The sequence below is a fragment of the Enhydra lutris genome, unplaced genomic scaffold (assembly GCF_002288905.1).
Source record: "Enhydra lutris kenyoni isolate GAN:26980312 unplaced genomic scaffold, ASM228890v2 scaffoldscaffold22, whole genome shotgun sequence".
NCBI classification, from domain to species: Eukaryota; Metazoa; Chordata; class Mammalia; order Carnivora; family Mustelidae; genus Enhydra; species Enhydra lutris.
The window spans coordinates 1683061-1819856 of record NW_019154106.1 but is presented as its reverse complement, the minus strand read 5'-3'; the positions used below and the strand labels follow the sequence as shown (position 1 = coordinate 1819856).

Below are 136796 nucleotides of genomic sequence, written 5' to 3'. Positions count from 1 at the left end.
AAAGGGGGAGCCGGCCCCGGCGCTGGCCGACGGAGGAGCTTAATTAAACAACACGCCGGCGGGCCTCACGGCGGGGAGACGCGCGGCTGGAGACCAGGGACACGTTACAACCGCCGCACCACAGACAGAGCCCGTCCCCGAGGACACGCCCTGTGTGGACCCTCTCCCACCCGACGCCCAGACCACGCCGGTCCCCAGGGACGGACCCGGGATCTGGGGCTGCTGGGCTGCGGGGAGGGTGCTGGGGTCGCTCCCTGCTAACGGGCATAGGGTCACCCACGCGGTCGATGTGCACACGAGCACACACATATGCAGAGGTCACCCCCAAGGTCAAACGCCACGCTCCTGTCGGGCTCTGCCCCTCACCAGCGGGGTGCCCTGGGCCCAGCTTCCCACTCCCCCAGAACGACGCTGACGTGGGGCTTGGGGGGCTCCGAGAAGTGAGCCCCCATAATGCCCACACGTGTTTGGGGCCCACAGGCCATCAGGCTGACCACACCGTGGTGATGGAGAGTGACCCCCCCATGGCCACAGAGGCATGGTCCCCCATCAGCGCCCCTGTCCTCACACCTGACCCGGACCCCAGGCTGCACAAAGCCGCTCCGTGTCCCTCCGTGTTCCTCCACCCTGGGGCTTGCCTCCCCGGCCGCCGTGCATGGCTCTGCCCAAAGGCAGAGCATCCTGCTACAGGGGCCTTTCGTGGGGGCGCGTGCAGGAGCTCAGGCGGGCGCCCCGCCCCGCAGACGAGTCAGTGCCTCGGGCACACGGGGGGCTCCGCCAGCCCCGACGTCCGGCAGGTGCTCGTGGCAACCAGCCACTCTGGGACTGTCATCTGGTCGCTACAGCCCAGCCCACTCCAGTGCAGGGGGGCGCGGCCCACAGACGGGGTGATGGCGAGGGGGCTCCCGGTCAGCGGGTCGGGGGCTCAGATGTCCACCACGCCTGAGCAGAGAGCACGAGGTCCAGCCGCGGCCCTGCTCCCGGCGGGCTCTCGCGGGATCCCCGGGCCACCTGCCCCACCCGTCACGGCTCCTGCCCCGGGCGTCACCGGCAGGTTTGGAAAGGAGGAAGTCCAGTCCGGGCGCCAAGATGGTGAGGCTTTCCCCAGGCTTCCCGTGGGGCAAGGCCAAGCCCCTCCCCGTCATCCTGCCCTGGCCAGAGGGGCTCTCCGGGGGCACCTGCTGGGGGACGGTCACCTTGGAAAACTGGTCCCTTGGCCCTCCTGGCTCGGAGAGGAGGCACCCACGGGCCCCAGACAGGCCAAGAGCGACTCCAGGCCACACATGCTGGCCGGTTCCAGCCACGCAGGATGACTGACCATCTGTCCCGCACCGGGCACTGTGCCACCACTAGGGGTGCAATTCCAGACCCCATGGGAGATGGCCCTGCCCTCCCGGGGCCCCAGCACAGACCCCTCCCCAGCCCGGGCCCCTGGAAAGGGCTGTGAGCTCAGCCGGCCACTTGCCATGGCATCTCCAGGGCCTCACAGCACGACACCTGCATTCCTGCTCAGGGTTCATTCCTGCTCAGGGTTCGTCCCTGCTACGGCCCCCAGGGCAGGAACTCCGGCAGCCCCCTGCCTTCTGAGCCCTTGGTACCCACCCCCAGCCCCAATTCTCTTCCCAGTTTGGTGGTTTGTTCCTGCCCGAGTTCTGGAAAACAATGACAGGACTGCCCTGGCCTGGCCCCAACATGGGGCTCTCCTTGTCCTGGGCCAGTGGCTCCTCAGCACCATGTGGAACACCTGGAGGTGGCGCGGGGGGTCAGCGTATACGTGGGAGACTCCTGAGGCAAACCGAGGGGTGGACCCTGCTCTGCCTGGAAGGTGCTCTCCACCGGGGACCAAGACTGGGCACAGGGACAGGAGGGTCTTCCTGCAAGGGACACAGATGCCTTTCGGGTCACCCCCCCCCCATCCACCCGCCCCCCCCCGAGAACCCTCTCTCCATGGCCATGGGCACCCTGGGCTGTCAGGGGAGCACAGGGTCAAGTCTTGGCCCAGAGCTATGAGTCCGGCCGCCTCATGGCGGCCCTGGGAAGGTCAGGGCGTCCTCCCAATGCCCTTGAGGACAGCATGGAATGGTTCTGCCGAAAGTGATCACACGGGCTCCGCTAACTAGCCGGGGATGTGGCCGGATGGGCTCGGTCTCCTGCGTTCGCCCAGAAATGAAGCGGCCTGGGAAAGGGCGTGGCCCAGTGCTCCTGGCAGGAGGGAGCCCGAGCTGGGTCCCCACACCCGCTCCGCTGCCCCCCGCCATGCTCACATCACAGGGGACGCAAAACCCCCGGCAGGACACCCTCCCCTCCCAGCCCCACCGCCTGCCCCTTAAACGCACCTGAGGGCAGGGGAGCGGAGGAAGCCCTCCTGGCAAACCGTGCTCGGACGTTCGGGAACCCCCATAAACGAGGCTCGAGCCACATCACACCTGGCCGGAAAGGGTCCGTCCCAGGCCTAACGCTGATCCCGAAACCACACAAGCTCTAGAAAAAGCACGAAGGGCTGCAGGCCTCGGGCTCGTCAGGGACGGCCCAGGCGCCCCCGGAAGCCACCTTGCCTCCTCCGCCAGGCGGGGAAGGAATGAGAGGCCGCAGCCTGCCAGGCCTCTACGGGGCGTGCAGGCGGCAGACGACTCGTGCGCAGGACGGAACGGGCTCCTGGAGCCGCCAGCAAGAAAGCAGACCGGCTGTGTGGCCAGCGAGGACAGGCCACAACAGCCCCGCAGACCCAGACCCGGGACGGCGCGCCACATGGTCACCAGGGAGCGCGAACCCAGCCGCGAGGCAGCACCCCTGCACCCCCGCCGGGTCGGCCGGACGCGAGAGCCACGAGCCGGGCGTGGCCGAGGACACGCTGGGAGCCGAAGCTGACGTGCAGCGGTGGACGGTGTGGGGGGACAGCGGGCAGCCCCGAACCCCACCCCCATCCCGACCGCACCTGCCACAAGGCCAGCCCTGCCACGTGCCCGTGCCACGACATGGCCCCGTGTGTCCAGCCCCTGACCTGGGCCCCACACGGATGTCCTTCAGCGGGTGAACAGGTCCCCTGAGCGGGGTGCAGAGGCCCACACGGGCGTGCACGCACCGTGGCCTGTAGGAAGCCCAGGACGTGGTGCAGGGACGTGGTGCGGGGCCGTGGTGCGGGGCCGGAGAGCACCCCCCGTGTGCTTCCACAGACAGAAAGTTCTCCCACAGCAAACTGGCCCCCAGAGCCAGGAGCCGGTGGTGGCCTCCCGGGGGCGGGGGCTGCGGGCAGGGCGGAGGGTGTGTTTGGGGGGTGGAGGGGCTCGCCTCGCTGATGGTGGTCTCTCAGGGTCCGCACCTGCCCGCACGGACCCCCGCGACCCCTGAGAGCGTGGCGAGGAGCCGAGGCAGGCGGAGCCGTCACCAGATCAAGCTGCCCGGAAGAAAGGGCACGCGGAGAAGGGTCCACGCTCGAGGAAAGTGGCAGAGCAGAGGGGAAGTGGCCGTTCCTGTCCCCGCAGGGTCCTGAGCCTGGCCTCCCCTCCCCCCACACCCTGACAGCCTCGCAAGGGCTCTGGGAGCCGTGTCCAAGGGCCATTTCCTGAGGTGGTATCTGCCTTCCCATGGTTCCTCAGCTGACTCTCCCCGCCACACCACATCCTCCGTGAGAGCCCGGTCGGGCCACGGCACCAGATCCCCCACCCTGTCCGCGCCAATGCAGGCGGAGGGTGGGAGGGGGCAGAGCAGACCCACAGCCAGCCCTGAACTCTTCGGGGGACCCACCCTCCGCTGGACGCTGTGATGCCACGAGGGGCGCCCACAGCTCACCCACCCCCAGGAGCTACTCCCCTCCCACTCCCCCGAGGAGACACATTCCCCAGGCCCGCTGACCGTCCCACCCTGGCTGTCAGCCACCACGTGGTCCCTCAGCTCAGGTCGCCTCCTGCCCACATCTCAAGCCCTGCCTCCCCGAGGAGCCCTGCACAAGCACCCCCACAGCCTGGGGAGGCCCCGGCCACGACTAGGCCTTGCTCAGTACAGTGAGCAGGGCCCGGTCCTGGCAGAGGAGGCACAGGCCGGTGCCCGGGCGGGCCAGCAGTGAGCAGTGCGGGACCCAAGTGACCCTACCACCTGTGGCCTGCCCAGTGCAGGTGGCGAGGGACCCATGGACCTTCGGGCCTTGCAGGCCATAGAGCCTGAGCTCAGCAGGCCCCCTGGGACGTGGCCTCAGCCTGGCAGACTGGTGGCAGAAGGCATGGGCAAGCTGTGGCGTCTGCGTTGGCACGAGGGCAAAGGGCCAGGACAGGACGCACAGGGTGTTGGGATGAGTCCACGAGGGTCCCCGCCTGCTGAGTGCTCCTGGACCCGGCCCAGTCGCTCGGTGTGAACAGCAGGCTGGCCCCGTATCACACCGAGCTGCGGGCACCGAGCATCGATGGTGATGGGGGCTGAGGCCCAGTGGGCAGGGCCGGCTGCACGCGCCTGTCCTCGGCTGAGTTAGGCCCCGTATCACACCGAGCTGCGGGCACCGAGCAGCGATGGTGATGGGGGCTGAGGCCCAGTGGGCAGGGCCGGCTGCACGCGCCTGTCCTCGGCTGAGTTAGGCCCCGTATCACACCGAGCTGCGGGCACCGAGCAGCGATGGTGATGGGGGCTGAGGCCCAGTGGGCAGGGCCGGCTGCACGCAACCTATCTGGGAAGCCAGCGGGGGGCAGGAGCTGGAGCCCCAGTCCCACCGCAGGGCTGGGGTCACCTGCGGCTTCACCGTGGGTCCGCAGACCGGGCCCATGGCCATGGGCATCATCTCTGTATGCCCCAGGGGTGTGCAGGAACCACACAGCCTGCAGTCAGCGGGCCCCCACAGGCCCGAGCACCTGAGCGGCCGCGTCTCCGCCCAGCAGCACCAAGGGCCCCTCCTGGGTTTGCTGTACCCCCAGAAGTCACTAACCCCGCAGGACCTCGGGGAAGCCAGGGGAACAGGCCACCGGCTCAGCTGGCTGTAGATGGGCCCATCCTCCCCGTGGAGCACAGCCTTCCTCCCAGCGGGGCCTGCCGCGCCCAGCAGGGCCAGCCCGGGGCTTCCCCAGCCAGCTGCTCTCGGGGCCCACGTGTGCTCACCTTCCAACTACCCCCCAACACCAACTCCAGGAGCCGGCCTCTGAGCCCCACACTCTGTCCCCCAGGGGACAGTGGGCAAAGTCCGGAAATGGTTTTGCTGCCATGACTTGGAGACAGATGCGAGTGGCATGTGACGGGCACCGAGGCCAGGGGCGCCACTGATACCTGCAGTGCCCAGCACCACCCACCCCCCACCCACAGCCCAGTCCAGACCAACAGCAGAGCGCGGAGCTGGAGGAGCCCTGCCCGTTCACAAAACCAGGAGAGGAGGAAGCCCTTTCCCCATACCCAGCTAGCAGGAGCCCCGGGCAACACTGACCCGCATTCCCACAGCCCAGCTTGGGGGACACCTGACATGAGCACGGTCCCCAGAGGGCATTCTGGCTCCCAGGGGCCCCCACTGTCCCAGGCAAGGCTGACGCCACAGGCCAGCCCCCGCCCCCGCAAGGCCATGTAGAAATCCGTGATGCCGTCCTGACTCGCACTGTGGGACCAGCTGAGCAGGGAGATGCAGCTGCCGCCCCGGGAACACCGGCCAGCCCCGGCACCCTCTGCGGACCGTGGCTCCCGGACCGGCGGGGAAGACCGCCAGTGCTGTTTCCTCCACGCCTCTCAGCCTGTGACCCCTCCACCTGCAAGTGGGAACCCCACTGGGGACTTTCCTGTGGGGAGGGGCCAGGCCTGGGGGCACTGGGGGCCTCCCCACCGACCAGCACCCGATCCAGGCAGCGGGAGTCCCCCTCTCAGGCTATAGGCTGAGTCTCCTTAACAAGCACGGTCACTCTCCTGCCTTGCAGACCACACAACCTGCACAGGAGCCTCAGGAAAGTCTATCACCCGATCCCGGGGGCAGGGAGATGGCCGGTCTCAGCCCGCTATAGAAGGGAGCAGTCCCTCCTCTCCCTACACCTGCCCCCACCCCTTGCGGCCGCCACCCCAGGGAGGGCAGCTGAGATAGTCACCAGCTCCCCCAAGGACGGCTCGGGTTACCAGCCGGGCAGGTGCCACCAGGAACCATCCCAATCCAGAACTGCCTAGTAGGGCTTGGCCCCTGCCACAGCGTGCCAGGCTGCCGATGACCTTCCCAGCTCCCAGGAGGCACAGCTGGTGAGCAGCTGGGCTGGGCTGTCCTTCCCATGGACAGCCCCGGCTCCGGGCCTGACGGCATGCTGGCCTAAGCCATGGAGTTAGCATCGGGGGACATGCTGCTGTCTGTCCCCGCAGTGACCCCCTTCAAAAGCCTCTCTCCAGTCCAGAAGCCACTGGCCAGGAAGGTCCCTGCAGGACCACAGCAGTGAGACAGCTCATGGAGCCCACCGGAACCCTACGACCCTGATTCCATGGCCCTGCCCTGCCCCCCGGGCAGCCTGGGCCAGTATCCCCAGTAGCCGGCCAAGGACTTGCCCAGAGTGTCCCTGGGGACATCCAGGTTTGGGGAGAGAGGCTCTCCCTGGGCCTGGGGAGGGAGTCTAGTCCAGCCACCAGCAGGCCCATAGCCTACTACCCTGGGACTGTTCATCTAGCACCCATGGGGGAGCAGGACCAGAGTGAGGGGGGCACAGGCTGAGGTGCTGCCCCCAGAGGTTAGGAAGCACCGGACAGAGGCTTGTGATGGGTCCAACGCCAGCCTGGCCCACCAGCTGTGACACTGAGCAAGTGTCTGTGTCCCCACAGGGCCCTGACCCCACTTCAGTGACCTGCCAACCCAGCCTGTGTTGGGATGCCTCGGCCCTGGTGGGCACAATGCCCCCCAACTCCGACTCCCCAACTGGCCTGACCATGGACAAGTCAGCAGTCTCCAGCCACGTGGCTGGACACGGGGCAGCCTCCCGCCATCACGGTGTCCTGCCCTGGGCCTCCCTCCTGGACAGGTGACCAGGCTCCCAGGCCTGTCCCAGAGGGGAGGGCCGTAGCACCAGCTGTGAGCCTGCCATCTGCCCTCCTTCCCTCCCCCCATGGAGCTGGCTCGCTTCACCTCTGGACAAACCCCCCCCAGGCAGGCGTCTACCTCCCATAATGAGCGCACTCGTCGGCGGTCAGCCAGACAGTCCTTCCACCCAGCAGGAAGCCCTGCAGGTCACTGTAGACCTGGGCCACCCCCTCCATGGAAGCCCCGCAGGTCACTGTAGACCTGGGCCACCCCCTCCATGGGCCACGTGCTCATGGCCCCATGAGAGAGGTGGGGGTCCCCTACACAGCAGCCCAGCCCGCCCCACGCTGTTCCCCCCCCCAGCCTCCCCCAGGACCCAGGGCGCCTGGGGCCTGACCTGCAGGCCATGCTCCATGCCCACTGGGTGCGCGGCCCCATGTCCCCCCGGCTCTGCGGCTTTTGAGCCCCCCCCAGGAAAGGCAGGAAGCAGGGGGCCCAGGAAACTCTCGGGGGTCTTCCAGCTCCCTACTTATTCTGCCTCCTGGTTTTTACAAACGACCAATATTTTCAAAGTGGAAAATTCATTTAAGCCAAAGTTTAAAAAATTTCAACCCAGAACCCACCGTGGGGGTGGCGACGAGGAAACCGTCTTGATCTACTTCAGGCCCCTCCCCCACTCGCACAGCCACGCGTCGTGGTGGGCCCTGCGGCCGGAAGGCTCCCCTCTCCCACGGGGGTCAAGCCCAGTCCGTGCTCTACTTGTCCCAAGGTGTCCGGACCCTGTGCTGCCCAGACCCGGGCTGCCAGGGGCCACCGCCTGCCGCAGAGACGGGGCCCCTGGTCCTGGCCCACGTTTAGTGAACCGAACCCAGTGCCCAACACAGAGCCCCGGGACAAGGAGCGCTTTGGGGGCTGGTTCCCATGCTCCCCGGGATAGGTTTGCAAGCGTTCCCTGGGGAGGTGGCCTCCCGGGGGGATAGGGGCCTTGCAGTCCCTGGGTGGAAGCTGGGGATCCACTGACCCCCTCCCAGGCAGCGCTCTGGGGTCTCGGGATGCAGGGAGGCCTCTGCGCAGGCATCTGAGTCTTGGAAATCTGGGTTCAGAGCTCCCCAAGTGTCAGAGCTGCCCAGCATGGGGGGGGGGGGGCGGGAGCAGGCGGGGACAGAGACTGCCACCCCACACCCCGCCCCGGCCCAGAGGAGGCTGTAAAGGCCTGTGGAAGCTCTGGGTGACTGGCAGAGGCTTGATAAGAGCAGGGAGGCGGGGCTCCTACCCCTGGGACCAGGCCAACTGGCCCAGGAGCCCCCAGCCTGCCCATCCCCCTTCATGCCAAGGGCAGACAGAACATTCCAGGGCTGCCCGGGAGGAGCTGTGTCTCTGCAGAGCTGCGCACCAGGACCTCGAACAGGCCCTGACCCAGGGGAAACAGGCACAGAGAGCAGCCTCACCCCCGGGGGCCTGAGGGGTCCTGAAAGGCCTCCCATCTCACCCCCTGCCCAGTGAGCTCAGGATGGGCCTCTAGGGACACAGGGAAGCCACCTGGCCACCCAAGGGCACAGGGCAGGGAGGAGCCGGGAGCCAAGCGGTAGGTCAGGACTCCCCACTCAGATCACGTGCCAACCGGGGCCTCCCACGCTATTCCCCACAGCTCCCAAGGACCCCCTGCCCTCTGTTCTCCCATGCACAACCCCCTCCCCACTCAGCAGCTGGAGAGAGGCTCAGACCAGGTCAGGACCCTCACTCTTAGGACCCTGTGTGGCCCCTGGCCATACTGGGCAGAAACCTGACCCCTGGCCGGGCCTTGGTATCCCCCCACCGTGGGGCACATGGCAGGAGAGCAGAGAGCCCTCAGGATGGTCCTGGGCTGGCTCACCGCTGGAAACGGGGGACCCTCGGGGTGTCTGCTGGGGCTGTGACAGTGGCCGCCCCGATCAGAGCTGAAAGTGCCCATGGTGTTGAAAGGCAGTATGTTCTAGAAACTGAGGCCTTTGCCAGGAGCCCCAGGGCAGATGCAAGGTTCAGGATGAGGCCCATCACGAGGCGGCAAGTCCAGAGCCAGCACCAGAGACCACAGCCCAGCTCTGGCCCCAGAGGCCACGCACACTCATGCCCCAGGCCACGAGCTGGCTTCCTACGGCTCCCACAGCAACGTCCACTGAGACGGCCACTGGCCCCAGAGTCACGGAGGGGCTGTACGGAGCTGGTCTCCCAAAACAGAGGACAGCCTGTCACCTTCCGAGTCCCAGGCTTTGGCTGAGTTGGCCCAGCACGGCCAACAGAGCATCAGTCCAGCACAACCACAGCGCCCGCCGGATGCCGGCACACCTGTCTGCCTGTTTGTACGTCTGTCTGTCCACACATCCATGCGTCCGCCTGTCTGTCCATCTCTCCACTTACCCACCAGTCTACTAGCTCGAATCTGGCCGCCTCTCCATCCGCCGTTCATCAATCCACCACTTGCTCCCCTCCCGTCGGCCAGGGCCCCAGCTCCTCGCGGCTGCACAGGCACAGGAGCGCGCCCCTCCCCTGCTCGCCCCGCAGCAGCCCTGGCCTCACAGGCCTGGGAGAGCCACGGGCAGTGGTGCTGGAGCACTGGAAGGTCAGGTAGGAGCCCGGCGGGTCAGAAACCCCAAGGGGGGCCGGTCCCAGGCACCACCACGGAGAGGGACACCGCAGGGGTGTGAAAAGCAGTTGGACGGACCCACGCACCCACGCTTGCCACGTGCTGGTCTCGTGCCCCCGCCGTTCCAGGTACAGGGGACGTTGGGGACAAAAGGACAGCGGCTCAGCCTCTTGAGCTGCCGTCGGAGCATTTCGGCTGCTGGTCTGTGCCTGGCGTCGAACCGCGCCAGCGCACCACAGTCTGACAGCACCCACGTTCCGACGGTGCTGTGACACAAGCCCATTTAGGCACTGCCCCTCCCCCCAAGCCCACATGCAGAGTCACACGAGCAGGTGCCCTGCCCACCGGGGACGGTGGCGAGGCGCACGGGGAGCTCACATGGTGACCCGCGCCCCACGCCCAGGGCATGAGTGCCAAACACGTGCCCCCAGACTAACCCCGTCTGGAAAACTCTACAACCTGTTGAGAAGGAAAGTCGTAAGCGCTGCTGAAATGCGTTGTGGCCTGCGCGGAGAGAAGGCACGCGTGTGCACCCACACTCCTGGCGCCGGGAGTGGCCAGGGGTCCCAGGGACCCGGGGAAGGAGGGAGGGCACTGCGTGTCATCCGGGACCCCTCAATGCCTCGAGACATGTTCCCAGCAGGACATAGGTCAGGCATTGAGGGCGAGGTCCAAGCTGGACAGCTCAAAAGCCAGGAGTCAGGACAGGAAGTCAGGATAGGTAGCCTTTTAGAGACACACATGGCCATGGCCTCCCGTGGCCCTCCGATGAGCCCAGCCAGCTCAGTCTGTGTTCACAACCCTCCAAGCCCCCCACCCCCAGCTCACCCGCCCAGACCCCAAACGCCACCCCGGCACCCCAGCACCTCCCCGCCGGGTCTGCCTCCACCCTCTCCCCAGCCCCCATCTCCAGGAGGCCTGCTCTGACTCCGTGCTGCCCCGTGCCTCCTGCGTCCCCAGGCCTGGGCGACCCCTAGGCACCGCACGTGAGCCCCTGACCTCACATCAGCAGGCACCGCGCTGCCACTAAGGAAGGCCACGGAGTCCCCACCATGGCCCCCGAGGAAGCCTGTCTCCCCCGCTTACAGCTGAGGGGCCGCGGGTGAACCCAGACCTCCTGCTGTGGGGCCCCCATCCCAGGGAAGGGAGGGAGCCTCTCACGAAAGGGTCCCCCACGGGGCTGGCACACCAGGAAGAGGCGGGGACAGGACAGGAGGAGGCCGGCAACGCTCAGCTGGAAAAGGAGGCCAGGCTGACTCGGGCCCGGCTGGGGTCCCGCGTCACAGGTGGTCCCTGCAAGGTCCTCACAGACCCTCAGTCTGAATTCCCGTTCCCCTTGCTCTTCCTCCTGCCCTTCTGTTGTTGGTGGACATCGATCGGGCCTTTTTCCTCCAGAGGGTCCCCCGGCTGGGACCAGGGGCGCCCTGCAGCGTCCTCCTGCGTGCTCCTCGGCCCCGGTGACCAGGCCCCCGCTTCCACCCTGGCAAGCAGGCACGCTGGGTGGCTGGAGAGGTCGCCGGCCACCACGATGCTTAGCGCTGGACCCAGGACCTCACCAGGCCCCTGGTCGCCTGCCCAGGCAGCAGGTGGAGTCCGGAAGAAGAGGCGCAACCTCACCTGCTATTCGGTTTCCCTGAGTCACACGGGGAAAGCCGGGGTTGACCCTTTCCTCGCCGGGGCCCAAAATAAAGCGTCTCCAAAGGGGATTGCCGGTGGTGCCCCTGACGTCAGGACGGGCTCCGGGATTCACAGTGCCTTTCAGTCCACCGCAGTCGTCGCTCCCGAGCTGTCTGGTCCTCGTGGCAGGGGACACGCACCTTCAAGCTGTCACCAAAGCCTGGGGACGTGGCCCCAGCGGGCATTGGTAACCGTCCTACTTTCTAGGGCGACGGGACCCGCCCACGCCTCTCGGGCCCCAGGCCAGGATGCAGCCACATTGCTAGAGTGGATGGGAGCTCAGGGAAAACGGCCCAGAGAGGCCATGTCTGCCAGCTGGGGGCTCGTGCTCTGGCTGGTCCCCACTCTCTGGCCCTTTCCAGCCCGCAGGAAAACAATTTTCAAATAAAGTCACAAGAAGCACCTCCTGATGACTTCTCTTTCTACCACAGCCGAGAGGGCACGAGCGTGACCTCCTCTGACTCACGTTGGCTTTTTCTTCCCAGGCCAAAAATCTAGGCCATCAAGGACACGGCCACTGTCGCTCACAGGCCTGCACCCCGAGATCCGGCACAAAGGCCTCGAACAATGAGACAAGGGCCACCACGGCCGTGCTGGGACCGCTGACCATCACGTGGTTTCAAAGTCAGCCCTGAGTGACGAGGGACGCCCCGAGCCACCTGGGTTCCGTCATGCCCCCCCACCCCAGAGGTCACCTTTGCTGACGTTGTGGGCTGCCCCTCCCCCCGCCCGCCTCTACTGTCCCAGCAAAGAGCGAGCAGGTGCGGGTCCCTGCCTCTTCCTGTCCTAGACGAGTAGTGGCTGGTCAGATCCCACCCGCCGGGGTTTTTCACTTAAAACAGCATTCCGGTGACCACGCTGTAAAAGCACGCGGGGTCCCATGCGCCTCCGTCACGTCCACACACGGCTCCGCACGCAGCGGCCCCCGCACAGGGACCTGACTCGTCCCCGTCTCTCCTGCCGGCAGAAGGACCGCTCTAACCCGCAGCCTGGGACACGCGTGGTGCCGTCTGCTCTCTTTTGTGTGATGTTTCGGTTTTTGTTTTTGGGGGATTTTTTGGCCAATATTTTCGAGATAAGCTGCAGGATGTGGGGCTGCTGGGGGGTGGTCTGGGCACGCAATGCCCCTTCCGCTCAGATGCTAGCATCCCGCAGACCGTCCCGCCAGAGGAGCACGGGCTCCTCGGCCTTGCCAGCCGCCCGCGCCGGGGTCTGTGCTCGGCTGGGGGGGCCCTGCCGGTCCCTGTGCCGGCGTCTTCCCGCTCCAGGACCACGGGGAGCTGTGCTCGCGCCCCGTGCTCACCTGCTGGGGCTCCGTGGGCTTCTGCGCCCTCAGAAGCCCAGCCCCGTCACGCAGATGACCCTCCGCGAGAACACGCCATCTCCGTCCTGGCTTTTTTCTCTTGCTCTTTGCTCTCTCCGCGGGGGCCTGGGGCACGCCGGCGTTGTTTCTCGCACAAACGTCTGTACCCATGTATTCACGCGCCTGGCTTTGGGGTCCCGGAGGAGCCCCCAGAGTCCACCTGCTGAGCAGTGGGAGGGTCCAGCGGGCTCCTCCTCCGGCCTGTGCTCACCCGGCACTGCGGACTGGAGCTCCCGCTCGGCGCTCCCGGCCAGGACGTCGGGAAGCTGAGTCTGTACGTGGGGGTTTATCCTGTCCCATCGCTTCCCTGCCTGTGACCGGCCAGCCCCACACGGTTTTAACTAGCCGGGTTTAGATTTCACAACATTCTGGGCTGCCCTAGCCAAAAACGCAGATGTGGCTTTTATAAGAGACCCAACGGACGCGTCACTGGACAGGAGGCCAAACCACAGGGCCCATCAAGGTCAAATGTTCACGGCACATGGCTCCCTGGGCACCACCTGAAACTCTCCTGGGCTCCCCCGGCAACCCCTTCTGCCATGTGGGGGGCACTTCTGGGAAGCAGTGGCCTGTCCCCTGGTTTGGGGCTCCCCCTGCTCCCCTGCCCAGCCGGGTAGGTGAGAAGTAGCCAGCAGGTAAAGGAAGCAGACCCCGCGGGACCGGGTGGGCCGGGTGGTCTCTGTTCAAAAAAGCAACCCAGGGCTGAAGGGAGCTGGGGGTGTGGGGAGGGGGTCTCTGTCCAGCTGGCCCGGCCTTAGTTCCTGTCTTCTCACTCCGGGTAGGCCTTCTCTGCATGGCACGTGGCCACCAAGTCAGCAGGAAGGTGCAGAGGAGCCCCCGTCCTGAGAACGTTGTGGAAAGGAGCCGGGAGGGGGCCCAGCCCTGGGGCACCGGAGGGTGGGGGAGCCCACAGCCCCAGCCTCCCAGGGGCCCGGCCCCCGATGGCAGAGCGTGGCCGTCAGTGCTCTGCAGAGGGGCAGAGGGAGCTCTGTGGACTGGAGGTGAGGGCCGGCGGAGCGGGGTGCCTGTGGGCACGATGCCAGGAGCGGGACCGCCGCCTCACTTGACATCAGCGTCACACCCTCCAGGCAGAAGAGGGGCTGCTGGAGCCAAGTGGCCAGACCTCAGTTTCCCCAGCAGCAAGTGGCTGAAGAAAGGGGAACAGGGACCGGGTCCAGAGTCCTAGGTCGGGGGGGGGCGGGGGGGGCTCTCCCACCTGGGCCTGGTTCAGAGAGTTCCACTCACCCCCTCTCTGGCTGCCCAGAGCCCTCCATGGACAGCAGCATCGCCGTCCCTGGGGCCACACGGTGGTCCTTCCATAGGGACCCAGCCTGTGGAAAGGCACAGGCTCCTGCTCGGGACGCACTGCCCTGTGCTCACACCTGCACAGGTGGGCAGCGGTGGGAGGGTTTCCACCGCCCTCGCCCCCGGCCCCTCTCACCCCCGGCCTCAGGCACTGCGCCCACCACCAGACAGCACGCTGCTGTGGACATGGAGACGTCCCCAAGGAACGTGCTCTGCAGAGCACCCCCACACCCTCTCCAACCCCCCGGAGCCGGCAGGACTCTCCTCCTTCCCGAGCACACCCTTCTCCCAAGCTCAGGAATGCGCTGGATAAAAATACCCACTGACAGAGATCGCCAGGCCTGGCCAGTGTCTGGGCTTGGAGCTGCCAGGCAGCAGGCTAACCGCCACAGCCCAGGCTGGAGGGGGCCTGGGCTTCCGAGGCTGGGTGCCAGAGGGGACCCTGCCTTGAGTGCCTGTCCTGCCGGCTGCCAGGCGGGGAAGACCGAGACAGCCCCCGGGGGCCCTGCCCATCCGCCCGGCCCTTCTGCCGTCCAAGAGCAGCTGAGCCATCGGGGGTCTCAGCTCTGGGGCGGGGCACCGGGGAAACTAGGCAAGGCTCCACCTGGGGCAGTTCAGGAAGGTTTCCTGGAGGAGAAGCCTGTGGTTCTGGACAGCGCGGCTTTAAGGCAGAGGCCGGAGCAGCCAGACGGAAGGCCTGTGAAGGCCGGACTCCCCCCACGAGGGAGTGGTCCTGCGACCCGGAGGGCCCATTCACCGGCCACAGCAGTGCCTCCAGGCTGGGCCTTGCCCGGGTGCTTGCTCCCTCCTGCCCAGCGGCTCCTCCCATCTCCTTCCAAGATAAACGGGTCAGCACAACCTCCGGCCACTAAAGGGGGCCTCAGCAGGCCTACCTGGATTCCAGCCCGGCTGGAGGAGGGAAGCTCAGGCTTCTGAGTCAGACGGCCTTGAGCACACACAGCTGTGTGGCCTTGGGCCCGTCACCTCCCCTCTCGGAGCCCCCAAGGTTTGCACATGGCACCACTCATCCCCCTCCCCTTGCATGGGGTAGGGGGTAAAGGGAGCCCGACCCCTGTGCCCCAGCACCTTCACCCCAGCCACTGCCCATGAGAGCCCTGAGAAGGGGCCCCGTGTCACCCAGGCTGGGCACCAAAAGACAGACCGTCCCAGAGCCCAGGTCCCATCACAGGCGCACGTGAGGATGGGCTCGGGTCCCCCAGCCCCCACACCTGAGGCCAATCCAGACCACCCTGCCCTCCGGGACATTTGGGGCTGCTCACAGCACCTGGGAGGCCTCAGGAGAGAAACTAGTGGCCCTCGCTGCCCCCCAGGAGGGATGGACGGTCGCCCCATGCTCTCGGGACCAGAGCCTCCTCCACGCTCTGCCCCTCGCCACCAGACCCTTCCGTGCAGAGAACGGAGCCACCCACACCTGGCCCACCGCGCCACAACCAGATCCACGGGGTCACAGTTCAGAGGGTGTGGACAGTACAGTCCTCTGCGTCCCCGCCTCCAGCCACGGGGGCCGGGAGCACAGGGACTTCCAGAAACTTCTGTGTGGCCCAGGGCCCACACAATGTGCACCCCCCACCGGCTTTTCCTGGACCTGCCACACTCCCAGGGCAGACTGCTGTGCTTGGACGCCTGCTCCCACTTCACAGGAGCCAGACCTGTGCTGGCTCCATCCCTCCAGAGAACAGGGGCCACACCAGCCGAAAGCTGGTTTCAAACTCAAGCCTGAGAAGGGCCACAGGGCTCACCACATTCCCAGCCAGGGACCCCGGCAGGAGTGGCCACTCAAGCACGGGACACGTGCATCCCCACCTCTCTGAAGGGAGCTGGTGGACGGGGACCCTCAGGCTGGGGACTCGCCCACACCGGCCTGCAAGGAGCACCCCCAGGCACAAGGGCTGGGAACCCCCACTCACGCCGGCAAAGACATCCAGCCCCGGGGGAGCGCCCTTGGAGTTGGCTCCCGCAGGGGGGTTCTGGGCGCCCGACTCCCTGGGAGGCAGGGACACCAGGCGTGCTAGACGGGAGGGAGACCCTGGGGGATGCGGCGCTCCAGGCCCCTCGCTGCTTTGCTAGACGTGGCCTGTTTCCAGCCCGGAGCTGCTCACCGTTCCCAAGACCGGACATGGCAGGATCCGCTGCTCCTGTGTCCGTGACAAGCAGGCTCCTGGGCCCTGGGGCAGCCCTGCCAGGTAGAGAGGTGCAGGGGCTTCCTGAGGTGGCCATAACAAAGCCCCACAGACGCTCACTGTCCCCCTGTCCCGGAGGCTGAAGCCCGGGATGCAGGCGCGGGGGCCGGCGGGTCCCCCCAACCCCTCTCTCCTCCTGTGTGGACGGCCATGCTCTCCCTGGGTCCTCATGGGGTCGTCCCTCTGTGGGTCTCTATCCCCTCTTCTCATAAGGACCCCGGTCCCACGGCGTTGGGCCACCCCGGTGACTCCATTTTGATCCCGGCTTCCGAGGCCATCCTCTAAAGGCAGCCCCGTTGTAGGTCCCATGGCTCGGGGCTTTGCCATAACAGTTTCAACACGAACACAGCCCCTATGATCGCGAGAGCACACCCCACCACCTGCAGCACACACGACAACCCCCGGTGGCCAGGCCCTGAGACCTCCGTGTCCCCGTCCCCCCTAGTCACCAGCAGGTCACCCCGTGGGCACAGAGCAGCAACTGGGACACCTCCCATCTCAGTTCCCTAGGACGGCCCCCAAGGCTTGGCCCCAGCCCCCACGACAGCCCGCTGCAGGGTACGGCCCCACTGAGGTGGGACTGTGAGTGCCGAGGAGTCCCTCTGTCCCTGAGGCACCCCCACCATGGCAGGCAAAGCCCAGCAGGAGCCACTGACTTGGGGCCAGGCACAGGGAAATGTCCTTTCCCACCTGAGCAAGCCTGCCGGAAGGGGCTACCTGCCCGTCCAGCCTGCCACGGAGGAGGGGGGTGCACACCCAGAGAGCTGGGGAACATGGCAGGGCTGCCCAGCCACGGGCTGTGCTCAGACACGAAGCCCCATCCCCCGTCCACACTCTCTGCACCGCCTGGTCAGCCCACAGCCCGCACCAGGTGGCCTCCTGGCCCAGACCCTGGCTTGTGCTCAGGGCTCCTGCTGATCCAGACTCTAAACTCTCCCACCCCGAGACCATCCCTCTCCTCCCGCCACCTTCCTCGTGGCCTCGAGGTCTCCCCCTTCCCGGGCTGGTGACATACGGGAGGCCTGTGATCCCCCAAGTAAGCCAGGCCGTGACCAGAGGACCAGGCCCCAGAGAAGGTGACACAGGAAGAGGCACCAAAAGGAACTCCAAGCTTCACCAGGAACCGGGGCAGAGGGACAGGGCAGAGGAGGCTCGAAGGGGACGGTGGGAAGAGACCGGATGGCCGTCCTCCTCTGCACTGCGCTTGCCACGCAGCCCACCAAACCACGGGCGGACCTCCGGCACGTCAGCGACTAATGCTCACTCGCTGTGAGGTGCGGCCAAAGCCACCCGGGGGCCTCAGAACAGCCGGGCCGGGTGACAGGAGGCCGCGGCCAGGAGCGCCCAGTGGAGCTCGAGGGCTGGGGCGCTCTCCTCTCCCCCCAGGTCCTCCCTCAAGCCTCTCAGTGGCACTTGATCTCCAAGCCCCAGGACGGCCAGAGCGGGTGCTGCCCGTGGAGGCCGTGCTGCACCTGCCGGGGTGGGAGCACCGGAGACGCAGGAGAGCCGAGTGTCTGAGCAGCCACCGAGGCAGGAGGCCGGGTCCAGTCTGCGTGGGTGGGAGGATGAGGTTCTGCATGGGCCACCAGGCCGCTGCGGAGAGCTGGGGGGAGGGGAGCAGGCGGAGGCAGGAGAGAAGGTGGGGCTTCCAGCAGCTCCTGGAACTGGAAGCCTCTCCCCAGTCAGGGGAAGGACAGGGAGCCCTGAGGGTCTGCAGAGGAAGGGGGTGCCCAGACCAGGGTCAGGGTGTGGAGGTTGCTACGGGAATCCGGCTTCCTCCTTGGTCTGGGCCTCTCCCTGACAGCCGGCTCCACCGAGACCCATTACGGGGAGACCAGACCCCACACCCCCAGCTACATACACTGGGAGTCGCCTCACGGTGGGGACACAAAGGGTCCTGGGAGGTTGGGGGCCGGAGGGCAGGAAACCCGAGCGGACCGGGGCGTAGAGTCGTGCCCCCTGACCCCAGCAGCCGGGCAGGCCAGGCGCACACAGGAAAGGCTGCTCTCCTGGCGGCTGGTGGGGGCAGGGGTTCCCCGAAGAGGAGGGGGACAGGATATCCTGGCTCGCTTCCCCAGCAGGGAGAGCGTGCCCAGGCTTGCAGGGCCCAGTGGGACAATGGCTCCCACATCCACCCACCTGCCCAGCCCTTCAAGGCCAAGGGCACGACGCTGGCCAGCCACAGAAACAATCCTGTCCCTTTCATGGAGTGACTCCGCAAGGACGTGGCCTTCTCTCACACCATCTCAGACACTTAGAGCCACAGGAGGGCCAGAGTGGCTGCCGGCCACCCTGGGCCCTGGCCACTCAGCCACAGGCCACCGCTTTGACCCCAGCTCCAAGGTGGGGTCCCCTCCAAAGACTGGTCAATCCAGGGCCTGCTGACCTCCTAGACACATGGGGGGGGCAGTCACCTTCCCAGGCCCCAGCTAAGCCACATGCCCTGCCTGGCCAGGATCCCCTCCAGCCCCCAGCCCACGTCAGGGGAGCTGCAGCGGCTGTCCACTCCCCAGGGCCGCAGCATACCTCCCACGGGGCAGGGCCCAGAGCAGGAAATGACTGACCCAAGGTCACACGGCCACTCCAGGAGCATTCCTTCCTGGCTCGCCCCCGCGGGGAAGATGCTCGGCCACTATCTCCAGGAGCCACCCCTGCCGGCCATCTCCTAGAGAGGCCGGGCAAAGGCAACTCTGCTGAGCAAACTTCCGAGAGCTGAACAATCGGAATCAGGAAGAAAACACGAGTGTAAGCAGAGACTTCCTCTGGGGTGCGGCGAGCCCTCTTCCTCCACACGGCACCACCGCGGCCAGGGAGCCCAGGCGGCGGGCACCCGCAGACCTGCACCCCTGGGACGCAAACCAGTGGGGCTTCAGGCTGCCCCTCGCCCTGGCAGCTGGGGAGGCACCGCGACACCTCCTGGCGGCCCTCCAGGCATGCCCCCTGCCTGCGCCCGGCGCTGGCCCCTCAGCAGGGTCTTCTCCGGGACCCAGCTGTGGAGCCCATCCCACCCCTGGGCTTCTCAGGAGAGGGCCGGGAGGGAAGCAGCCCGTGTGAGCAGCGGCACCCACAAGGCTGACATCGGCTGGACTTTGACACAGCTGGTGTCTGACTCGTGGGATGCCTTGGGGTCCGTGCATGCAGACCCTGCCCCACGCCCTGAGACAAGCCACTGCTGCAGCCATGGGCAGGGCCGTGCCCTCCCCCAGATCAGCCGCAGTCATGGGGCACGCACGCTCTGACACTGTGGCAGGTGGGGGCTGGGGTGGGGAGGAGGCTTCAAGACTTGGGCCCATCCATGACTCCAGGGACACAGTCCCCGAGACCTGCCTTCCTGCTGCGAAAGCCTTCTCCTTTGCACAGAGGGAGCACCCCTGATCCTACCTACGCTTACAGAGAAGCCAAAGCGTGAGGCTGAGGCTGCCCCCTCCCCGCCCTGCCTCACCTGCCCAAGACCATGCTCCAGGCCAGCCGGAGCCTGTCCCCCACCACACCCCTGGGGCCCCAGTAGCGGCCGCCGGCAAGAGGTAAAAGGGTCCTGAACCCCTGCCCTCCGCCTTCCCAGCTATCTCCCAGCCACTGGCTGGCCAAGGCAGCAGGAACGAGCACCTGTTACCACCAACAGGAAACCAGAGGGAGCCCCCCAGTCCTCATGATGCGTGGGGGGATGGCCAAGTGCGGGCTCCCAGGCCAGAGGCTGGCGCTGTACCAAGAGGCTGAGGGCTGGGCAGCCAGGAAGTGGAACCACAGAAAGGCAGGGGAGGGCTCCAGGCAGGCAGCAAAGAGGGTGGCCCCAAGGAGGTGACTTCCTTGTACCCCCCGCCCGAGGAATGGAGTGGCCTGCCCTGCCCCACGCAGGCATGCGCGGCAGGCATCAGAGCCACCTGGGTGACAGAGCCCAGGTGCACCCTCTGGGACACAGCTGCCGCCCATTGAGGGCTGGAAACGTGGGCCCAATCCCGCCCCCTCCAGCCTCCTCTGCTTCAGGATCCTCGTCCAGGCCGTGGGGGGGGGGGTGGGGAGAGGCCTTCCCCGCAGCCACAGGGACCCCTCAGGGGACAGGGCTCAGCCTGCCACCCTGTGGGGCAGCCCTGCACCCGCTGGCCCGGGAGACGCCCCACACGTGGCCTCCCTTGAGCGGGGACAAGTTGCTGCCACAAACAGGAGCCTCGGACCCTCCCCTCCTGGAGGTTCCTGAGTCCTGGGCACCCGCCGACCCTGAGAAGTTCTCTCCTTTGCACCCAAGGGCAAGCTCCCAGGCACGCGTCCTTTCCCAGGAGGATTAACACCTGGACCGTCCTTCCTGGGAGGAGTGCGGCCAACTTCTGGGCTGGGCAGCCTCCCCCCACATGCCCGGGCAGAGCCAGCGGGAAGCCCCCCTGCCCCGGAGTCGGACCCACACCGCCCTGGACTTCACAGGACGGGCTCCTCAGAGTCGCTGTTTCTCCCATTAAACTCTTCCTCCCCCCGGCAGCTCCCAGTCGCAGCGGGCGCGGTCCCCGCAGCAGCAGGTGGCACGAGACAGGCCCGCCCCCCGCGCCCCTTGCGGCCCGCGGAGGCCCCCGGGCGCGGGCGGCGGCGGTACTCACACAGCGAAGTGGTAGACGAAGCACTTCCAGCCGGTGGGGCGCTCGAGGAAGTTGTAGACGCGGCCCTGGATGTGGGTGCGCGCGAGCAGCGGGCGGCGCGCGCTGTAGATGGAGACGCGCGGGTCGAGGCTCACCGGCGGGCGCGCCGCAAGGTCGGCGGGCGGGGACGCGGCGAGGGGCGCGGGCCCGGGGGCGCCGGGGGGCGCGATGGGTGCGTAGAGCGCGCCGCCCGCCGGGCCGCCCTCCGCCAGCTCCAGCGAGAAGGGACACTTCTTAGCCAGGCCCGAGCTGCCCCGCCGGGAGCCGGGCAGGCGGCCGCAGCCCCAGCGCTCCTTGTCGGGCCTGGGCGGGGAGGAGGCGGCGGCCATGGCCAGGCAGGGCGCGCGGGGGGCCGGCGGGCGGCGGCGCGGGGAGCTGCGGCGAGGGGCGGGCGCCGGGGGCCCAGTGCGGGAGGCCGCTTCTGCCGGCCGGGCCGCGGGGGGCCGCTGCCCGCCCTGCCCGGGCGTGGGGGCGGGGCCGGAGGGGGCGGAGGCCACGGGCGGGTCCCCGGGGATGGCGGCCCCGCCCCTGGCCAGACGCCCCGCCCGGACCAACCGGCGCTCCCGGGCGCCCCAGCCCGCGCCCCGGGCCGTTCTCCCGCTTGGCCGCCGGGTCCCGCCCGGTCTGCGCCCACCTGCTCCTCCCGCCTTTCCGCACTCACTTGCTCCTCCCGCTCGGTCCCGCGCTCCTCTGCTCCGCCCCACTTGCGCCCACGTGCGCGCCCCGCCCCCACGCCCACCTGCTAGCCCGGTGCGGAGCGCCCCGCTGAGCTGGGGAGGAAGGCCGGGGCGCAGGTGCAGCGACTGCTAAGCGCCGGGTCAGGGCAAAGAGCTGGAGAGGGCACCGGCACCACTTCACCGGAGGGAGGCTGGGGTTAATGAGAGAAAGGGGGGGCACCCTAGGGCACGCGCGGACTCACCGTCTTGACACTCGCAGTGCGGCGGGTGAGCTCCTCCAACACCCTGAGCAACCCCCTTCCCTGTGCCCGCCCATTCACCCTGTGGGTGGAGAAAAATGCAGTCGGGTCGGTGCCCACTGGGGGCCATCAGACAGGAGGCAAGCCTGGGTCACTGTCGGTCAGGGACAGCCATTGGGAGCCCTGCCCATGGGGGATGTGGGGCCCACTGGAGACAGCCCGTCAGCGGTGTGGGCAGGGCCTGACCGCGGGGCAGGTCACGGCAAGGCATTTTCAAGGACCTAGGGATGGGCAGAATGGGTGTTTTGTCCTCCTGATGCTCCGCCCTGGCTTTGCCATGGCACCCCATGGATTTCCCTGGAAGCCAGGGGTGAGGGGTTTAGAGGCAGGATGGGGTCCGGTGTGTGAGGTCCTCCACCCTGCCTTGGGCCATCGCTGGGCAGGCAATTGGTTCCCTGCATTTTGGAGTGTGGGAGTGAAGGATGGGGGAGGGGGACGGGGGAAAAAGGCCTCTCTGGGGACGTTGCCCAGGGAAGAGGGGTCACCGCAGGACTTTCATGTAAGGGACCGGAACGTACCAGACACTTCCCCGGCCTTCTTGAGCACCCAGGCTGATTGATTTCACGTACCCGCGCCCCCCACCAGCAGAAAACCAGGTCTTGCTGGTGGCTAGGGTCTGACGACCCCCCACGACCAGCCGTTTGTGTTCTCAGACAAATGAGTGACTCGGGTCCCAGCCTGTGCCCGGCACTCCCGAGACTGCAGGGCCACGGAGGCTAGGGAAGCTCCCTGAGGAGTACAAACCCGGTCAGGCAGCCAGGGGAGGTGGAGAGTCTGCCTCCGCAGAGCCCCAGGGGACAGGCTGGGGCATACAGCGGGCATTCAGTCGGCGCTTTCTGAATGCATGCACGTGGGAGCGAGTGCTGTCCACACGGCCACTTTGCCCTCCAAAGGAGGACGACGATCTTCTACTGGGTGGTGTTGGAACAAGTGCAGAGCCATGGAGGAAGGAGAGAAAAAAAGTATGCTCGGACCCACCTCACCCGGGCCACGAAGAGCAGGTTTCAGAAGGATCAGAGGCTTAGATATAAAAGTCGAGCTGGGGTCACGTGGGCTCTGTAAGCAGGTCCGGGGAATTCCGCAACCACCTGTAGGCAGGGAAAACGCGTCCAACGGCGCTTGAAGCCCAGACAATAGCTGGAATTAGCAAAGTCGGAAAGACCAATGAGCAGCGGGCAAGAGTGTTTACGACCTCGATGGCAGGTCAAGGATTAACCACGCTGGCTGGTGCGGGACATCCGACATGGGAGAGACCGCAGACAGCCCAAGGAGAGGTGGGCCGAAGACGCCAAGAATTCCCAGGGCAAGGGGGGCGTCTGTGATCTTTGCACTTAAGAAAAAACAAGCAACGTCAGTGGCAACAAGTAAAATGCAAATTAAAAGTGCTTGCCGGCCGACGGCATTGCTCCCCTATGGGATTGGCGGTGGTCCAGACGTTTGGACGTCCACACGCTCCGAGGGCGAGGCCCCCAGGGTCCGCGCACGCACATCGCCAGTGGGCGTTACTGGCCACGCGCTCAGGGAAGCTTCACTTTCAGGAACGGACCCAAAACCTGGAGAACGCAGAACGCGAGGCGCGAGGCGCTGGTCACGACAGGAAACCTCGCAGACGACGGGAACGTCCCTCCAGGAGCTGAACGGAGCGCCGCACAGCCCCCCGGAGACCCCGTTGTCAGTATTTTCACCAGCGTTTGAGGTCAGAGGAACTCAAAGAGCCCCCGTCACAGCAGCGCTAGTACTCTTAGTACTCTTACTTTGGGATTATGCATGGGACGTTAGGCTCCTTGAGAGCCAAGACTTTCGGTGTCAGGGAGGGAGGAGGAGGAAACCCGGGAGGTACAACCCATCCTTGAGTTCGAATCGGGAACATTGGCATTAACCGCTGTGCCCTTTGTCTGCAAACAAAGTTAGTCTCTTGCCCGTGCACCGAAAAGTTTCAGGAGGGGCCCGTCCACAGCAGGACGATCCGAGTGTGAAACAGAATCACGGAGCAGAAGACACCCAACATCTTAAAAGAACCTCCGTTCACAACGATGCAACGAGAGAGCCTCCTTGACCCTCTGCCGGTAGCTCCGGCTCCTTGTTCCGCAGCCGAGTACAGAAGGGACGGTCGTGCGGGTCCTGCCCGCCCCGTTGGTACTGACCTTCAGGAGGAAGAAGCCACAGGTGTGCACAGGGCGCTACTTCCTCCTGCCCCCGTGGGTCCTGTGATGTCAGGGACGGCTTTGAAGCCGTCGGCAGGCAGGGTGGGGTGCGAGTCGGGGCAGAGATTAGACCCAATGACCGCTGAATTGGCCTTTGTTGGGCGGCCGCTGAATAAGGCTGTGACAGGAACAACCGGACTTTTGTGTCTGTTTCTGTATTTTTTTAAAATTATGACAGGTCGCCCCCGACGCACCTGGGGAGGCTTGGAGGGCCATGTGCCGGGCTGGGGCCGTGGCGGGGAGAGAGCAAGGGGCTCTCCGGGTGCCCTGAGCCATGTGGGAAGCTGCTCCGGGGACCCTGGGCCGTGGCAGGGGGACTCTGGGAAGCATGGGAAGCCAGCCGGGGACTGCCGAGAGCTCCCTGAGGGCTCCCAGGAGCCAGGGGTGGCCTGGGAGAGGGACTGAGGCCCTGGTCTGACCCGTGGGAGCGGGCAGGGGGTGAGGCCAGGTGTGCAGACATGGGGAGCCACGTTGGGACTCACTGGGCTCAGGGAGGGAAGGGCCCAGGCCCCCAGGAGCAGGAAGTACAAGCCTGACCCAGGCCCCGGCTGACCAGCTGCTTTTCAGATTGGCCCTCCTGCCCACAGCCCCCACCCCAGACTGAACACGGCCCTCAGCTCCCCTCGTGGCCCCCTGCATCCCGCACCCACCCACATTCCTTCTGTGGGGCCAGAGGGTGGTCAAAGACTCTTGGGTAAAATGAGGCTGGGGACGGTGGGCATGTGTGGCTCCTGCAAGGTCTGTGGGCTGGGGGGCACCACCAGAGGCTTCCCAGCTGGCGACCTCCGACTCGGCCTCCAGTCCTCACTGAGCACCCATCGTTCCAGCAGCAGCCCTGCCCTCCTGGGAGTTAGGGTGCACGGGGAGAGTGGCGAGAGGGGGAGGGCAGGCTGCTGGGGGCAACCCTCTGGCTGGTGAGGGTCCCTCGGAAGCATGACAGCACACTGGGGAAGGCTTTTCCCCTGCCGCCGGCCCCACGCTTGCCTTTTCTCCAGCCTGGCCTGTGGGCGGCTGTGCACATGGGCCCTAGACACTTGCCCTCTGTGGAGACCCCTGCTGCCCCAGTCGGCGGGGACAGCAGCCCGAGGCAGGGTCTCCAGCTGCTGGACTGGGAACGACCTGGGCTCTGGGAGGGCACGAGCTCCCTGTGCAGACAGACGTGGGCCAGCCAGGGAGGCCCAGGAATCGGCATGTCAGGGAGCTCCTCTTCCTCCCACGCAGGGGACACTGAGCATCCCCAAGTCTGGGCACCACACTAGTGCAGAGGCCACACGGGAGTCCTTGGGTGCCGAGCTGACCTCGTCTCTCCCCCTGGTGGGCTGGGTCAATGTTACGCCACAGAGCCGGCCAGCTCCGACCGTGTGCCCGGCCCCACCAGCAAGAGGCCTCGCCTCGGTGGGTCTCACGGCCAAGCAGGACGGACCGCGCTGGACAGGCCGTCACTGCACAGGTACCAGGGAGGCGGGAGGCCCCTGCCCTGTCCCCTCCACTTGCCGCCTGAGCTCACTGCCCCACCTCCTTCCAGGGCACTAGGCTAGGGGCTGTGTGTGGGCCCGTGTGTGTGCACACATTACAGTGCATGTGGGCACGCACGGGTCATGCCTGTGTACAGGTACGGCACATACGTATGCATGTGCGCCCACACAAGCCCTTTTGTGACCACAATGGGACGGAGGTGCCCTGTCCACACCCCTAAGGACAGCCCTGGGGCAGTAGGGTCTGGTGGGGCAGGAAGGAAGAGGCTGTGGGAAGAGAGGCCAGGGCGGTCCGAGTTGACGGCCACGCCCACGGACTCACACCCCCACGCTCCGCCCTCCCAGCCCAGGACCCCAAGTCCCGCCCGGCGTCCCATGGGAGAGTGGTGAGCTTCCCCGTGTTTTCTCTGGTCTGAGGGTAGCTCATGCGGCATCATGGCTCCCCCGGCTCCTCTACTGCTCCCTGTTCGGGGGAGTCCCCGAGACGGCTCTCGAGGCACAGCCCAGCCCCTCCGCAGCCCTTCTGCATGCGCGTGGGGCCCCTGGCACTTGCTTTGTGGGGGGCTCGGCTTCGGAAGGGCGTCGTAGCTGGTCCCCTCCCGTCCCCCCATCAGCCTTGGAGGCCCCTCCCCTTCAGAGCTCGAGCCCTGGGGACCAGCCCCGAGAATCCCAGCAACGAGGGTCAAGGCAGCGGCTACCATGGGGCAGGTCCCGCTCGCAGCCGTCCTGGCTACGGTCCCTGGGGACGGAGAAGTCAGCTTGGGGACTTGGGCTCAGCCCCGGCTGGTGGCCCGCCTGCTAATACCTCTGCTGGGAGTGCGCCAACTGCTCACGAAATTGAGACTCGACCTTTGTGGGCCGTCCAGCTGTCATGAGCATGTGCGGCCTCGTGCCCTTTGGTGAAATCACCCCAAAAACGTGCCGCTTCAGACACTCACCCTAATCCTTGGTTTCCTGGTCGCCTGCAAGGGTGGGGTCTGCGGTCCTCCAAGCCAGGCGGGGTCCCGGGGGGGGCACACCCCTGCCCAGCCCAGCCCGGAGAGTGTGGGCCACTTCTGGTAACCAAGAGCTGCCTTCACAGGGCACGCCCCCCCCACCCCGCCGAGAGAGCAGCCCTCACCCCTGCACCCGGCCTCCACTGCCCCTGCTCTAGGAGCTTCCGACACCCGAGCAGGCCGTTCCTTGCTGGACAGGCAGGTGGGTGTCCCCGGCCACCTGGAGAATGGAGGGCAGGGGGACCTGGACTAGGTGGTCTGTCCCCCACCCCCCAAGGCCAGCGGGGCCCTTTCCTGGCCAGGGTCCTTGTCCGCTTGGCTGGTGTGGTTGACTCGGCACTTCAGCCAATGGGTGGCTCCTCTGAAGGGGCTCCTGGGGCCTGCCTCGGAGCCAGAGCCAGCCTGGGCCTCCGCCAAGAGTGGACTTGGACGGGACAGGTGAGCAGGTCAGGCCAAAGGCTGGCAGGGAGGCTGGGGGGAGCGGGTGGAGCCAAGAGCGAGACGGGATGAATGGAGGAGAAGAGGCAGGGATGAGTCGGGCGGCGTGCCAGGACTCCCTGGGCGCCTACTGAGTTCCCAGCCTCGCTTGGCTCCGGTGCAGGGGAAGCCCGGTGAGCGGAAGGCCAGGCCCGGCCGTGGGGGGTAGAGGTCTCATCTGGGAGATCCACGAGCCAAGGGAGAAGCCACAGGGAGCCTCGGAGACCGCGCACAGCACCTTGCCTAGCCCCTCCGCTGCTCCCCTCAGCTCCCCGAAGCCTATGAAAGAGCCGTCCCTGCCGGCCGGTGGGCCCTGGAGGCTGAGACGGACTCACTCATGGCTGTGCGTCCAGGTGCACACGAGGGGTGGCAAATGGGGGTGACCGGGTGGCTGGAGAGGGGAACGGAGGCGTGGGTGGGGGGTGGGGGGTGGCAGGACGGATGGATGGACGGGGGCGGGTAGGTGAATGGATGACGGACAGAAGGACCACCCTTCTCTCAGTTACTTGCACAAACATCACCGTTGTGATGAGGTAGTCCCTGACACGCCCATTTAAAAATAAAACCCCCAACCATGTGTCCTTCCCTTCTTTTTCCACAGCCGTTTTGATCATTTCTTTCTTTTATCTAGTTCTGGTATGTTTCATTGTTCATTGTGTCTCGTCTGCCCCCAGCACAGTGTTGGCACAGGGGAGTTGCTCCATAACCGGTGACAGAAGGAGCGGAAGGTGACGCATGGCGGGGACAGTGGGGGGTGCCCGGGGACCAGGAGGTGGGGGCCCCCATGGAACCCTGCCTGTAATAAGCCTTGCCGGCCCCGGAGAAGGGGAAGTGGGTTTCTTCACACACACAGACACACAGACGCAGACACACAGACACACAGACACACAGACACACAGACGCAGACACACAGAAACACGTACACAGACACAGACAGACACAAACACAGGTCCCCGCGCCGCACGCTCACTTCCCCAGGGCCCTGGGGCCTGGAGGGCTGCAGTGACTACAAGGTCGCAGGGCTCGGTTGGGACCGCTGTCCCGGCCCAACAGCCCTGCCGGCGGCGTTGTCGCGTGCTCGCCTCGCCAGGGGACCAGGCGTCTCTGCCATCACGGGAGGGTTAGCTGCCAGCCCCACGGCCCCTCCCGCAGGTGCGCACGCAGCAGGAGGGACAGACTCCGAGGGCCCCAGGGGACGTGGGAGCCCCCTCCCTGGGGATCCCCCTCCCTGGGCCCAGCCTCCCGCAGCCACATCTGCTCTGGCTGGCCTGAGTGGGGGCCGCCCCCCATGCTGGAGGAGACGCTCCTTTACTTGTCATTCTGCCTTGGACCCGCAGCACCCTCCAAGGGCCGGGGTGGGTGTGTGCCTGCCGGCAGGCAGCGCCACAGGCTCCGCTCCAGGAGGAGAGGACTGGAAGGAGAGGGCGTGAGCCTAGGCCTGGGGGAGGGGTGGGCCAGGTCGACGGCCCCTTCCAGGGTTGATGGAAACGCGGGCTCCTGGCAGAGAGGTGGCCAACGCAGGTGCTGCCCAGGAGGCTGGACGCCAGAGGCCTCACCGCCACCCTCTGCCCCTTCCTTTTCTGGTCCCTCCTCCTGGGGACGGAGGACAAGGGCCCAGCATCCAGACCCAGGATCCTGGGCTAGGATCCCGAAGGACCCTCAGGACCTGGCTGGGGCCGTGGGGCACGAGGGCCCTCTAGGGACGGCTTCGCAACCACGGGTTCTGGGGCGCACAGGCGGGGGGCGGGGGCTGGGTCTGCCGAGCCGTGTAGATGGGGCGGCAGACCCGGGACAGCAGGGAGGGTGGCGGTCTGTGTTGTTCTGCATGGGCGACCTTGAAAGCCACGGAGCTCTTGGCCTCTGCTGGGGGCATTCGGGTGGGCGCTTGGTGGCCCTGTCCTGCAGAACCTGACCTATCCTCTCTACCCGGGAGGGGCCAGAGTGGCATGCCCTCCTGAGGACCAGGGCAGGACCCTCCCTGTCCCAGGGTCCCCAAGTCTGGCCTCATGCGGACCTGGGGAAGCTTAGGGTTGGAGGAGACCCAGGGCCAGGGGCCCACTGTGGCCCATGGCTTTTGTGGATGAGACAAAGGAGCGACGGTGGCCAGAGGGGCGCCGACCTTCCTGCAGGTGACACCCTGTGTGGCCAGCGGCAGGCACGGGGCAGGTCTGCCCGTCCAGGGCCACACAGGTGCTGGCGTCCTCCTTCCCAGGACTCGGCTGCGTCTCTGTGGGTCTCTGTGGTCAGCCTGCCCCCCTCCCCCCCACCATAGAGGGACAGTGACCTGGGGATGCTGGTCCCACTCTCTGCCCATGTGGCCACAAAAGGTCACGTGAGAGCAGTCCCGTGCATCGCGTGCGGTGCCGGCCCCCTGGCCAGCTGCACAAAGTGAGGGAGGCTGGTCCGGATGCACCCCCGGCCCAGCTGAGTTTGTCCCGTCTGCCCCCAGTGGCTCACACACAGACACACACCCCTGCACACTTGCTCGGTCCCCCAGCAGCTGTGGTCTGAGCCTAGGAGGCACCAGCGGCCTCAAGGGCCCACAGGTTCGAGCACGAAGCAGACGGGCAGCAAACAAGTACATGGAAAGTCACTCCAGAGGGCCAGGTTCCCAGAGAATACCACCAGGAATCGAGGGAGAGAGACCCGGTAGACCCCTGTGCTGGGGTGGGGGGGGCATGTGGAGGAGCAGGGGGACAGCAGAAGGGAGGTGGGGACAAGGGAGCAAAGGGGAGTCCAGACGCCTGGAGAGAGGGAGGTAGGCGATGGCCAGGGGAGGACAAGGGCCATGGGCTGGTTTGTGTTCTGTGCGACAATAGGGAGCCATGGAGGGTTGTAGGCAGGAGAGAAGCATGGGCTGGTACTGGGCTGGGGGTGGCTGGGGAGGCGTGTCCAGGAGGCAGAGACAGAGGGGCAGGACAGGAACGGAGGAAGGGAGGGGCCCAAGACTGCCCTGCCCCACAGGCTGGAGAGTCTGGGGAGACCCCCTCACTCTGCACCCTCCCCGACACCTGCAGGGTTCCCAGCAGGGTTCTCCAGGCTGCAGGGGTGGGGGGGTGTGAGCCCAGGCTGGTCCTTCAGAGGTGGGGCCTGGCCCTGCAGAGCCCCCAGCTGCCCGCCTTACCAGGGCTGCAATCTGGCCCTTTGCACATGGCCTGTTCAGAGTCTGGTCCATGGGCCCTGAGGCCCCGAGGGCTTGTGGGTTCCACGTGCTCGGGTCCCCTTATTTCCTAAGTGGTCTCAGAAAACCCCTCTACCCGCTGGGTGGGCTCCCGGCAAAGCTATGGGCTGCACCACAGGCGCTGGTCTGAGCCCTCCCGTCCAAGGGCAAAGCTGGCTTCTGCCGCCCAGACCGCCTCCGCGGTCCTGGGGCGATCGCGGTCCTGGGGCGCCCTCTGGTGGCCGTAGGGGTCCCAGAGGGCAGGGCCTGAGGCCGTCCCCCAGTCCTCCCTGAGCTCCAGATGGATCCCGGGGGAGACTGTCTGGGGAGGGGCCTACAGAAGGGTCATCGGGGCTCTGTGGCCAGGTGTGACCCAGCGGTTCCGGAAGATGGACTATTTGGGGACCCGCTTTTCAGAGAAACTGAGGCCCAGAGTGGTTCAAGAGCCTGAAGGATGCTCGGGGCGTGAGCCCTGGGTTCTGGGGTTCCCAACGGCACCCCACACACCCCGCCTGGCCTGCATGAGAATGCTCAACGGGGGTCGCCTCTAGGACCCTGCGCCCCAGGGTCAGCCGTTCCTGCTGGCTAGAGAGAGAAACTGAGGGACAGCGTGGCTTGGCTGGACCCAGCCCTGGGCCACACATGGAGCGGGTGACAGCCAGAGGCCCCTACGGGAAGCCCCTGTGGGAACCCAGAGGCCGGAGAGGCCGGCCCTCTGAGCCAGCGGCTTTGGGCACAGCAGGCCTGTGGGTCTACCGTGCCCTGATCAGGTGGCGCCCTTGCTGGTCATGGCGTTGGCCGCCCAGGTGCCAGGGCTGCAGGGCAGGGAGGGGAGGAGCAGGGAGCTGGCGGGCAGGTGTCCCGTGTGCTGGGCTACCCTCACTCTGCTCGCTGGCAGCAGCCGCATGTCAGGGCGCCGGGAACAGGGACGGCAGGTAGGTGCCCCGGGCTGCCAGCCTCCAGGTGGGACCCGGAGGAGGGGGTCCCCTGCTCCCAGGTGGGGCAGTGGGTGCTGTCGGAGGGGACGGGCTCTGGCCACCTCCTTGACTCCTGTTTTAGTCACTGGGTCTGGAGGGAACCCTGCCTTCCCGGGGTGGTGGCGGGACAGCCTCTCTGTGGGTGAGGCAGGGCCTTTGGGAAGGGGAGGTCCCTCTGCCCCCGGCCCACAGCCAGCGCTCGGGGCGAGTCTGGGGAGGAGGGATGGCTCCAAGGCCCGGGGTCCTGGTCTGCCCAAACCACCAGGAGAGTAGGGGGGGGGCTCCAAGGCAGCCCCTGTCCGGGTGGGGAGACCCACCTGCGCTGCCCTCTCCCAGCTCCGTGCCCTCCACGCCTGCCCCAGCGAGACCCGCATCCTCACGAGGGGACAGGGGGGCCACGGTGCTGCCCTCTGGCCTGCAGAGCCTGGTGTGGGACTGGTTGGGGCCTTCTCCCTGCTGCTCTCCCCCTGCATCTCGCGGAGGAAGAGAAGGGCCCAGAGAGGCTGAGGGGCCTGCCCGAGGTCACACAGCGTGGGGAGGAGCTGGAGCAAGACTCCTGGGGCCCAGCTGCCTGGCCGCGTCCACGCTGGGGCCATTTCCCTGACGGCCTCTGGAAAGCGGTGGCTGTTCGCGCCCCTGGCGATAGCCCCCACTACTTTTGCGGACAGGACTGGAGATTTTGCCTCCATTTCCCGGATCAGGATGTGTGGGAGAGGATTCCAACCAGGGGTTAGACAGGATCCCACCCACGGCTTCCTTGACCCCCCCACCCCAGAACAAGGGTGCATTGAAGCCCCAGAAACCTGCTCATGCAAATCCTATTTGCGCGCCCTGCCCACCAGGCACATTTGCCTGGCCTCGGGCAACGTGCTGCCACCAGCACCCCCAACGCCTGGCACCACGCCCAAATGCTCCCCCACCCTGTCCCCAGGCTGGATGGGGGGGTGAGGGGTGGCCGTTGGATGATGAGGTTGGCGCTCCCCACTTCTGCTCGGAACCCCATGTCCCATCAGTGAGGCCAGAGGCCCAGAGTCAGATGAGGAAGGCCAGCGGCCACACCCTGCCGTCCCTGCCAGGCCCCCTGCCCCGCCCAGCCAGCCTGAGGACTGGGCCCCAGGCCCCAAACCCCCAGCCCCCCCCACATCCCACTGTATGCCTCCTGCTTGTGGCACGCATGTCCAGATGTGGCCAGAAGTGACCAGACTAGGCAGCTGGCCTGACAGGTCCTGGGCAGGCAGGAGGGAGGGAGGGCTGGTCCCAGACAGCAGCCCTGCAGTCCCTGTCCTGGCCCCCCGCCCCCCAGCGAGCCACACACTCTCCCCACCTCGCCACCTGTACCGTGGGTAGAGGAATGTCCCCCAGAACCTCAGAATGGGACCGATCAGGGGGATGCGGTCTTCACAGGCATCACTGCTTAAGATGAGGTCAGAGTGGGGACAGTAGGCCCCTATCCATCGACCAGTGTCCCCATGAGATGAGGAACGTTTGGACAGAGAGACACGGGAAAGGCCACGGAAGGATGGAAACAGACACTGGGGCCCGGGGACCACTGCCCAGGGACACCTGGAGCCCCCAGGAGCCAGAGGGGGCAGGGAGGGGCCCGTGACACCTTGATGTGGGACTTCTGGAGCCAGGAGCCAAGGGCTCTGAGCCACCCTATTTGCAGGACTTTGTTGGAAATGCCCTGTACCCCCTCCCATGGGCCCCGGCCCGGGCCTTGTCGCTTCCCAGACACACCAGGCCTTGTCCAGGTCCCCAACTCCTGTTAAACAGTCACCAGCTTGGAAAAGCCACATTCAAATCCCGCCCAGTTTCCTGCTCAGGGAGGGGGAAGCCAGGAGGATTTGCATCCCACCCGGGAGCCAGGTCTGGATACAGGAGAGCTTGGGGGGAGCTCACCCTGGCCTGGGGTCTGCGGGGGGTCCGGGGGGGCACCAGCAAGCCTGTCCATCTCAGTTCCTCGGCCCTCTGGGCTGGTGACTGCAGGAGTGTCCCGGATGGCTTCACACAAGACCCAGCACTGTGCGTGACCTCCCAGGGCCGCAAGCTCTCCAAGGAGTGGCTGGGGGTCCTGCCTCTCCTCTCCCAGCTTCCGGAGCTCCAAGCGGTCCTGGGCTTGGGGGCACATTGCCCCGGCCTCTGCCTGTGAGGTCACGTGGGCTTCTATCCCTTCCTTGTGAGGACACCGGTGCCTGGGTTAGGAGCCGCCCCAACGACCTCGACTCATTCCACGGGACGCCCCATCCACAGGTGCTGGGAGCTGGGACTTGGGTGCGTCCGTCTGGGGGCCCAGCGGGGTTGGCCGTGGGGGTGCAGGTCCCTGTCGTGCAGGCAAGGTTGCGCCCCCGCCCGTGAACACAGGTGGCCCCTCTCTAGCAAACACAGGGTGGGCCGATGGGGAAGTTGCCATGGGAAGGGGTTTCACCGAAGGACGTGTCCGGGGCGGGGGGCAGTGGGCACCCCGGAGAAGCTGGGAAACGCTCAGAGGGAGGGCTCTGGACCCGTGGCTGGGCAGCCAAGATGGTGGGGAGACCGGGCTTCACAGGGCGTGGGGGGGAGGGGGCAAGGCTGCTTGGCTGTCCCCGAACGTGGGGCCCCAGGCTTTGGGGAGACCCCTGTCCTGCAGGCTCACTCCCCAACCCAAATCGGCCGAGAAAACCGGCTGGGGCCAGGCGGCTGGGAGGTGGGGGCTGGTGGGTCGGGGAGACCTGGGGGTGCCCCAGCCAGGCAGGCCCTTGGGAGCCAGTTCCTTGCCACCTGGGCTGGTTGTGGGGCCCCAGCCCTGTGCGCCCGGTGAGCTGCTGGAGAGCGTCCGAGGAGCAGCGCTGGGCACGGAGCCTGGCTGCGGGCCAGGGGCAGGGCAGGAACGGGGTGGGAAGAGTCCGGGGCAGGGTGCCTTCCCCTCCAGACCTCCAGGCAAGGACGGTGGTCTGTCCCTCCCCCACATCCACACAGTCTTCCCCAGGTCCCCCTCAGGCCTCTGCTCCCGAGCTGTGGGCACCAGCCGACCTTACCAGCCAGCCCCCCACCCTGCCCAGGCACAGCCAAGATGTCCATCCCCATCCTGGGGCCGGTGCGGGTGTGGGGTGGGTGGGCCGCGTGTCCAGAAGCCCATACGACGTTCTGGGTTTCTAGGACGCCCCCCACCGAAGCCTCTGCAAGAGTGGTGACTGGAGTGGCCAGCCTGAGGCGCCCCAGGGTGGGGTGAGTAGCAGGCTGGGGAGCCAGGCAGAGGGGGGCACGGTTTGCCTCTCCTGCCTTCATGGTCTGGCTCTGTCCCTGCAGAGCGGTCCTCATGCCGGAGGCCGGGGGCAGCTGTCCCTGGGGCCCCAGGATGGTTGCGTCAGGCTCGGGGCCTGGCCTGTGCCGGGGCGAGATCGAATTTGGAGGGTCTGGGAAGAAGCGAGGCAAGGTAAGGGGCTGCCGTCCTGCACACACCGACGCTGTGCCCTCAAGCCTTGGGGGCCCGACCAGACCACCGAGTGCTTGTTGCCACCCCTGAGCTCCCAGCGCCTCCCCTGAACGCAGAGCGCCCCGGGCCGCTCAGGGCCCGCTAGCTCTCAGGGCTGGGTTCAGAGCCCCCAGGGGAGGCAGAGCGCAGAGCTGTCCGTGACCTCTGGCCCCCGTCTCCCACACCCACACGCACAGCACATCCAGGACCCCTCCTCTCTCCACACTTCCACCCCCCACGGAGAAGGAAGCAAGGCCCGGATGGTCAGTGCTGCCTGGGGCGTGGGCTGGTCAAGGCAGGACCCAGCTGAGCCCTGGCTTCCTACAGTCCCCCTGCCCTAAAGGGTGTCAGCCTCTCTCCTCAGGGCCAGCACCCACATGTCCCCTGTGCCTGTGCCCCCCAGTGCCCGAGTGCCCAGCACCCCAAAGCCAGTGCCCCAGTGCCCAGTGCCCCCATGCACAGCACCCCAGTGCCCAGTGCCCCTTGCCCAGCACCCCCATGCCCAGTACCATAGTGCCCTCCAGTGTCTCATGCCCGCATACCCAGTGCGCAGCACTCCGTGCCGTGTCCCTGTGCCCAGTGCCCCCAGGTCCCGCATCCCCACCCAGCACCCTGAGGCTGTGGTCATCCCGCCCCACAGTTCGTGAAGGTACCCAGCGACGTGGCCCCCTCCGAGCTCTTCAACCTCCTGCTGGCCGAGTGGCACCTGCCTGCCCCCAACCTCGTGGTGTCCCTGGTGGGTGAGGAGCGTCCGTTCGCCATGAAGCCCTGGCTGCGGGATGTCCTGCGCAAGGGGCTGGTGAAGGCGGCCCAGAGCACAGGTGAGGCTCCCCCAGAGGTCCTGAGCGGGGAGCGCCACAGCCCACGGCCCGTGTGGCTTCCTCTGTGCTGCCGGAGGTGAGAGCAGCTCCTCAGGAGGAGGGCAGCGGCTGAGGTCCCCCCAGGGCCGGGCCTCCCCCAGGAGCTGCAGGGGCACCCTGTGGGCCTCGGCGAGACACCCTCAGGGATGGCAGTGGGACCCCGTGCCTGCGGGTGGGCCCCCACCACCCTCTCCCCCTCCCTCGGGGGGCAGTCTGGCTGCACTGGGTCAGAACCAGCTTATCGGGCTTCCTGCTCAGGCCGCCTGAGCCTGCGGAGACCCCGTGCAAGGTCTGGGGGGTTTCCGAGCTCCCTTGCCGCAGAGGCTGACAGACCCCACCGGGCCGAGCGCTTCCTAATTTGGAGAAACCCTCCAGGCTCTGATTCCCCGCACAGGCCACAGGGCAGAGCCGTGGCCCCCGCACAGGCCACAGAGCTGTGGCCTGCTGTTCAGGGAGCCTCCAGGGGCCCAGTCCCACACGGCTCCCACGGGTCTGGGGACGTGGGCCTGCCTGCTGGCGGGGGACGACCTGGGGGCCATGGGCACACTGAGCCACATGCCGCAGGGGCCTGGATCCTGACCAGCGCGCTTCGCGTGGGCCTTGCCCGGTACGTCGGACAGGCCGTGCGTGACCACTCATTGGCCAGCACGTCCACGCGGGCCCGCGTGGTAGCCATTGGCTTTGCCTCCCTGGGCCGTGTCCTGCATCGTCAGCTTCTGGACAATGCCCAGGTGAGCGTCTGTCTTGGAACATTGGGACGGCTGGGCAAGGTGGACCTGGGAGGCAGGGAGGAGCCCATGCCCCCGAGTATCCCCTGCCCCAGTGGGAGGGATGTCTGCCTAGGAAGCCACCTGTGCAGTCTCAAAGGCTGACCACATCCCCCCATCCGCTGCCCATTGGTTATTTGGAAAACATCTCCTGAGGCCCTCCGTGTACCAGGCCTGCCGTGGACAGAGTAGCCTCTGCCCTCAGGGTCTCTGGGGGTGGGGCAGGCACCCTGAAGGCTTGGGACACTGAGGGAAAGCTGTTGGAGGGGAGCAGGGAGAGGGAAGAGGGAAGGGAGGGAGAAGGAGGGGAGAAGGAGAGGGGGAGGAAGAGGGAAAGGAAAGGGAAGGAGGGGGGAGGTGGGGAGGAGATGGGGATGGGAGGGAGAGGAAGCAGAGGAGGGGATGGGAGGAAGAGGAAGGGGAGGAGGGAAGAGAAGGGAGGATGTAAAGGGGAGGAAAGAAGACGAGGGCAGAGAGGGAAGAGGGAGGGAGGAGGGGAGGGGAAGGGGGTGCCTTGCACACGGCCAGCAGGTGGCAGCATCGGATAGGGAATATCGTGGGGAGGGGTCTACCAGGCCCCCAGCCGGCGCAGACCTACCCTCTGCCCAGGACCAGGACCGAGGCCCAGACGGCCACCAGCAAGTCTGGGCAACCCTGGGGCGAGCAGCCTTGGCTCCCAGCCCAGGGTCTGTCTAAGGCAGGGCCGGGCTGTGAGGGGAGCTTTGTCCCGCCCTGGTTCCATCTGGAGGACCCATTCCCAGCCCGCACCCCCCCCCGCCCCGCCCGGCCCCGGCACCAGCCGCGCGCCCCGCCCCCTGGCTGGGGTGGGAGCGGGTCCCGGCAGAGCAGACCCGGCCCGGGCCTCATGCTGTGTGCGGGGCTGCGGGTCCAGGAGCACAGCCCTGTGCACTACCCCGCGGACGAGGGCAGCGGCGGGGGCCCCCTCTGCTCCCTGGACAACAACCAGGCGCACTTCATCCTGGTGGAGCCCGGGCCGTGCGGGACGGGGGACGAGCTGGCGGAGCTGAGGCTCAAGCTGGAGAAACACATTTCGGAGCAGAGGACCGGCTACGGGGGTGAGGCCCGGCGAGGGGGCCCAGCGCGTGGGCGGGGCCGGAGGGACGACCAGGTGGGCAGGCGGGGCTTCCAGGCCGAAGGCGGGGCGCGGCCCGGAGCGGAGACCGGCCCGGAGCGGAGACCGGCTGTGGCCGTCTGGGAGGGACGCCGCGGCGGGCATGGAGCTGGCGGGCAGCGACTCCCCCCACGTGGCGGCGCAGCGCTTGCGGGGTGTGCGCGGGCGCCCCGGCCGAGGCTCTGTCTGTGGGCTCCGCGCTTTGGGAGGAAAGCGGGTCTGTGGGTTTGAGGGCCCGTTTCCCTCCGCCGGCCGCGACGGACGCTGCCACCAGAGGGCGGTGTTTCCTGCGCGCCGGCGCCGCTCGTCGGGTGTGAGAGGGATTTACGGTCCTCGCAGCGCCCGCGTTTGCTGGCGCTGCTCCATGCTCGGAAGCAACGCGGGGTGCGCGCTGGCGGGGTGCGCGCTGGCGGGGTGCGCGCTGGCGGGGTGCTCGTCGCAGCCCCGGCCCTGCCGAAAGCCGGAGGTGGCGCGGCGCTCGGTGCGCTGAAGTCTGCGGGGCCCACACCCCCGACCCGGCCTCCGGCTTCCATCCCGAGGCAGCTCAGGGCGCCTGGTGGCTGCCGCCGGCCCAGCACCCGCTGGCCCCACACGCCAAAACCTCACTTCTGGTTTATGTCTGGGGACGAACCTGGCTGAGGCCCCTCCTTTACCTCTTTGGTTTGCTTCTGGGCCTCCAAGGGTGTGCGGAGCGGCGGGAGAGCCGGCTACCGCAACGGGGGTAGATGCCGGGCACATAACCGTGGCCCGTGCAGCCAGGGACCGCTCTTCTGACTTCACAGACGTTCCTTTTTGCGGAAATGGCCACGAGGGGCCATAGTGGGCCCCAGGCGGAGGGACTGGTGTGTACGGTATGCATCCCGGAACCCACACTTCGCTAGAAACAGCCTCTGGGCCGGCGTTTGCTCAGAAGATGTAGGGGGTTGGTGGTCTGAGCACGTGGCTGCCCCGCAGGGAGGGTGCAAGCCCCCCCACCACTTGTCCGGGCACCAGGGCGGACCTCACGGGTGCTCTGTCCGCAGGCACTGGCAGCATCGAGATCCCTGTTCTCTGTCTCCTGGTCAATGGTGACCCCAGCACCCTGGAGGTAGGGCCAGGGAAGGAGGCGGGGGCCCAGCGAGGGCCCAGCGGGAGCCCCCCTGACTGGCCGTGGCTGCCGGCAGGACCCCGTCCGGCCTGGGACAGGGCATGTCTGGCACACGGGCCAAGGGGGGCGCCCAGGCTGACGTGGGGTCTGCTCTCCCCACCTTGCTGCCCCAGAGGATCTCCAGGGCCGTGGAGCACGCTGCCCCGTGGCTGGTCCTGGCAGGCTCAGGAGGCATCGCGGACGTGCTGGCTGCCTTGATGAACCAGCCCCACCTCCTGGTGCCCCAGGTGGCCGAGAAACAATTTAAAGAGAAGTTTCCGGGCGAACATTTCTGCTGGGAGGACATCGTACACTGGACCGAGCTGGTAGGAGCCTCCCAGGGACGGTGGGATCCGAAGGCTGAGGCCCCCCTCCCTGTCCCATCCCCTTCTCCTGGGCACGGCAGAGCTGGGACGAACTCCTCCTGGTGCCTCTGTGCCCCCGCCCCATGCGCAAGGCCCCGGCGTCCTCCCTCTCCCCACAAGGCCTCCCGGCCGGCTCGGCCTCGGGTCCTGGAGCAAGGGAGCTCGGAGCGGGCCCCGCGGGCTGCGGTGAGGCCGCCCCCGTGCCCGGGCAGCCGCTGGCTTGCTCACGAGACCCGCCTCACATGCCGAGTGCCCAGTCCGTGCCTGTCCACCGGCGTGTCCCCGCCCCCAGGGCCACCTCAGGGCCCTTGTCCTGCTGTCCCAGCTGCAGAACATCACCTCCCACCCACATCTGCTCACCGTGCACGACTTCGAGCAGGAGGGCACCGAGGAGCTGGACACTGTCATCCTTAAAGCGCTGGTGAAAGGTGAGAGCCCTGGGCGGGTGTGGGGTGACCGCCGCTGTGTCCCACGGCCCCGGGCTCTGCGCCTGGCGCGGAGCTGCTTCCCACACCCCGTCCCATCGTGGCTCTCCCCTGCGGGGCCACCGCCCAGCTGGGATGTCAGCGGCCGGGACGCCTGCGACGGCGTCGCTCTGCCGTGTGTGCGTGTGTGTGGCCCGGTGCTCACGTCTCCAGCAGGACGTGTAACAAAACTGGAATGACGCAGAGATGACACACAGATCCGTAAACGGGCCTGCGTTCGGCGGGTTTTACGTCTGCCGTGTTCTACTGTCGTTTAAGAAACTATTTAAAACGTCAGTCCAGGGGCTTCTGGTCCATTTGTGAATTAGCTGTCCCCATGGTCTAATTCCGGGACATCCCTGTCCCCAGAGCAAGCCAGCAACCGTGGGCGCGCCCTGCCTCCCTGGGCCCTGGCGAGCGCCGGCTTTGTTCCGCCCGTGAGGGTGTGCCCGGCTGGTGCCCTTCCCCTCAGCGGGCTGCGGTGCGCCGTGGGCTCCTGTCTCCCAGCCCCGTGTTTGAGGCTCGCCCATGCCGCGGCACGTGGGACGCCTCACTGCTTCTTAAGGCTGAGGGATCTCCCGCTGCGCACAGGGACCGCGTGTGGTTTTCTGTTCCTCAGTCGACGGCGCTGGGCTGCCACCGGCTGCTGTCACTTGATACGCTTCTCGTATTAGAGACCAGCCACGCCAAGGGATGGACCTTGAGGAAACCAGACAGAGAACCGGGCCCCGAGGGGCAGTTTGGGGCCGGGATGCGCTGGAGGGACAGAGGGGGAGAGGGGAGCTCCTCTGGTCGGGCCGTCCGCTCCCTCCTGCTCCGCTCACCCGTCCCTTTGGGGTCCCGGGGGCCAGCGTTTCTGCCAGGGCTCCTGGGGGTCTGGCGACACTGGGGGCCTCTCAGCACTAATCAGAGGGTGTGGAGCAGGCCGTGGTGCCTGGACTCTGTGTCCAGAAGACTGCTGCGGGGGGCCCTGTCTGCACAAGCTCTGGGGACCCCTAGGTTCGCCCCTCATCCCCTGCCCACTCTGTCCAAGCCTGCAAGAGCCACAGCCAGGAGGCGCAAGACTACCTGGACGAGCTCAAGCTGGCCGTGGCCTGGGACCGCGTGGACATCGCCAGGAGCGAGATCTTCAATGGGGACGTGGAGTGGAAGGTGCCCGCCCGCCGGCCAGCCGATGCCTCCTGAGCCTCGTTTCTGGCCGACCCAGGGCGGGGACCGTGTGGAGGGCCTGGGGGCAGACAGTGTTCCCTAGGGCTCCTGGCAGGTTCCTTCCTGCCCGCTGGGGCCCCGGGGGTGGGGCGGGGAGGCCAGGGCACCTGCTGGGGCTCCCCGTGCATGGCCCCAGGGAGGACGGGCCTGCTGGGTGCCCCGCAACTCGTGGCCCCTGGTGGCCTGGAGCTGGCTCAGAGGGACAGGCTGGGGTGCTGGAGCTGGGGGGCTCCCTGCACACTGGCTCCCACTCACTCTGCCCGTCTCTGCCCCACCCCCCCGGGCATGTCCCGTGGCGGCCCCAGTCCTGTGACCTGGAGGAGGTGATGATGGACGCGCTGGTGAGTGACAAGCCCGAGTTCGTGCGTCTCTTCGTGGACAACGGCGCCGACGTGGGGGACTTCCTGACGTACGGGCGGCTGCAGCAGCTGTACCGCTCCACGCCCCCCAAGAGCCTGCTGTTCGACCTGCTGCAGCGCAAGCACGAGGAGGGCCGGCTGACCCTGGCCGGCCTGGGCGCCCAGCAGGCCCGCGAGCCGCCCACGGGCCTGCCCGCCTTCTCCCTGCACGAGGTCTCCCGCCTGCTCAAGGACTTCCTGCACGACGCCTGTCGCGGGCTCTACCAGGAGGTGAGCGGGCCGGTGGCCGGGAGGGCCGGGAGGGGTCCCCAGGAGGCTGACCGGCCTGTCCTCCAGGAGCGGGGACCGGCCAGGCGGCCTGAGGGCCGGAAGTGGCTGCTGGATCTGAACCGGAAGAGCGAGAACCCCTGGCGGGACCTGTTCCTCTGGGCCGTGCTGCAGAACCGCCACGAGATGGCCACCTACTTCTGGGCCATGGTGGGTTGGCCCCGGGCTCCTGGGGGGTCGGGGAGGGGTGGGGATACCGGCCTCCTCACACGCTGTCTCCTAGGGCCAGGAGGGGGTGGCCGCTGCTCTGGCCGCCTGCAAGATCCTCAGAGAGATGTCGCACCTGGAGACCGGGGCGGGGGTGCGCCGCCCGGTGAGGGAGGCCAAGTACGAGCAGCTAGCCCTGGGTGAGCACCAGCCCGGCGGTCAGCGACGCACACGGGGCGGGGGGCGCACGAAGTGGGGGCCCAGGGCCACCTCAGAGCCTCCTCTTAGTGGGGAGGTGGACCCTAACATTCATTCTCACAGAGGGACAGGTGGGTCCTCAGTGGTGGCCTTGGGCACACCCTAGGTCCTGCGGCCACTTGGTCAGGGCACGTGGGGTGACGACGGGGGAGGGAAGGGCAGGGCAGGCGGGCACAGTCAGAGTCCCTGTGGGGAGGTGGACGCAGCTAGGGGCCCAGGAGGAGGAGCGCGGCGGCCAGTGACCGGTGTCCCTGCGCAGGCCTCTTCTCCGAGTGCTACGGCAATAGCGAGGACCGCGCATTTGCCCTGCTGGTGCGCAGAAACCGCGGCTGGAGCAGGGCCACCTGTCTGCACCTGGCCACCGAGGCTGACACCAAGGCCTTCTTCGCCCATGACGGGGTGCAGGTGAGCGCCTGGCTTTGGGGGAATGGCTTCGCCCACCTCCGCTCCCCAAGTCCTGGTCACGGGCCAGGGGCGCAGGACGGGCGGCCCTGTTCCTAGAAGGCACCTGCCTGGCTTCCTTCTCGCTGCCCCGGGCTGGCCCTTTGTCCGCTGTGGTCTCAGCAGAGGGGCCGCCTCCTCCATGTGACTCTCCCGCACCCCTAAACCTGGTCTCCCCTCACCCCATGAAGGGTCTGACCCCCAGGGTGCAGGGCAAGGCTTTGGCGGAGCCTGGGAGGGCGCATCTGGTGCTGGGCACAGCATGGGCCAAGGTGTGGGGTGGGAGGCCAGTGGTGGTGCCTTCGTTTCAGGCTTTCCTGACCAAGATCTGGTGGGGGGACATGGCGTCGGGCACGCCCATCCTGCGGCTGCTGTGTGCCTTCCTCTGCCCAGCCCTCATCTACACCAACTTCATCACCTTCAGGTGTGTTGGGGGCAGGCGCCGCCACCTTGCCAGCCACTGGTGGTGGGGGGTGGGCTTTGAGGGTACCGCATCTCCACAGCTCCCCGCGTCCAGCATCTCTGTGGGTCCTGCTGTGTGCAGACCTTCTCAGTGCATTCAGCACTGCCTTTGCTGGCTGGTGCCCTTGCCGCAGGCCCTGAGGGTTCCCTGTGCTTGCAGTGAGGAGGCCCCGCTGAGGTCGGGCCCCGAGGGCCTGCAGGAGCTGGACAGCCTGGACACAGAGAAGAGCCTGCTCTGCAGCCCGGGCAGCAGGTAAGGGCTGCGGGGCGGGCTGGCCGGGGGCGGCACTCACTCCGGGGGGCACCTGGCCGCCTGCCTCACTGCCGGCTGTGGTCTTCCTGTGCTGCAGGCCAGAGGAGCTGGCCGAGACACCAAGGGCTCAGGGAGGCCCAGGACCCCGTGCTGCCTTCCTGCTCACGCGCTGGCGCATGTTTTGGGGCGCGCCTGTGACCGTGTTCCTGGGGAACGTGGTCATGTACTTTGCATTCCTCTTCCTGTTCGCCTACGTCCTGCTGGTCGACTTCAGGCCACCTCCTCAGGGGCCGTCTGGGCCTGAGGTCACCCTGTACTTCTGGGTCTTTACTCTGGTGCTGGAAGAGATCCGGCAGGTTAGTGGTGGTCCCAGCTCCAGGCTGAGCCCTGGTCCCCAGCAACCCCAGCCTGGGCTGGGCAGGGCGGTCTCCAGTGGGCCGTCAGTGGACGGTCTGCCTCTCTGCCAGGGATTTTTCTCGGACGAGGACACACATCTGGTGAAAAAGTTCACGCTCTACGTGGAAGATAACTGGAACAAGTGTGACATGGTGGCCATCTTTCTGTTCATTGCTGGTGTTACCTGCAGGTCTGTGGGGCTCAGAGCCTAACGGGCCACCTCGGTTGGGCCGGTGGGCAAGGTCACCTGCAGGATGAAACCAGGAAAGGGCTCAGAAGTTCCGGCTTGTCCCTGGTACCCGTGCTGTGTGTCCTGGAGGAAGCTCCGTCCTCTCTCTGGGCACTAACAGCCCCCCCACCCCCCCCCCCCCCCCCAGGATGGTGCCCTCGATGTTCGAGGCGGGCCGCACGGTCCTGGCCGTCGACTTCATGGTGTTCACGCTCCGACTCATCCACATCTTTGCCGTCCACAAGCAGCTGGGCCCCAAGATCATCATCGTGGAGCGCATGGTGAGCCCCTGGCTGTACCTGGGCCTGCCCTGGTTCCCGGGGCGGCTGAGATTGAAGCCCCAGTGGGTGACCACTAACCCTCTCCGCTCTTCCCCCCCGGAGATGAAGGACGTCTTTTTCTTCCTCTTCTTCCTGAGCGTGTGGCTTGTGGCCTACGGCGTGACCACGCAGGCGCTGCTGCACCCTCACGACGGACGCCTGGAGTGGGTCTTCCGCCGCGTGTTCTACCGGCCCTACCTGCAGATCTTCGGGCAAATCCCGCTGGACGAGATCGATGGTTAGCACACAGCCTGGGGGAGGGGGCAGCGCCTCTGAGCCAGCTGCAAGGACACCCCCCTCTTTGGGGTGCAGCCAGATGGGGTCTGGTTTACCAAGTCTCCTTTTATAACACCCTGGACGTGGGGCCCTTGAGAGGGGCCTTTCAGGGTCACGTGAGGCCCTAGCTAGGAATTAGCTGAGATGGGGGAAGTCCCTGAGGCTGGCCCCCAGGCCCCACAGCCCCCACAGCCCCCACAGCCCAGGGGCAGCTCCAGGCAGATTTCTGTTGGTCACAGGGACGCGAGACTTGGGGCATCAGGCTAGGAACTGAGGTGCGAGGAGGCTGCAAAGTGGGCAGGCCCATCCCAGTCCATTCCTGACCATGACGGGCTGGTCCATGCACTGGAGCCTCTACCCGCCCTGGGCGGCCCTGCTGGATAGCGGGCCTCTCTGTCCCCCACCCATCCTCCAGAGGCCCCATGCTGGGTCCTGGGCCCGCCTGCTGGCAAGGCCCCTCTGCCATGAGGCCGTTCCTGACAGCATCCTTGCCGCTCCTGGGGACACGGCCCAGTGCGCCTCACCTACTGTCAGGTGTGTGCGGCCCATCAGAGGGTGCAGGTGTCCCCAGCTGGCCCTTGTTGGAGGTTCCAAGAACTTCCCAGGACAGTGGGTACAGTGTGGGAGAGGGAGCTGCTCCTCCATGGGGTGCTGGGTGGGGACAGGTTCAGGGAAGCCCTGGCGTGGGGGACAGGGACACCTGTGCAGGCCCCAGAGGTGGCTGGAATTTGGTGAGGAGAGGGAACCGGCCCCTCAAGGAAGGTGAGCCAGCGCCAGGGGCCCGTGTGAGGGCCTGCGGAGGGCCCGTTCACTCAGCCTGGTGCGGGACCAGGGCGACCCAGGCCCCAGAGCAGTCACGAGCACACCAGGTCTGAGGCCTGACCCCGACCCCTGAAGCTACTGAGGCGCGGTCACCGATTTGTCAATGGGGTGAGAGCATGAGTGACGCGAACACGGGCCGCCAGGATGGGGAGGAGCGCTGCAGCCATGGAAATGGGCTAAGTGGGGTAGGCCGGAGGCCCATGTCCCGGGTCTGTGTGGCCTGCCCCCGTGACCCCTCGGTGTTTGCTCAGCCACAGTGTTCCAGTCCCTTAGTTTCAGCAGACCCTGCCTCCCTCCCCGTATGGTCCCTGGCCACCCTGTCTCGTGGGGCCCTTGGGAGGCAGGGGGCACCGGGTCTCTCGGAGGGCCCCATCTTCACGCTGGTGTTAGGGATCAGTGGTGTAAGGTGGGGTCATGACCCCAGTTCCCCGGGAGCCCAGGGCTACCCGGGGAGGGCAGATGGAGCGCAGGCCTTCCTGAGGAGGTCCCAGCCCCCAGGCTGCCTTGGGGGCAGAGTGCTGTAGCAACAAGCCTGTCAGCAGGGCCAGGCCTGAGCCGGCTCCCTCAGGGTCCCGGGCAGGACCCTTCCCCTCCTGGGGCTGGGCTTCCTGTCTGCTCAGGTCTCTGGGTAACCCCACCACGGGGAGGGAGGTGGTGGTGGGAAAACTGAGTCTCTAACATGTAGCCTATGGGCCTGGGGCCCAGAGTGCCCCCTGCCCTGCCACACCCCATCCCAGCCCCCGCACCAGGAGGAAGCCCCAGGGCTGACTTCAGTCTAGCTTCAGCCCAGGGACAATTTAAGATTATTTATTTGTTTGACAGAGATCACAAGTAGGCAGAAAGGCAGGAGGGAGAGAGGAGGAAGCAGGCTCCCCGCTGAGCAGAGAGCCTGATGCGGGGCTCGATCCCAGGACCCTGAGATCACGACCTGAGCCGAAGGCAGAGGCTTTAACCCTCTGAGCCACCCAGGCGTGCCCCCAGGGACAATCTAATTTCCGGCCTGGCCTGGTGGCACCTTTGGGAGACATGGGAGTCTCACTGCTTCGGAGCCTGGGTGCCGGGGGGAGAGACAAGGGGTGTGACTCAGCCCCCAGCAGGCCTGTGGGCCAGGGCTGGCAGGAGGCTGCTTGGCTACGCCCTTCTGCACACTCAGCAGCTCACTGGCGTGGCCTGGCACAAAAACTCACTCGGGAAATTGGGAGACAGCCCCCCCAGAGAGGGAGCCACAGACACGTGAAGACAGGCCCACCAGCCCGACACGTGCGTACAGCGTGGGGACACAGGGACACACACGTAGACAGAGACCGGGGACACACAGCACGGAGCCAGAGGCGCAGCTGTGTAAACAGTCCAGCGTGCAGGCGTGGGCAGCACCCACACGGCCACGGGGCACGTGCACATACAAGGCCACAAGCCGCCTCCCAAGAAGATGTGGCAAGCACCCTGGGCAGCCATGGCCTGTGCACTCACACTTTGCTCCTTCCTCCCGTGCCTCCTGTCCCATGAGTGCGGGGTGCTGGCTGGTGAGGGGCTGGCGCTGTGACCCTCGGGCCCCCCGGGGCGTGCTTGCCTGCTCCCAGATCGCGCACTCACTCCCACTGCCCCGAGAACGTTCTGTGAGCTGGCATGGCCCAGAGGTGCTGTGTCCACACTGCCTGGGGCAATCAGGATCAAGGAAGGTGTAGCCAAATGAGGTATGGAGATGGTACAGACTTGCCTCCCCAGCTGGGGGCCATGGGACAGGCCTCAGTGTTACGAAGGCCCTGACAAGTCCTGCAGGGAAGACCAGTCACCCTCACCTTGGCTAGCTCTCTCCACACCAGCTCTGAGCCCCTGGTGGTGGTGGTGGTGGGGAACACACACATCTACCAGCACAAACTTGGGTCTGCTGTGCCCCATCCCCCAGATGGCCTTGGCTCTGCCCCCAGAGCCCGGGCCCTGGCTGCGATCAGTCAGGAGGAGGTGGGGGAGTGGGACCAGTGTCCTATGCAGGAACTCTCAGTGCTCAGCCAGCTAACCCCGGGCCAGCCAGGCTAGCTGGCCCCCCGCCAGCACCCTCCACCCAGGCGGGCTCCACCGAGGACAAAGCTCTCAAGGCCGGAGGCTGTGGGTCCAGGCGGCCCCCGCTGTGCCGCTTGTGTTTCAGAAGCCCGCGTGAACTGCTCCCTGCACCCCCTGCTGGAGGAGGGCTCCCCCTCCTGCCCCAACCTCTACGCCAACTGGCTGGTCATCCTCCTGCTGGTCACCTTTCTGCTCGTCACCAACGTGCTGCTCATGAACCTGCTGATCGCCATGTTCAGGTGGCCTGATCCCTGTGCCCCCTGCACGCAGGGCTGGGGGGCGCCCAGGGCCCAGCGCCGCAGACCTGGGGCTGCAGTGAAGGACAGGCGCGGGGGAAGGAGGCTCCGGGGGCAAGTCTGCACCGTCCAGGAGAGCAGACAGGGCGGCAAAGACCCCACGTGTGCGCACAGAGAAACGCGGGAGCGGGCGCGATCGCGGGAGACGAGGGCAGGGGCCCCTGGGAGTGGCGCGGGGCTGGGCAGGGGCCCGAGCAGAGGACCCAGGGCCACACGCGCTCCACGCCCACACGCTGGCCCCACAGCTACACGTTCCAGGTGGTGCAGGGCAACGCGGACACGTTCTGGAAGTTCCAGCGCTACCACCTCATCGTGGAGTACCACCAGCGCCCCGCCCTGGCGCCGCCCTTCATCGTCCTCAGCCACCTGAGCCTGCTGCTCAAGAGGCTGCTCCGGAAGGGGGCCGCGCAGAAGCGGGCGCACCTGGGTGAGGCCGCGCGCCACGTGCAGGGGGGCGGGCAGGCGCGCAGAGCCCCCGTCTGGGCCCGGGGCAGCCAGCACAGGCTGAGCCCATCACCTTCCTCCCCTCACACCCTGGGCCCGTGGGCAGGGATGGGGGGGGGGGGCGGGGGCGGGCCCCGCGGGTGCCAGGGCTCCTGTGGCTGGGCTCCCCGGGCCCCGCGGCCCCCCAGCTGCAGCCGAGCCTGTGGCCATCCGGCCTTCCCAGGGAGAGACCTGCCGGAGCCCCTGGACCAGAAGATGGTCACGTGGGAGGCGGTGCAGAAGGAGAACTACCTGGGCAAGCTGGAGAAGCAGAGGAAGGGCAGCAAGGAGGAGGTGCTGCGAAAAACCGCCCACAGGTGCGCGGGCGCCCCGAGCCCCCCACCCCCGCCTGGAGACCCAAGGCCCTGTCCCCCTCAGGTGGCCAGAGGTCTAAGAGACCCTCCGGGACCTCTGCCACCAAGAGCCGGAGTGGCCCACACCTGCCAGTCACAGTTCTGAGCTGGGGAGGCTGAAGCTGAGAGGGGCAGAGGGGCGGATAAAGGTGGGGTCCTCCTTGCTCTGGGCCCCCCAAAATGCTCCATCCCAACAGTCCCTTCAGGCCCACAGCTCCCGCCTGCCCGCGACCCCTGCTCTCGCTGGCAGCCGCTCAGCCCCCTCGAGAGCCCAGGGAGGGCAGGAGGGCCCCACACCCAGATGTGGGGATGCTGGCAAAGGGCAGACCATCCTACCCAGCGAGGCCTCCGTGACCCCAAACCTCCTCAAAAGGCCTGGGTGGTTGGGGACGGGAGGACGGGGAGATCGCCCCGCTGTGGGGCGCCCCGTGCACACCGGCTTCTGTCGCAGGGTGGACTCTGTGGCCCAGCACCTCGGGGGGCTGAGGGAGCAAGAAAGGCGCATCAAGCGCTTGGAATCCCAGGTAAGCAGCTGGGCCTCACGCTCTTCTGATGGGGACCCCCACCCTCATCCCTACACCCCAGCACCCAGGCAGGGCAGGGCACGGCCCGGGGGGGGGCACAGTCCCTGTACCTGCCTCCATAGGGGACTTTGGGGACAATGTGCCCTCCCTGGAGGGTATCCTGTCCTTCAGACCCCCTCACTGTCCACTCTGCACACCTGGAACCCTGCCCTCACGCCTGTTCCCACAGCTACGGGAGGGGAGGCCCATGGGGTGGCAGGGCCCACGGGCTGCCCCAGACGCCTCTCTCTCCCCCAGGTCGACTACTGCACGGTGCTCCTGTCCTCCATAGCCCAGCGCAGCGCCAACTGGAGTAAGTGTGTGTCCGGGGAAGACGGGCGCGGGCCGCCGGGGCCACAGGTGGAGGACTGTCACACGGTGCCCCGTTATCTGCCTTCCTGTCCTGGGAGGGGACTGGCCCAGGCCGCTGATGGCCCTTGGCTGGCAACGGTCTTCAGGGCAGGGCAGGAGCCCTCTGCCGAAGCCGCCAGCTCAGCCAGGCATGAGAGTGTGGCCACATGGACTCTGGAGGCTCCACCCGGCGGCTGCCCTCCACAACACCCCCAGCCCCCTCCGGGCCAGGCTCGCCGGCTCCTGTGCTCCTGTGGTGTGCATGAGCCCCTTTCCCTTCCCTGGGCCGGCCCCACCGGACACCCAGCAGCTGAGGGGTCTTCCTTTCTCAGCAGACTCCCAGACCTCTAAAGGTGGACGCCAGCAAGCCGGTGCTGACCACTGAGGGGCTGCGGACAGCAGCGAGCGCCCAGAGGCCGGCCAGCGGCTCTCAGACACCTGAGCCACTCGGAGCAGCTGCACACGGGGCCCACCTCCCAGCGCCCCGATCACGATGGGCAGGCAGACCACCCCAGGCCCCAGAGACACACCGAACTTCCCCCGCCTCCGCTAGAGCCCTCAGTGGGCTCTGGCTCTCGTGGCCTTGTCAGAAGCAGCCACTCCTCGCCCCTGCCTGGCTCCTTGCCCGGGACCGCTCTCCCTTTGCCAGGAAGCACGGGGCTGGACGGCGGGCCCTCTCCCAGACTGGGGGAGCCCCGGGGGCCCCCATCCACAACCATCCGGTCTGGTCTGGTGGGTCACAACACGGGGTCCGCACCTATCTCATACCCAACTTGTATCACCTGTTAAAACTCATTTCTTGGAAACACTAGCGGCTGGAAGCTCTTGCCCTTTTGGACCTGGAGGGAGTCTTGACTCTGTGTGTTGGCCCCGAATCCCACACCCTCACATGCTCACACAGCAAGCCCTGGACTATGTCCAGCCTGGGCCACGGCCCCAGGGGGACCCACCCCTGCCCCACGGCTGCTTCCTCCTAAGAGAACACACCCACCCGAGTCAGCAAAGGCTACGGGGTGGGGAGAGGGTTTACCTGCCCGTGGGATAGGGGTCCTGGCTCCCGGTCTGGCCGTAGCTAGGGTGAGTGGCTAGCCGCGTTGGTCCCCTCCTTTCCTCCAAGGCCTGGGGCTGGGACAGCAGACCAGCCAGTCTCTGCTATGTCCTGCCACCAGGCACAGAGGGGACACACTTGTCCCAGTCTGCCACCCCTGACGCCCTCAGGGGTCTGTGCTCCTTCCCCCGCCGCTGGGCCCAGCCAAACCAGCAGCGCCCCTGCCCACAGCTCAGTGGCTCTGGTGATGTGGTCCCAGGACACTGGCCATCGTCACACTCGCCCTGGGCGGGCCAGAGCCAAGGGGCAAGAGTGGCCAAGGCCAGGGAGGGGCCCTGCCCCCACTCACATGCTGGCCTCCTAGGGACTCATTTCCTCAAGATTCCTTGCCCTAGCCCGGCTGGGGGTAGAGGCTGGCCAGCTGAGATCGAGCTCACCCCTGGAAGTGCCCAGGGCCTTCTTCACCTCCTACTCTGGACCCGGGTGTTGATTTAGAAAGCCTCCATGTCCCCTGGACGCTAGGTAAGGGAGGATTGAACGAGAGAACAGGCCATGTGAGGGCGGCGGGGGGCAAACAAGGCCCAGCCATGCTGGTCCTGACCCGAGAACCTACACAAGGCCGGAAGCGGAAGGAATGTCCGAAGCCTTTACTCGTGCCCCAGGGGGACTCAGCGGGCCAGGGTTTCTGCCGTCCACCGGCAAGCACCGCTTCAGACACCACTACCCAGAGCTCCAGCCCAGGATGCCGGCGCCTCCTCCTGGCAGCCCGCTGGCTCCCTTCCCAAGGGGCAGGAGCCCCAGGCCCCACTCCACCCGAGGCGGCCAGTGGCCCTAGCTGCCTCCCTCCGCCAGCCTGTCCGGTTTCTTCTCTCAGATCTCGGTGCCTGCGGCCTCGGGGCTGCTGTGCTTGTTCCGAAAGTGGTCTCTGTTCCGCTTCCTGCTGCCATGGAAGCCAACGGTCTCCGCCACGGGGGACCGGGCCGCTGAGCTGGGGTGGGCGGCCCCCTGTGGCACGCCGACTTCCTGAAGGCCCCCCTGGGGGCTGCTCCAGTCCTCAGCCTCCGGGCTCCCAGGCCCGGCCAGGTGGGCCAGCTCCACGGGGCCCTCGCCCCCCGGGGCGCCCGGGTTCCCAGGCCCTCCTGCCTTCTTCAGGGCCCTCTTCCTCTCAGGCCTGGCCTCGCCAGCTCGGGCAGGTTTGGTGAAGACGACTCTTCCCTCCCCGCAGCTAGAGGCATCCTGGTTGAAAGAGGACACACGGTCGCTGGGGGCAGCCAGGCTCGGGGAGCCCAGGAAGGCCAGAGCAGCAGCCTGGTTGCTCTGCTCGCTGACCTCGGCCACGTTTTCCAGGCTGTACTTGGTCCAGCGCTCAGGGTGGGCCACATAGTCAGGGACTGGGGGCAACCTCGGAGGGGCAGGGCTCTGACTGGCCCTGCCCGGGTCCTCTCCTGGAGGCCGGCTTGCGGGTGCCGGTGGCTGTGGGAAGCCCCCCTCGTCACCCGGGCCAGTCTGCGCCACAGAGGGCAGCACCCGCCCGCCTGTGCCCTCCAGGCAGTCGAAGATGTTGCGGCTGCGCCAGGAGAAGGTAGAGCTCGTGCCCCTCAGCTGGAACGGCTGCACCGCGGCCGCGCGGAGGCCCCTCGCAGACAAAGAGGACTCATCGGGGTCTGAGTCCCCCTGGGCCTCGCCAGGTAGCACCCCCGGACACAGAGCTTCCATCTCAGCACCGCCAGGCAGGCTGACATCAGAGTCTGAGTCGCTGAGAGACGCGGTGTCCGCAGGCAGAGCGTCGACCTCTGTCCCTTGCTGGGCTTCCAGGGGCTCTCCTGCCCCTGCCTCAGACATGTGTCCCAGGGCACACCACACCCAGACCAGACCGCCCAAGAAGTCCGTGTCTGAGGCTCGTGGGCACTCACGACAGGTCCCTCCTGTAGACCCACTGTCCTTGAGCCGGCGGTGGGATCCACAGAAAGAACTACGTCCTGCAGAGCAAGGGATGGAGATGCCCGTCCCCTGAAAACCCTCTCACCTCCCTTGTCTGACGCGGTCCGTGCGGACACTGGAGTGCGGGTGGGAAGTGCTGCAGAGTGGTGGTGGCCTCGGTCCTGGGGGGCGCGTCCAGCGGCTCAGCTGTAGCGGGCTGGGGTGGGAAAAGCCAACCATCACATCAGGCTGCAAAGGTGCAGAAATGGTGCCACAACCCCAACGGGTGCTCCTGGGTTTATGAAGCCCAGACAGAGGCCAGGCCCAGAGCAGATCCTTTGTAACGACGGCTTCGTTCCAGGCTCGGAGCCCCGTCTGGGGACCTGCTGGGGGGGTGGGGCTGTGGCAAGAGAAGGCCACCAGGGCTCGCCCACGGACAGCAGCAGCCTGTGCTCTGCGCCACCAGCCCCCTCAAGCAGGTAGGCTCCTTACTAACTGCTCAGCGTGGCGCGTGGCCCGCCGCAAGGACCGCACAAAGACTGGGCCACGGGCCTGGTCCAAGGCAAGGAGGGCGGCTCCTGATGGCTGGGAGAGGCCCCGGGAGTTCCATGGGCGTCCGCAGCCACCCGGGGCACCCTTGGTGGGCAGAGGCAGGACCTCCAGCAACCTCTGGTGGCACTTTCCCTCTCCCAGCAGAGCACAGAAGTGGGACCAACGCTCGCTTAGTGGCCCAAGTGTGACCAAGCGGGCACCTTGCACCTTGTATTTCCGGGCTCAGGGGACAGCCAGGCCTCACCCATCCATCCACCAGGCCGCCCTGGCCCAGGGTGACCCGCTGCGGAGCGCCCACGAAGGACCCGGCAGGTGGGCCAGGCGCGGCCGCGGGTGCCCCGCAGCTGATCAAACACAGACGAGACCGCCAGTGCTCTGGGTCGTGAGTCCCCCAGTGAGGGAGCACCTCCAGAGGGAACGGGAGCACCTCCAGAGGGAACGGGAGCACCGCCACGTGTTCTAGGGAGGGAGAGACAATGGGCCGGCCGCACCGCACGCCGCGAGCAAAGCCGGAGCTGCAGCCAGCCTCCTGCTCGCCGAAGTCGCGCCCCTGCGGTCCGCACCGCCGGGAACGCCACCGCGACTAGGAGCAGCAGCCGGAGCGGGAGCGCGCCGGGGGGACAAGGGGGCAGCGCGCCAGGAAGAGCCATCGGGAGCGTTTCCGGGGGCTCTCCGCGAACTTCGGGAGCTCGGCGGCCGGAGCCCCGTCCCCGCAGGCGGAACCACTGGCTTCCCCGCGGGAGCGCTCGGACGCGCACCCCCGGCTTCCTCCGCTCAGTCGGGGGCCTGGGCCGGACAGGGTCCGGGCTTCACAAGCCTCGGGGTCCCAGAGCCCAGCCCGCGAGGGGCCGGAGACGCGAAGCACTACGGGGGCGGCTCCGGGCTGGGCAAGGCTGCGGACAGCGACCTCCCAGAGGCGCGGCCGCTAGTCAGCGCCGGACTCCCTCACCGCAAACCTACCGGACCCGCGCGGCCTGGCCGGCTCCATCTTGAGCTGCGCTCCGCCTTCTGGGAAACCGAGTCCTCCGCCGGCCCAGGCCCGAGGCGTCAGCACCTGGAGAACTACATCTCCCACAAGGCACTGGGGCGCCACTCCCAAGGCCTGTTGCGTAGCGTGGCCCCTGCGCATGCGTCCTCGCTTTTCTTCGGAGCCCTTCCTCCCCGGAAACGACGGCTCTCCTTCCCGCTAAGAGCCGGAATTGAGTAGAGAAAAGAGGGAGGAGGAAGAGGCAGCACGGCGACTCCCAGAATGCTCGAGGGCTAACGGCCAGCGCCGCGTTCCCGGGCCCCCAGCGCCACCTGCTGGAAATCGCGAGCACAGCGGCCTCCTCAGGCCGGAAGTGCACCATCGCGCTCGGCGCCGTTGCCGAGTGCTTCCGGTGCGGGCGGGAGCGCGCGGCCGCGCCCCTAGTGGGTCGGGGGCGGCGGGCGGGACGTGTTTTCGGCTGCTGCGCTCAGCCTCGGGGCGGCCTCGCCTCGCCTGCCCGCCGCGTCCACCCTGCCGGCCCCAGGCGTGGTCGGGACCCACAGGGACCCCCAGGCCAGCAGCACCCCCCCGTCCCCCCCGCCAGCACGGACTGCGGCTGCGCTCTGCTGCGTGGCGGATACGCTCCAGGGTCCACCGGGGAAGCACTTGGGAGGGGGCCCCGGGGTCGCCGTGTTCTCCCAGCGACCCATGCGGCACACACGCGGAGAGGTGTGGCGGGAGGATAGACCCCGCAGAGACCCGATGACCCCAAATGCGGGGCGGGGGCTCGTTTCCAACACGAGCCCCAGAGGAGGCCGCTGGGAACCCCGAGCCCGACCCCAGCCAGGCGCTTGCGGCCTCACGGGGTCGGTTCGGCACAGACCAGGTCCGTGCCCGCGCCCAGGGCACCCCCCAGCGTTGGCGGGGCGGCCGGGCCGCGGTCCACCCCGGGGTCCGGCTGGCAGGGGCTCAGACCCGCCTCTCCGGCCCTCACAAGTTGTGGCTCGGGCCGGGAGCTACCCAGCTGTCCGGGAAAGCTGACCAGCACCGCGACCGGCCGGGAGAGTCCGGGGCGCCGGAGGGGCCGGTGTCCGCCCTCCGCAGAGCCGGCCCCAGGAGGAAGGGGAGTCTTGCAGGCCCCCACCTCAAGCACCCCCTACCCCGGCTCCGCCCCTCGGCGGTGGTGCCCAAGGACTCGGCGGGGCAGTGAGGCTGGGTGGAGGTTGCCAAAGGGGGCACGGGGGCACCTGCCATGTGGAGTGCTCTTGGGGGCCCAGCACGCCCGGCAAGGTCCACAGAGCCAGCCTCAGCCCTGCAGGCCCCTCTGCGCCTGCAGCCGCCCCAGGTTCCGACGCCGCAGGCACAGGGACTGTTGTTAGCATGCCCGGATTCTCCTTCTTTATTGAGTGACTTGGAGGTGTAATTACAGTGGCAGGTGACGCGTTAGAAAGGACAGGTGCGCTGAAGGCGTAAGGCTGCTGCGGACCCGGCTCTAGACAGGCGGCGGGGGAGGAGCGGGGGTTAAAAAAGGCATGAGCCGTGCAGCCCGGGAGGCAGGTGGGTGGGCCGCAGGGCCCCCAGGAGAGGCCTGGCTGAGCAGGCAGAGCCCCTCAGCCGCAGAAGCAGGGGGGGCCCCGCCTCGCAGTCCCCAAGGCCCGCTCACATGCCATCTATAGGTGACTTCAGCCCGGAAGGGAAATGGGGAACTTCAGGACAAAAACGAAACCTCAGAAGTAAAAAGGCTAATAAGTGTAGCAGAGTGATGCCGGAGAAGTTATATACACGGGCGGTGACGGCCCTCCTCAGAAACGTCCGGTCACTCCGGGGGCGCTGCAGGGTCCCCAGTGGCCTGCCCCACAGCGCGAGCAGCTGCGTCCGCTCAGTACACGGAGCTGTTCCGGATGCCGCAGCACAGCACCATGCTCAGGATCATCTCGAAGATCTGCGGGGCGGGTGGGGGGAACTGTCAGCATCCACAGCCCTGTGGGGGTGCCCTGGGCAGATGCCCGGCCCGCACACTCACCATGATCACAGCAACCACGATGGCCGCAATGCCAATGAGGTACAGCTTCCCCGAGAAGAGGTCATCGATCTTCTGGTGGCAGTCCTCCTGGAGGGCGGGGGGAGGGGGGCAGCCAGCGGACAGTCAGGGGCGCAGGCCCTCGGGCCCCCACAGTCCCGCAGCACGGGCTCGTTGAGGAAAGAGCATGGGGAGGCTCAGCCCCTCAGAAGAGGTGTGACCAGCGCCTGGTCTCTGCCCAGTTATCTCACACCCCTTTTAAAACAGACGCGGGGTGGGACGTGGCGGGTGCGTGGTCTTCCGCTCAGGTCGCTGAGCCGCACGCGGACGGTGCTGGCCCGGGAGCCGGGCAGAGACCCGCCACTCCCAGGGGCCCAGCCTGCCAGCGCCCACCGGAGCCCCCAGGCAGCCTGGCGCACCCCGGGACCCGGCCGGCCCCGTGTACCTTGAAGAAGTTGCTGATGACGGAGCTGCCCGAGGGACATAGGTTGTTCTTCAGCATGGACGTGGTCAGCGCGGACAGCGTGCTGGAGCCACAGCAGTTGAGCTGCGGGCACCAAGACGCTCGGGTGAGCCCCACGCCCTTGTGCGCAGGCGACCCGTGGGTAGATGGCCAGGGACACACAGCCTGGGGAAGCTGAGGCCTGGGGAGACGCCCTGGCCTGGCCCAGGATCGGGAGCTGGGAGGTTCCAGGGGGAGAACGGAGCCGGGGGCCCCTCTCTTCCCCTTCCTCCCACCACGCCCTGGCCTAATGGGCTCACCTGGCTCACGGTGGGTCCCTGAGAACCCCTCCCCCGGGGCACCCCAGAGAGTGCTCTGCAGCCTGCGAGGTTGCAGCACCCTCCTGCTCCTGAGGTCTGCGCTGGGGCCAGGCTCCACCCCAGCCAGGCCTTACCCAAGAGGACCGCGCCCCGCCCCCCAGCAGCTCCTCCCGCACCGTCTCATGGAAGGTCTTGACCACGGCCTTGGCGTTGTTGGCGTCATCGTCCACCACGGCCTGCTGCAAAGCCTGGTCATAGAACTGCTTCACGTCCTTGGCGATCTGGGGGTGGGGTATGTGGAAGGGGTGAGGTCACAGCCACCGCAGGGACCATCCCGGGGGAGGGGGCACATGTTCCCCTGGCTCTCCTGAGAAGGTGATGTTCCCAGGGTAGACCTGGTTGCCCCCACCCCCACCCCAGCCTGGTGCTGGGAGATAGGTGGCCCCGCCTTCTACTCGGCCGCCGTGCCACCTCCTCCAGAGAGCCCTCCACGGCCTTTCTATGAGGCAGGGCCCACGGGCAGCTCCAAACAGCACCTGCAATCCAAGGGTAGGCCCAACCCCTTCCCCACAACCTGAGCAGCAGGCCCTCCCCAACCCCAGCCCGGCAGGGACGGGCCCACTGCTGTGGCCCCAGGCTCACCTGGTCTTTGTTGACAAAGCCCCAGATGCCCGCAGCTACTTCACAGGCAAAGAGGATGACGAGGCAGGTAAAGAACTGGGAAGGCCGTGCAGGACCCAGAAGGGAGAGCAGAGACACAGGGATGAGGGCAGGCTTGGGGCAGCTTAGGGCTGGCCACGTGCAGGTGACAGACGCCCCAAGTGACCGGCAGCCCACCCCCACCCCGCCCCAGCTGGGGACGAGCCGCATCAGGGGAAGACTCGGTCCCAGCAGTGGCCTGCCGAGGTTCTCAGCATCCCCGGGGCGTTTGGGCCTCAGGTGACCCCTGTCCGCACCCCACTCCTCCCTCTCCCTGTGGGAAGGGGGTCATCATGACACGAACGCCCACTGCCCATGCCTCCTGGGCTAGCCGGGCCCCAGCTTCTGCGTTAATGTTGCCGAGGAGCTGGGACGCGCCCCTCATTGCTTCTGGGCCTTTGTATTAAAAACAAAGAAAAACCACTGTAAAACCACGAGCTAGGAACCAGACGTCACAGTAATAGGACAGGGTGGGGTTTCCGAGCCACACAGGGACTCCGGAGGGCTGTCATTCCAGGAAAGGTCCCTAGGCCACCCGGCGAGTCCCCGCTCCAGGGCCACACTGCCAAGCAGGGGGGCCCATCTGAGCAGAACACAGGGAGCCTCCAGAACTTGGGGTTCTGCCTCTGCACCGCCTTCCTGCCCCCGCCTGGCCCCAGGCCTTACCGTCCCCAGCAGGCACTGGGACTCCTGGATGGCCCCGTAGCAGCCCAGAAACCCGACGAACATCATCACGGCACCCACGGCAATGAGGATGTAGATGCCTTTGTGGGGGGAGCAACGAACACTCTCAGAGCGCGACGTCCCCCCGAGGGCCGCCCGTCCCAGTCCCCCTCCCTGGCCATGGGCACACCTTCCACCCAGGGCTCGGGCCACCCTGCCCTAGAGGAGTGGCAAGGGCACCTCGGCCTGGCCGCGGGGCGAGTGCCCCTCCCATGTCTCCCTGCCCCGCGGCCCCACCCCCGCTGCGGCTCTGCACCCCGGGAGCTGGGCCGCCAGGGACCGGGCCAGGACTGACTGGCACAGCAGCATGCTCAGAGAGCCCTGCCTGCTGATCTGTGCGCTGCCTCGCTCCCCACTGAGGTCGCACACGGCCTGCACCCACTCTGGTCCCTGAAGTCTCTGGGACTCAGTGGGGGCCACAGAGGACCGTGCGCTCCTGGTGCACAGGGCCATGCCCACTGTGCCCGGGCAGGGGGTCAGATCCAGCGGCTCCATGTGGCTCCCTGGGCTGGAGGAGTGGGCCCGAGCTGGCTTTGCGGGGACAGGAGCCTGCCGGCGGAGGTGGCCTGGCAGCTGGGGCGACCCGGTCTGCAGAGGATGGCGTGTGGCATGGGAGGGAGATTTCTAGGTCAGCATGTGCTGGGCACGGGCTCCTGGGGATGCAGGAAGGGCCAGGACAGGGTAGGGGGTGCCTCTGGCCTGGCCGCACTGCCCTTCTCAGGGCCCATGGCACATGGCCCACGCAGACAGGTCTGGTTCCAACAGGCGCAGTTGAGGACCCACTGGGCCCTGCAGTGTTGTCCTGGATGCTGAGGAAGCCCCCTAACCTGCCCCCCTGCCCCTACCAGCCTTGGACAAAGAGCCCTTGTCAGGGCCCACATCTGCTCCCCCGCCCCCTGGAAGGCCCAGCCTGCCTCAGGCGGATCCAGAAGGCCCGTCTTTGATGGGCGGGGACCCGGCAGCCCACGGGGGTCGCTGCCGAAGCCCAGGTCCCCAGGCAGGCCTGCCAGGCAGTCCAGTGGCTGAAGCTGCTCCCCAAGGGCAGCCCCCACCAAGCGCCAGAAGAGGCATGTGGGGGCCCCTGCAAACCAGGGTTAGGCCCCACAGTGACAGCCCAATGTGGTACCTGTGAGGGACAGGCGGGTGGGACAGTGCCTGCGTTGCCCCCGACAAGCCTCTCGTATGGAACCACATCCCTCCTGGAGTCCGGGCACAGCCCTGCAGCCTCACTCCTCCTGGGAAAGCCCAGAGCAGAAGCAGTGGACCTCTGTGTGCCCGGCCCATTCCCAAGCCTGCGACCAGGGTTCCTGAGCCCTCTCAGCCCAGTCCTGAGCTGGACCAAGGGGGCCTTTAGCTCCTCTACCATACTGGACCAGACAGAGGACTGTGAGAGCAGGAGCTGCTCCGGCCATGAGGTGGGAGGGGACCTGTTCCCAATCACCTGCCTACACCCACGGCACCCCAGATCCTGGAGAACCACCCCAGACAGGATGTTGCAGGCTTGAACCCCTGGGGAAGGAGAGGGGGGCCCTGGGAGGAGGTCTGCAGGAGACAAACAGCTCTGATGGGTCTGGAAGGCCCTTCCTTGCCCTCGGACACGTGAGCAAAGCTGACCACCCTGCTCCCGAGGGTGTCCCTGGTGGACCCTGGGTGACGGTTCTCAGGGGTGCCTTTGTAATGGGCAGGCGGCGGGGGGGGGGGGCCCTCTCCTCAAGAGACTCAAACCTTCAAGGAGGCTCACAGCCCGGGGGAGCCTGTGGATCTGGAAAGGGGAGGCTCGGGACCCCCTCCAGGGGCAGCCAGCCCTGGGAGTCCACGGCCAGAGCTGCAGGCTTCCGTCTCCAGGGAGGAAAGGGGTCACCTGTCAGTGCTCCCGGGTCAGACCTCTTCTCCCTGCAGCTCCGAGAGGAGCACAGGCTGGGAAGGACACACATCCCCTTTGTGGCCCCAGGGGACCCTGGGCCATCCCTGCTTCAGCAACCAAGCGTCCCCGCCAGCGCCTGCCCCCTCCCCCAAACAGCAGCTGGGAAGGACCCAGCCCCTGCTGGGCCGCACACAGTAGGGCGGCCGCTGGCCCTAACATGGAACCCCGAACCCGAAAGGCCCACACACACTTCCCGCCCCACTGCCGGGCCTGTGGGGACCTGAGAGGCCAGACCAGGCCGTTCCTTTAAAGGACAGAAACAAGGCCTCCAGAGCCCCAGGAGGGCCAGGCCCTGCCTCCTGCTGGCTGGGGACCAACCTGAGGAGGAGGGAGGCTCTGCAGGACAGGGTGGGGCAAGGGTGGGGGCGTGATCCCCTGAGGGGGCCCCAGCTGGTGCCTGGGAGGCAGGCAGCCTAATAAGGCAGCAAGGTGTGGCTGGGGGGCGGCCTGAGTCACACTGGCCCCTGCCTCACCCTGGGGCCCTGAGTCTCCCTCCCCCTTGCTCCAGCTGCCTGGGCCGCCAGTCCCGCTGCCCAGGCAGGCATCCAGCCCCGCCCCTTCCCTGCAAGCCTCCCCGAAATACCCACCGCGAGCCAAGGCTCCCCTGCCCCCACCCAGTGGCCTCCAGCCCCCAGTTGGCTCCCAGGAGCCATCTGGTAGGGTCTCAACCGCCCACACACCCCGTGCTGTCCCAGTGCTGCCTGGGAGGCTGGCTGCCACACCCCCGACCCCCGCCAGCCAGGCAGTGGACCCCCATGGAACCACGGACCGCAAGGCCCCAGGCGGGCCCGACTCTGCCCACACTCTCTCACCCTCTCGCCCAGAGAGCCCTTCCTGGCAGGCCTCGGCCGCCCGGCCGCCCAGCGAGCTTTGCTGGCCTGGCCCATGCCCTGCCGCCTCCTGGAAGTCCTTCCTGACCGCCCGTGTGCAGCAGCGATGTTCAGACATCTTGACAGGTCGCTCCCGCTGGCCCCCAAGCGCAGAGCCAGCCAGGTGCACTCACCTACGTAGAAGGTGTTGGGTGCAGGCCTGTCTCCGAGCTCCAGGTAGAGGAGGTTGGTGGTCTGCGGGTCGTGGCGTAGCCACAGAGCCACACCCAGGATCACGCCTCCGGCCAGCTGGGGAAAGAGCAGGGACATGGTTACTTGCCCAGAGCACCACAGGGGTGAGTGTGGGCCGAGCCACACCGGACACCCAAGGAGGCAGGGGCTGGACCCTCGCCTCCACCTGCCCGCGGGCTCAGGGCGTCCCTCTCCAGGTGGCGCTCCCAGGCACCGCTGGGGTCCAGGCTGCTTGCCGGCTCCACACGCCCGCTGCTGGGACCCGGCACTTGGGATGGGTATTGGAGCGACATCCCCAGTCCGGGATGGGCACGCTCATGTCAAAACAGCGCTCATTTTTCCAGCCAAAGCTCTAATTTAGTCGGAGGCCCTGTATTTTCATTTGCTAAATCTGGCCGCAGGCCACACCAGACCCAAGTACCCTAGGGACCGCTGGGCCTTCCTCTAAGCAGGTGCTCCCCACTGTCCCCAGCTCATCTGGGAACCCCATGGAGGGGACTCCAGTCTTTGCTGCCAAGAGGAGAGGGGTGGGGTCTGATGCCCCCAGGGCCCTGGTGGGGCCTGTGGAGGGAACGACAGACAAGGGGAGGCAGCCGAGGCCGGTGGCCTCCAGGAAGCCACGGGGCGAGGGCCTGGGCCGTTTGTGGGAGAAATCTTGCCGCTGCTGGGCCTGGGAAGGGAAGTCGCCGTGGGAGGAAGGAAGCTGGGCTCCCAGAGAGACCAGGGAGGGGCTGCCTGGGCAGCAGGGGCAGGAAAGGGGGCTCTGCTTGGAGCCTAGCGGGAGGACAGAGACTTCCGGCTTGGGGAGGCTTCCACAGACTCAGGGTCCTGCCAGCACAGGGCCTGGGGCGGGCGGGGGGCGCTCCTGAAGGGGAGCCCAGACCACGCTGGGCCCGGACTACACAGAAGCATCCCACCAGCACAGGCCGTGGTGTGCCACTCTCGGGCCCCAGCCTCTGTCTGCAGGCCGGCCCAGCCCCAGCTGCCCCACAGACCAGAATGTGCTCCCAGAGCCCGCCGCGGTGCGGGTCCGAGGGCCTCGCTGCGCAGCCACAGCCCCTCGCTTCCTCCTCCCACCATCCGTGTGCCGGCAATGGAGCCTTCCCCAGACGGCAGCAGACACTGACCCCCCAAACACAGGCCTGGAGCTCCACATCCTACAGGGAGGAGAAACCCCCAGTCCAGAAAACCACCTGGCCAGACCAGCACCTGCCTGAGGCCCCTGCTGGGGAGCAGACCCCCGACACGGCGGCTGGTGGCGCGCGTGTGACTCTAGGCCCCGGCCCCGCGGCATGTCCCAAGGAAACGCCCGCTGCTTCCCAGGCCCTTCCACCTGGCCTCCGCTCACAGTCAGGCTGGCGGGGCCCACGCCCCCAAGGCAAGGCTGCCCCCCAACTAGTCCGGGGTTTCCTCTTCTCAGCCCTGTTCTCCCAGGGTTCCAGGTCTGGTGGGGGAGGGCAGGCTAGGCTCAGAGGCTCTGCCCTTCCTCAAGGGTGGGTGGGGAGGACCACCAAGGTCCCCTCCCATGACCCTCTGGCCGCCACGCAGACCTCCAAGGGCAGGGGCCCAGACTCCCAGCATCCTGCGCCTCTCAGCGGCACCTGCCAGCCACGGGAGATGGCCAGGGGTCGCATGGGACGGCGGGGGCAGGGCAGGCACCCCAGAGTCCCCGGCTCCTCCTGAGGTGGCTGCCATCTGGGGCTCCCAGGGAGGCGGTGTCTAGGCTGAGGGTTGCTGTGGTAACTCTGGCTTGAAACCGTCACTTGTTCTCTTTTGAAACTGTGGTCCAGAGCAGCCTTTGTGAGATGTCCCAGGGCGGAGGGGGAGGGGCGGGGAAGCCCCTGTCCCAGGCCTCCCGCTGTGGTCCTCTGCAGTCCTGGCGCCCTGGCCACAAGCCCGGTGAGCCTCCCCACGGTGGAGGGGGCGGAGTGTGGAGGGGCGCGTGGGCCCTGGCCAGCTGGGACCTCTCCCGTGTTCCCCATGTAGCCCCTTCACCCCAGCAGCCGGGGAGACAAGTGTCTTGGGGTGCATGTTCCTAACAGAAGTGCAGGGGGAACAGTGCTGACCCCCTCCCTGGTCGCCACCTCGGCTGCTTTGGCAGGGGCAGGCGGGGCGGCCTCTGACTCCCCCGCGGCCCCCAGGCCCGCAGCCCTGAGGGGTAAAGGGAAGTTGCTCCTGCGTTCAGGGCTGGGGAGGGCTCAGTGTGGATGTGCCCCTGTATGCCGGGGCCCCAGTCACTCCAGGCCCCGCACAGACCCCCGGAGTGGGGCCAGGTGAACGCAGCAATGGCGAGGACCATCCCGTTCCCTGATGAGGAAACCCACGTGGCAGGGGGCAGACTGCCAGGGAGGGAGGGACAAAGACAGCACCCCGACCCAGAGCGGGGGGGAGGGGGAAGCCCTCCGCAGGGAAGGCAAGGCTCCTGGCCCCCCACTCGCGCCCCGGCGGGAACGTGGGAGGAGCTGGGGTCAGTGAGCTTCCCAGCTCGGCCTGCACCTGCCGCCCCGCAGGTCCCCCCAGGGACGCAAACGTGCGTGTCCACACCACGACGTGGGCCCTGGCGGTCTCTGGCATCCCCAGCCCTGACCTGGGACCGACCCACGTGTCCTGCAAGCGGCTCACAGGCGGGGGAGCAAGAACATGGCGGGTCCCAGCAGCAACACGAGATGTTCTCCGCGGACAACCACGCTGGGTGACAGCCACCAGACCGGAAAGAAGTTCCCTTTCTACACAAGTGTCAGAAGTGCAAATTACGTGCAGTAACAGAACACAGGCCACCGGCCGCCTGGGGATGGGGGACAAACACGAGCCCCTGGGCGCTTCTGGGGCTGCTGGACGTGTCCACGGTCATGATGCCGCGACTGTTTCACAGGGTTCTACCGACACCGAAGTCACACCCCAACTCCCGACTTGGGCCCCAACGTCTAAACTTTTTTTTTTTTTTTTAAAGATTTATCTATTTATTTGACAGGCAGAGACCACCAGCAGAGAGGCAGGCAGAGAGAGAGGGGAAGCAGGCTCCCCGCGGAGCAGAGAGCCCGATGCGGGGCTCGATCCCAGGACCCTGGGATCATGACCCGAGCCAAAGGCAGAGGCTTTAACCCACTGAGCCACCCAGGCGCCCCTCAACATCTGAACTTCTAAGCAACTTCGTCTGGGCCCCCAAAGATCCTGGCTGCCGTCTTGGGGCCAGCCGGGTCCCTGGAGAGGTGGGCTTCCCAGGGCCCGCAGAAGCATCTGGAAACATCGTGCTGACATTTTGCCCACGGAACCGAGGTTTTAGGGTCAGAGAAGGGAGTGGAGAACTGTGGAGCCGGGACGTGTGCTCCCCAGCAGAGATCAGTGTGCAGGGAGAGCAGGAGTCCCGGCGCAGGGTGGGGCCCAGGGCGTGGTGGCCAAGGGTGCCCCTGGCGTCTCGGGGTCACAAGGCCATCTCAGCTAAGGTCCCAGCCGCCGCGCCACGTGGCTGCAAGCACCAGTGCTGGGAGCAGCAGGTGTCCCCGCCCTGCAGAGCCCCCCCCCCCCCCCCGACCCCGCACAGGGCCGCCTCTGCAGGGCTGCCCCATGCTCCTGCCCCGGGGGCCCTGCCCCACAAGGGGCCCCGCTGGGAAGGGCGCTGGCTGGCTGGGCCGCAGGGAAAGGTGCCACAGCGGGCACGGTGTGGCGGGTTCAGGACACTGTGAAAGATTCCGTTTCTGTTTCTTTCTTCGTTTCTGAGAATTAGTAACTAAAGGCGTCAGCTGGAACAGGAGGGGCTGCCAAGCACGCTGGGTTCCTGCCCGCCCGCCTGGCGTTTCCAAGAAGTGGCTGAAAGGGAGCAAGAGGCAGTGGGTGCCGCTGGGGCAGGCCTGCTATGCCCCCCCCACCCCGGCCGGAGGCCCCCAGCCCCACCCACACAGGCCCCGGGGCTTTGTGTCACTCACGCCCTCCCAGCGGCTGGCCGCCCAGGGGCAGGAGTGTGGGGGGGCGGGGGGGGGGTTCCACCCGAAGCGTGGCAGGATAGGGCACCTGGCTCCACCCCAGCTCTGCTCCCCAACCCCCCACCTCCAAGGGTGCACACACTTGAGGGAGAAGGCGCCAGGAAGCGTTCCTGGCTGGGCGGCTGGGGGGTCCTGGAGGCCTGGAGATTTACACCGCCCCCACTCCCCCCACCCCACCCCGCCCCCTCCGCCCAAGCAGGGCAGTGAAGGCCAGGAGGCAGGAAGTGAGGCCGGAAATGCCCTGAGGGGCAGGGGTCTAAGTCAGAGGGAAGAGGTACAGCACAGATGCTCTGAGGACCAGTTGTGGGAGGTCAGAGGGGGAAGGAGGAGGTCCTGAAACCACCCCTGGAGCTGGGTGGGGGTCCTGGTTTCCCGCAGACTGACCCTTGCTCTCCACCCACCATCAGGGGACAGGGCCAGACGCTTCCCTGGGTGATGCAGGCCTGACTCGGGCCTTCCAGGTGGGTGGCCTCCAGGAGCAGCCCAGGGCGGGAAGTGTGGAGGGAAGAGTAGGGACCCCCACCTCGGCCAGGGAGCGGAGCCTGGCCTGAGGCCCCTGGCCCTCAGGAAGCCCCCTGGCCCAGCACCTAGGAGAAGGGAGCAAGGGGTTCGTGACCCAGGCCCTCCTGAGTCCCACCAGCTGGGGGCTGCGGGAGCCACTTCCCCCCAAGAGGTGAGTGCAGGACCCCGCTACACCCCATCTCCTCTAGGGGCACATCACAGACCCAACCCCACCACCCAATACCTGGGTAGTGAAGCCAGGAAGTGCCCTGCTCCCTGGCCCCAAACCGACCCCATGGTTGGGAGTCCTTCTGCCCCCTCCGACCCTGCAGGGAGGGGCCTGCGGACACAGGGGCCTGCCAGAGAAGGGCCCAGGACAGGCTGCGGCAGGACCAGGCCCTGTGCCTCTGACCAGGAGGAGCTAGGCGGGCCAGGCACCAACTGCAGAGGGAGACGGGAGGTGGGTAGGCTCAGGAAGGGGACCGGAGAGCAGGGGGAGGACTCCCAAGGCAGGTCAGGGTAGCCTGATCCCTGTCCCTGGAGAGCCCCAGCCCTGCAACCCCTCCAGGCCATGAAGAAAGACCTCCTCATGTGGTCACTTGGGGACCTCAGCCTCCTACTGCTCCAGCTGAAGGCTGAAGGGACAGCTCCAGCCCAGGGCCTCACTGGCCCGGGGGGGACCTGAAGGTCTTATCACCTTGAGACAAAGCGAAAGGATGGTGGCCAAGCCCCTGGGCTAGGGAGCCGCATGGGCCCTTCAACCAAGCAGAGCCACAGCTGTGTGAGAAGGTGACCCCCTGTGAGCTCAAGGTGGGACAAACCCCCTGCCTCTCGGAAGCCCCCGCCCCCTCCTCCCCAAGACCAAGGGCACTGAGCTCCTGGCTCAGGCCTCCCAGCCCAGGACTGGACACCCAGGAAGGTGTGCAGTCCTCACGGCGGCGCGGAACTGAGCTCAGCATCATCCAGAGATGACGGCACGGGTAAGACAGGTGACAGGGAGCTGCTCGACATTCCCCCAGGGGAACTGGGGCCAACCCAATTATGAACTGGGCCAACCCGGGCGTGGGTCACCCAGCCCGAGAGTCTGCAGGGAGGGTGGCCCTGGCTTCCTGTCTTCCACCTTCTTGCCAATGACCATGGTACCCAGTCCCCATAGGCAGGTGGGGCAGCACTAACTTCCGAAGTTAGAAACAGGGACAAGGGGCATGAACTCCCAGGCCCTGGTGGAGCTGCCGGGCCCCAGTTCCCCCCTCCTCTGCGGCTCCCAGCCCCCCCTGCCCAGAGCACCCTCACCACTGACAAGAAGAACTTACGGGCCCAACCCCATCTCCTAAGCCCCTCGCTCTGGCCAGCTCCCATCTCATGCCTGGACAGGGTGGCCGCGCCGCCCCTGGCAGCCGGCTTAGCAAGGGAAATCCTCGGCTAGTACGGGGCATGGCCCCTGCCTGCCCACGGGCACTCCCTTAGCATCCGGGAATCCACCTGGAAGCCCCCACGTGGTCTTGTGAGTCAACACTTGCTCGGCCATCAGGAGGGGCTTAGGCCAGGCCCCAGAGTAGAAACTCTGTGTACTTTGGGGCCGGGGACGGGGCAGGCACTGAGAAATCTAGAGGTTTCTGGAAGCATGCTGGGTCAAACCACACTCTGCAGGACAGATGGAAAACAACTCGGGAGAAGGGTCCTGAGGGCCAAATCCAGACGAGCCTGGTTCTCGGTCAAGGACAAGGCACACCAGCCCTGGGGCACCTCCAGGGCTGAAAACCACGCAGCCCTCACGGCATGCCCTGAGCTGGGCTCTCGGGTGCCAAGGCCAGAGGCAGAACCCCTGTGCCTCTACCCCATCCCCACCCTGAAACGCTGGGCCAGTGCAGAGGTGATCGTCAGCTCCTCCCATGGGTGCCTGGACTTTGCCATATTGATCTGATGACCCGGCTATCGCCCTCTCCGGCTTTCAGGCGCTGAAGTGAAGCCACAGGGCCCGTGATTTGGAAGGATGGGTTTTTGGGTCCCTTTCCCTGACTGGACTCCCAGAATGAGCTAGGGATTGGGAATAAACTCAACTTCTGGAGGCAGACCTGAGCTGGTGGGGGGGTGGGCACCTTGTGGTGGTGGGGAGGCAGCCTTGGAGCAGCACCCACCAGGGTCCCAGGCCTCTTGGTACCTGGACATCCTTACGGGGGTGGGGTGGGAGACAAAGTCTGTTCCAGGCACAGACCACACACTTCCTCATCTCGTCCCAGCCCAACGGCCATTTCCCCCAAAGCGCTGCCACTCAGCCCGTCCACTCGCCCACCCCCTAAAACCGGCACAGGAAATCCCCACCCCCACCCTGAGCCTGCCAGGGTCACACATCCCCTCTCCGGGAAGGAAGGCGACAGAACCGCTAAGTGACAGACCGTCATGTGCTGTCTGGAAGCGAGAATTAAATGCCAGTCAGCGAGGCTTCTAATCAGCCCTGTTCCCGGCCTCGTCTGCCTGCCCCACCTCTGGACAGCAGCCACTGAAGGCATTAGGCTGGAGAAGGGGCCAGCCCAGGACGCTGTGCTCTCTCTGGCCGGCCTCCAAGGACAGGCCTGGGATCGTACCCACTTCACAGATGAGGAAAGCGCGCGGCTCACGAGTGCCAGCTTCCTGCCCCAGGTCACGGGGCGGGGAGCCTCTGCTCTTCCTGAAATGCCCGGCCACAAGCAGGAGCCTGGAGTAGCAGCGGCCTCTGCCAGGAAGCTCCGGGTCCCACCAGCACCGGGAGGATTTCCACTCCCTGCAGGGCAGGGCATCTGCACCGTCCCCCAGGCTCGGCCGGGGCTGCTGCTGGTGCCCCCGCTCCCGTCCCTGCCTCACGGCTGGATGCCTGCAGGGCCAGGGAACCCCGAAGGCATACTGGGGGCACACCGCCTGGGGCCCCGAAGTCCTGGCTCGTGGAGGAGAGAGACAGGCCTGTGAGCATGTGGGGTGAGCGGGCCCCTTCCTGGAGAAGCCGGCTGGACCGCCCCCGAGGCCGCTCCCAGGTGGGAGCCTTTCCACTCCTACCACGGAACTGTGAAAAGGGCCCCGATGTAGTCAGACACCCACTGTCAAAGTCTCCCAGCTCCCCCTCAGCACCCATACCTGCACGGCAGAACGACAGTCACCCAGCGCCCACGGAGCCCCTTCCCCAGGGCGCTGCCCATGCCAGCCAAGGCGGGCAGTCTTCCTGCTGGCCATCCGGGCCCTACAGCCGTTTCCTGAGTTCGACCCTCAGGGTGTGAGCTAGTCGCAGGCCCTGGGGATGGGATGGCCAGCCGCCGGGGCAGGGGGCAGAGAGGGGCCCTGCCAGACTGGTGGCCCCAGGCCCCACCCTGCTCAGCCCCACGGCAGGGGTGCGTGGGGCCACAGTTCTCAATGCCCAGCTGGGTGGCCTGGTGGGGGAGAGGCCTGGAAACATTGCCTTAAGCTTCAAAAAAGAGCAGCCCCTGGGGATGGGTCAGGCCTCCACCCCAGCTGCCTGAGGAACCACCAGGCTCGCCCAGGCGGAGCTGGGGGGTGAGCGGGGTCTGCCCTGGAGACCTCCCAGGCTGGGCAGCGGGGAGGGACCTACCCAGCACCGACACTCAGCCTGAGGACAAGAATCCGCTCTGAGAGACATCCTCTACCTCCGTCCGCCCTCCACCTCCTGGTCAGGGCCCTCACCCCACATTCAGGCTCTGCTCAGAGGCCAGCAGAGGGGCCTCTGGGTGTCCCCCCGACCCCCTACGGGCCCAGACCACAGCAGGCAAACACTAAACAAACACTGAACACCACCGCTCCGGCAAAGGGGGTGGTTTCGGGGTGGTTCAGGCCAGTCCTGGCCCTTCCTGACAGCCCCACTGCTCCCCACTTCCCAGGCAGAGGCCAGTGGCCACAGCGGGCCCCCAATCTGTCCTCCCCACCCAGGTGGGGTATGACCCCTCCACTCCACCCCCAGCTAGAGCTCAGTCCGGTCTCTGTCCTCCCCACCCCAAACACCTCACCGCCCCGACACCCGCACTGGGGTCCTCCCGGCTGGGACCCTCAGCTGTCCAGATGGGAAACAGATGCTCCCAGTCCCATGCACTTGCTCAGGGGACTGTTCAAAAGTTTACCCTCCCGAGTCTACTGGAGAACTACGCTGTTGGCCAGATGTGGTCATGGTCCTTCCTGAGAAGGGGTGAGCAGCCTGGGGTGCCAGAGGGGTCCAGGAGGGCTCCCAGGCACTGCCCAGGGGACTGGCCAAGCGTTAGCAGGGCCGGGCCAGGAGAAGGGTTCCTGCACCCACTCCGGGCCCCTCCCCAACTCCAGCACAGGCAGGAAACAGAAACAAAGCCAAAGCACCAGTGGTCACTGGCCAGCAGTTACCACCCAGGCCAGGAAAACGCAACCTGCTGGTCTGCAGCCTGGAGCCGGAGACTCTCGTGCACCCCTAGACGACCATCCTGCTGGCACCTCTCTCCAAGGCGAATGGCCAAGCCCACACCTATGCCCAGACCTGGGCATCCACTGGGACCCAGGCCCCAGAGGAGCTCAGAGACGCTCGGGTCCTCAGGGTCCCCTGCCCTGGGCCGGCCCGGAACCGCCGCCCCCAGCCCCACTCCCCTCAAAGCCTCCGCAGCCTCCTGAGCCGGCGGGGACCGCAAGCTCCGACTGGCTGAGAGCGGAGGGGGCCAGCCCCACAGAGCGCGGCCCAGCGCCCCGCACGCAGGCCACGAGGGGCTGAGGCGCTTCTTGTGCAGGTGCCGACCCGGCCGGGACCCTCACCGCCACCCCCGGGGGCGGCGGCGGCACCCAGGGCTGGGCGGGGCCGGGCCAAGCCCGGAGCAGACGGTTCCCGAGACTCGGACCAAGCGCGCGCCCCCCGGCCCCCGCCCGGCGGCCCATCCAGGGGCGGCGGCCCCGATGAGCTCATGGGGGCGGGGCGCTGGGAGCCCCGCCCCCGAGCCCCCTCGGGGGCCGCGAAGCTGGGTGGTCCCGGACACCGCGGCCCGCGGGTCGGGAGCCCGCACCCGCCGCGCCGACCGCCATCCCCCGGCGGGCACAGACCCGAGGCCCCCAGACGCCCCGGCCCGGCCGCGCAGAGGCCCCGAGGGCCCCGTCTCGCAGCCCCCACCCCCGCCCCGGACGACCCCACCTCCCCCCGGCTGCCGGCCCAGGACCCCCGTCCGCGCCCGGCGCCCACAGGTGGCCCCGCAACTTGGCGGCCTGGCTGCGCCCCCTGCGCGGGGCCTAGCGGGACGCGCGGCCTGCGGGCTCGGGGCGCCCCCGCCCGACCCCGCCCGCCCCCGTCCAGCGGGGCTCACCCAGAAGACGAAATTGAAGACGAAGAGCAGGTACTTGATGCACTTGGTGCAGCCCTCCACCCCCATGGCGGCGCGGCGGCGAGCGGCCTGCGGGCTGAGCGGGGCGGGCCGGTCCTGGGCGCGGGGCGCGGGGCCTGGCGGGCGGCGAGGCCGGGGCTCGGGCCCGGGGCGCGGGGCGCGGGACGCGGGACGCGGGACGCGGGGACTCGGGGGCGCGGGGCGCGGGAGGCCGGGCCGGGACGCGCTGGGTGGACCGCCGCCGCTGCGCGCTCGCTCTCTGGCCGCGCGCGCGCCCCCCGCCCCCGCCGCCTGTTATAGGGCGCCGAAGCCCCGCCCACCGGCCCCGCCTCGTCCCCGCCCCTGCCGCCACCGCCCGCGCGTGCAGCTCCTCCCCCCCGCGAGCACGCGCTCGGTCGGGGGTCAGACGCGCGCGCCCCAACCCCCGGGTCGGAGCGAGGGAGGGGGCGGCGCGGAGGCGGTGGGGGGGGCGGGCCTGCGTCCAGGGGCGCCCTGGGAAGACCCTCCCCTGCTGTCGTCCTCCCTCAGGCGCTTTGGGTTGGTTATCCGAGTAGGCTCCCTGGAGGAGGTGATACACCAGTGATGGCGCTGCCCAAAGTGCTCCGGGGTGGGGACCCTGGGTGAGTGAAGAGGCCCACAGTCAGCCGGCCTGGCCTGAAGACCCTGGAACGCGATTCCAGGCCGCCAAGCTCTTGTCCCGGGGTAAGGGGACGTTGTTGAGCACTGTTAGAGGAGTCTGTGTTTGGAAAGGTCACTGAAAGGGTGACTCTGGACCAGTGTTAAATGTCTAGGAGCCCCAAACCACCCATAGGACAAGCTCCAAATACAGTGTACTTTGTGCTCAAGCCGGTGGTGCTAGTCCCCCCAGGAGGCCAGCCCCACAGTGAGACCAGCTTCCTGAGGGAGTGGGGGCCAGGCCCTGCTGCCCTCCCTGCTGGCTGCTGAGGACGGGGAGGGGACCCGTCCCGCAGGGGTCCGCCACCCCCCAGGACCTGGATTTGTCGTGGTACCTCACTGCAGTGTGGGTGGCCATGGGCAGCCAGCCGCTTCAGGGTTAATAGGGGAAAAAATCAAAATGCCATTTACTCAAAGGTGACACAGAAGAACGCCCAGATCTTTCAAAATGAACATCTCGGAAGAATACAGACATTTATCGCTGATTACCTGAGTGGATCTGCCAAAGCTGAGGGCTAAGTCCTCAGAGAAAAGCCTTCCCTGGCCCTCTGGAAGGGGGGCAGAGGGGGCCCACGAGCATGGGATGGGGCAGAACCTTGTATGCTGTGCCCCTGGTGCACTGGCCCTCAAGACAGGTCGGGTCCGGCTGGCGTGTCCTAAGACTAGGCATACATCAGTGGTTAGTGGGTCCCACCTGTGTGCCAGGGTGCTGGCCAGGGCGCTGGCTGTGGGAGCTGGACAGCCAGGACCCCTTCCCTCAAGGACCCCACAACCATCAAGCCAATGCTGGGAAGGATAATTTAAGGGTAGTAGCAGCTGGAGTGCTCCAACGGCACAGGGTACTTGGGGGGTATACAGGGGACCCAGGCCCTGAAGACTGAGAAAGTGCCAGCCAGCCCTGCTGGGTGCTGGGAAGGAGCCTTTGGAGGAAGCGGGACACGTTTGGAGGAAGAGGAAGGGAGCCAGGAAATGGGGGCAGATGGGAGAAGAGAGCTAGATGCTGATGTTGGGGCAGGCGGTGGGGTCGGGGGCCAGCACTCGGGTCTGAAGCCCAGCACGGGGCTGCGTGAGATCTGAGTGTGTGGGGGCGATCGGAGGGTCTCTGCACGGGCCTGGCTTCTGCACTGAATGGGGACACAGGTGAGAGCAAGCTGCCTCCGCCCATAGTGGGGCCACTTCGCAGGCACCGGGGTCTCCCTGGAGAGTGGGCCATGACGTTGTGCGAGGCCACCTGTGGCTGCCTGGCACAGGTGGGCTCCAACTCCGGGTCCGCTTCTGAAGTGCCCTGCCCAGTGGCCCACCAACTTGACCTTGTGAGGACAGCAGGGGACCCACCAGCCCTGTTTCAGGTCCTCCAGAGACGCCACAGGAGGAGATAGAAGGAGGTTCAGGTTACAGACAGGCTCCGGGGCTCAGGAAGCCCAGAATACCCCAGCATCTGCCGCCTGCAAGCCGGGGACCCTGGAGTGCTGGTGGGGTGATTCAGCCCAAGCCTGAAAGTCTGGGAACCAGGGAGCCGGCGGTGTACGTCCCAGTCGGAGGGCTGGAGAAGATGAGGTGGGACACCCCAGGCAGGAACAGGGGGAGAGTCCCCACTTCCTCCACCTTCTGGTCTAACCAGGCTTTAAGGAGACCAGGTAAGGCCCACCTGCACTGGGGAGGGCCACCTGCCAAGTCCACCAACTCCAGCTCCTGTCATCCAGAGACACCCTCCTGGACGCCCCTGGAAATAACGTCCCCTCTGGGCCCCCTGCAGCCAGTCTCCCGACATGCCACACTGAACATCACAGGCGGCTGTGACATGACCCGGGTGGGAGTGATGGGGGCAGGTGGGTGTCCAGGGGGTGCGTCCTGGGAAAGGACAAGCACCCAGAGGGGCTGCACTAGAGAGTGGGGGGGCGGGCCTGCCTGTGCTGTGCCTGGGACGGGGAATGCCCTGCCCTGAGGGGGGATGGTTGCCCTGAGGGCAGGTGGGGCTGCTGGTGTGATGGCCGCAGGAGGGGCAGCGTGGCGGGAGCACCCGGCCTCCACCGCTCCTCTAGGTCTGGCTCTGAGTCTTCTGTGCAACTTGATGCTGGTTCCTCAGTTTCCCCATCTGTGGCAGCTCATCTCCCAGTATTTTCCGGGGGGTGACATGGGAGGACATGTCCAGGCACATGGAGCAGGACCTGGCCTGGGGGAGGCAGGAGGGCTCGGCCTCCTTGGGCTTGCTGGACCCTGAACCTTCTGGGGCAACGGCAAGGGCCTGAGCTCACTGCTCCCACAGGGCACATGCTCTCTTGGGGGAGTCACTGAGCCGCGCCTCTGCGCCTTGGTCTCTTGTGGGAATCAACAAGGACCTCCCAACGACACAAACAGGCTGTTTATGGGGCACGTGCTCCCAGACGGAGTCGGCCACCACCCTTGCAGCGGGCAGAGACCAGGGGGCAGGCCCAGAGCCGGACAGCCTTATAGTTAAAAAAAAAATAAAAGAAAGAAAGAAAGATGGGAAAAGAAAAGAAAGAAAAAAAAAAACGTAAAATCTTGCTGCGAGCAGCGACCCGTCCGCGAAGACATCCCACGGGGACTGCCAGCAGACAGAACAACAGACCCGGCAAAAAATGTAGCAAAGGAGGTGTAACAGTTGTGCGCTCAAAACTTCAAGACGCCCTGGAAAGGACCTGAAGAAGGTCTAACGTAGATCGATACCCGGTGTTCTCGGACTCGCAGACTGTGCTGCCACCGCGCCCCGACTCCCCGAATTCGCCCACAGCCTACACACGGCCGCTGTCGGAACCCCGGCGGGCTCTTCACGGGCTCATCCTAAAGTTCACAGGGGCCCCCCAGGGGGCCCATACAACCTCAAGGAAGAAGAACAAAGTCGTTGGACTGGTGTTTCCTGACGTGAAACCCTGGGAGCTGTGGCCATTGCGACAGGGTGGTGCCCAGCGTGGAGACAACTCAGGAACCCCGGAGCACGCTCGAGAGCCCGGCAACACACCGCGCATTCCTGGCCGGTTGGCTTCAGTGGGGGGCCCTGAGACAATCCAGGGAGACCAAGAACAGTCCTTTCCAGCCACGGTGTTGGGAACCCCTGGGTGTCCACACGCCACAGAGCCAAGGGGCCACACTCCATGCCGTTTCCCCAAACCAACGCAGAATGAGCTGAGATGGGTCACGGTCCTCGGTGTTAGACCATAGTCCTTCATGTGGGACAGCAAAGGCGCGAGCAAAATAAGAAAAAAACACCCAGGTTAGAATTTTAAAACTTCGTCGTGTCAAAGGAGATCACGGAGGACGTGGAAAGGGAACCCACGAGTTGGGAGAACAAGTTTGCAAATCGCAGGTCTGGTAAGAGACGAGTATCTAGGACATGAGAAGAACTCCTCACAGCCCCCTGCCCCCGGAATCAACATTTTTTTTCGGAGAAGACATGAGATGGCCCAGAAGGTCACAGCCTCCCGCCCGCCGTCGGCCACCATGAGAAACAGACGGCAGCGGCGGTAGCGCGGGTCCGTGAGGGTGTGAGGCGACCTGCAGGGCTGGCGGGGTGGGAAATGCCGCCGCCGCCGTGGGGCACAGACAGCAGTTCCTCCAGACGCTAAACTTAGAGTCACCGTGTGACCCGGCGGTTCCCCTACAGGCACTCGAGGGCCCACTGGCAGAGAGTGGGTGTTAGGTGGGTGGTGACGGTTGCACAACCCTGTGAACATGAGAAAAAAGAGAAACAAAACACCACTGAGCTCTGCGCTTTGTTTTGTAATTCTTTTTAAAGATTTAATTTTTCTTTTTAAGTAATGCCTACACCCCCCGTGGGGCTCGAGCTCACTGCGGAGACCCGGAGTCACGTGCTCCACCGCCTCAGCCGGCCAGCTGCCCCCACAGCGTACCCTTGAAATGAGCGGAGACAGTGTGAGTTCTGTCTCCGTAGAGCTGAAAATGGGGAAGTCTCAGGCATGTTCTGATCGGAGGCTGTGGCCGGAGGGAGATGGGGGTGGCCAGCCAGGAGTGGCGCGACCCGTGTGCTTGATTTGGGGGGTCCTGTTGGTGGATGCAGCGGGCCGAGGGGAATCAGACAGACCCAGGGAGAAAGGCGTGTGAAGGAGGAGGCTGAGACCCGGCCGATGCTTCCGCCAGCCCAGCCCTACAGACCAGAAACAGACCCCAGGCGGCTGGACCAGATTCTCCCTCACCCACACCTGGCCTTGGACTCCCGGCCTCCAGACCGCGAGAGACTAAAGGTCCACTGTCTACACCCGCTTCTGAGTTGTGTGGCTTCTGTGCAGCCCCGCGTGGCCACAGGCCCACTGCTGCCCCTCCTGCCACATGGGACGTGGAGTCCCCCAGTCCGGGGCAGTTGCTGGCGGGTCCCGTGCTGGTCCGTCCAGCCCTCATCGAGGGTTCTGTGCTCAGGGAAGACCAGCCTGGCTGGTGCGTCGGTTCTGCTAAGACCCACGGCTGCCCCTTGCATCCAGAGGGATGGCGCCCCAGCGGGGGGCTCGACAGTGACCTGGGGGCAGCCTCGATGGGAGGGGCTTCCTCATCTATCCCCAAAGCTGCTCTGCCCCAGGGCCGGGGTGGGGGGGCAGCAACTGAGGGGCCAAGGTCAGAGCCCGTCCTGTGTCTTGGTCTCTCTGTGTCTCCCTTGGGGGACAGACGTGTGCTGCCGTGACCCCTGCCTGTCGTGGCCACTCCTGTGGGTCTGCCTGTGTGCCTCGTCCCCAGGGCTGGGGCAGAAGCATCCAGGACGCCTTCTTGATGGGAGAGGGGCAGAACCCATTCAGGTGATTCCTAGCCATGCCGTCCGCTCCGGCAGGGTCACAGGGCTGGCCCAGCAGCAGCAAGCCGTGTGCTACTCCGGTGAGCTTTGTGGTGGCCAGGGTTCTGCAGGGAACCAGGGCCCGTGGATGGAACACGCCCCCGAGAGACTGATTGGGGGAACTGGTTCCCGCGGTCACAGAGGCTGACGGGTCCCGAGGGCTGCGACCGGAAGGCCTGAGCACCAGGAGAGCCCCTGCGTGTGTTCGGTCCATGTCTGGAGGCAGGAGCCCGTGAGCCAGGCAGAGAGGGGGCAAGCTTGCCCTCCCCCGACCTCTGTGCCCCCGGGGACCTGCAGAAGCCCGCCCACCCTTCCCCAGGTTCATCTCCCCAGGAGACACAGCCCGACCCCGATGACGTCGTTTTACCTGCGTCCCCTCTCTGAAGACCCCGTTCTCCAACACGGTCCAGCTCGGTGGCGCCGGGCTCAGGACGGCCACATATGAGTTTGGGTGCACCGTTCCGCTGGTCACGGGGTGGCCACTCTCAGCCTCCGGAGCAAACACCCTTTGCCTCTTCTGATGGAAGCTGGAGAAGGACCCTCCCGGCTGTCCGTGGGTCTTGCCCCAGGAAAGTCATGTCTCGCTGACCGGGTCAGAGCTCTCTGTGGGCCCCGGAGCCCCAGGCTCCCAGCTTGTTGCTCCCTGTCCTTGCTTCTGAGGGTCCGCTGCTGGCCTCTGCTGGGTAGGACGCCACCCTCCCGGCTGCCCTCTGAGTCCAGCTCCGAAGGGGCCTGTCCAGCGCCGGGCCTCCTCGCGGCTCTCAGTGGCGCTGGCGCCCCACTCACCGGATCTTCCTCCTTGCCCCGGCAAGCCGGGTGTCCTCCGGGGTCACCCATGGAACACAGACAACTGGTGGGGTTTCTGGCTCTGTCGGCTACATAGCTGGGTATCAGAGATACCCGGATCCGAATCCCTGGGGCCTGGGACTGTCCCCTTCGATGGCCAAGGAGGCTTTGCTGGTGTCGTTAAGGACTCTGAGCTGGGGGGACCTAGCTGGGCATCAGCACGAGACCCACGAGGGAGGCAGGGGGACAGTCAGCGGAGGAGGTGGTGGGAGAACAGAAGCAGATCCGAAGAGGCTGCCCTCGCGGCTTAGCAGACAGAGGAACGGCTATGGGCCGAGCTGGGCAGCTCCAGATGCTGGCACAGGGAAAGAAGGGCTGCACCCTGGGGTCTGCACAGGGGATGGGACCCTCCAGCACCCCAAGGCCCCGTTCTGGCCCCTGGAGCTGGGCAGAGCCACAGAATGCGGCTTCCAAGCCCCGTGCGTAGAGTTATCTGTTCTGTGTTCTAGCGATGATAGGAAATAAAGGCGCAGGCCTCGCCAGGTAACATGCCGCTGGGGTGCCCGCCTTTCTGAGGTCCTGCATTTTTTTTTAAGATTTTATTTATTTATTTGAGAGCGAGAAAGCACACATGCAGGGGGAGCAGCAGGCAGAGGGAAAGGGATAAGCAGATTCCCCGCTGAGCAGGGAGCCCCCCGATGCAGGGCTCGATCCCAGGACCCCGAGATCATGACCTGAGCTGACGTGACATGACGTGAAGGCAGACACTTAATGACTGAGCCACCCAGGTGCCCACATCCCGCATTTTTATCTCACTTTGTGGTATGCACTGAATTGTCCCCCCGCATTCACATGGTGAAGTCCTAGCCCTCGATGTAGCCGTATCCGGAGCTGGGGCCTCTAGAGAGGGCTGGCGGGAACACAGGGTCACTGGACCCTGATCCCGTGTGACCGGGGTCCTTATGAGAAGAGGGGATCAGGACACGGATGTGCACGGAGGGATGATCCCGTGAGGACACGGGGGACCCCGCCCTGCCAGCCCCTGCATCCCAGGTGTCGGCCTCCGGGACGGGGTGAGGGTGACGGTCTGCTGTGCGAGCCCCGTCCGTGGTGTTTGCTATGGTCACCCCAGTGACTAATGCACTGCTTCCCAGCATGTCTGGCAATGACTTAGCTGCATTCCAGGAGCCTTGCAAGGGGTCAAACCCTGCGTCTCAGGGGTGAGCCCTGGCACAGACATGTGTATCCAACTGAATATTCTTTCCCCGCAAGGGAGCAGGCTCGGGCTTGGACTCTGACAGAACCCCCACCCCGCGCCCAGCTCCTGCAGCTGCCTCCGTATCAGCCCGGGCACCGAGCGCGGTGTTCCTGCAGGGGGAGGCCAGGCGCAACCCACGCCGTTATGGGGTCGGAAGCCTGGTGCGAAGGTTAATGGTGTGTGTCCTCCTGGCCAGGCCATGGAGAGCCAGATGTTTGGACAAACATTAATCTGGGCGTGTCTTTGAGCATGTTTCTGGATGGGATTAACACTGGGATGCGTAGACTGAATAGAACCTTATCGTCCCTAATGTGGGTGAGCCTTACCCAATCAGTGGACGGCCTGACTCGCACAAAAAGGCTGAGTGCAGGGATCTCTTCCTGATGCCCATGTGAGCCAACACATGAGTCTTTTCCCGCCCTCAGGCCCATGCAGACATGCTGGTCTTCGCTTCTAGACCAGCACTCACAGCCGCGGCTCCCCTGGGCCTCCAGGTTGCTGACTGCGGGTCTCAGGAGTGTCTGCCTCTGCCGCCCCATGAGCCCACCCTTTGCAACAAACGTCCGCTCTGGCTTTTGCTTCTCCGGAGAATGGGGATGGAAGTGCCGTGCCCTTGGAATTGCTCCAGGAGCCTGCCGTCATCGCGGGAGCCGGTGCCAAGGGGCCGCCTCCAAGGAGACCAGCCCGTACTCCCCCTCCCGGGCCCAGTCCCCGTGTCCTCCCAGGAACAAGCCAGTCCACACCACCCGGCCTCCCTCCAGTGACGTCCCTGCATGCCCGCGCATGCGCCGACGGCCTCCCCGCCGGGCCTCGTCAGCCTCACTGTGGCCTCTCTCGGGAGACTGGAAATGCCAAGCCCGCAGCACGCCCCGTCCTTCCAGGCGGTCGCAAGCTCACGCCACTCACCCGCCTCCACGCGGGCCATCCGCTGTTTCCCCGGCTTCCGGTGCTCGGGCTCGGCCCCCCACCCTGTCCTCGACCCCCAGCCCTCCCTTTCCACCGCGCTCTGTGGCCTCACAGGGGCAGACCCTCTCTTTTCACCTTCCCACTGTCTTTGGGAACATGTGTCCTCCAGGGTCACCTTGAAAGGGAGCAAGAAGCTTACCTCACTTCCTCCGGTTGCTGTTGGTTGGAAGTCGGTCATGCGACCGCCCTGTGCGCTCGTCGATCAGCACAATGTCCCCCGATCGGCCTTCTGGAGCAAGAGAGGCGTGGAGCAGGGCCGAGTCCCCCGCGAGGCCACTGAGATCTGCTAACAGCGGCAGGCTCCCTGCGTGGGAAGGAGCCCGTCCAAGACCGGCCACGTTGGGTCCAATCCCATGAGCTTGCCGTCGTGTGCTGGCGAGGTCCCGTGGAATTTAATTAATTTAAATGTCTTTTCAATGTCACTCTCTCCTGCAGGGGCCGTGTTCTGTAGTCGTCAGGACAGACCAGGTTGTGCCGTGGTAGCAAATAACCCCGAGACCTACGACGGCCTGACCTGGGCCTCGCAGCCTGGCTACTTGCAAGGACGCCCAGTGGCGGAGGCTGGAACCGCGGGGAAGGTGCGACGCCGGTGGGATTCCGTGAGGACCGTTCATGGTGACTCGGCGGGACAAGAAGGAGATGGGCTCAAGCAGGAAGGCCCCGCTCGTGCGCAGAAATGGCAGCAAACGTGGAGACAGACCCAGAAATGCGGAACTTAGCAAGGTCAGAAAGCCGGTCGCTTCCGAGCCAGGATTTTAAGCACTTTGTGGAGACAAAGGCCCAGTGCCACGCCCGAGTAGGGGCATGGGAGGCAACGATCAGAAGAGGGGCAAGGCCTGTCCGCGAGAGCCCGCGGCGATTGCCATCAGTGTGTCAGGCAGTCACAAGGGTAAATAAGCGCGAACATTTCCGATGCTTCTGTGAAGCCACTCGTGGCACAGTCTGGTGTGGGCGGGGCGGTCCTCCTCTGTCCTGAGCCGCGTCAGTGGGGACAAGAGGCCTCCAGGGTCGCCGTGCAAGGGGAAGGGAGCGCCGGGGGACAGGGCGATGGCTTTGGAGAGGCCACTCCTACCCACGTGCCCCTGGCCAGGAAGAGACAGCAGGACCAGGCCAATCGCCTGTCCCGTCTCCCTGGTGTCACACCCTCGTGGCCACCCCAGCCCGATGGCGTCCAGCCTGCTTCGTCGCCGCTCCCGAACCACTTGGCTTCTATGATGCGCCACATGCCGCTTCTGTGGCTCCGGCGCAGTGGGTGGCTCGCCATCGGTGGCCTTCCTCTGGCTGGAATGTCCCGCCGTCCAACACACACGCGCGCACACCCGTACGCGGGCAACACACACCCACGTTCGGACGCGCCCACACGTGCCTCCTCACTCTCTGGCCTTACAGCCTGGAGCTCATCGCTGCCCAGATTCTGGGGTCCTCACGGGCGTCCGCGCCGGGAGGGGCCGCACCGCGGGCTGTGTGGCTGCCAGCTGTTCACACCGGGCTTCTGTGAAGAACGCAGAACGGAGCGCCCAGCGGGAAAGCGGGAGGCCGGGTAACGTGGCGCTTCCCCCGGCACGCGGGCAGCCATGCGGGCAGCCGGGTGGGCAGACCCACGGGCGGACGCGCTAAGGAAACCCAGCGACGTCTAACCCTCAGGGGAAGCATGAGCCCCGAGAGAAAGGACTTGGGATGCGCGTTTGCTTTATCCTCAGGAACGGAAACACTCGTTCCGTCCAAAATGAGCGCTTTTGGGAATCGATTTAGAAAGCAACAGCCAACATGTTCATTAAACAGTAGGCAGGCTGAGAGCTCGCCCCCTGGCTGGGCCGGGACCCCCGCCCCCACCCCGGCTGTTTCCCATCAGCCAGTAGCTGGTCTCTGGCTGACGCCCAGCAGCTCAGTCTCCCAGCTACTCCTTTGGCGTTTTGGGGTTTGGATCCTTACGGTCTGAAAGGGACCTGGCGCTGGGTTGCTGGTGGGGGGAGGGGTGCTGCTGGCTGCCACACGAAGGCCCCTGGGGCACAGATGCCCAGAGCTTCTGAGAAAGCCCTGCGGAGGCTACTGGAAAACTTGCACGAACCCTTTCTGGGGAGTCCAGAGGGCTGTTCTGGGAAGGGTCTGGGAAGGCCTGGGAGGCCCACGACCGCCCGAGCCAGGGTGCTAAAGGGCGGCAGTGGGATCTGGTAAGGGACGGCGGGCAGGGGTGCAGCGAGGGCCGTGGGCTGCTCCTCCTGGGCCTGTCTCTGGAGCCCAGGAGTGGGTCAAAGCCTGCAGTGTGGCGAGAGTCCTCAGCTGACCGTGGGCTGGGGGGTCTCTTATTGTCGCGTGGCCAAGATGAGCTGCGGCTGAGGAGAGCCGGGCCGGGCTGGCCGGGGCACTCTGTGTGCAGATGGCAAACGTGGGGCCTGGCACAGGCCATCCTCCCCCGGGCTCCTCCTTCCTGGGGCCCGGCCTCCAACGCCCGCCACGAGACCGTCTTCACGAAACAGAGGCCTCAGCATCATGTGGCCACACTCGAGAGCAACAGAACGTAAAACCTCTCCTCCGAACAACGGAAGGGCCCACGAAGAAGTCACGGTGGAAATGGTAAAACCCCCAGAAGCAAACAATGTTGAAAAAGCGGCCTTCGGGCCCTGCAGGCTGTGGCCGAGTGGGGCTGGGGGGAGGCGTGGGGTCCGGGTGGTCGCCGGGGACCAAGGCCCGGGAGCCCAGCCGCCTGCCACGGAAGCAGGAAGAAGCACCACAGAACCCACATGGTGCACCGTTGAGGGCAGAGGCCGGTGGCTTGGTGGTGGGGAGGGGTGTGGCGGGGAGGGCCCCCAGCCAGAATTTTCCCCGAGGAGGCCAATAACACCAGCAGTCTAGCAAGTCGGGTCACGAGAAACAAAAGCAACGAAACGCTGGGAGGTAAGAAGGGACAGGACTGGGTTCTGCCGAGGGGAAGGGGACAAGGGACACTTGTATCCCATGGGTGCGTTCTGACCAGTCCCAGGACGGATGAGGGTGCACGTGGGGGGCCTAGGCGGGCTGCCTCCCAACACCAATAGCAGATTCTCCAAGTCTCTGGCCACCAGCTGGGGTCCTGCGAGCCGGCGGTCACTCGGCCGGCCTGGAGTCTGCATTGGACTCCACAGGTGAAGGGCTCAGCCCCCCAGGGCGGCCCCCACTCAGGGCGTCAGTGGCAAGTCCAGCTGTGTTCTGGAAACAGGGGGGTCCCGCGATCCCTCCTCGGGTTCCATGATGACCCGGATCAGCACCCAGAGCTCAGAAGGGGCTTCACTTGCTACTCCCTGTTATTAGAAAGGAGACAAGTCGGGAACGGCCATATGGAAGGGCCACGGGGCGTCCACGCGCTCTCTGGGTGCTTCCCTCCTGGCACCGACATGTGGTCAGTGACCAGCCCCGCGAGACCAGCCCTGCAACTGGAGCCTGCGTGGTGGTTCCCCTGCGTGGGCGTGGTGATCACCTGGGGGAGAGACTCCATCTCGCGCACTCCCCCCTCCCCGGGGCTCTCTGCACACCTGGCCTCTCTGGACACCAGCCTCTGTCCCAAAGCCACCAGTCATCCCAGGGACACACAGAGACACTCTGATGACTTTGGAGATGACAAGAGTTTTAGGAACTGTGTGTTCCTAATTCGTTCTGAATTAGGAACGAAGACCAAATACTCATTTTTAATCGCGTCACGGGCCAATTCTTGGTCTTTGACCAGATCCCTTATAGGAAAAAAAATCATGAGGGTCATGAGGTACTGGCAGAGTAGGAGACGCATTTGGGTCTTCTGTCGCGCCCTGTGAGGATGTCTCCCAGGCCGCCCGGCCCAGATCTGCGGGCTTCCTTGAGGTCTGGCCAGGCTCTGAAGGTGGGAGCGCACCTGGTCACCCTTGGCCGGTCCCTGCGGGCTCCTGGTGTCACGAGGCTAAGAGGCCGCACTGTCTCCTGCTTTCTTGGCGTGATCTGCCCGTCTGCTGTTACGCATTCATTATCCATCCCCAGACCCTCAGCTACTACTGTCCCTTCTCTCCATTTGTGGTTTTTTTTTTAAAGATTTTATTTATTTATTTGACAGAGATCACAAGCAGGCAAAGAGGCAGGCGGAGAGAGAGGAAGGGAAGCAGGCTCCCCACTGAGCAGAGAGCCCGACATGGGCTCGATCCCAGGACCCTGAGATCTGAGACCATGACCTGAGCCGAAGGCAGAGACTTAACCCACTGAGCCACCCAGGCCCCTCCATTTGTGGTCTTTGGAAGGGCCCCAGGCCCGGCTGCCAAGCCCCCTGCACCAGGAGCACCTGCCCTGCACCCACCCCTGTCTGACCACCAGACACTGGAGCCACTTTCTCCACGACCGGCTCGGCCAGAGGGGGTGAGGGCTCGGCGTCCAGTGAGGGACTCCACGCTGGGTCTGAAGACCTCGCTACTGTTTCTGGATCCAGGAGAGCCCCGCTCTGGCCCTGGTCTCGTGGGCAGGTGCCTCTGGGCACAGGAGCGTCGCAGTGCCCGCGGCCCCACAGCGCCCCTTCCCCAGACCCACCAGGAACACACCCTGTGTGGGGGGGACTCTCAGTGAGGCTCCACTGGGCTGCGTGTGAGCGCACATGTATGTGTGTACAACCCTGCTCTCATTGCCCGATTCTTCTCTGCCGCACGAGTCCTCTGCGGGGAGGGCTCTCGGACGCTGGGAGCTGTGGGGTGAGCTCCTTGAGTGAAGAAATGGTGGTCCACCGCCCAGATCGGGTAATGTCTCCCGCTCCAGGAGCGCCCTCCAGAAGCCTTCACCGCCGGCCCATACAGCCTGGCCCAGAGTTCGTGTCCTTCCTGCCAGGACCCGTCCATAGCCTCGGGACCTCTGCTGTAGGTCAGTGTCACTGGCCAGCTGAGATCGGGGCTTCCCAGCAGGCCCGAGGCACCCGGCTCTCTTGGAGGCAGACGGAACCTCTCCTCTTGGCCTCTGGTGCCTCCATGGGCTCTCAAGGAGTGTATCTGGGCTGCTCCCACCTCTGCACTGCTGCCCTCACAACCACTCCCCTTCCAGGGAGCCCTTGGGGATATCTGCGTGCCGGTGTGTCACCTTCCAGACCTGGAAGGAATCCTTGTGATGTCCTTGACATGTCCTCCTGGAGCGCACTGCTGCAAGTCCCATGGTCATTCCCACTGTGCCATGTCTCCGGGAGGGGCCCACAGGCTCTTAAACCCTGGCCAAGGGGCTGTGGCCAGAGAAGGCACCTGCTTCTACCCTGTGTGGCCCCAAGGACGCTGCTGGAGGGGCAAGGCTGCCTGCTGTTCGCCGGCACCTGGTGGGGGACACGCCCAGGCAGACGTCCGGCATCAGAACACAGTCCAGGAGAAGAGGAGACAGCTGGATGAGGCCTGTCACATGCTCCCGCTCCCATAACCCAGCCCGCCTGTGCACGTGGCCTTCTCCAGGTCCAGTGGGGGCCGGGTCAGGCTCAGTCGTGGATTTTGCTGCCGCAGTGCATGCGGCTCCTGTGTCGCAGAGTCCAGGGGACTTCTCTCTGCACCCCAGTGAGGGTGGTGCCGGGAGCCTGCCCTCCGATGCCTAGATCCGGATCAGGCGTCTGACGCTCATGCCACGAGGGGCCCCGTCACTGCCCTCAGTGATCGTTGTTCCTGCTGCTCACCTCCCTCCGCCCGGCCGCCCCGCAGGGCGCCAGAAGGGGGTATGTCCCTGTGGCCCACCTGGTCTCCATGGTGCCGCACTAGGGCCTTTGTCCTGTCCCACCCATGTCTGTTTTCTCCGTCTGATTTCTCAATAACTGTCTGGAGAGGGGCACCTGCGTGGCTTCGTTGTTAAGTGTCTGACTTCGGCTCAGGTCATGATCCCGGGGTCCTGGGATCGAGCCCCGCATTGGGCTCCCTGCTCAGTGGGGAGCCTGCTTCTCCCTCTGCCACTCCCCCTGCTGTGGTCCCTCTCTCAATCTCTATCAAAAAATAAAATAACCGCCTGGAGATTCCCATCCCGCCGAGTCGCTGGTGGACAGAATTTCGCTCCATCCCCTTTTCTTTCCTCTGGCTCCACCACTGCCGTGCAAAGACCGCGGCCCTGTAAAGGATGCCAGCTTCGGGGGCTGTGGTCTGTAAATCATATTCTGTGAGCTGTAGAGGCAGGCTGGCCAGAACAGGACCAGAGCGGGGTGCGCATGGCCGGGGATGGACTGTCCCCCCCCAGTGGAGGACCCGTGAGATGCAGGTGTCCTCGTAGGGGGACAAGGTCTGCAGCTTGCTCTGTTAGGCGGGAACATGCTAGCTTTCGGGAGGCGTGTGTGCGTGTGCGTGCATGTGTGTGCGGGAGGACAGGGGTGGGTACTGGTCACTTAGTCACTTTTTTGGCTGCTTGTCACAGAACGGTCCTTCTGTTTTGGAGGGAACCCCCCCTTTGTTGGTCTTGCTGGGGGCTTGGGATTCCTAGTGGAGGGTGCACAGCCTTGAGGACAGGGCACTTAGAGAGGGGGTTCAGGTGTCCGGGAGAGTGGGAGTGTCCGCAGCACCCTCCCACACTCACGCCAGATGTCTCGCCTCGAGCCCCGGCACCTGTGATCACGGTGTCCCTGAAAGTGTGAGATTTCTGCCCGAGAGATGGAGGCTCCCCGTGGACCTCATGTAGCCACAGGGACCCTTGAAAGCAGAGTGGCCCCCCATCATCGCTGGAGGGACAGGGAGGTCGGAAGTCCTCAGCTTAAGGACTGGGGTGCCCTCGATGCCTGGGAGACGAAGGCCTCTTGTACAAAGGACGTGGTCTTATGGAGCAGAAGACCATCCCCGCTGACGGCCGGCAAGGAGGGGGTCCTCGGTCCCACAGCTGCATGGACCCGTGTTCTGCCAAAAAGCCTGGCTGAGCCTGGATGGGGTGCTCCCCAGAGACTGCAGCGTGAGGGGAGCCCTGCCCGGCTCAGCCCTGGGCTCTGACCTCATGAGACTGGGCAGAGGGTCTGTTCCTGCCTGCCCTGTGGCTTCTCTGTTCTGACCACTTCCCAGCCTGTCCCCACAGGGTCTATGAGGGACCCTGATCCCTCCATCCACTGAAACAGAGCCTGCTTCTCTGGGCTGGCCTCCTCCCACGCTCCCCCCCCCCACCCCCGTCCCTCTGCGATGTGGCAGAAAACACTTCACATCATCCTTGTAAGTCTCACGTTTGGGCCGACAGAGGCTCTGTGGGCCCACAGGTGGTGGGACAGTTGGTTCAAAGGGTGTCAGTCATCCTGGAGCAGCTGAGGGCCCCCCAAGGGTCCTCTTGCACCCAGGCAGCCGTGGACAGCATCTGCTTCAGTCGGGGGCTGTAGTGTGGGGCCACGCGTTGGGAGTGTCTGAAGAAGCTGGGCTCGGGGCCTGGCAGCCAGGCACCCTAGGAAGCAGACGGGACTGTGAGAAGGTTCTAGAATGCACTGGGGCCAAGCAGGATGCCTGGGCAGGGAGGGACCCAGAAGGCCAGGGCAGAGGGGCTGGGGGTCCCGGTCTGAGTCCTCCCTGGAAAGCAGTTGTGAGGTCGGGTCTTGGTGGGGAGTGGGGTGAAGAGAAGGGGGTCCCTGTGGGGTTGTAGGTGTGCATTCAGCTCTCCAGCCACCCCCTCCCTCTGTGTGACCAGCCACCCCCAAAGTACCTGCCTTAGAGAATCAGCCTGGGCTCTTGGTCTGGGGGTCCCAGTGGCTGGGGTCAGGCAGCACCGCTGGGGGCGTGGGAAGGGGCAGGGCTCTGTGGCCAGGGAGCCAGCCTGAGCACCCAGCCCGCTCCACCTGCTGCCGGCCTCTGGCCCTTGGGGGGTGGGGTGGCTGAGGGCCAGGCAGGGGCCTACCTCCGGCTCAGGGTGTATTTGCCCTTGCGATCCAAGCTGCCACCGGAGCGAATGGCGAACCAGAGAAAGGAGCTGAGCAGCATCGCGTATACCTGGGAGGGAGGGGGTGTCAGCTTCGGCACCAGCAGCCCCAGGGGAGGGGTTAGCCCTGCCCCCCCCAGGAAGGCCCTGGGCTCTGCAAGGCTCTCAGTGGTCTGGGGAAGGTAGCGAGGCAGGCACGGTCCCCTCCCAGACGCCTCCCTGGGGTCTGCAGCTTCCCTTCTGGCTCCCAGTGCACGGGGAGCCCTGCCGGTCCCCGAGGCCGATGACCGTGGCCTTGCATTGCGGTGGGGCATCCGTGGGTGGAGGGGTGGGAGGTGGGGAAGGGGCACTGGGGGAGGGTGCGCCTACTGTGATGGCGAGGCCGGTGCCGGTCAGGGCGCAGGCGACGTTTCTGTGCATCGTCAGGAAGCTCCTGATCTCCCGCAGGCAGTCCTGAGCCAAGGGCGGCTCCCGTGACGCCCGTCCTGGCGGTCCCCTCCCCACCCACGGTCCGGGGCCTCTGCCAAGGCGTGGACCTCTAGTGCCCACCTGGGGCCAAGTGCTGGGATGATGTGCAGTGCAGCAGGGCGGGGGGGTGTGCTGGGGTGGTACGCTCCACGCCCCAGAGCTCACACACAGGAGGGAGGACATCACACACAGGCGAAAACCCGCAGGAGGGAGCGGCTTCCAGGGGACGGAAGGTTGCTGCCCCCAGGCCCAGCACGTGCCTTTCTTAGGCATCCGCAAGCCGCCTGGGCTGGGGCACGGGTCTGGCTCCCCTGGGCAGGCTGGGGCTCCCTCACTCCCTGGTCCAGGGTGAGTGGAGGGCAGAGAAAGAGCTGGGGGAGGGGCGTGGGATCCTGGGCTCTCCTAGCCTCCTGCTCCATCCTGGGCTCCCATGCCTCCCCAGGGCCTGGCCTCCACAGGGGCTCTCCCCCAGGCAGAGGGAGGTGACGGCCCCATCTCTGAACCGCTCGGCTGGCAGCGTGTGAATTGAGGGAAGGTGTGACATTTGGGGCAGGCCCCCTGGGATGTTCGGGGGGTGCTCTTCTTAAGGCTGGGATGGGGAGGAAGAGAAGGCTCTCTTGGCATCTGTCCGGGCTGCCATCTGTGCACCCGTCACTGGACAGAGACTGGGCCCTCCAGCCTCCCTACTGCCACCTGGGCCTCTGCCCCAGCTGGAGTCCCAGCCCTGCTCACACCTGGGTCAGGGGACTGACCGGTTGGCCTGGAGGTTGGGACCTCTGGCCCCCAGGGGCAGCTGGAAATGGTCCCAGGAGCCGTGGGCCACAACCCTGCAGCCTGACCCGGCTGCCCCGTGAGAAAACGGCCCTGGTCAGCCCCTACTCCCCGTGTGGCCACACTTCTTCCAGGGGGGGCAGCCTGGGGGCCTGACCACCGCCTAGGACACCATCCTTGCCCCACCCAGGCCCATCCCAGGGAGGATCCAGCGCCCATGCCCACCCTCTGTGGCCTTTACAGCGGGGACCCCGCCATTCTGGAAGGCACAGAGCAGTCCCTCAGCAGCTTTGCAGATGGGCACCCGAGGCCTCCCGCTGGGAGGAATGCCCTCTCAGGCCCCTTCCCGGCGTGCTGGGCCCTCCCTGCCGCACCCCTCCCCACACGCCTCCCTTCTGGGGCCAGTGGTGCCGGGTGGGCTCCCTCCCTTGCTGGGCCAGGAGCCATTTGTATCCTCCTGTCTTGATGTTGGAGGACGGCCAGGAGCCTCTCGCCCAGAGATAGGGGTGGGTTTGTTTCCCGGACAGTGGACAGTGGGGGAGGGGAGCCCGGGAGGGAGGTGGCTGGGGGAGGGTTGCAAGGGTAGCTGGGGGAGGTGCCAGGCCCCTCTCTGGGCCCTGGGGAAGAAGGGCCTTCCCTGCCTCTGCCTGCCACCGACCCTCCCTGTCCCCTCCCTGGAATGTCCTTCTGGCTCCTTCTGGACCAGCCCCCTCCAGACCAGTGTCTGTCTTCCACCTTCCCCTGTGCTTCTGGAGGCTTCTGAGGGCAGGCCTGGCCTCGGGGAGCCCCAGGCTGGAGCTGGGTGAGGGGCTGAGTGAGCGAAGGGAGCATGGGGCTGAGTCCAGGAGCCCTGCAGCGGGCGGCACGGGCCCGGGGGAGGCCTAGGGAGGGAGAGCACAGGGTCCCCGCCTCCCCTCCTCACCTGTCCGGCTGCCTGCTGTCCCTGACACAGACTGGCCTCCACGTCCCCCAGGAGGCCGAAAGGGGAGCTCTTGCCGCAGCACAGGAACTGCAAGAACGCGGGGAGGGACAGGGCTGCGAGGCGGGGCCGACGGGGACAGCGCAAGGAGGCCCCTGGCGAGGGGTGCCCCGCAGAGCTGCCCCCAGAGGTCGGGCCGCGGGCTGCCTGAGGGGAGGTACGGCAGGCACCAGGCAGCCCAGCCCTCCCAGCCCCCGGGCTTCCCCCAAACTGTCCCCTGCAGGCTGTCAGCCCAGCCGCCACCCTGTGGATGGCGCACCTGCGGGCCCCTGCCTCCCGGGCTGCGACCCAGTGGCCACAGGGGCCTCGCTTCACACTGTGCCGCCACCAACCTGATGTTCTTTAGCAGTTTTGGACGAGAAACACTTCCATGTTGCTTTGGCCCCTGGATGAGGCAGCCAGCCTGGCCCGGGTCACAGGGAGAAGACAAGAGGTCTTTCCCGCTCTCCCCGCTACCAAGAGGGCGTCGGTGGCCTGTGTCCTGGGGAACCCCTGCTCAGCGTCTGGCCCCGGGTCAGCTGACTCTGGAGGGGGGTGACAGCACCCTCCATGCTCACCGTGTCCTGAATGGCCACCAGCTGCTGCCGCGGGGTTCCGGACAAGTTCCGCACCGCCCGCTCATACGCCAGGTCGTAGACGTCCAGCACTGCGTCCTCCACCTGCGCCGAGAGCACCGTGGGAAGACCCCATGTGGGTGAAGCCCCTCCCTAGAGACGTGGCTCCCCAGGGTGAGGCTGGTCCCCGTGAGCCGTCCTAACAGCCCCCTCCTCCTTGCACCAGGCAGAGCCCCCCGAGGGCAGAGCCTGGGTCACTGGGGAGGCTGGTCCCCAGACTTCCACTGCGAGGACCCCTCCCAACAAGAGTGACCACCACTGCCCCTTCCCGGGCTGGGGCCGGGTTCCAGACCCCCGAGCCCTGTGGCCTGCCTCCAGCTCTGGTCTTCCGGGGCGTGGTGAGCCTGACTGAGGGAAGGGTCCCCCCGACGTCAGTCGATCTGGATGGTGGGACAGGGAAGCCAACAGCCGGGCCTGGGCAGAGAAGCCTGGAGGAGCTTCCTGCCAGGAGCTCAGCTCCCCGGTGATGGTCTAGGTCTTTTCCTAGAACCACTGGTGCGTCCCAAAACCCCGGGCAAGGGCCTTTGACCAAAGAAGCCACAGGCATCCGGGGCCAGCTGGGGGCAGACAAGGCAGGTAATGGGGAAGGAAGGGATTGATGGGGGGCCTGGCCGGGCTCTGCCTTAACTCTGCCTCCCGGCATCACCCAGACCTTGTTGCCTACCCCCTCCTCAGCACCTCCTTCTGCCTGTGCTCACACTGCTCCCCGCGAACCCAAACGCCCACCCTTGCCAAGTTAGTCCCCCAAAGACAAAGACAAACTGGAGTCTCACCTCCTCCAGGAAGGCTTCCCTGACTGCTCTGGCCTCAACAGTGTCCTGGCATAGGCCAGGCTTCTTTGCGCACTCCCCACCCCCGCCTTCCGAGCCTCCTGCTCCTCTCAGAGACCCTGAGCACTCACTCCCTTGCCCCTTTTCCACCTGGGACACAATGATGGCTGCTCAGGGCTGCCCTCAAGGGCCAGGGGTGAACCGATGCCCATGCCTGCTCTGGCCACTCAGGTGCTCCCCGGAAGGGGTGGCCATCCTGCTGGCAGCCTGGGGGCCGGGGTCGGTGGGCCATGGAGGCCGTGGAGGCAGCCGCTCCAGGGCCCCCATGCCTCCACAGGACCCCAAGGAACTTGCATCCCAACCCCCAGAGCCCCTCTTGGCACTAAGCGACCCTCCTGTTGAGACGTTGCAATGCAAGTCATCCCTAACTGGGTCAGCTGGCGTCTAGCCAACCCGCTGGGAGGTGGGAAGTGCCTTGGGCTGGAGGGCGGGCGTCAGGCTAGTGGCCACTCAAGTTTGAAATGAAGCCGAGACCACGAAGCCTCTGTGCCAGGGGAGGCTGGGGGCTGAGTAGAGTGGGTCGGGGGTCTGCGGGCCTGGGGTCAGCGGGCCTGGGGTCAGCGGACCGGTGGCCGAGACAAGGAGGCCAGCTCAGACCACCCTCCTGGTTCCACCCCCCACCCCAGGGTCCTGGGAGTAGCCGGGTGCCCCGAGGCTAGCTCACACCATTGTAACGTTGGTGTAGGAACAACGTGCTGAGCTGGGGTCTGTCCCCACCACCCCAGAAGCTGGGGACACGAGCCCCCGCTGCAGGCAGAGATGCAAATCCTGCAAAGCCGTGTCCCTCACCCAAGACCCCCCGACCTGGCAGTGGGGGCCAGGCTGAACTCTTCCCACGGGCCTAGGCATCTCTCCCCCAGTACCGGCTTCGGGGTGCTCTAGGAGCCCGAGTCCCTGTTTCCCCAGGAGAAAACTGGGGTGGACCGGGTGCTCTCAGAGGCCACCAGGCCCTGCCACCTCTGAGTCTCTTGCCAGGGTCCCCCTCCTTAAGCGTGACTTCCAGACCTCCAGGGGTGCCCCCTAGGATGGATTTGGAGCAACAAGGGTGGACAGTGGAAGCTGGGAAACCCCGTGAGGGGTGGGGCACCCCCTCACTGACCCCGGGGCCTGCAGCCTGGCTTGAGGCCACGGAAGAACGTGGCCGGTCCCTTCTGACTCTATTCTCTGCCCTCCCATCTGTGGGGACGCCCCAGGCCTCGGTCAGCACCCCGTATTTCAGGGTGCCTTGGGGGTTGTTCAGAGAGATGTTGGGGACAGCGGGGGTAAACAGTCTGGCCTTTGGGCTCTCTCTGGTCACCGCGCTGCCAGCAGGACCCTGGGGAACCAAAGAGTCCGGGGCTGGGACGTATCTGGGCTGGGAGGGTCCCCGGGGAGGCCTGGAGTGGACGGCAACCCCTCGAGCCAGCCGGGACCCCCCGACATACTCCCACCGAGCTCTTCGCATGCACTCTGTCTCCGCGCCCCCTCCCCCGGGGTGGAAACTGAGGCCGGGAAGGCAGCTGGTCACGTGAGGGTACCGGCTGGGGAGGCTGAGTCCAGTCAGAGCAGCCAAATCTCCGGTGCCCTGGTCGCTTCTTGCCCGCAGGGGCCTGGACATGCACACAGACCTACTGGGAGGCTGATGGGGGCCCCCCAGGCCTTGGACCCGGGAGGAGGCTCAGCCCCCATCTGGGGTCAGGCAAAACCCCAAGAACTGACTCCTGGGGGCCAGTCGGAGCCTGGACCAGATCAGGATGATGTTGTAGGGCATGGTGGCAGGCGGTTGGGACAGAGCAGAGGCCCCGCTAGGAGCTGTCTGGCTTCCACCCCCTCCCCTTCTCAGAGCCGGATCCACTGCACAGCCCCTCCCCAGCAGGACCCAGGATCCGGGGCTCCAGCTATAGACACAATGTGTCAGGGAAGAGACGAGGGGCTGTAGCCATCCCAGGAGAGCCTCAGGAGGCCCCAGGGCACCCTGGCCGCCGTCCTGACCGGGCCCACGCACGCTGTCCCCAGACCTGGAATGGGCCAGAGCAGTGAATGGGAAAAAGGAGCCTGAAATTCCAGCCCACCCGACTCTCCTTGGGTGAGCTGCTGGCCAGCCCCACTGAGGGCCCCGGTCATTGTGTGGGGACACCAACCCCGTCCGGCCTTGTAGCCGGAGGAAATGTCATGGGGGTGACCCCAAATGCCAGGGTGGCCGGGGGCAGTCTGGGGAAATCCTTGGGCAGGGACGGGAGAAGAGGCATTGACTCGGGGACCTGGAGGGTGGGCTGGATCCTCCTGGTCCTCCTGGGTCCTCCTGGCCTGGTTCCGCCAGTGTGACCGGGCCCCCTGCCCCCTGAGACTGGGAACCGCTTCTGCAGAAAAAGGGCATGACTGCCGTGCTCGGCCTGGTGACTCAGCCTCGTGGACGCCAAAGAGCACGGAGAGGGAGAAGCGAGGCCCACCTCTGGGCGGGGGTGGGTGGGGGGTGGCACGGGCAGCCAGGACCGGAGAGGGTAATCACACAGCTAAAAGCACACAGAGTGACCCAGGCCCGGTGTCCCGACCCAGCTGCCCTCTGCGAGCCTCTGCTCCTGTAGGCCTCTCGTTTGGTGGTGGGGGGCGGGGGGGTACAGGCAGCAGAGAGGCTGGGGCCTCTGGGGACTGAGACACACACGTGAGGAATCATGCTTGTCACTTGCTACTTGCACAGTGTTTTGCAGATGCTGGACACGTTTCAGGCAGACGGGCCTTGGCTTTCCTGGGCTGGTCCTTGCGGAGTACATGGAGAAACTGAGACCCAGTGAGGGACCACGGACAGTCAGGGCAGACAGGGTCCAGCAGCAGAGCACTCCTGCCCCTCTCTGTGGTCCCTCCTGCAGGCCCTTTGGCTTCTCAGGTCGCCCAGGGGGGCTTGCCTGCGTCTGGGCTCTCACAGGACCTTGTCCAGGGCTGGGGACTGGGGGAAGGCCTGTCCCTTGTCCCTTTGGCCTCAGCCAGGGGAGAAGCTGGGCTAGGGGCTGGCCCCTACTTGCCATCCTTCCAGGACCCCCTTCTCTGAGCCTCTTGGGTCCCTACTTCCTCTGCCCAGACAAGGGAACTGTTTTTGACCCCCAGCCTGGGTTTGGGAAGGGTCCGGCTCCACACACGCACTGGCCAGCCCATCCCCCAGGCAGGCGCTCTGCCTCCCCTCGGGGCCCTGAATTCAGAGAGAACTTCCGGAGGGCCATGCTGGGGTCCGCGCCCGGGCCTGCGGGCTTCGCGCCCTGCTCATATGCGGGCTCTGGGGCCTGTGGTCCTTGCGACTGAGTTAGCCCAGAGCTGGCGCCTCCCCCAGCCCCCCAGACTGGGACAAGGGCCCTCTCACACGAGTCCATCGACACCTGCTGAGCCAGGCAGTGCCCAGAGAATGGATGGGTCCACCTGAGTGGATGGATGGATGGAGGGACGGATGGACGGATGAAGGAAGGCGCCACCTCCAGCGGGGGGTCCATCCCCACCATGACGACGGGCTTCACCACCCCAGTCACCACCAACACAGAAGCCCTGGGAAGAGCCCACAGTGGGGGTGGGGCCGGGAGGACAGCCTGCCCCCCACCCCCGCTGGGCTGCCCCTGCTCCAGGACCGAAGGGTGGCTGTCCTCCTGGGGACCAGACTCTGACAAGGCACAGTTGGCAGGGCAGTCCCTTCTGGGCCAGTTTCCAGAGCACTGACCCCTCTAGTCAATCCCTCAGGTCAGCTGGGACCCTCCTCCTCCAGCCCTTCATCCCCTTTCCAACTCCGGGCCAGGGCTGAGGGGCTGGGGGTGAGGGGGTCGGAGGCCTGCCCCTGCTCCCGCTTCCCTGGGACCTCCTGCCCCAGCCCCAAAGAGGCCTGGGCGTCAGGTCTCTGTGCCCCACCTTCAGGCGGGGGACATCCCCCCCAGAATGGTCTCTCCCGGGGAGAGGGGTGACTTTCCCAGCTCACAGCTCACGTACCCCTCCCTCACGTACCCCTCCCTCACGTGCCCCTTCGCTGTGGGATGGGGGCTGGGCCGGGCGCTCACCTGGGTGGGGTTGTGGAATCCCCAGAAGACCACCTGTACCAGGGCACCGAACACCAGGGCAAAACACAGGAAGCCCTGGGACAGAGGAGGTGTGGGTCACAGTGTGCGGCCTGGCAGGCCACCTGCAGCCGGTCTCCTGCTGGGTCTCCTCCTGGGGCTCTGGGCAGCTCATTGGGCTGCTGGCCACACAGCCTCAGCGCCCAGAGGGCCCATGTAACCTCCTTCTCACTGCGCCAGCTTTGTGGGGGCACCGCTGGCTGCCCCAGGCCGCGTGTCACTGGTTGGGCCGACACAGCACCCCTTTCTGGCCGGTCCGCAGCTGGGGGCAGCCCGGGGCTCGGTTCTCCCCACCCAGGGGCCTCCTCGCGAAGAGGGACACCCAGCAGAATCGCTGACCGGTGGAGTGGAGAGATGCCTGCAGACAGAGCTCTGCACGGACACAGCTGCGCAGGGCTGCACCAAGAAACCGTCCCACCAGCTGCTGGGAAAGGGGGGCCGCCTCTGCCCGGCACCCCGACCCGGTGCCGGCATGGGGATCTGGCTCTGCTCAGGCATGGGCAGCCCTCACCTTCTCCTACTCCCTCCAGCCGGGGTCCCTGCAGGCCTCGGTGTCCAGGATCCTCCCTCCCCCTCCTCCTCATCCCTCTCCCTCCTTCCCCTCCCCCTCCTCTTCCCTTTCTCCCTGCCCCTCCTCCTCCTTCCCCTCCCTTCCTTCCTATCCTTCCTCCTCCCCTTCCCCCTCCTCCTCTTCTTCCCTCCTCCCTCTCCTCCTCCTCCCTGCCTGGCCGAGGGCCTCCTTCTCCATCTGGAAACCATCGCTCACCACTGCCTCCAGGCTGGAGGCCCTGAGCCAGCTCAGGGGACCAGCATTTTCCAGAAATCCTTTCCTTCCCCAGGAGAGAGCGAGTTCCCTCCCCACCTCCGCCTGCCCGCCTGCAGAGGGGGCCTTGGGCCAGGTCGCCTTCGTGTCCCCAGGGCCCGTGCCGCTGTGCCGGCCTGCTGGGGGCAGCTGGGCCCAGCCCCGCATTTTCTTGCTCCTTGTAAATAAAATACGTCAATAAATCAGCCGTCCCTGCCAGCCGTGCTCCAGCAGCGGGAGCTGGTTCATTTCCTGCTCCGGAGGCCTGTGCAAGGCCGGAGGGGTGGGGGCAGGAGGGGCGGATGCGGGCAGCAGCCAGGTGCCCGGCAGGTTGGGAAGCGTCTCCCTGCTGGATGGTCCTTCTGTGTGGGCCTCTACGCGTGTGCGGATACACAGACGGGCCGGCACCACAGGCCGCAAAGGTGCACACGCGTGTGCGGGCCCCTGGGGGGCCATGGGTCTGGGGTCTGGGGCGGGGTCTGGGGGCAGCAGGTGGCTCCTGCCCAGAGCAGTCCGCAGGCCCTCTGGTGGGGCTGGGCGACCCTCTGGTGGGGCTGGGCGTGCGGAAGCGAGATCCCCGAGCTCCTGAGCCCTACCCACCGACCAGGGCGGCAGGGCGGCCCCCTTGAGCATCTGGGCGGGGAAAAGCAGGCAGGAGCTGGGGGGGGCAGGACAAGGCAACTGGCAACTGGGGCGCCTTCTGCCCTGGGGAGCACAGGGCTGTGACCCAGCACCATGGCGTCCCCTGGTGGCCAAACTGTTGTCCCAGCACAGGCCTCTCCAGGCCGTACCTGCCCTGAGACAGCCTTGTTCTCTGCCTCTGTGCCCCTCAGGCAGACCCCAAGCCTTAGGGCTCTGCTCTAGGGGGACAGTCCGCCTACCCCGCCGGCTCCCACTGGGTCTCCCTGCCCTCCCTGACTCCCGGCCACTGGCAGGCCGCCACGGCCAGAGTCTCAGAGCCAGCTTGAGCCCGCACTGCCCGGCCCACGAGCCAGGGGGGGCCTGGTCAGGGCTGGAGCTGCCTGGTCCCACTCCGGGCTAGCTGCCCCGGGCTATGGCTTTGGGAGGTGACTGTGTCCCCGCTCCTGCAGATGGGGACACGTCCACAGACATTTGCTGACACAGGTTGGATGGAGAACCCTGCCGGCCCTGGGGGCCCAGATGGCTGCCCTCTGTGAGTCCGGGGGCCTGGCTCAGGGGCTCGTTGGTCCGTGAGCCCCTCATGGGGTTGGGGAGAGTCGGCAGGAGCAGAGGGCTAGAGAGAGTGGGGGTCTGGTGGCTGGAAGGGGCCGAGGGAGGCTGGGGGTGGTCTGTGGAGCTGCAGGGAGACCGTGAGGCCGGGAAGCTGGAGGGACTGGGGTTCAGAAAGTCTCCCTCTCCTCGAGCTCTCTGGTTCGCCTTGCAAACCAGAGAAGCTACGGTCCCACTCCCGGGGAGGCGGGAACCTCAGATGTTCTCCACTGTTGCCCCGGCCCCGGATGAAACCGGGCTGACGCCAGCATTGGCTCGCACCACTGTGGGCGATTTGCGGACCATCTCCCGATGTCCGCCTGTGGCTCGCCTTCCAGCACACCCTTCCCCAGCTTCCTGAAGGAACACGTGCCCTGGACTCTTTTCCACTGTAAATCCCCAGCCCCGAGTGAGGGAGACACCCGCCTCCTGTCCTTTCCGAGTCTCCCAGACGCTCCGCCTGGGGCTCTCTGTCCCTCACTCACGCTCTTGGGTAAACTCTGTGCTCACTTTCTATCCCGTGCGAAGCTGAGGGCCTTCCTGGCTGGTCCTGCGGGAGCCCTCTGGGTCCCTGGAACCGGCCCGCCTCCCTCAACGGGACTCCGTCCTGAACCTGCGAGGAGCCCCGGAAGGTGCCAGGCCGGGATGGCAGGTGCCTGGGGGCAGTGGGGAACCAGGGAGTCCAGGTTCCAGTAGGGGAGGAGGGCCTGTGCCCAGAGTGGGCAAGACAGATGGGCCCTGGGGGGGCAGGGCTGGCGGCGGAGCAGCAGGAGAGGCTGCTGGGGACGAGCAGGAATGGGGGCAACAAGGGTCCCCTGTGGGGTGACACGGAGCCTCTCTCCAGCTGCAAAGGAGCAGGGTGGGCTCAGGTGGGCCCCCCGGGGCACTGCACGAGCCCAGACCTACAGGTGACCTGGCCTGCGTAACAGAACCAGACGCTCCCTGGGCCTTGGGCAATGGCCCCCCAGGCCTGGGAGGGCCTGTGCTGCCTTTCTAGCCCCCCCTGGATGACGGGGTAAAGCAGGGCCTGGCCGAGGGACCCTGGTTGGGGCAGGTGGGGGGGCCCGGCTGCACATATCCTTCAGGACACCGTGGGAGGGGCAGGCTCCCTGGGCTTTCCCGCACCTGCTTCTGACCGCATCCCAGAGCCTGGGGGACTGGGGGCAGGGAGCACTCACCCCGGCCATGAGGCCCCCGGCCTCCCTCACAGTGGCTGCAGCCCCCAGGACGGCACCAAGGGCCAGGAGCCCAGCCAGGCTGCTGGTGGTGTAGAAAGCTGGGTGGGGACAGAGGGAAGGAGGGTTAGGCGCGCTCCGACAGGGTCCCCAGCGCACAGGGCCTGTACTGGAAATCCGACCCAAGGGTACACTTTGGGGGTAGGCTTCTGGGAGCTCTGAATAGACCAGGAACCCCGCTCAGGCCAGGATGGGCAACCCACCACCCACTCCTTCCGCTCGCCATCCTCAGAGGCCGGAGGGAAGGAGGCCCTCGGCCCCGCCCCCCACTTCTGGCTATCTCAGAAACCACCAGGCAAGTGCGGGGTGCTCGTTCTTATCAGGACAGACCCAAGACCCGAGCTTCCTGCACCAGGATTCAGGCTCCAGGGTAAAAACCCGGGGCCTAAGGGTCAGGAGGCCTGCGGCTGGGACCTCAGCCTGACTCTCTGGGCCTCAGTTTCCCCCATGGCTGCTCTCTGAGACCAAGCCCCCAGAGTGCATCCAGGTCTGGGCCCTTTTGTCCCAGAGCAACCCCCCCAGGATATCGGGGACATCTGGACGCCACCTGACACTCCCACCTGTCCCCAGGCTCCCAGAATGGGATGGGGCTGGAACCCAGACCCCTGGCTCTGCCCAGTGCAGAAGGCTGCCAGGGTGGCCCTCTCTGCCCCCATCCACTGCCTGACCAGCCCAGCTCCTCTAGGAGGCCTCCATCTGCCCAGCCTGGAGTGCCTCCCAGGCTGCCTTTGCCCTGGAAGCCCCCTGACCGGCAGAACACCTGACTTGACTTTACTTACCCCAGCGGTGCATGGCCTCGTAGGGGGTCCCGTTTGAGGATGCGTGGCCGATGACGGCAAAGTGGGCCCCGAAGTAGGTGAGAGCCGCCAAGGTGGCCACGGACAAGCCCAGGAGCTGGGGGTGGGGCAGACCCAGAGTGTGGGGGCAGGGCCGACACACAACGAGGCCGGGAGAGCAGGGTCCGGGTCTCCTGGGTCCCTGGACCAACCTCCCTCTGGCTTCATGGTCTCCCTTGAGACGGGCTCAGCATCGTCTCCTCCGTCCTGTGCCAGCCGACACGGGTTCACCCGCCTCCCCGGTCCCGTGCTGCCTGGTGGGGCCCACAGGACATCCTGCCCAAACAGCCACCTGCCAGTGGTCCACCGCCAGGGGCCCCAGATGCATGTCCCTGGGGCAGGGTGGGGACAGTAGGGCCAGGTGTGTCTGTGGAGACCACAGCACTAGAAGTCCACGGACACAGCCCCCCACCACCCCCACACCCCTCCCACCCGGCCGGCCTGTTACCAAGACAAAGAAGCTGGTGACCAGCATCTGGCATTTGGCGACCCTGACCCGACTCCAGGGCCCCATGGTGGCCATCTCTTCTCCTTTCTCCTCTCCCCTCTTCTCCCCTCCTCTCCCCGCTCCTCCCCGCCCATTGTGGTTTCCAGCTGGGTGGGGGCCTCAGCCACAGCTGCCTGCCCGGGAGGTAGGCTGATCTCTAAGTGGCGGCACACCCGGGGAGCTGAGCCTCTGGCTGCCCCGGAAGACGGAAGACGGGCAGGAAGGCAGGGAGGGCAGCGAGACCAGCTCCTGCCACCCCCTGAGGTTCCAGCCCTGGCCCAAGGCACAGGGACCTCTGAGGGTATGAGCCCCCTCCCCGAAGGGCGCGGCCTTGCTCTTGGTGTGGCTCCCAGAGCACATCCTGGGAGGAAGTGGGTGGAGGTGGTGTGTAGAGGCCAAGGGGCCTGGGTAGGGGGTGAGCTTCTCGTCCCGGGAGTAGGCAAGCAGAATCCTGCCCAAGGCTTGATCCTTGGAGGAGCTGGGAGACAGGCTCGATTCTGAACGTCACTACTGGAGTATCATCTTTGGAAACACCATCAGAAATGTTCTGTGACGACAACATTTTGGGAGAGGTCATTTGGAGCAGAACCGTCTGGAGAGCACCAGGGTGGGCCAGAGCCCTGGGGCCGTGTGCCTGGGTGGGCCGCCGAGGGAGGCTGTGTCAAAACACGAGTCTGTCATCCAGTTAAACCATGCAAACCTGAGGAAGGGGCAGGCAGTAGACACAGATGTGTGTGGGTCTCTGTTCCCTGGAGAGGACATGCAGTGAAGTAGCTGTCTGGGTCCAGTTTGGGCCGGTTTGGACTGCCTCGCCCCTGCTGTGGTCCTTGGGGCGGCAGGAGCTGCCAGGGGGGCAGGGGCTCACCTCTGGGCTGCAATCGCTCTCCTTCTCTGTCACCCGTGCTTCTCACATGGGGTCCTCTGGGACATGGAGACCGCAGCAGGGGGAGGGGGAGTGCTCCAGATAGCTGTAGGCGAGGTGACCCCTTGGCCTTCTAGGAACCAGCAGCTCTGGCCACCTCCTCCCACCCCCTGTCAAGAGCCAGGGCAGCTGGGACCCCTCGTCGAAGCCGGTGACCCCAGGCCCCTCCCCCCGGTCCCAGGAGACCCCACCCTGGGTAGGCAGGGGCACAAGGGGGTCTCTGATGGCAGGTGCCTGTGGACTGGTCCAGGTGGAGGCCAGGTGTGACCCAAGGGGTGGCCAGAGTGAAAGTGGGGGACCCCGGATACGACAGGGCATGGGCTATGAAAGCTGGCCGGCCCGACCCTCTGTCCGTGGGGCCGAGCTGCTTGGCAGGGTCTGCCGCACGTGACTGTGGCTCTTCTCCAACTTCAGTGAGAAGGACAGCGCTGGGCAGCCTGTTCCGGGGCAGTGAGGAGACCCTGCCTGCGGCCAGCCCCCCAGGCGCCTCTGCATGGAGTCTGGAGGGAACCTTGCAGAGCCAGAGCTGAGCTGGGCCTGGGATCGTGTCCCGCCCCCACCAAGCATGCACCGCGCACCAGGCACTGTGCCCGGGTGGCCTTGCGTGTCCTCCGAGAGCAGCACAGCATCCCTCGTGGGCAACAGACAAAGCCCAGCCCCTCTAAAACCTGGGCCTCTAACCACGGCCCCTTCTCCCCATACCCATGTTTGCCCCGGTGAACCCCACCCCCTCGGCTGAGCCATGGCCTTCCTCTCCAGCCCCCGGCAGCCCAAGAGAGGACACGCATCTGGAGGGGAAGGCTCTGGCCCTGCCCGGCTACCAGTCCTTCAGCCACATGCTGACCTTCCCCGGGCGCCTGGGGTGGCCACCCACTCCTGAGGGCCGCGCTGACCCATGGGAGCCGCGGGGCACCGAAAGCATCAGGCCAGTTCCTGAGGGGCCGGCCCAGGGGGACCCATGCCCGCCTGCCCCCCTCAGACCGTGTCCTGAGGGTCAGGCCCCACACCAGCTGGTCTGGGCTGCCTCCTGTTTTCTTCTCCACGGAAGATGGGGGGCTTCCACGTGCCCGAGCGCACGTGTGTGTGTGTGTGTGTGTGTGCGCTTGCACACATGTGTTCGCATGTGTGATATGTTATTTTTGGGCCAGCAAACTCCTTTCTCCTTCCTCTCCCCAACCTCATCCAATAATGGACTAGTTCACCGGAAAGTGTTTGTCCCTGGAGCTCACTGCGAGTTCTCCCCATGGCCACGGTGGGGTCCCCAGAGAGCCCGTGCGGCGACACGATGCTGGACGGTAGCCCACCCTCTCCCATGGACACCCGGGGGCCCGGGCTGGGCTCATAGCCAATGGAGTAGAGGAGCAGGTGAGAGAGATAAGACACCTGCCGGCCTGGAGAGTCCCAGACACTGCAGGGACGTGCCCACGTGGAGGGGAGCCCCTGACCCGCCCCTCAGGTGCGGCTCTCACAACCACTTCCCTCCTGGGGCCGCGGGATGGGAGGCTGCCCCTGACACGCACCCCAGCCAGGTGAGCAAGGCCGGCGTCACGGGGACGAGTCAGGGGCGGAGCACGAGACCGGACGCGACGGCGGGGAGTCCTCCCCCTGGAGTCCTCCTCCCAGACCCACAGCCCAGTCTGACCGTGACTCACACACCAGACAACCTCCAACGGAGGGGCATCCAGTGTGCCTGTCCTGTCCCCCTCGGAACTGTCCGGGTCACCACAAGCTGTCACAGACATGAGGACTCAATGCTCCGGTGCCCTGGGTGGGAACCTGGGACAGAAACAGGCTATTAGGGAAAACCCGAGATGCTCGGAACAGCACGTGGACTTCAGTGGACGGTAATGGGTCAGAAGCCACTGATTCACTCTGCCACGTCCCGGGCCCATGCCCGAGGTCAGCTCAAGGGCAAGCTGGGCGCAGGGTAAGTGCAAACTCCGTGTACTACTGTTGCCGCGTTTCTGGAAGTCTACAGCTCTCCTGCAATACACTGTGTCCCGAAACGTGGCTGCGTCCAGCAGCCCAGCCTCATAGCACAGAGGGGAGCCGGCACTGCCTGGCCCCTCCAGTTGCCCGCCCGCCCGCCGGCTCTGCACCCCCGGCCCCCACCGTCCATCCCCTCGGTCCCTCCCGCGCCCTCTCCTGCCATTAACCCCGCAGTGCTTCACAGCTCCCTCCTGCCTGTGGCCTCAGCTTGCCCAGGAGCCCAGGGAAGGGGATGCTGGCCCCGTAGCGGACCCTTCCCTCGTGGAGGTCGTTCTGCCTGGTCCAGGAGGCGGCAGCCTCTCCCCTCCTTCCTGACAGCCGCTCAGAGGGAGGTCTGCGAGGGGTGCGCCCGCTCCTCCATCAGAGATCAGCGGAGGCCGGGGGTGGGGGGCGGCAGGGTAGGCTTCCCCACCCAGGGAGAGGGGCAGGTCAGCGCCTCAGTTCCCCCGGGGGCACGGTGAGCTCACCAGCCCCGTGTGAGGGCCTCTGTCAGCTAGGCCGATCCCCTGCGTGGGGCTGAGTCCCGGGAGCCCTGTGGGGGCCATATGGGGACCTGAACAGCCTGTGGCCCTCTCTATGCCCTTTGCCCCGAATCTGACATTTTCCCCAGCAGCACTGACATGTTCCCACCTGGGGCAGCTTTCCCGAGCCCGGGGCAGGGCTGGAGGCTCTCCGTCCTGACTGGGTTAAGTCTGGGCCAGCCGTGTGCACTGCGTCAGACCGCACAGCCCAGGGAGCCCCGCTTCCCCCAGAAGTGCCCCCGGGCTTGCAGGGCACACCGTGGCCCAGACATTCCCTAGCCAGACGCAGGCTCAGGGCTCTGGGAGCGGCTCTGTCTCCCCTGAGATTCTGGAACAGAGACTGTCCTGACCGCGAAGGGGTGGGATGGGGCCCAGGGAGGGGTTGAGGGGCTCCATCTGCCTCCCGAGTGCCAGGGTCAGACTCTGGAGGGGTCTCCCTCCCGCTGAGCAGCCCCAACAGCACCCCAGTGTCCCTGACCAGGCTGCCTGGCCGCTGGGCTGGGACTTGGTGTCCAGGGACCGAAGGAGCAGACACGGGGCTGGGGGGGACAGGGTGTGGGAGGAGGACGTCCAAATCCCCCAGGACCTCCCTGGGTTGGCAGGGGAAGCGGGCGCAGGAGCCAGCGGGCCCCACCCTGGGCTCAGGCCTCACCAAGGAGTGTGGACGGGACCCTCTCGCCTCTCCCCTGGTGGTCCCCAGGCCCCTCTTCCCGACGAACACTTCCAGCCCACTCCTGGAATGTTCTCTAACCCGCGCTAAGAGGATGCCCAACACCCGCCTGTCCAAGGAGGCACGCACGTGCCTCGGGGCCCGGGGAGCGCCCCGTTCGTGGCCCGGCCCCACTCGGGCTGCAGCCTCACACGCTGGGGTGTCCCCTGGACGGGCCGCTCCGCCTCCCAGAGGCAGGGGCCCAGGGCCAGGGCAGAGCTGACAGCTGAGGGAGGAGTCGGAGGACACGAGGTGGGGAATTTGGGGGGGTGGGCTCAGTGTCAGCACCCCACACACCGGAGGCTATGCCCTCTGCCCCGATTCAGGGCCCCAGCCCCGCCCTGGATGGTGGTTAGGTGAGGGCGTGAGGCTGCGGTCCAGGACGTCCCGATCATCCAGGACACAGTGAGAAGGTCTGCAGACCGGGAAGGGGGGGCTTCCAGGAACCGCGTGCAGGGGCCCTGACCTTCGGCTTCCAGCCCCCAGACCCACGAAAAGAGACCCGCGTGGGGAAGGCCTGCCTACAGGGTGGTCTCGCGGCGGCCCCAGGCCGACTAACCCGCGTCCATCCCACACTCACCTCCGGCGTACCGATCAGCCCTGAGCCGGTTCTGGGAAAACCAGTGAACCCAACAGACGTGACCCAAGTCTCGTGGGCCCATCTGGAGGGGTGGGAGGCCCTCAGTGGAAGGGGCAGGGAGGGCCGGGGAACGCACAGGCCAGGCAGAGGTCCTGGGGGTAGAGGCTTAGGCGTGCAGGAGTGGCGGTGAGAAAACTGGGAGGTGCGGTCACCTCCTGGGCAGGACCCTGGCCAGGCTTCATCAGGCTACGTGACACACAGTTTGGAAAATGTTGGGGACCCTCAGGTGGCAGGGGGGATAGGGGAAGAGCGGCAGGAGGCAGTGGAGGCCTCAGGAGGTCGGCGGGCAGCCGAGCGCCCACTCTGAATGCCCACCCCAGAGGCCAGCTTGGTGGGCAGGAGCATGGGCTGGCCTGGGGCGCCCCTTCTGTCTGGGAATCTGCCCGTCCCACAGCGCTGGCATGGGGCCCGGTGGCTGCAGAGGTGACCCCTAGCCAGCTTTGGCCAAGCACAGTGGCCTTTCTTGTCCCCAGCGATGGGTCTTGAGGTTGGATATGTGACCCCTAAAGGTCACTCTTGGGGTGAGGAGCCAGAGGGTGAGGCCCTCAGAGGTGTCTTCCCTGCCACACGGAGCCATGGATAGGAGGAACGACAGGGACCCCCAGGCCGGTCCCACCCTCAGGACCAGCGACCCTGGGCGGCTCATGCCGCATCGGCTGAGGGCTACCATTTGCGGCTGGTCGGGAGGGGCCCAAGCGCTCTCAGCCCAGCTCTGGGTCACGACGATGAAGGAGGAGTGAGTCAAGGTGGGCACCGATTCGGGAAGCAGGGAGGGAGCTGCACGGAGGGCGGAGGGGACGCCCACGCTGCTTCCTGTCGAGACATCCCACCTGTGGAGTCAAGGGCTGCCCAGCCCAAAGGCCCCTGCAGCTGTCATGAGAGGCCGGGCCGTGATGACGGCCCACGATCTCAGCTGTGGACCGTGTGTCCCTAGAGCCGAAATGGGGGGACAGGCCATAAGGATGCACTTGCTAGGAGTACATGAAAAGCTTGGGGTCAAGCAAGCAAACCTCCCCCCGAACCCTGCCCACAGAGACACACGGCCCCCCACCCCGCTCAGCTCCGAGGCTCGAGCCAGTTCATGGACCCCGACCCCTCGCTTGGAGGGAGGACCCTGGCGCCCTGGTCACCGTCTCCCCGCCTTCCCCAAAGGACCCGCAGCGTTGACCAGGGTGACTGTGCCCTGGGGGGGGGGGGGGTTTGCAGACTTTGGGGACTGCGGGCCCCTTCTCTGAACCGACCCCGATTCCCAGAGGCCTCGAAGGTCCCTGTCCCCAACAGGCGGGGCGGGGCTGGCACAGGCCGGGCCGTCCACGCAGCTCTAGCCCAGGGCCACCTTGCACGGGGGCCGGGGGTCCCGACCCCACCCTGTGGCGGCCTCTCTGGCTCCCCAGAGTGTAACTGGAACCGAAGCCCCAGCAGCCAACAGGGTCCCACACCGGTTCCCTGACCGCAGAGGGACGGCTGTGAACGGGAAGGGCCCCGTGCAGAACCGCCTCTCCCCAGGAAGGGGGTCCTGGTCGGGCAATCCCGTGTCCCTGGGGGGCGGTGTGGAGGCTGGAGCCTCCCTGGGACGTGAAGGGCGCGGGGCCACGGCTCCCACCACAGCCCCACGGCCCTCGCCGGCTGGGCCTGTGCGGAGGCCAGGCGGGTCCTGGGGGCGTAGGACGGTGGGTTACAGGGATCTGGTGAAGGCTTTAAAAAAGAACAGATATTCTCTTATTTTTATTTTTAAAGGCTTATTTATTTATTTGAGAGAGAGAGAGAGCGCATGCGAGCGCGGGCAGGCACGGGGGTGTGGTAGAGGGAGGAGATGAGCCGTGAGCCCCCAGTCAGGTGCGCAGTGGAGGGAGGCAGATCGTTGCCCCAAGATTTTTAGTTCAGGTCATCTCTACACCCGTCGGGGGCTCGAACTCACAACCCCGGGATCGAGCGTTGCAGCCTCCAGCGACGGAGCCAGCCAGGCCCCCGAAGGAGGTTCTCTTTAAGCAGCTTCGGTTGACAGGAGACATGAGGGGTCAGCTTCGTGGCGTCTGTTCTGGGGGTCCGACACACGCGTGCCCCCACTACGGCACCGCAATGACTGAGTGCTCTGCCCGTTCACCTGTCCCTCCCCTGGGGGCCCCAAGGAGCCTGGATCCGGACCCGGTATCGTTCTCGCCTTTCCTGGAGGCTCATGGAGCTGGACTCCGGCAGGACGCGGCCTTTCAGACCGGCCTCCTCAGGTGCCCACAAGCTCCTTCCCACGGCTTCACGGCTCCTTTCTCTTTGTCACAGACGCACAGGCCAGGGTCAGGCTGGGCCACCTGCTGAAGGACACCTCGGTGGCTTCCAAGTCGGGTCAGTTATGAAAGTCGCGGCACGAGCTGTAGATAAAGCTGCTGCGAGCACCCCCGGGCGGGTTTTGTGTGGACGTCCGCTCCCGGCTCCTTTGGTGGAGACCAGGGGGCGTGACCGCCGGATCGCGCGGTGACAGTGTGTGTCGTTGGGTGAGAAGCCTTCAGACTGTCTCCCAGAGTGGCCGCCCCACCGTGCGTCCCACCAGCCACACCGATGAGCCGGTCTCTGGTGCCGCCCGTGGGCTGGCTTTGGGCCGTTCCAGCAGGTGCGCACAGGGAGCGCACGACCGTTCTCCAGGGCATTTCCTGGGCGACGCAGGATGCAGGCCCCTCTGTGCTCCCTGTCTCTGCCCGTGTGTCCATCGGGCTATTCTCTTTGTCCCAAGTGTCACGAGCCCTTCGTAGATTTGGGGTGTGAGGTCTCAGTAGAGGTGTGTTTGCAAGTGTTTCCTCCCTGTCCCTGCGTCTCCTCGTCTCCATGGGTTTGTTTTTTGTTTTTTTAAACATTAATTCAATTATCTAACGGGTACCGCAGTCCGGCTTCAGAGGCACGGGTCTGTGATTCCCCAGTCCCACATAACACCCAGTGCTCATCCCATCACGTGCCCCACCCAGCGCCTGTCACCCCGCGACCCCGGCCCCCCACCCGTCCCCCCTCCAGCAGCCCTCGGTGTTTCCTAGAGTTAAGAGTCTCTTGTGGCTTGTCTCCCTCTTTGATTTCACCTTGTTTAATTTTTCCTTCCCTCCCCTGTGCTCCTTTGTTTCATTTCTGAAATTCCACACATGAGTGACGTCATATGATCATTGTCTTTCTCTGACTGAGTTATTTGGCTCAGCATAACCCTGTAGTTCCATCCACGTCGCTGTAAATGGCAAGATTTCATTTCCTGATGTCTGCATAACAGTCCGTTGTGTATGTATAGACCACATCCTCTTTATCCACTCATCTGCCCACGGACATCGGGGCTCTTTCCGGAGGTTGGCTGTCGTGGACGTTGCTGCCATAAACATTCGGGTGCGCGTGCCCCTTCGGGTCACTATGTCTGTGTCTTTGGGGTAAATCCCAGGCGTGCAATTGCTGGGTCATAGGGCAGCTTTATTTTCAACTTTCTGAGGAACCTCCGTGCTGTTTTCCAGAGTGGCTGCCCCCGCCTGCGTTCCCACCCACAGTGTAACGCGGGTCCCCTTTCTTTTTTTTCCTTTAAGATTTTATTTATTTATTTAAGAGAAAGAGACAGAGAGAGGGAGAGAGAGCATGAGCAAAAGGAGAGGGAGAAGCAGGCTCCCCGCAGAGCAGAGAGCCTGATGCGGGGCTCGATCCAAGGACCCTGGGATCATGACCCAAGCCGAAGACAGACGCCCGACCGACAGAGCCGCTCCGGCACCTCAGGGCTCCCCTTTCTCCGCGTCCTCGCCGACACCCGTCGTCTCCTGGCTTGTTCACCTCGGCTGTTCTGACGGGGCTCAGGCGCTGTCTCACTGTGGTCTCTCCACAGTCCTTGACGTTCTCGGCCATCGTGCTGGCGATGCGCCTGCCCCCCGCAGCCCTTCATGTAGACCCCGGGCGCCGGCTGCTCCCTCCCGCAAGCACACCCTCTCCTACCAGGGTTCAGGTCTAGCCCACAGGCGCTGGCCCGCGCTCCGTCCTGCAGGTCAGCACGCTGGACCCGTATCTGACGGTGTCTCGGGGACCGGCCCGGTGAACAGGTGGCGAGCACGGGGACAGCCTGGTAAGTAGAGAGCCCTTCCCCCAGCCCCCGCCTGAAGAAGCAGGACTCAGGCAGGGTGACCCCGCCCCATGCGCCCAGTGGCCCGGGAGGCAGAGAGTTTGGAGAGACGGAAGTCTCTGCCCCGGATTTGGGCTGCCGCGCATGCTGCAGGGCCTGGGGTGACCAGCGGTCCCCGGGGAGCCACTGGCGGCATCTATGGCAGAGGACAGCACCGTCTGGAGCCTCTGGCCGGGCCATCAGGAAGCCAGAGCCCAGGGCCCTCGGCCTCTGGAGGGAGGCCCGGCCATCCTCAGGGGGCCGCGGCCCATCGAGAAACAGAGTCGGGCTTGCGTCAGGCCTTGGTGACATGGGACATGCGAGCCTATGAGCTGCGCGGCCACGGGGAGGGGTGCTGCCTGTCCCGCAGAGCAGAGCAGGTGCGGCTCTGTCCCACCATCGCCGGGAAGGCGCAGACATGAGACGGGGCTCACAGCGCGCTCTGAGGGCACAGTGGTCCCGTGGAGAAGCGGCTCCAGAGCCCATGGCACCCGCTCCGGCCATGGTGCTCAGCCGGCGCCTCCGGCTTCGTGGGGACTTCGCCACGACCTGACAGGGAAGGAGCAATCGGGGCCCGGCTGACCAACTGCTCTGCCACATCTGCGGACACCACTGACGAACGACAGCGCCTCCTGTCCCTCTGAGGGACCACGGTGATGGGGAGGCCCCCAGGGCCTGGCAGAAATTGGCCCAGTGCTCTGGTCGCTCCCTGTCGCCTGGATGGAGAGGCCAGACCACGGGTCTCCCAGATTCACCACTAGCTGCTAACGGTTCGGCGGACGGTCCAGGACTTGGAAGGAACGTGGCTGGAAAATCGGTAGCAGGAGCTGTAGGAAGGAGGCGTGCGGTTCCACTTCTGCAAAAAGTCCCAGAATGGGGAGATACCTGTGACGGGGGAGACACCTGCGACGGGGGGAGACCTCCTTGGCCGAGGAGAAGCTCAGGTACTGGGTGGACCAGATGGCCCTCTGTGGCCAGCAGCCAGCCTCCCTCCCCTCCCTGCCGCTGTCGTTGGCAGGTGAACTCGCAAGTGAAGGGACTGTACGTGGCCGCTGCGACAGAGGTTACGCACGGGGACTCCTACTCCGCAGGGGCAGTACAGTGCGGGGGGCACATCTGCCTCCCTGCATGGCTTCTGTCCAGGCACGGGCACCACTCTGGCCTCCCCAGGATAGATCCTGACTCTGAGCACGCATCCACGTTCCCCAGCCATGACGCTCCTGCCCAGAGCCCACCCGCGGGCTGACAGAGCACTTTCTCTGTAACCACGGCGTCACACGGAACTTTCTTTCTGACCAGGGAGCTCGCCCTGCAGTCCGTGGGCTGGGGCAATGGGTCCCTGCACATGGGACTTGTCAGTCACCCTGATGTAGCTGGCCCCATAGGAGGCGACGTGGCCTCTTGAAGACTCCACTGGGACCGCTGACGAGGGAGAAAGCTTTGCGGGGTGGGGAGAGCATCCCCCAGGGTGCAGGATCCACTCTGGATCCATGTTTGTCCTCGTGGCTCCCTCATGGCTCTGATCTGTGGCTGCGGAGTCTGGGAGGGAGCGGCTGTGGTTGCTGCTACCATATGGGGCCTCATGGCTGAGATCATGGCCTCCTGCTCCCAACCCCAGGCTCCCCTTGTCCACGTGTCCCAGCGCCCACCGGAGGCCACACGGGGAGCCCACGAAGCTGGAAGCTGAGCCAGCCACCAGGCCACCAGGCCACGTCGGGATCCCCAGGCTGGAGAAAGGGCAGGTGGAGAGGGGCTCACTGCACAGGCTGGGGAGCAGATCCTGTAGCAGGAAGAGGCTTATTATATAACAGGGCTGAGCAGGAGGATGTCTGGAAAGTCAGGGATGCCCTGGGGCACCTCAGACTCCTCTGTCCTGTGACTAGAACCAAACATCGCAGCCGTTGCCCCAGACCTGCCAGGAAGGAGGCTCGGGTCCTCCCACGAGGCCAGGAGCTGCGAGCAGCTGAGAGTCTGGGCAGACGGAGAGATCAAGCGATGGGGTGGGGGAAGGTGCTTCCGATGTGGCTGGCAGCCCACGACCCACCGCCGTGGGCCCTGTCCCCCCTTATTGGCCAGGACACCACAGGGTCTGTGTGTGGTCCCGTGCTCTCCACCCTGACGATTCAGCACAGACGTGCCCCGGCTCTCGTCCCGTCTCAGGCCTGGAAGCCTGGGATGGGGCCATGGGGTGCGCCTCCGCGGGACGAGGGGTGGGCCCTCTTGCAGGGGCGCGTGTTCCTGTCGTGCGGCCTCAGCTGCGTCCCGCCAGGTGGGAGATCAGTTTCCCTTTATCTTTAGGTGGAAGTTGGATGGAAAAGGCCCGCGGGACGCAGAGAGCAGGGGTGCGGCGGCTGGGGCCAGGGCCGAAGGGGGAGCAGCCACCCAGGGACTGGCGGTCTCCTTGGCGGAGCAGACAGTGTTCCCGCAGCAAGGAGAGGGCGCGGCTGCTGACTCTGCAGGTACCAAAAGCCGAGAACTTTGGAAGAGGGCATTTTCACGGCTCGGAAATCCCACCTCAGTAAAGCTGGTTTGTGGAAGAGAAGCAGCCGTGGGGCAGAGGGAGGGCCGTGGCGCAGGGCAAGGTGTCGCCTTCCGTGTATTTCCCGGAGTCCCCTCCCTACCGTGTCGTGGGGCATGGGGCGTGGCTCGGGGGACGTGGGTCGAGTGGCAGGCGTGAGCTTCAGAAGGAGGACACGCTGGCGGCTGTCTCTGCCTGAGCTCGGAGGTTGCTCCGAGAACCCCGGGGTAGGCTGGGCACTGCCGCCTCCTCTGCCGGTGGTGGGCAGGGGCGGCCCGGGCTGAGGGACAGACGGTCTACACCGCAGCCTAGGAAACAAAATCCCAGGTTCTGAGTTGTGCATGGGGTCCCCGGTGGTGTGACGGAGGCCTGGCTAGTGCTCTCATCTCCTCCTGTTGGAAACCGCTGTCTGGCTGCTGCCCCCGGGGGCCTCCATGCTCCCAAACCCAACAGACACCGTTCTGTCCTCACGCTGGCCCTTGCACAGCGGCCCTCAGCACTGGGGACCCCGGGAGGCCTTGTAGAAGGGGCTGCTCCCCAGGCTCCTGTTGGCCCCCCACTGTCTCAGATGCAGAAATGCTGGGGTCCCTGGGCTCTAACCAGGCCCCTTTCTCTTCTCGCTCTGCTCCTTGGGTCATTTCATCAAACCCAGCGGCTTTAAGTATCAAGGAACCCAAGGGACTCTCCAGCCACGCTGTCCTTCCAGCTGCTCACGGGAGAGTGAGTGGGTTTCTCCAGATGACGCCTTCCCCTAAGTCCTTCTGGAGCCAGAGCCCTGATCCCTGTGCCTCAGCCCAGGACTGACGTGTCCCAACAGGTCCTCCAGACTGCTTGCTTCTAAGAGGGCCGTACCAAATGCACCACATAACATTGCACATCTTAACCCTGAGACACTGACCCCCGTCCCCCCCCGGCCCTGGCGCCCACTGTCCACTCTCTGTCCCCCTGAAATGCCGACCCCCAGCCCTCCCCTGGCCCTGGTGCCTGCTGTCCACTCTCTGTCCCCATGAGTCGGAGGACTGTGGGGACCTCACCTAAGTGGAATCCTGCAGTATTCCTTCCTCTCCTGCCATACTTGACTTACTGGCAAATCCTACAGGGTTGGTCCTTCTGACTCTGGCTTCTCTGGCTCAGGGCTACGTCCAGAAGGCTTCTGACGTCTGCATCCCTGCCCTGCCTTGGGTCTATTACCTCCTGCTCCTCTGTCCGGACAGCCCTGGAGGTGGGGCCACAGGTACAAACTGGAGCTGGCCACGAGCCAGTGCCCAGCTCTGCCCACTAGAGGGGGTCAGATCCGAGGGAAGGTCTGCCAGAGTGTGTGTGTGTGTGTGTGTGTGTGTGTGTGTGCAAGCATGCACACCCCCTTCTTTCCTCTCTGTCCCTTCTCTCTCCAGGGACCTGCTTATAAATTCTACTTGCCTCAACCTCCCAGACTCTGACCTCCACCTCCCCACGGCCATGAGACCTCCGTGCTCAGCGGAGAAACATCAGGGCTCACCACTCTGTTCCACGGATCACACACTGCCTGTTGTCCGCGGCAGAAAACAGTTGCCGCACACGCACCCCATGTCCTGCGTGTTCACAGTGGAAGGTGAGTGTGGCGCTCGTCTCGCCATCACAGCCAACAGAGGGAGACCTGGCGGTGCCAACTTTGAGCACTGGTTGCCTGTTTCTCCAAAGTGGAAAGTTAATATGTTGCTTTTGTAATTTGCATTTTGTGGGGACAGACTCTGAAACTGTGTGACTGTTGCCCTCAAACAGTTACTCACAAGTCCTAGCAGCATGTGGTGACTGATGCTCAAATAATTGTTAGCATGATGATTGCTGAGGGGCCACTTTCCAATTTCACTGTTCCTTTTGCATTTGTTAGCTGCAGTTCTGCTGTGACTGAGAGAGAGCGAGAGCGCGATCGAGCTTGCTTTTCCTCCCCTCTTCCTCCTCCATGAGCAAACACACCCATCTCAGGGCGGACTCCTGAATCACTGTTTTATGCAGTTGTGATGTGCTACTGTCATTGATTCTGATGCTAAAACTGTCCCAGATAGGGCTGGTAGGAGGCCTTGCAAGCTGGCTCCCGCGTCGTTTTGATAAATCCCCACAAGTTTTGGAACAGCTTTCTTACTTTCCGCTACAAGCTGTTCCGGGTTCATACTGGACATTCCCTTCCTCAGCCCTGGAATCGGCCATGGCCCCAAGAAGCTCTGGGTTCTTCTAGAGGAGAGTGGTGTTTAAAAGCCAAGATCCGGAGGCTGGGGGCACTCCGTGCTGCCTGGGCATTGGCTCTCCTGGGTTGCTCCACCGGGAATTCTCTCGCACACATCGATAGCTCGCTCTCTGTTCATCTTTCTTCATTAAAAATCACGACCTGACAGCGATTCCTCTGATTCCAACCCAACTCTGTAGGGTCTGTACTAGAGTCCCCATTCCATATTTGTCACTCCTTTCTCTGTGACACCAGCTTCCATCATCCTCAACACACACACCCCATTCTTCCCTCTCTCCACTAAGCAATCTCCTGACCTTGCTGGTGCGTCCCTGTCCTTCACTCCTGCCCCGTCCCCCAGCCTCCTCTCCCCTGCCTGACTCTCTCAGAGGAAGGGAACAAATGGGTATGTTGTAAGTAAATAAAAGAGAAAGAAACACAAGTCCCTTCCCTGTTCTTGGACCGCCTGGGGGACCCAGACCAGGCCAGGCGTCAGCTCTCCCCAACACGTGTCGCCCAGTGGAGGAGTGTTGTTTCAGTAGGAGCACGAGTTCCCAGGCAGCCTATCGGAACAGACAAGCCACAGTCTGACTCTCACACAGCATTTGGAGCAGAACTACGGGCGCAGATGGCCCAAGAGGGTCAAGGAACCCCACAGAAACCCGCAAACGCAAGAAGCGGTGTTTGCAGCATGAAGAGGGGATGGGAAGGTATATCCCAGGAGCCAGGCGCCAGCAGGAGGTATGGGAAAAGGGCTGCTGAGTGACCCACCGAGTAGGCACGTCACCAGAGGGATGCCGCAGCAGTGAGGTGAGCCATCGCACGCGGGGCTCCGGGGCGGCTCAGGAAGCGGACAGGTGCAGGGAGACGAGTGCAGGTAGGCTGACCGGACAAGGGCAGTCACCCAGGGGCGAGAGAGGAGAGCAGGGGACGCTTGAGGAAGGAAGGAAGGCAGTGCCGCAGCATCAGAGGAAGACAAGCAAGGGCTCTTGGGAGCCCAGAGGACAGATGAGGAAGAGCCCAAATGCGTCCTAGTGACACTTGCAAATGCCAATGTTCTGGAACGTTCCAGAGTAACCCGCAGACCACTGACAAGATAAGAATTAGAGTCATAATGTCCTCCAAGAATGATATGGTCAAAGAATTATATTCTAAGAGCACAGAAGATAAATAACTCGGCATAGAGGATTGTTCAGGGCTCTAATTATTATTAAATGTGAAGGGAGAATAAAGATCATTTCGGAAACACTAGGCCTCAGAATATCTAGAATATTTGCCACAGAAACACCCACTTTGCCCACAATATTCTCAGAGCAGAGAAACAAATCTTGGCGGGTGCACCAAGAGATGCGGAAGGTGCGGGGACACCAGGTAGCTGCTCACAGGCCGGCGATCACCAACGAGAAAATGTAGTAAGACACACGCAAGATGTCGCTTACCATCATAACAAAACCGGGGGTATCTAGAAATTAACGGAACAGGAATATTTCAGGTTTCCCTGTGGAAAACCCTAGACTCAAACGAGGACCGTGGTAGACGTTGTTTGCAGTGAACAGACAGACATCTCATGTGGGGATGCCTTCAGACGACAAAGGGGCCCATCTTTCCCGAATTGACCGAGACGTCCAGCGCAATCCCAAGTGCATTGTCGGCTGGGAGTTTGAAACGCTTGACGTCCTTATTCCGTGCCACTCGTCAGGAGCAGAGATCCACGAGTAGGACAGTCAGCTTGACACAAAGAACAGCAAAGAGGGACTTGCTTGTCTGACATAAGGACTCAGAAGGAAGCCTGATAGAAAACAATCCCAAGCACTGAAGACAAGAGGGTGGGCAGCTTGGAGGCAAATGCCAGGACGCTGTATTCCACACTCAAAATGCTTTCTGTGTTCAGGAAAGCCGTTAAGTGAAAAATGTCCCATTAGTTTAATGACCCCAATTGTGATGGCTCCATCCCAACACAATACCCTCCTGAAACGTCTGTAGATAAAACAGTGTATCCGTTGAGGAGTAGAAATAAATGTGCACAAAGAACATTGTGGTTTTTAAAACTCAGTTTGTCGTCCTCATCGTGAGTCTCCACAAAACAGCCTGGTGGGGGTTGAATCGGGATCGTGTCGGACGTAATGAACAGCTTGGAGAAGACTAGTATCTTAGCACGGATCTTCCAATCCATGAACACCGTGTCTCTCTCCATGTGTTTACGTCTTTTATAATTTCTCTCATCAGGGCTTCGTAGATCTCGGTGTACTGTTTTGAACAGCTTCTGCCGTACTTATATCTATGTATCTAATAGTTTCGATGTTACCGTTAGTGGCCTTTTCGTTTCCCAGTTGTTCTTCGCCAGGTACTGCAATGCAACTCGTCGCCTGTACTGGTCTTGTAACTTGCAACCTCGCTGAGCTCGTTTTAACTAGGACCCTGTTTTAGTTAGATTTTCTTCTTAGGTGATCACGTTTTCCGTGAGTAAAAATGGTTGGCTCTCTCTTTCTATTCCGGATGTCTTTTGGTTCTTTTTCTTGTCTTATTGCACTGGCTGCAACCTACAGAATGAAGTTAAATAGAAGTTTGAGAAGAGACATCCCTGTCGGGTCCCTGTCCCAGAAGGAGGGCACCCAGCCTCTCAGCATTAAGCTGGATGTCCTCCGTCAGGCTGAGAAAAGTTCCTTTCATTCCTACTTTGCTGGGATATTGAAAATCGTGAATGACTATTAGATTTTGTCAGATAGTTTTTCTGTATCTATTGAGATAATGATGCAGTTTTTCTTTTAAAAGTTAATATCGCCAATTCGTTGAGTGGATTTTTTGAGTGTTAAACTGACTTGCATTCCTCGAATACACCCCACTTGTGCATTGCTGGGTTTCATTTGCTAAGGTTTTCCTCAGGAATTTCGCATCCATGTCCCTGAAGGATCTCAGCCTATGGTTCCCTTGTCTTGCGCTGCATTGTCTGACTTCGGTTGCGTGGTAATGCCTGCCTCATGGAACGCGCTGGGAAGTTTTCCAGCATTTTCAACTGTTCTAGATGAGTTTATGTATACCTGGTTTTATGTGCTCCTTAAATATTTGAAAGAATTTACCAGTCAGGCCCTCTAGGCCTGGAGTTTTCTCTACAGGAAGTTTTCCTTTTACTATAAATTTAATTTGCTATATGCACATGGGGCTATTCTGGTTACTTAATTTTTCTTGAATGAGTCTTTGTGGTTTGTGTCTTTTAAAGAATTTGTCTGTTTCATATACAATGCTGACCTTCTCGGTATCAAGGTTCATAACATTATCGTATTTATTCTACCTGTAGGATCTATAGTGATGACGTGTCTATCTACCTACCTATTGATGGACAGATCTCTCCCAGTGGTTCTCTTCCCTGCAGGACCCTGACTAATGGAGATTTTTGCACCAAGGGTGAACCTAGAGGAAAAGGATGTTAAGGGTGAGTCCTCTGAGTCGGTTCTGGACTTTCTGGAACAGGCTGTCCAGCCTGATTGGACAGATTTGAAGACGCGAATGAATCTATTGTCAAGAGCAAAGCCCGCGAAGAGAGACTGTGGAGTGCCTGGGCAGTAGAGACGCACAAAAGCCCGCATCCTCCTAACCAGCCACCCACAGGAAGCCAGGAGCCCAACTGCTCGGAACACCAGAGACCACCGTGATGTCGGCGGGCTGCTCCTGACACTGCTGGACAGAGCGGTTCAAGAAAAGGGAGAGCTGGAGAATTGGAATTCCCAGCTTCACTGCCGCAGACATGAGCCAGGAGCCCGTGTGTGTGCCCTGCCCTGAGGGAAAGCCGGGTCCCACCAGCCGCAGGGCGGTGTGGCTCCGAGTCCGACGTGGACCCTCCTCCCGCGAAGGGCTGAACTGCAACATAGAGGGAACCCCAGCCTCTCGGGGCGTCTGCTGCAGACGGTAGGGCACGAGGCCGCATGGGTGGGAGTCCTGGGGGTTCGGCTGGGGATGAGTGGGAGGACCCTGGGGAAGGGGGATCCCGCACCCTCTTCCACGAGGCTTCTATTCCCTGGAAGAGTCCCCCCGCCCCCAGTGGGCAGGGGCCCCTCACCCCCACCCCAGGGGCTTGCTGGCTCTCTGCAGGACCCACGCTCACCGCCCCTCTTTGCTTCTGAAGCCAGAACCAGACGCAAGTCCCAGCAGGCCCCGAAGGTGAGGCACAGGGTGTGACTCAGGAGAAGGCGCGCCGCACTCACCAGGCCTGGCCGGGGTCGCCTAACGCATGCGGACAGACGTCAGGGGACACCTGTGGGAGGGTGGGGGGACGGTGCTGGAAGGTTAGGGGACACCTGTGGGAGGGTGGGGGGACGGTGCTGGAAGGGACCTCACATGCAGCATGGCCTTGGTTGTAGGGATTCGAGATTTAACGTTGCAGCTTGAGGGGTGAGGAAGGGCTCTCACCGTTCAGGTGGCTGAAACCAGGACCTAAAGATGGGCTGTCCCCAGGGCTGGAGGGCCTGACCTCCCCTGGCCAAAGGCTTAGGGAGGTTGAGCGGGTTTGCTCTCTGAGATGTGCTCACCCCCACGCTGCAAGGGGTCAGAAGACATGACTTTCCTCAGAACCACGGGGAGTAAATCTGAGAGGGGGCCTGGACATGCCTGTCGCACCACAACCGAGGGGGCCCCCCATGCAGGCCCGCGGGGGTCCGAGGTCACTCTTCTCTGCGGGGGACGGCAGCCTCTGACCTGGAATGTAGACGCCGTGAGAGCAGCTGGATCCCGGGGGCGGGGGCCCGGCAGGGCGCTCAGCCGCCAACGCAAGCTGGACGTGGCCCGCGGGATGGACGTCCCAGTGCAGGCGGCAGGCGGCCCAGTCTGGCGGGCAGAGACCCGCGGGACGGCTGGTGGGTCTCGGCATTCCTAGCAGGGCAGTTGACCGGGGGCCCCGGGATCCGTAGCCCACCTCTACGAGGGTGCAGTGAACAAACCTCCCCCCGAACCCCGCCCACAGAGACACACGGCCCCCCACCCGGCCCAGCTCCGAGGCTCAAGCCAGTTCATGGAGCCCTACTGGTCACCGTCTCCCCGCCTTCCCCAAAGGACCCACAGCGTTGACCAGGGTGACTGTGCTCCCGGGGGGGGGGGTGGTTTGCAGACTTTGGGGACCGTGGGACCCTTCTCTGAACCGACCCCGATTCCCAGAGGCCTCGAACGTCCCTGTCCCCAACAGGCGGGGCAGGGCTGGTGCAGGCCGGGCCGTCCACGCAGCTCTAGCCCAGGGCCACCTTGCATGGGGGCCAGGGGTCCCGACCCCTCCCTGTGGCGGCCTCTCTGGCTCCCCAGAGTGTAACTGGAGCCAAAGCCCCGGCAGCCAACAGGGTCCCACACCGGTTCCCTGACCCTGAGGGACGGCTGTGTGGGCAGGAAGGGCCCCGTGCAGAACCGCCTCTCCCCAGGAAGAGGGTCCTGGTTGGGCAATCCCGCGTCCCTAGGGGGGTGGTGTGGAGGCTGGAGCCTCCCCGGGATATGAAGGGCGCGGGGCCACGGCTTCCACCACAGCTCCACGGCCCTCGCCGGCCGGGCCTGTGCAGAGGCCAGGCGGGTCCTGGGGATGCAGGACGACAGGTTACCATCAGGCCCTGCAGTGGGGACTCCCGCGGCGGCCGCCGCACCACACACGGTCTCAGGAACAGAGCCCATGACGTCCCTGCCCCTGGAAGGCTGCCGCTGACCTGACACCTCCTCCAGCCCCATCCAGGCCCCACCTCGGACAGACACAGGCCTGGGTTGGAACTGAGCACCAGGGACTCCAGTCACCTGCCCTGTCCCTGCACTGCTGCACGGCCATGATACCTGTGGACACCATGGGCAAGAAGCAGCCGCCATCCTGACCCCGTGGTGAGACCCGGGCCAGAGACTGGGAGATAAATCCAACAGGGGTCCAGGGCCTTCTACCTCAGGGACATTCCTGGAGGCCCAGGGTGTGGGGCATGTCTAGATACGTCACCTAAGATGAAGGACAAATTGTGGGCTCGAGCCTAGTGGGCCTCTGCGGACATCCCTCATAGGGGCGTTGCTCCAGCCCGTTCACAGGGTGACCCCCAGAGTTGCTCACTGGGGTCAGAACAAGAGACGGCCTGTCAGCTGACCAGAGGAGCTGACCCCAAGGCCACAGGCCAGGCCAGGAAAGAGAAAAGAGGGGGGCCCTTCCCTGGGATCAGCAGCTCTTATGGTGTGTAGCAGGGCTGGGGCAGTGGGCATTTGGGCCACGTGTTCATGGGAGTTACTCATGCCTCCAGGTCCCATGCAGACCTGGCCACGCACACACCCCTGCCATGGGACGACAGCCTGGTGGCTCAGACCACACACCGACTGTGAGGACCAGTCCGGGCAGCACAGTGACTTGGGGCCTGAGGCCAGGTGTCTAGTCTCTATGAAGGTCCAGAGCTGTTTCTCAGAGGACAGCGGTCACCTGGGGCAGACAGCAGCATCCTGCCCCAAACCCCAGAGGCTGGTGCCGAGGGCTCCCTACAGTACCTCCGTCCACACCGACCCTGCTGGCGCCATGGGCTCTGCTGGGTCCCACGGCCTGGACCTGCCACAGAGCCATGGGTAGGGCAGGTTTCCAAGTGATTTGATATCGAAGCTGAACGGGATGCTAGCCGCTGGGTGGGGGCAATGTGCAAAGTGGCTTGGATTAATCCCGAGGGCCAAGGCATGACCCCACTCACCTCCATAAGGTCTCTCTTGCTCTGAGGCAGTGGACAGAGGGGAGGAGGCAAAGCCAGAACCCAGGAGACCAGGGTGGGGGTGGAGGCAGCATCTGAGGGCAGATGGGGACGTGGCTGGAAAGGTGGCTGTGCCAGCCGAGAGCAGAGGGTGAGGGAGCAGGTGTGAACTCACACACCACTGCCTGAGCACTGGCTGGGGAGGAGACCAGGTGGAGCAATGGGCTCAGGAAAGACAACTCAGCCTGCTTCGAGTTGATTTTAAGGAGCCTGTGGGGTGACCATGGAGTGGTCTAGGAGATGGAGACATGCCTGTCATCCAGCGTAGGGGTCAGCAAGCTATGGCCCAAGGTAGTCTGTTGCCTGCTTTTGTATGCCCACAAGCCAGGAGCACTTGTCACGTTTTAGATGGTCAAAAAAAAAAAAATTAACATTCATTATCTACTACCAAAAAACTTACTCAAAACTCCAGAGAGTGACAGGTGTTGGTGAGGATGTGGACACCAGAACTCCCGTGCACCGTTGGTGCAAACATGGACTGGGGCAGCCAGTCCGGAGCTCAGTGTGGAGGGGCCTCAGAAAGCTTAAGGGAGGGTCATAATGGGATCAACAATTCTACTTCTGGATGTACCCCCCAAACAAGGAACTGCGGGGTCTGGGAGAGATGTGTCCACACTCGTTCACAGCAGTGTCCTTCACAACTGCTACAAAGGGGGAGCTGCCCAAGTGTCCACTGAGGACAAATGCACAAGCAAAATGTGGCCCATCCGTACAAAGCCTGAAAATAGCAGGACATTCTGACGTCTGCCACAACGTGGACAGACCTGGAGGACATCATCATACTGAGTGGAAGAAAAGGGCACAAAAGGGCAAATGCTGCAGGATTCTATGTATTGGGGGACATAAAGTTGTCAAACTCACAGAGACAGAAAGGGGCATGGTGGGCGCCAAGGGCTGGGGGAGGAGGAATGGGCTTACCGACCCCTGCTGGATTTCTCAGGCATGGAGTTTCAAGAGTGGGCAGAGCCTGGGAGAGTGCCAACCAGCCAGCGAGGGTGCCAGGGTGAGGGCAGAACCCCGACAAGGCAGCACGCTTGTGTGTGCAATTTTACTGACGGCTTTATTGTGACAGAACCCGCATACCACCCAGCGCATCCATTTACAGTGTACAGTTTGGAGCACCGGGGCACTGCAGTCCATTAAACGTCTGACTCTTGGCTTTGGCACAGGTCGTGATCTCTGGGTCCTGAGATCAAGCCCCACGATGGGCTTCACACTCAGTAGGGAGTCTCTCTCCCTCTGCCCCTCTCCATACCCTCTCTCTCTCTCTCAAATAAATAAAGGAATAAAATCTTTAAAAATAAAGTGTGCAGGGGTGCCTGGGTGGCTCAGTGGGTTAAGCCTCTGCCTTCTGCTCAGGTCATGATCCCAGGGTCCTGGGATCAAGACCCACATCAGTCTCTCTGCTCAGTGGGGAGCCTGCTTCTCCATCTCTCTCTACCTGCCTCTCTGCCTACTTGTGATCTCTCTCTCTCTCTCTGTCAAATAAAAAAAATAAAGTGTGCAATTCATAGGTTGTTAGCACATTCCCAGGGTTGTGCAACCATTTTAAAACATTTGCACCATCTAGAAAGAAGCTCCACACCCTTTAGGTTGTGCTCTGGGAAATCAGAGCCAGCCGCAATGTGCAGGAAGGGGGCCATGTGGAGCGCATGACCCTGCCACCCAGCCTTCCTGCTGCCCTCCAAGCTGATCCCCCAGTTGAATGCAGCTACAGCAGCCGGCAGAGGCACCACCACAAAATCCTGAGAAATACGAAATCATCGGGGTGGCCACTGGAACCAGAGGAGTCCCTTGTGTGGGAACAGGTACCTGAGGGTCTCCAGGCTCCTGAGGCAGAGCCCAAGCCCAGGCAAGGATTACCAAGAGCCCGTTTGCGGGATTCTGGGGTTTTCCCTTTGATGTGGCATCCATCTCCAGCTGGGGTTTGCCAACTGGCCATGGGGGAAGGGCAGGGGGTTTCTGACCAGAGAGAGGAGCCAAGGCTCCTGTCCTGCACAGGGAAGAAGGCTGAGCCGCCTGGAGTCAGAGTCCAGGCCCGATCTCTGCCTGGATTGCTCCACAGGCCAGAGGTGTGACTGTGGACACAGTCCGTGTCTTCCCTGAGACAGCTTCCTCCGACAACAATGGGGCCCTATCCCTACCTGGCCCCGGGCAGGTGCTAGCCACCAGGTCACACCCAGAGGACAGAGTGGCAGGAAGGCCAAGCAGATTTGTAAGCAGATCTTGCTGAGTAACTGGAAGCCAGTGGACACCACAAGGCCCCCAGGGGCTCCCTGGGGAGGAATCCAGGGGCCTCTCCCCAGCAGGAATGGGAAGTGGCTCCAGACAGAACTCCTTTCCCAGCAGACCTCGCCCTGGAGGATCTGGTCACCTTCGGCAAAACCCAGCAGGGCCCAGCCACTGGGCAGGCCTTCCCCTGCAGTGGGGCGGATCCAACTCTCCCACTGAGGGTTCATTCTGCACCTTCCGCGGTCCCTGCCCCTCAGACCCCTACATTCCTCCCCATCTGTCAGGGAGAAACGCTTTTGTCTCTCCTGTCTTGGGAGGCAAGGCAGCTTTCCTGAAACCTTCTCCCACGGGCCCAATCTCTGCTGTGGGGCGGGAGAGGGAGGTCCCAGCCAGGGCTGGGGGGCTGAGGAAGACGGAGCCAGGGCCACGATAGCGGGTCGGCACCAAAGGTGAGGGGTCGCAGCGTAAGGGGCCAGGAAAGCAGAACGGGGTGGGGGGTGGGGGGCCGGGCGGGGAAGATTAGGGGAGTATGCGAAAGGAAGCCGCGGGGCAGGGCAAAGGCTGACTGCCGCTGGGGTCCACAGCAGCTGCTGCAAACCTCCAGACCGCCCCCCACCCAGATTCCGGGCTCCCCAAGGCTGGGGCACCTGGAAACCCCAGGCAGAAGGTGTGCGCGCGGGGTTGGTGGAAAGGCGCCCCAGGAACCTGAACTCTCCACCCCAGCGCAAGCACTTCTCCAATCCTGTCCTGCCCAAAGGGCCGCAGCACCCTCTCCCACGCTCCGCAGAGGAACACGCAGGTGGGCGGCGGGGCGCGGAGCAGGTGTGTTCGCGGGGAAGCGCCAGGCAGCACCCAGCTTTGTGAGCGACGCTCCGCGAGCCACGCGCCGGGCGGGCGGGCGTACGCGCTTCCTCTCTGGGCCCGGACTAAGGCCACACCCTCCGCGTTGGCTGAGACCCTGGCCCCCGCCCCCTGGGACGCGGCGGGTGGGGTGGGCTGGGTGGGGTGGTGGCGCGGGGACAGAAGGCGCGGCGCGTGCCGCCCCCGGGGGTCTCCCGCGCCTCAGGGATAGCTGAGCCTTCGCGAGGTCCCGCCCCCCCCCCACGGCGCGCGCTGCGTGTGCGGATGATCCACAGCTCTGGGGATAGCGGGCTGGGCGCGGGGGTGCTGGGTGCGGGTACGGGACAGTTGCACCCGGCGCATGTGGACTCAGCTCAGGCAGCGGGGTCGCGCCGGAGACATACTGACAGCGCCCGGAGGTCGGGCGGGGGCGCACAGGGGACCTGTGCACTGCGTCTTGGGGGGCTCACTAAGCACCTGTTGGGAGCTCGGGTCCCACCCGGGCCCTGCAGACTCCGCCCGGAGAGATGGAGTGGGGGACGCGCTCACGCCCTGCTGTTTGCAGGTTGTGTGCGCAAGGGGGAGGGCGAAGCGTGGCGGGAGGGCGAGGCGAGGGAAGGAGGGCCTGAGAAAGGAGGCGGCGGCGGCGCGGAGGAGGGTTATCTATACATTTAAAACCAAGCCGCCTGCGCCGCGCTGGGAAGACCCGGGGAGCGTCCGGCCGCACGCGCGGGACACGAGCGCCCCACGCTCCGAGGCGCGCACGGCCTGCCACCTCCTGGCCTCCTGAGCCTCGCTGTCCCTGGGCCCCAGACGACCTGGAGCGCGTGCCCTGGGGAGTCCCTCTGCGGCACAGTGCTAGGGCCTCCCTCGGGGTTCTGTCGTCCTCCCACCGGCCCCCACCCGCGTCCTCTGTCTGCCCCTCCTGCTGCGCGCGGGGGCTCGGAAGAGTTGCGGGACGAGTGGATGCGGGCGCGATGGACAGCGGCGCGCTGCCCGGGCCCGCGCCCTCCGCGCCTGGCGTCTCGGGCGGCTGCGTCCCTCGGCGGCGACCCACATCCCCAGAGCTGCTGCGCTGCAGCCGGCGGCGACGGCCGGGCGCGACGGAGACCGGGGGTGGCGCGGCGGCCGTGGCGCGGCGCAATGAACGCGAGCGCAACCGCGTGAAGCTGGTGAACTTGGGGTTCCAGGCGCTGCGGCAGCACGTGCCGCACGGCGGCGCCAGCAAGAAGCTGAGTAAGGTGGAGACGCTGCGCTCGGCCGTGGAGTACATACGCGCGCTGCAGCGCCTGCTGGCCGAGCACGATGCTGTGCGTGCCGCGTTGGCCGAGGGGCTGCTGGCGCCAGCCGCGCGCCCCCCCGCGTCCTGCGGGCCCCCCGGGACCCCTGCCACCGCCCTAGGCTCGCCTTCTTGCGCTTCGTCGTCCCCGGGCGGCGGGGGCAGCTCGGAACCCGGCTCGCCGCGCTCCGCCTACTCCTCGGACGACAGCGGCTGCGAGGGCGCGCTCAGCCCGGTGGCGCGCGAGCTGCTCGACTTCTCCAGCTGGTTAGGGGGCTACTGAGCGCTCCGCCCCCGAGGTAACCTCCGGCGGCAGGGAACTGGGGGGTTGGCGCAGGGCAGCCGGGCGGGGTGGAGTGGACAGCCTCGAGGCTAGCGTCCCCGAGAGCAGCCAAGCGCAGCGCCAGGCCCGGGTGGCGGCTTTGATTCCGCTCACTCTTCATTTTCCCCAAACTTTTTCAAGCCTGTGCAAGACCAGCGTTTGTTTGTCCGGGATTGCAAAACTTCCTCTCGCTGCTGCGCAGAAGGTGGGGGGTGGTGGTGTGGGGGGGCCTCTGGCGGGTGAGGCCCCGAGTGCACGCGGATCCTGGGGCAGAGCAGGGCGCTGGGAGGCGGGGTGACTTTGCATTGCAAATCGCGCGCCCGGGCCGGGTGGCAGAAATGAGTCGGCCGGTGCGGAGCCCTGACTCACTGCGGCTCTGAGAGCGCGCCCCGCCCCCAGCCCGGCCGGGGCCACAGACAGAATCCGAGGCACCCACGGACTCACGCTCTAAAACCCACCAAGCAAACGAAACTGCAGACTTGGCTTGTGGGCGGTGGGGCCCGGCCAGATCCCGCACTAATGCGCGTCCCCGTCCGCCCTCCCCTCCCAGCAGCAGCCCTGGACTCGGAGCGGCCAGCAAGCTCACCACCTGGGAGCCAGGTGGGTGGCCCGCGCCTCGGGCCCACTGTCCCTGCGGGTGAAGCTACGACCGAGCCAGGACTCCGCCGACAGGTCGCCTGTGCCGCCCAGCCTGACCAAGTGCGCACGTGGAAAGGGTCCCCGTCTGACCCCGCCCAGCTGGCAGCTTCCTCAGACCCCCCACCATCCTGCCCAGGGAGGTTCTCCACTGGGATAGGGCTGGGGCACCAACACGCAGGTTTCTGGAGGGGAGAGGATTTTATAACTATGCAGAACTTCTCTGTTTTGCGTATTAGTTTGAACTACCCAGGAACACCCGCCATATGAAGACTTATTTTTGTACCAAAAAAATCCCCAGACTTGGAACACAATAAAGATGTCTACTCCCGCCCCACCCCACCACTGGCATTTTCCAACCAGGCCAAGATCTGGACACCCGCTGCCCCTGAGGGGCTGTGTCCCTGGGAGGCGTCCCCTTGCAGTGGCTGTGCGGATGGAGGGATGGCTCCCGCTGAGGACCAGACTTTGTGGGAAACCTGTTTAGGGCAGGCGGACTTCACAAATAGATCAGTGCTGTGTATCTGGTGTTGGGGGTGCCCTCTTCATGCCCTGAGGCCCCCATTTCCCAGGTGAGGGCAGGGCCTGGGTGAGACGGTGGGACCCAGCGGATGGGGTCACCTCTCCCTGTACCCTGACCCCTGCTTTGTGGGGTGGGGCCAGAGGTGTGAGGTCTGGGGGTCCAGCCTGGTCACCACTGCCCCAAAGCAATTCACCTTGTGGGGCAGGGAGCTGGTGACTGCCCAGCCGGGAGGCCGAGGTCTGGGGCACTGCTACATGAGGGTCTGGCACCCGGGGAGGTCTGAGCTGTGGGAAGGGTGAGGGCTGCCTTGTTCAGATCCCCGCTGCTCACCACCAGCTGGGTGGCCTGGGCAAGTCCCTCGACACACGAATGGGGGGTGACCGCAGAGCTGCCCCATGAGGCTGTGGGAGGATTTGGGTGGTGGCCCTTGGGTCTAGAGCCCTGTGCTAGGCCCCCTGGCGCCCGGGCCTGAGGCTTCTGCCCACCTCTGTTTACTGGCTTCTTGAGAAGAACAAGGAAACCGCCCCCACGCCGGCCCCCGGCCCAGGCTCCCCCAGCCAAGAGAGCCTGCAGAGATCACTCAGCCCTACCTTTGACCGGGCCCGAGCACTTTGAAGTCTGGCTGGGCCCAAAGCTCTCCTTTATTGCAGGGGTGGGGTGGGGCTTGCGGGGATCCCCCAGGCTGCTTTAGGGTGCTAAGAGCACCCCATCCTTTGAAAGGGAGTGGTTGGGTCAGAGCCGTTGGAACCCCTGGGAGGTGCAGCCACCAGTGTTGGCAGACAGCAGGTGGCTCGGGGTGACCATGGTGACGGGGTCATGGTGACAGGGTCGGCGGGTCTGAGGAGGCTCAGCCTGGGCCACAGTCACCAGAGCAGGTGTGGCTCAGGGCTGCAGGGCTGAGAGTGACCAGGCCTCATCCAAGGGACGGAAGGGGGGCACCCCACACCCTTTCCTAGGGACCCACTGCCTGCTCAGTGACCTCACTGAACCACAGGTCCTGGGATTCCTCACCTTAACCCCGGGGACAGGCCTGGACAGAGGGTGGTGGGGAGCATGGGAAGCATCACACCTGGGTCAGGGAGGAAAGCTTGGGAGAATGGGCCCCTCGGCCGCAGGCCTGAGCTGGTGCTGTTAGGAGACTCTGCAAACCATAAGTGTTATCACCTTCGTTTTGCTGTTATTCTGGACAAGTCCAAACATATGCAAATGTTCTAAAACCCTTATTGGACACCGTCTCTGTACCAGGAAGTGGCAGGAACTCCCACGAGGGCACACAGCAGTGTGGGTGAGTGTGTGGTCAGACCGGCTGGTGATGGGGTCCCAGATAAGCCTCGGGGAAGCTTCCATCACCCACGTCCACACGGGACACAGGCCGCCCCGCCCCCACGCACCCCGCCTCTCCCGCCCCCACATGGCTTTGAAGCAAATCCCAACCTCCCATGTGGGCTGGGAATTCTTCATGTGGGCCTCTAAGGGAAACCCCAGAACCGCTTCCCGCTCCCCGCTCGGTGAATGGTCCCTTTGGGGGGACATACCCGCTGGTCTCCCACAGCAGGTCTGGAGCGGCAGGACCGCTGGTGGGACGTGCTGAGTGGCCCTGCTGGCCTCTGTCAGCCTTGTCCATGGAGGGCACGAGGCCGCTGCTCAGCTCTGTGTCCCGTCCCAGGATGGGACACCCAGGATGGGAGTCCCCGGTGCTGCCCACATGGATGTTACTTGTCACGTGTCTGCGTCCGTATTTCTTGTCCGGGAGGGGGAGGGGCTCCGAACCAGACAGATGGCCAGGTTCACACGCGCCCTTAGAGGAGGTGCAGTGTGTCCCCACCTCGCCTCCGTGGGCAGACACGCCTGCGGTGACCAGATGGGGTCACTAACCGGGCAGGGGCTGTAGCCGGCTCTCAGCCTGGACACCAGGCGTGTCCCCTGGATGTGCTGGCCTGTGCGCTCACCCCAGTTGGGGGTCCCCATCCGTCCTTCCCCGAGGGCCGAGCACTGCTCCACTGTGCGGGGCCAGAGCAGCTGAGCGCCTGGCGTCACAGAGACTGAACACGGTGGGAATCCGATCCGAACCCTGGGCGGCTTCGTCTCTAAGCCTCACTCTTGCCTTCCTGGAGGGTGTGGCAGCAGGGGCCGTCCTGGGGACAGCACCGCAGCCCAGGAGCCCTGGTCCCCACTTGGGCCTGGGTCTGCAGGAGGGGTGGGTTCCAGGGCTCTGCCAGGAGCCCGCAGCCCAGGCCTTGCATCCCACTGGAGGGTGGGGCTGATTCCTGACCAGGGGCCAGAGGGTGGGGTTAGCTTGGGGACCCCACTTGATAAGATGGGGGGTTGAAATGGTGCTTTGGGACCAGAGATAAAGCTGGACACCCTTACTCGGGTGCCCGCACAAAGTCAGACTCGGTGGACTCTGGACCAGGCAGGGCTGGGACCACACAAGGGGCGAGACATTCTGGATGACCAGCCCCCCAGGGAGCTTTCACTGGGGGTCAGTCTGTTGTTCCTGTCTGCTCACAACAGCGGCCACCCCAAGGAGTCCTGCCTTCCTGTCCTTGGGGGCGTGTCTCTGGCCCAAACTCACCCAGTGGCTTTGCCCTGACCATGTCAGAAAACAGATGTACAGGGGGCACCTGGGTGGCTCAGTTGGTTGAGCATCTGCCTTCGGCTCAGGTCATGATCCTGGCATCCAGGGATTGATCCCACATTGGGCTCCCTGCTCAGCAGGGAGTCTGCTTCTCCCTCTGACCCTTATCCCTCTCATGCTCTCTCCCTTTCTCTCTCTCTTTCTCTCTCCAATAAATAAATAAATAAATAAATATTAAAAAAAAAAGAAAAGAAAAGAAAAGAAAACAGATGTACGGGGGCTCTGCTGCCCCAGGACTGTCCCGAGGGTGGTGGGTCAAGTACAGAGGTCCAGGCATCCAGGCTTCCCTTATCCGGCCCACCCGGTCCTGCTCCCATTCATTCCAAAAGCTTCATTGGGCACCTTCTCCTTCTAAGGACCTTAGGACAGACAACGCGCCAAAGGGCAGCCCCGCCCTCATGGACCCTACATCCCAGTGGGGGACATGGTATCTAATCCACAAGCAGCACGATGGGTCGGTCATAATGCTGGCCAGTGATGGACGCACTGGGTCCCTTGGGGAAGGAGTGTGCCATGGGTCCCTGGGGACACTGTTCCTGGGCACGGGAATGGGACGGACTCACATATGGCAGGAACGCACGTGTATTCTGTCCCCTTGACCTTCACCAGCAAAAACGTTCAAAGGTGAAAAGATTGAGACTTTCAACCAGCAGCCAGAGAGCGTGGGATCCTACCTGGCACCAGGCCCGCACATCTGCAGATCTCCAATCCCCGGGGCCAGTCCTGGAACTGCCCCTCAGAGCTGGGGCCAGTGGGGCCTCATGGAGAGGCAGCAGGCACTGGGGTCCTGCTCCGCGAACGAGATCCCCCAGACAGCGCAAGATACTGCACTTGGCCCTGGAGGGAGGGCCCAGCAGCTCTGCCAGGAGCGGGACCCCGGGCGGATGCACTCGCCTTTCCTCCACCCAGAGAGGCAGCAGCTTAGCTGGGTCCAGAAGCAGGCTCACCCGTGGTGAGCCCCTGGCCGGAGCTGGACCAGAGGACCTGTCTCTCACCCCTGGGGGGCACTCAGTGACATCAACCCTTGTGTGTGCACAGTAATGTGGGGGAGCCTTGAGAGGGAGGAGGGAGGGAGGAAGGAGGGAGGGAGGCTGTGCAGGTGCATGGCTTCTGGGGAGCGGGAGGCCCTCCACAAGGGCTGGGATGGTGTCTTCCCAGCTTCCAGGTCTAGTTTCCACCAGATGTCTGGGGACACACCTTGGTGAAGGGCCTGGTTGTGACGGGGAGCAGGGAGTGTCCTCCATGGAGGGTCTCGAGCCCCAAGGCCACAAGACCACGAGGGGACGCTTTCATGGAAGGAAGAGGTGGAGCCTCGAGGGTACCTTGGGGAGTTGGGGGCTCTGCTGGGCCAGGAGCAGAGGGTAGAAGTCCCGGGGGGGCCAGAGTGTCCTGGGGTGGAAGGGAGACCTGGCTCTGTGGTGGGGGATGGGAACCTTTTTGGGGCTTCTGGGGGGCCTGGGACAGAGTAGGAGGAGGCCTGAGTCAACATTGGGGGTGGGGATGACAGAAGGATCCCAACCTGGTCAGGATCGGGGCCTGAGAGACTGTGGAGGGGTTTAGGGGGAAGGGGGTCCACAGGGTTCCTGACCCTTTCCCAGCAGTGGAGCACCAGGGCGGTGGGCAGTGGGCGTGGCCACACCCTCATCTTTGCCCCCGGGAGCCCGGGGACGGGCCAGGGGACAGTGTTCCTGATCCCTGAGCTGTGCAGCTCTCCCTGTCCTTTGGGGAATGACGTGGGGTGGCCCCCCAGGAACCCACAGCCTCGAAGATGAGGGACCTGCTGTTCCCCGTGTGCCCCTCCAAGGGGTCTTGCCCCCACCTCCGGGCCCAGGGAGACTCACTGGCCGACCCGCGGCCCACAGGTGCCCAGAGGCCTTCGGGTTCGGTGCCCAGAGAGCTGGGTCGAAGCCCCCATCATGCCTCCCTTGGGCCTCCACCCCGTTGCTGCTTTTCTGCTGGGAGCGCTGATGTGAAAGGTCGTGTCAGGAGGCAGTGACAGATGGGATTTGGGTGCAGCTCGGGCTTCCGGACACCCTGGCTCTCCAAGGCTGGGGACATGGGGAGGGGCAAAGGCCCGGGCCTGCTCTGGAGGGGATCCCGGGGGCCCTGAGACTCCTCGGCTGGGTCTGGAGGAAAAGGAGGGTGACAGAGAGAGCCTGTCCTGACCCCTGCCCCCTCCTGGGGCCCCATGGGTCCCACCCTGCTCCCCAGCCTCTGGCTGTGATGAATGAGGCCAATCAATCCTGGTGGGGGGGTGCCAAATGCCACGGAGCGCCCTGTAGCCTGCACACCCGGCCCCCAGCAGGGCCCCCCACGGAGCCTGGGACCCCGGTGCCCCTCTATACTGAAATGGGCCTTTGTCACCAGAGCTCCCAGAAGCAGGGAGGGGCTTGCTGACGGGGGTCACCCTGCCGGCACCCCCAGAGCAGTCCCTGCCCAAGGCCACATGCCAAAGGGGGTGTGTGTGCGTCCCTTCTGTGACAAGGTCAGGGGACAGCCAGGGCTCTGGGCCAGGCCTGCCTGCCCGCCTGCCACCAGCAAAGTGAGCAGTTGGGACAACCAGGCCCAAGCTCATGCGTCTGACCGTGGTCCTGGCAAAGCTTCGGCAGGACGGGGGCCTGGGCCGTGGGAGAGGCGGTGCGCCTGTCAAACACCACAGTTGGGGCTGGGGACATGGCAGGACTCACCGCCTCCCAGTCCTCCTCACCATCTCCCCGTCCTCACTGTCCTCACCGTCCACGCCGTCTCCTGGTCCCGCTCACCATCTCCATCCTGAGCTCGATTCTCCTGAAGCCTCTCTCCTTGGCCTGTTGACCGCTGGCCTCTCCCTGGGTCCTCTGGGTGCGCCCGGGTCCACGATTCATGTAGGAACATCAGTTCTATAGGACCTGGAGCCCCCTGGGGACCTCCCTTAACCTGATGACCTCTGGCCTCCACGAAGACTAGCTCCAAAGGAGGTCCTGGAGGGGGGTACTCCACTATATGAATTCGGGGGGGGGACACATTTCAGCCCCAAACAGACAGAAACAAAGGGGTTTTCCAGTAATACCAGTCCCCAGCGGCCCCCTCCCCCTCTGCAGGGCCCCACTTACAGCTTCCTGTCCCTTGGGCGAGGCATGACCCACTCCAGGCCCCCTCTGCAGAGTGTGGCTGAGTCAGCAGAAGGCCACAGGCCAGTCGGGAGGGCAGGCAGTGCTGAGGACACACAGGCCCAGCTTCCGCAGGTGGCCTTGGATGAGGGGCTTCTTCTGGGACCCCAGGGAGCCCACAGAGTGGTAGGCCAGGCCCTAGTCCCTCCTAGGGAGGGTCTCTGTGCGTCTGTCCCCTCTGACACGTGAGAGCCCCTGCCCCAGGGCTGGCCGGACCCCCAGGAGGGGGTAGCTGTGTCGTTGCTGGGGTGATGGGAGCCAGTGTCGTGGGGAGGATGGCGTCGTCAGAGAGCTGTTGGAGGTACCCGTTCTGCCCTTCCTGCTCGTCCCCCATCCCGGTTCTGTGTGGGGTCCAGGCTAGGACCCAGTCCCCGTGTTGGTGACCTCCCCTCCCCCCAACCAGCTGTCCTGAGAGTAGTGAGGAGATGTTGCCCCAACCCCCCCCACATTTGCCTGTGAGCCCTGGGGCTCCCCGGGCTGGCCCCCAGGGCCCGGCCATTGCTAGCAGTGATAGCATGCAAATCTCTAAGTGAAATCCAATTAATACCCAAATGAGGGCCTGGGAGCCACCTGGGCTGCCCCAAGAGGCTGGGCTGGGCTGTCTCCGGGCTCAAATATTTGTCTCTCATTTGAATGCCTTTTGTGGGCAGCAGGCCGGACTACGAAGGGGCCTGAGCGGTGCGCAGACAAAGCCAGGCTCTGGCACACACTCACGCGAGCTCTGGGATCGGAACTGTACTGTGCTCCCCCCTTCCCCATCCCAGGTCCGCCTGCCCCACCTGGCAAGCCTTGGGGCCCCACGGCCCCTCCCTGACCATCCCTTCCCCTCCCAGCTGGCCTCCATGCTGCACACAGCCTCCTGCAGGGCTCAGGGGTCCTTCTGCCCCAGGCCAGAGCCCAGGTTCTGTGGGAGGGTTGTGGTGGCCTGCAAGCCGGGGGTCACTTCCTGGTGGGCACGGGGCTGGGACCCACCAGGGGGCCCAGCTCTATCAGTGGGGGAAGGTGCCCCTACATTTCCATCGCCCGCTCACTCACCTGGGCTGTGCTGTCACGAGTGCCTCAGTTTACCCTCCTGGGTCATGCCCATTTCACAGGCATGGAAACTGAGACCTGGATGTCGGATGGGCTTCCAAGGCTGGTCGGGAACGGAACAGGATTCGCAGGGAGGGCACACAGTCCGCTCTCGGGGAGCGGGACTGGTCCCTTTTCTCCCCACTGCCCCTCTCTTGCCCCTCCGTGGCCAATAGGGCTGAGCCTGTAGGGCCAGGCAGGCCAGGAGAACCAGGGAGAGTATGCAGAAGGTGCATACTGTGGGGTTCTGGTAGCCCGGCAGACTGGGCTGGGGTCAGGTGCGCTGTCCAGGGCCCCCTGCCAGGATTCCCGACACCCACTTCTGCATCTGTATGAGGCCACGAGTCTCCGTACCTCCATCGCCCTCAGCCCATCTGCCAGGCCACCTTTGTGCCAACACAAGCTCAGGGACCTAGTCAGGTCCCTCTCCCCCAGGAAGCCTTCCAGGAATACCCCTTCCTGGTCTCAGCTGGGCAGGACCAGCAAGGGCCTCCTCTCCAGAGAGACCGGGAGGAGGAGACCTGGCAGCCAGGAGGAGGGAAGCTCGGCCAACCCCCACTTATCCCTGGGCCCTGCGTGTTGGATGTCCCTGGGCTCTCAGGGTACACGGAGCACTGGGGAGCACTGAGGAGTGCTGGGGAGCACTGGGGCACAGCAGGGACCTTGGGAGGGCGAGGCTGGTCTTTGGTGGCCAGTGGGGGATTTCACAGAAGGGCAATGGGCCTCTGGCACCTTTGGGCTTAGAGTTATGACCTCTGTGTTCAATGTTCCAGAAAAGTCAGGCAGCAGGTTTCTGTTCCCAGACCCGCTGCCCCTCGGGGTGCTGGGGTGGGGCCCCTTCCCCCAGGGAACAGGGAGTGACAAGGCTGGTGGGGAGCCCTGGGGCTGCCGCAGAGGTTGGGTGTTGAAGGCCTGTGGTGGGCGGGGAAGTTGGCCCGGACTGATGAGCCCGCACCCCCTGGGAATGCGGAGGTGACTTGTCCCTCCACTTCTCCCATGGGGCTGGCGGTGCTGACCCGGCGCTGCCTCCCTCAAGCATAGCCATCCCTCTCCTGGTGGCTCCGTGACCAGAAGGAGGAGGTGGGGTCGGGGGGGTGTGTGGCCAGGAGGTGGGCAATGGGCTCGGGGGACAAGCCTCTGGGACTTGCCTTGGAGCCAGGGACCGAGACGCCCTAACCCTTCAGGCTCCTGGGCTCCCCTCGAGGGGCTGCGAGGAGGCCGGGCTGCGAGTCTGAGGGCACTGGAGGACAGCGATGTCCTCTAACTGGGTGTGATTCACGAACCTGGAGTGTGTGTTCATGAACTTGTAGGACCGCACCCAGATCGCTGGAAGGGGTGAGCCCTCACCGTCTGCCACCTTTGTGCCCCCGTGACTGGATGCCGGGTTTGTTCCTGAACGCCACGGCCGTCCAGCCACAAAGTGTGGACTCTGTGTCCGGCTTCGTCCCTGCCCCTTCCTGCCACTCCCAGGCACCTGAGACGGTGCAAGGCCTGGCCCGACTATCCCCTACATTTGCAGGGGGCGTGGCTGCTGAGGGGGAGGTGCTGCAGGGCTGGGGCCGGCGGGCGGTCGTTGCCCTGTGTGCGGGGGATCCCTGGGCACCCCTCCGGGGCCGGGCGTGGGCCTGTGCGGCTGTGTGGCTTCTCTCCATGCCCCGGGCCTGCTCTGTTCCCCGAGCTTCTGTTTCTGCCTCCAAGTCTCATGATCTTTCTGGAATGAGGCAGAGAGTCGTTAAAATTAATAGATGCTCCAATTTTTAACAAAAGAGAAAAAGAAACCAGACCATTTGCCTGGGTCAGAGATCCAGGAGGTGGGGCTGAGAAGCCCGCACAGGCCCATCCGAACCCCTCGTGGTGCTGGGCCCAGGGCGAGCGGAGGACCCTCCCTCTGCCGCCAGGCCCACCTGCTGGTGTTCAGTCCCCGGCTGTGGGAACCCGGAAGGGAGGTGGGTAGATGAGGGCCGCAAGGATTCTTTCGCTCACACGCTTGGGTTCCCAGCCTCTTCAGAGCCCTTCTGGGGGCTGGAAGGTGAAGTGCCGTGGGGTCAGTTGGCGAACTGACCGGGGGCAGCCCAGCGCCTGTGGGCTGTGTGGGCCGGGTGGGCAGGGAGGGCTTCCTGGAGGTGGGGACTAGGAGTCCTGCAGGGAGAATCTTCAGGCAGATGGCCTGCCCAAGAGCAGGCCGGGATGGATGCGCGGCGGTGGGGGGGCCCGGGGGGAGGGCAGGGGGTGCAGGGCTCAGCCAGGCTGGGGACCCCACCCCCCTGCCCCGGGCTTCCCCGCCCTGCCCCAGACCCGCACCCCAGGCATTGCTCCTTCAGGTCCGACCTGTTCTGGGCAGGGCGGCCCCCGGGGGTGGATTCCAGCCTCTCTCTCTGCTCCCGAAGCCTTTAGGCATCACCTCCACCCAGCTCTGGGGCCACATGCCCTCCACTCCCTCAGCCCCAGGGCCTTTGCTAGAACAGTCAGGCAGCCAGAGCCTCCTTCCTCCTGTCTACACGCACGCGCCTGCACGCGCACGCACACACACGCACGCACACACACGCGCCTGCACGCACGCACACACACACACACACCCCGGTACACACACACACACCCCGGTACACACACACACCCCGGTACACACACACACACCCTGGTACACACACACACCCCGGTACACACACACACACCCCGGTACACACACACACACACACACACACCTGTACACACACACGCACACACATACACACACCCCTGTACACACACACACACACACACACACACACACACACACCTCAAGCAGGTCTGGGCGTGCGGCCCGCAGGTCATCCTGGCCTCCCCCCATGGGCTCTGGTGCCAGGAGCTCCCTGGCCCCCTGGGGAGGGCACACGGCCAGGCTGTACCACTCTGCCTCCCTCCGGCCGTGGGAAGGCCCCCGGCCCTGCACCCCACGCCCTGGTCAGTGCTGGAGGTGGGGTCCTTCTTGTTTGTGTTCATTGTTTTGTCTTAATGTGAAGTGTCTCCCGGCGGCTCTGCTCTGCCTTTCGCTGGTGGTCACGGTACTGGGCATTGTCTGTGCTTATCCGCGCCCCGGATGGCCTCACTGCTGGCTTTTTAACTGGGACATTTGAAGACTGTCGTTTTGGGATCCGCGGTGTGGGATGCACGGCCATTTCCTGCAGCCCACGGTTTGTCCTCGCCAGGTCTCAACTTGGCTGTTTAGAGATGACGACTTGTACATTTAACACAGTCCAGCGGATCAAAGTATTTTCCGGGCCGTGTTTTGGTTTCAGTGTCGCATCGCAGAAATCTTTGCCCAGCCCGATGGTGTCTGACTAGGGGCCATTCTGCCCCCGAGGAATGTCTGGCTGTGTCTGGAATTTTTGGCTGTCGTGTTTGGAGGGCACTACATCAAATACTCCATGAGGGTAGCCTCCGTGAGAAAGAATCATCTGGCCTCAGATGTCCACTGTGCTGAGGTTGGAGACCCTGGCTGTCCTCAGGCCGCAGAGATTTTCTCCCATGGCTCCTTCTAGGTGCCTTCTAGGTGCCTATCTATGAAACTATAGTTTCCTAGTTCATACCTGGCTATGTGAGTGGTTTTGGTTAAGGTGTGAGATATATGTTCCAGGGTTTGTTTTTTGCATATACGTGTGCAATTGGTCAAGTACTATTTGTTGAAAAGCCTGTCCTTTCTTCAATTAATAATCTTTGTGTTTTTGCTAAAACTCAACTGACTGTATTTGTGTGGGTTCTGTCTCTGGGCTCTCTGTTCTGTTCCGCTGATCTGCAAGTCCCTCCCCCACCAAACCCACACTATCTCATGACCGAAGCTTTTAGTAAAATCAGGCAGTAGATATGTAGTAAAATGAAATAAAATGAAATCAGGTAGTGCAAGTCCTTTGACCTTCCTCTAAATTGTTTTGACCGTTCTAGTTTACTTGCATTTCCACATGAATTTTAGAGTCAACTTGTTCACGTCTACAAAAATAAATAAATAAATCTGATGGGGGAAATGACGGGATGTATTAATCTTTAGGTCAGTTTGGGGAGAATGGACATCTCAACAAGATCAAATCATCCCATCCATGGACATAGTATATCTTTCTACACATTTAGGTCTTTAATTTCTGTCATGAGTTTCTCAACCACCAAATCTACACATTTTTCATTATATTTACACACAAGCATGATTTCTGGGGTACTGCTATAGGTAGAGCTGTTTTGAAGATTTAGAATCTGTTGCTGGTACACAGACACACAATTAGCTTTTGTATATCAACTTTATACTGAGATCTTGCTAAACTCTCTTCTTAGTTCTAGGAGTTTCTGTAGTTTTGGGGGAGATTTTCAATGTAAGCGTTCATATCATTCTGAATGCAGATGGCTTTACTTTTTCCTTTTCAGTGACACTTATATTTACCATTATTAGATGACATTTATTATGTTATTATTATACGCCACTTGTTCTTTTTTCTTGTCTTATTACACTGGCTAGGGCTTCCAGTAAGACATTGAGTAATGACAAAGAAAGAGGTATCGGTGCCCTCTTCCCAGTCGTAGTGGGGGGAGCAGTCAGTCTTTTACCATTTGGTATGTTTGCTTTTGTGTTTTGGATGTATTAGGTGAAAAATGTCCACTTATTCCTCGTTTGCTGACAGGGGTTTTTTTTGTCATTGTTGTTTTAAGATTACGAACACATACTGAATTTTGTTTTATCAGTTTTTGCTCCCTGTACTTGGAGCTTCTGTTGTGAGGATTGTTTTCTCTTCTTGGAAAATTGATGCTGGTATCATCGTGGGTCCTTCTTATTCTTCGCAGTATTTCTTGTTCCGAAGCTCATGTTGAGATGGGTGTAGCTGCTCCAGCTCTGTGCTCACAAGTGTTTGTGTGGAATGTGTTTCCCACCTTTCCTTCAAGCC

At 64.9% G+C, this 136796-nt stretch overlaps 6 protein-coding genes across 6 annotated transcripts in view; 2 read left to right on the top strand and 4 right to left on the bottom strand.

Moving 5' to 3' along the window:
- LOC111149772 (potassium voltage-gated channel subfamily Q member 1) overlaps nt 1-21072 on the bottom strand; it is a 307874-nt gene extending 286802 nt beyond the window's left edge. The window contains exon 1 of the mRNA XM_022507038.1: nt 20705-21072. Within this exon, the coding sequence (XP_022362746.1) occupies nt 20705-21072 (368 nt within the window). The remainder of the gene's footprint in view (nt 1-20704) is intronic.
- A 13230-nt stretch (nt 21073-34302) lies between these two features.
- LOC111149954 (transient receptor potential cation channel subfamily M member 5) lies at nt 34303-49996 on the top strand. The gene is given in 26 exon segments (XM_022507225.1): nt 34303-34419; nt 35099-35279; nt 35883-36049; nt 36978-37161; nt 38240-38304; nt 38478-38669; nt 39034-39136; nt 40206-40324; nt 40687-41010; nt 41077-41217; nt 41291-41414; nt 41732-41877; nt 42225-42337; nt 42536-42628; nt 42726-42984; nt 43096-43214; nt 43402-43534; nt 43637-43811; nt 46818-46971; nt 47274-47455; nt 47696-47828; nt 48316-48413; nt 48416-48480; nt 48483-48587; nt 48589-48740; nt 49114-49996. Coding segments are annotated over 26 exon segments (3660 nt in total). The 3' UTR covers nt 49130-49996.
- Nucleotides 49997-50458: 462 nt separating this feature from the next.
- On the bottom strand, nt 50459-53297 carry LOC111149751 (tumor suppressing subtransferable candidate 4). Its single transcript, XM_022506997.1, has 2 exons — nt 53259-53297; nt 50459-51963 (listed from the first exon to the last, which is right to left on the bottom strand). The coding sequence occupies exon 2, from the start codon at nt 51666-51668 to the stop codon at nt 50697-50699; it is 972 nt and encodes a 323-aa protein (XP_022362705.1). The 5' UTR covers nt 51669-51963; nt 53259-53297; the 3' UTR covers nt 50459-50696.
- A 1343-nt stretch (nt 53298-54640) lies between these two features.
- Nucleotides 54641-70492, bottom strand: LOC111149456 (CD81 molecule). The gene is made up of 8 exons (XM_022506545.1): nt 70227-70492; nt 60397-60511; nt 57413-57510; nt 56690-56764; nt 56224-56328; nt 55731-55832; nt 55289-55375; nt 54641-55207 (listed from the first exon to the last, which is right to left on the bottom strand). Exons 1-8 carry the CDS (start codon nt 70290-70292, stop codon nt 55145-55147), a joined length of 711 nt encoding a protein of 236 aa, XP_022362253.1. The 5' UTR covers nt 70293-70492; the 3' UTR covers nt 54641-55144.
- Nucleotides 70493-84636: 14144 nt separating this feature from the next.
- On the bottom strand, nt 84637-98900 carry LOC111149664 (tetraspanin 32). The gene is given in 16 exon segments (XM_022506871.1): nt 84637-85954; nt 85956-86027; nt 86030-86058; nt 86061-86077; nt 86525-86616; nt 86915-86998; nt 88707-88819; nt 89023-89073; nt 89076-89103; nt 89321-89422; nt 94218-94292; nt 97485-97582; nt 98321-98435; nt 98613-98687; nt 98689-98709; nt 98826-98900. Coding segments are annotated over 16 exon segments (1086 nt in total). The 3' UTR covers nt 84637-85915.
- Nucleotides 98901-123251: 24351 nt separating this feature from the next.
- LOC111149389 (achaete-scute family bHLH transcription factor 2) lies at nt 123252-123836 on the top strand. Its single transcript, XM_022506411.1, has one exon. The coding sequence runs from the start codon at nt 123252-123254 to the stop codon at nt 123834-123836; it is 585 nt and encodes a 194-aa protein (XP_022362119.1).
- The last annotated feature ends 12960 nt before the right edge of the window (nt 123837-136796 follow it).

What these genes read in the sequence shown, in the direction of transcription:
- LOC111149751 (XM_022506997.1), bottom strand. Translation starts at nt 51,668, where the DNA reads ATGTCTGAGGCAGGGGCAGGAGAGCCCCTGGAAGCCCAGCAAGGGACA.
- LOC111149456 (XM_022506545.1), bottom strand. Translation starts at nt 70,292, where the DNA reads ATGGGGGTGGAGGGCTGCACCAAGTGCATCAAGTACCTGCTCTTCGTC. An exon ending in ACCCAACACCTTCTACGTAG is followed by an intron (nt 57,511 to 60,396) that starts GTGAGTGCACCT and finishes CCCCCCACAAAG; the next exon opens with GCATCTACATCCTCATTGCC. An exon ending in TCAAGACCTTCCATGAGACG is followed by an intron (nt 55,833 to 56,223) that starts GTGCGGGAGGAG and finishes TGGTGCCCGCAG; the next exon opens with CTCAACTGCTGTGGCTCCAG.
- LOC111149389 (XM_022506411.1), top strand. Translation starts at nt 123,252, where the DNA reads ATGGACAGCGGCGCGCTGCCCGGGCCCGCGCCCTCCGCGCCTGGCGTC.